Raw genomic sequence first — 144,179 nt, forward strand, 5'->3', positions numbered from 1 at the left:
AATCACATCTCACTGCTCAAAGGCCCATTAATCTGTGTGCATGCTGATGTTTCCCATCCCTTTGCTTATTATAGGAAATAAAAAACACTGTTCTGGCTTCATTTGTGTGCATCTGCTGCATCTATCTGCTAAGCTGTAAAGCCATGTTGAAAAACCTTCAACTGGTGACAAGCAGTGACATTCCCTTGGCCCACAGGAAGCCACCACAGAGAAGTGGAATGGTACCCACCTTCAGGGAAGGAGCAAACACCATTCCCACAGCCACATAACAGAGATTTCTCACTGCCCCAGGCTTTTGGTCTAAAATGTTATTCCAGCCCCTACAAATAACAAGAAGTGAAGAGCCACCAATGCCCCAGGCGCATTCCCCCTGAAGCAGCTTGTAGTTTCTTCAGCTACTTTCCTGTCTTTACTGCTAGTGGTGAGTATTAATGGTGAGTATTAATCTCACCTGGTTACAGTGGGATATTTCTGGGATGGATGAGTAATGAGAAGCACCCAGCAACTGAGGTAGTTAGGTGCAAATTTGACCTAGATTTATTTCAGGTGTTGTTGTCAATACATGTTTGCAGACTTCCAGAGATCCCCTGGAATCCACAAGATTCCTCCAGTATCTAGTTTATTTTAGTCTGCCTGGAATGGAGTTAGCTTTATTCCTACACCCGTACACTGCTGTGCTTTGGGTTGGTGGCTGTGGGGAGTGACTGAGGGGCTGTGTGGTGCTTGGCTGCTGGCCAGGGTCAAATCACATTTGTGCCCAAAAGCATCACCAGCCTAATTCACTCCTGGCCCAACTACTTTGATGAACCAAACAAATGGGTAAAACTATTTACAATCTACTTTTCATCACCATGTTCTCCAAAAGATCCATTTGCTTTATTTTTATATATCCTGTCTTCACATTTAAACCTGTTTATTTCTATTTCCTTACCTACCTATTAAAATCAAACCCTCAGATGACAGGGCCTGTCAGCTTGCAGAATTTCTCCCTGCAGCCAGCTCTTTGGTGTCCCCAGTGAAGAACCATCAGTCATCAGTTTCTCCCACACCTTTTTTCTGTGATTTTACCTCTTCAGCAGGAGCTCTGTGCCCATCAGCATCTTGGGGAACTTGCTCACACTCACCCACCCTCTGATACCTGAGTCCTTCCACATTTAAAGGAGAAAGAGGAGCTGAAATAGTGCTGGGACAAGGGGGAACAGTTTTAAATTAACAGACAAGAGATTTACATTAGATGTCATTAAGAAATTATTTACAGTGAGGGTGGTGATGCACAGATTGCCCAGAGAAGCTGTGGCTGCCCCATCCCTGGAAGTGTTCAAGCCCAGGTTGGATGGATCTCAGAGCAGCCTGGTCTAGTGGAAGGTGTCCCTGCCCATGGCAGCAGGGTTGGAACTGGATGATCTAGAAGGTCCCTTCCAACCCAACCATTCTATCCAACAATCTCCATGTTTTTTATACAGCAGCAAAAAATTTTCACTTTTCTTTATCCCCCACTTCTCTCTTGGATCTGGTTTTAAAGGCACAAAACTTATTTCTGGGGATGAATGGGGATACAATTCAGCATCATAAAGCTACCCCAGGACACAATGATTCTGTGATTGGCTCTGTGACTGATGGTATGAAATCACTCTGCTATTTTGGACCATGTGAAACCCTCTGGTCTTTGCACAGGCTGACCATGGGATGTGGCTGCAAACCCAAAAAACCACTGAAAAAAACACTTTATAGAACAGCTCAAGTATGGCCAGTCCATTCACAGCCCAGCCCCAGAGTGTGGGTTTGGGGGAGCAATGTGCAGCTTCCCTGGGGGTGGCAGCTCAAGCAAGGAGAGGAGCACAAAAATGCACATGGGGAGAAAAGGCCATGAGGGGCTCCTTGATGTAACACTCAATTTGGGGCATCCCTGGTGGTGCTGCAGGATGCAGTGTTGGTGGCACAGCCTAGGAGGCTTTCCTCAGTGATCTGGGTGGACAGGGAGGCCAGCTGGCAGTGCCTGTGTAACTCTGGAGTCTCTGATTATGGGGAAACTATTGTGGAAAAAGGCCTGCCTTAATAGGAGTGTTAATATCATGGGGACAGACAAACTCCCACAAGGATATGTTTATATTCTGCCAGCAAAAGGTTACCTTAGAAACTTCAAGCTAAGGAGTAGATCAACATAGTAAATTTCCTATAGGAGAAAATTTAACTGAAAACACAGAGATTTGCCTCTGCATACAAGTACCTGACCATGAAGACCTTTTCACTGTGTGAACCCTATTTTATTTCATATTGCCTGGAGACAATAAATGTAATGAGATCAACTTCCTCAAATTCTATAGAAAAGACAAGGGAAATCAGATTTTTAAGGGTGGCAAGGGACTCCTTTGCCTTTTCATTCATTGGGTTTAATTGCTATTCTGACTGTGAGCCATCAAAGGAACCCACGCCATGGACTGAAGCCATACAGATCCCCTGTGGGTCCTTTTGTTCTTCATTTGATGGTATAAGCAAAGTCCTCTGTCCAAGTCCTGTGGCTGGTCCATCTGTCTGCTGTTGTTGCTGCATGTCTTACTTGTCTCAAGCGGTTTCCAGACTGTAATTTTATGCAAATTACTTTCCTGACAAAATAATTTCAGATCTGGAAGCTGCATTGCATTGCACCTTTTGTGAGTGGACGTGAAGCAAAATACAAAATGAGTTCCAAGAGAGCTGTTCCTTGGTGTTGTTTTGCTTTGCTGAGGATACAGAGGAGCAAATGCTTTGCATCTCCTCTGCACCTGAAGTGATGGAACAGCTCCTCAGGCCTGTGTGTCTCTACTTCCCACCTATTTTCAACAAGTGTGATTCTGGCTGGGCTGTATCCATTAATATCCCACTGATGCAGCATGTCTAGAGTCTGGGCTGAAAAGCAAAGTGTCAAGAGAACCTGATCCTCTGAAGGTCACACTAGACAGCAGCTCCTACAGTGACCAGCTCACCCTGCCTGTGGTGAGCCACAGCTCTGGTGGCTCCCTGAGCTCCTTCCACCAGGATGGTTCCATTTCAAAGGGCACCCTACATCCTTGCCAGACCATCCACCCTGCTCAGTCCCCTAAACAAGGAAAAGGAAAGGACGGATAAGGAAAGGGAGCAGCTGATGAGAAACAGCCAAGGTGGTGTTTGCAGGTGGTCATGCAGATGTGGGTGTCACCTGCTGAGGGGACACCTGACCATGGGGATCCATCTCCTGGAGGGGTTCTTCATGGACAGCTCAGCCAGCCATGACTGCAGTGCCTGTGTGACCCTGAAAACAGGGACCTGGGGTGGGTCCTCAGATCTCAGCCAGCTCACACAAACTGAATTTCTTCTCAAGTCACTGATTTCTGAGCCTGCATTATCTTCCCTTATTTATCCCTTAAACAGAGCATAGATCCATCAGGAGACCACATGCACATTAAGCTCAATTTCTTTTCTCCAGGGAGGCCATGGGAGCAGTGTGATGACCACAAGCAGCCTGAAACATGCCAATGTCCCCCCTGGGATCACAGAATCATAAAGGCTGGAAAAGACCTCTAAGATCATTGAGTATGACTAGATGGGTGTGAGGAAGTGGAATAAGCTTCATTACGCTGTTATGTGACAGAGGAGGTTCTAGGAGTTAATGAAAATACTGTGGAAAAAGAAGTGTGCACAGAAACACTTTGATTCGATTACAATAAAAAATTTATTTTGATTCATATAATACTGAAAAATTAAATAAATAAAATGTCAACAAATGATTGTGTGAGACTCCCACCATTAGAGAAAAAAATCATAATTGATTGTGTAGTCAGAGAAAAGTACAAAGAAAACCTGGACATGGGAGGAAAAAAGTGCTCAAGAGATTTGGCTTTGGTAAAAAACACAACACACACTCAAGGAGTGCTTCAGAGATTTTGCAGTGGTGGCAAATACAGTCCAAGAATTTGAAGCCTTGACATGTTGTTAAATGTTTTCCTTAGTTCTTTTAAACTAAATAAACCCAAGAAGTTTGTAGCAAGAAAACAGTCTTCAACAAGGCCAGAAGGAATTAATTCTTCCCTCAGCATCACCTGTTGGTATCTCCTGATTCTGAAGGCAATTGAAAGAGCAGCAAAATTGTGGAGAAACTGAGACAAGACTCTAACACAACAGTCAGCTGCCTAAAGGACTCTGGAAAAAGTTCCCCTGGAATAGAAACGTGATGGCACAGACTATTCCTCATCCTACACCTGGAGAGATCCACTCTGCTCTCCCTACACTGTGAAAAATGGACATCAGTGGTACACACTTACTGCTTGCTGTTGGCAACAAAATTAAATGGGAATTGCAGCTTGTTCCATGATGAAGACACTAAATCTAGCTGCATGTATGAGCCATGAGGTTTTATATGTGCTGTCAGAGGCAGAATGTTCAGGGGGAAATGGAAATTTTATTAGAACAGAAAAAAGAAACTTTCAAACAACACAGGCTAGAATGTAGCTGGCTTCTTTTTCCACTGTTTTTGATACCAAATTGACCCCTGTGATAAAAAAAGAAAAAAACCCAAAAAACCAACAAAAAATCAAGGGGATTTAATCACCATGAGTTTTCTTCCAAGTCTTTCTACAAATGACTGAAAGAGCAGTCAATGTTTCTGAATTACTCATATTTGTCCACGAGGAAAAAAGAAAAGTACTTGAAGCTCCAAAATACAGTCACACTGTGAAGCTCTGACTGGCATTTTACACGTAGTCTTTTACCTCTTAAACTTGCTTTGTTTGTATTACTGCAGCATCTCACAAGAGCCATATTGATTAACAGCAATCTAAACAAGCTGGAATCCTTACAGCAAACAAACATGGTTCAGGCAGTAATGCTTCATTCTCTCACAAAGGACTTGTAGAAAACAGTGAGCCCATCAAATCTGCTGTGCCTGTGACACCCAGGTCAGCTCATGCTGGGAAATGGCTTCTTGACATGAGGACTGTGAACAGGTCTCATCATGAGGATTTGAGGATTTGAAAATCCTGCCCTTTCCATATTGCTGCAATGAAGGGTCACACGAGCTGAGGGAGCTCAGTTCCCACACAGACATTTGGCATTCTTGGCTCTTTATGAGCCACAAGTCCAGTAATACTCACGTGGGAAAAGCAATTCGTGTTGGCGAGGGGTGCTGTGGCCCAAAATTCCAGTGCCCATGCCACTGTGCCCATGCCACTGTGCCATGTGCTGCTGCCTTGGAGGGCACCTCACTGGTACCAGCTGGTGCAGAAAGACAAGGGGATAAATCTTGGATGAAGCTCTTCACTGTTGAAGGGTTTTCACTGGCTCAGAAACTCATCTGCTTGGACACTCTGCCACAACTGGTGCATAGAAGAGAGGACGTTTAGATGATGGTTTCTTTTGCCAGAAATTCCAACCAATGTGATACATTAAAAATTAAATATGCCATTTTCCCCAAGCCTGATCAAAAGTCCTTTGAAGTCTGTGGCAAGAACTCCTCTGGTTTCACCAAGGCTGAAAGTGGATCCATAATCCATAAGTCCTGTTTTCATCATATGGAGAAGAAAAGACCACAGTTTTCTATTCTTCACTGACTGAAGCTGGATTTACACTTTATCTGTCCTTGAAGCTCTAATGCATTGATTCCAGCAAAAATCTGTGAGTATAAAACCCCCCTGTAACTTCCCTCATTTCACTGCCTGGAGGTACTGACATCAATATACTCATTTCTCCAGAGATGTACATGATTTTGAAATCTGTCTCATGCTCTAAGATCAGCTTGGACAGATTGTGTCTTTGTAGGTGCTGCTACAGAGCAAAAGATTCTTAGTGTAGAACTAGTTAATATTCCAAACCATGATTTTTTTTTTCCATTTTGGATAGAGACCTTGTAAAGAGATACTGCATTTTTAAACTTGCAAAAAAAAATTAAGAAGAAATTTTTCCTTGTGACTTTTGAATATTTTCCCATAAAAAAGGTAAAAGCTACCTTCAAAAATTGTCTTGTTTGTGTTTGTTCAAATACAATATAGGAGTTGTTATTATTGGTTTTGACTACAAAAGCATACCAGACAGAAGCTAAACTTTGGTTAATTTTTCCCCCTTTTATAAAAATGTTGAATTTAGGGTTTGTCATATTAAAAAAAAATCACATTTGTTGCACAATTATAAAAGGCACATATAAATGACTTGAAGAAAGTCCACTTTCCAATTTTAAACTGATTAAATAAAAAAATAATAATAATAAAAGAAAAATCTAGAGTATTTTCCACCAAAATACCCCCAAAACCCCCAAAAATTACATATAACCAAATGAGACAAACAAGTGGCTAAAAAGGCCATTTTTTCTCCTGGAGTTTTCAGTATTATTTTCTCCATCATTATGGCTGTGTAGGAAGCAATATTAAATAATACATGAGATGATTTGATTCATATTTTCTAGACACTATCAATGCAAAATGAGGCAATGGTCGAAATATTTACTCCTCCAGGCAACTTCATCATGTTTTTCCTTAATACAGCATGAAAACAGAAGCAATAAGAGAACAGAGAAGAGGTGGTTCAAAAAGATCAACAGCAGAAGTGAATTAATTTCTTTGAGGTAATCCTTACTATGATGTTCACAGCTGCCTTAGCAGATTTCAGGTCCCAGAAGTCATTTTCACTCTTCTTCAAGGATCTGCTGCCTTGCTTGAGGAGAGAACAGACACACAGACAGCAGTTCCTGTGCTCAGGCTTCCTCTAATTGCAACAGGCAGATCTTTCGTCAGTAATTCAAGAATTGAGCCATAGTGCCTAAGCAGAGATTAATTTATTCCAGCTGACTGGCAGCTCCCAGCTATCCCAGGATGGGGAATCATGTGCAGCTTGGAAGCCTTGGCCTCGTCCCTGCGGCGTGAGATGCTCCAAACTCACCAATGCAGATCCACGCATTCAAACCTGGCTGGTGCCCAGATCATCTGCACTGAGCTTTCTTCTGCTGCATGCTGGAAATTGCAGCCCCCACTTGTCCCCATGGCCAGGGTCATCTGCCCTTGAAGAATTTTATTTTTTCAATGGAGGCAAGAGTCAAAGTTATATTGAACTCAAAGTCCCCGTCGTGGACGCCAGTCTTCCGGAAAGCCCCACCTGAAGTGTTGTTCTCCCAGTAATGGTGCCAGTGTCCTTTGCTGTCTGCTCCAAAGCCATACACATTGACCTAGGAGGGAAGGGAGAACTAGAGTTATGGACTGGAAAACAACTGCTTTACATCTGAAGTGCTGAAGAAACTCTTTATTCTCAGTATATTTACAGGCAGCAGCACCTGAGGTACTCAGTGGCATCCTGAGCTCTCCTGCTGCATGACAGGACCACAGAGAAACAGCCCAAGGCCTACCCATGGCATGTGACATCCTAAGCTATGCTGAGACACCACCAGACCTCAGCTCAGAGGGAAAAGGAGATTTCTATACATTAATTCTTCTTTAGCAATATGCAAGTGCATTCCTATCCCTTAAGCATGATTGTCCTCAGGAGATCCATGGCTTGGGATGGGAATCTCCTCTTCAGCTGATTTAAACCACAAAAAGTGAAAAAAAATTTGGTTTGCTCCTGGTCTTCCAAATAATGACCCAAGATGACTACACTTATATGCTTGATTATATGATATTTGCAGTTACTCCAGAGAAAGATGGATTTTATGTTCTTTGCATGTGCACCCAGCTACAGCCTCTCCCCTCCCAAAGGCTTGTTTGCTGATGGCTATGCCTGTTTCATCTGATAGTAACAGTCCAAACATCACCACTGATTTATTTAAACTGAGAGTGGTGAAATGTCTGACTGGATTAGAATGGGTCATAGCCCCAAAGCGGCTCCCTAAATCAACCACACCCAGGTCCATTCAAATATGAGCTATTTTTGAGCTGTTTTGGGTAATGTCAGAGCCCTGTTCATTGCCTGCTCACCAGAAAACAAACTCCAGCCAATCTGCTGTGACTATGACAGAGTTTCTTCCAGTATCTTTAGGAGTATTTCCATCATCTCTCCAAGCAGAACAGGCCTGGGGGACCAAAAGTCAGCAGCAGATGTGTGTCCAGGACAGGGATTTTGCCAGCAAAGTGATTTTGATGCCCCATGCTGACAAGCCCATACTTGCTGGATTTTGTAGAGCTGACCTGGCCTTACTCTAACTAGCTGAGTCTCCAGTCACCTTGGAGCACCTCACATCACTCAAACCAGGGAATTTCCCCAAGTGACTGCTGGAGCAAAGGCACTTACTGCAACCTACATTATAAACCCACAAGCCTGAGTTTGAAAACAGGAGATAAAACATAATTCAAACTTTCACTAGCAAGACGGGCACAGACACCATTCATGTTTAGATGTCTTTTGATACCAGCTGGAATCTCTGTTTCTGTTTAATTATATTCTCCTGGAGTACATAGCAAACCCTACAATTTGCTGACATTAAAAAAATCCATCACTGGCACTGGAGTGTGTCTGCATGCTTCTGAGGAGTTTGCACATGTCTGAAGAGAAGGTGGAGAGGGGGAAACAAAGGCTGAGTGAGTGGCCAGGGGTTGTTCCTGGCTCTCCAGTGTGAAATGTCCTGATTTTTATCAATATATCCACACACAGACAGACTTTACCTCATCGCATACATGGAGAGCAAACATCAAAGACAGAAGGCCTGTGGAGGGGTATCTCCCATGATGCTCCAGCCAGTTTTCATAGATGTATTTCATGAAAGCTGGATTATAAACTAGGATCTAGGCAAAATTGGAGAGAGACTCATTAGTAACATACCCTGGGGAAAAAACAATGGTAGCACATCATTCCTAAAGGACACCGGGGTAGAGGATGGGGTAAGAAAGGAATAATAGTTATTCTTGAAGGCAAATAAAAGGCTAAAATAAGTCCCATATTAAGTGCATTTCCCATGTGCAATTACATATCAACAGCCCTTCCTTGGTCTTGATATCCCTCCTGCTTACAGTAATGTAAATCCTGGAGATTCCTACTGAAACTAATGGGAATGAAACAGCACAACTGAGATGGAAATTAGGCATTGGCCATTCAGCTCTCCTTGAAGCACCCTGCAGGTGAGCTCTGAGGAGCTGGAGTCCTGAACAAGGCAAACATGAGATGCCATGACATGGTTTCACAAAGCCATGGATTAATTTAGGTTGGAAAAGACCCCTAAGATCATCAGCTCCCATCAGTTTGAGCAGGAACATAAGAACAACTGCCTCTTCTGCACAATGTGCCAGCCATGTCTTGGTATCTCTACAGGTACAGAACTAAGGAAACCAAGGACCTCAGGAAGCCTATCAGGTCATGCATGCTTCTTTTATCCTGTTTTTCAAACATGCCATTTTCTATGCTGTATGTTTTTTTCTTACAAGACATAAAATGCATTTGTTTATCTCACAAAGGTCATCTCCCAGAGACAGAGCACTTAAGATAAGACCTGAGAGTACAGTAAATCCAAGGACTGGTAGGAGCCCTTGGTTTGAACCCCCTCCCCTGAATGAGGCAGAGACTTTTCCCTCCACGCTGTGTTTGTAATTGGAGTGACAGCATTTCAGTGCTATGTGGTTAGCTGCAGGGCTTTTCCTTTTAGAGAGTCAGAGGTTAATTGCTGATATTGCATCCGTGTGTAATCTCTTCTCACAGGCTGTTTTGCATTGCACAGTGTGGGAAGAAACACAGGCATCTCCTCTCATGCTCAGGAAGCTGCTGCATATCACTGCACCCTGGGCTCTGCCCCTCAGCTGAGTTGTGAATTTAACAACCTGCCCTGGTGCTTCTCACAGGGGTCTTGCAGAGGTTATCCTGTACCTCAGAATAGGTCAGGATGAGCTAAGGGATTATTTACTGCACCCTAGAGGTCCATGGTTTGAAGCGAACGAAAATAAACTAATATTAGCTCAGGGTCTCACCTGAAGGCTTTGGCAAAACCTGGCCTCTTGAATGAAAGGTATGTGCTTTAATTTGTAATTTTAATGATCTGGAACTAATGTCAGGCTTTAACAGCCCTTGATGGATTAGACACTGTACTTCTTTGGAAAATCAGTCTGTCCAAAGGCTAAGAGAATGAGATCTCTATTTTTCTGGAAGCTCCATGGAAGAGGTTCTTCCTCTCCCACACAGCCTGCCTTGATTGTACTCTCAAACCATGCAGCTACAACAGCGGAAGTCTTTGCACAGGGGCTGAAGTTCCTCCATGGGAATTAACCCCATGGCAAATCCTGCCCCCAGCCTGTCCCTGTCTGTGCTCTCATGCAAACTGTGCTTGAGCATTGCCTGTGAGAGCTGTAACACACCTGGAGCAAAACCTTGCTGGGCTTGGCCTGAGCTCAGCCTCCAAGCTTGGTTAATTGGGTACAGGTAATTACTGCAGCTGTGGGCTAAGAGCCTAGCACCAGGAATTCTCCACTGACCTGGAAACACACAGCTTCATTTGTTCAGAGCTCACTTAGCTCCTTATTACTGACCTGGGAGTCAGGAACACCCTTGGTGTTCAAATGTTAAAATTATTTTGGAAAACCTCTGAAGTCTCTCCTCAGTATCATTACATACAAATGGCTGCAATGGGTAGGAACAGAGCAGTTATTGTGCAGGACAATGCTGCACTTTGAATGTTCCTGAGCAGCACCAGAGGAAGTGATGCAGCCTTTAGAACAGAGCTCGTGCAATGGCATAGCCACAAAAGCAATTTCTTTCCAACCACAGTTATTTAGTGGTCGATCTATGGCCTAAATGGCACTCAGGAGCCAAATCTTTATCTTAGCTGAGCCTTTGAAAGTGTCTGTATTTTGGCTGCAACTTTTTATCAATGTCAAGGGCTTGCTTGGATTCTTGCAGTCTCCCAAACAGGCAAAAGACCTACAAATAAATTAGCAGAACAAATCCACAAACCAGCACTGCTCACCTTTTCTTTTTTGACTTTGATTTTCCTTGGAACTGGAACATATGTGCTGTTAAAGAAAAAAGAAAGACAGCACCATGATAAATAAAAGCCCAACTTATTGGTATTTTCATGTCATTCCAAAGAAAGAATATTCTTCATGTACAGTGATAAATTCAAATTATTCTAAAGTAGTAAATTCAAGAAGTTGTTGTAAAATGAGGCTGCATTTAAGTAACACAGCAGGAAAAAACCTGAGCTGTCACTGAAGCAATTTTATAGGAAACTATTGTGTTCTAAAATATTCAAGTTAATTATTGACAGTAAGACACCAAAGATTTAGTTGAGAATATACTGTAGAGTCAATACTATGTGGAGCTCGAGACTTCTGATTCTTGGATCATTACTGTTGCAGTCTTTGCCTGCTTTGATGATGGGAAAGACTTTCCATTTAATTTCATGGCAGAAAATCCTTCTCCCACCAGGGGGAGACTTTTCCTCTCCTAACACTCGGAGCTACCACATGATTTTCAGAGTTCACCAGTTCTGCGGTTATATGGAACTCAGGCATTCCAGCACACAGCCCCTCTCAGAGAGCTCCTTCCCTCCTCCCCAGGGCGATGCTGAATGTTTCCTGCAGTTTCCAGCATCAAACTTCCAAGTTACACCTTATGACTCGGCTGAAATCATGAGTCATGTCTTGAAAATGAAAAAAACTTTTATTCCCCACATCTCATGCACAGTGTGTGCTGGCATTGCACAGCTCATGACGAGTGCTGGAAGAAAAAAAACATCCTGAGTTTGTTTCAAGTGAAAAAATTCGGGTGAGCTGGCTTTGTAATTGGAGTATATCCCAAAATATATCCTGCACACTTTTTAGATGGGTTGTGGTCAAGCACCAAATCACCTTCCATTAGTTCAGTCTCAATGTTTTCACTTGGGTTTTGGTGACAAGGTTCCTGTCATCAAGGTTTTATTTTCTTTGAACCATGGAACATCATCACTTTTAAAACTTAGTCTAAATCTACCCAAACAGTGGTGACCTGCAATGCTCTCCTGTGCTCAGGGCTGAGGCAGTGAGAGAGGAGATGGTGGTTCCAGTGCTCCTAGGAGGTGATGCTGGCGGGGAAAGGGACACTCATGCAGGGTGAAAGGGACACAGACTTCTCAATCTGGTCTCAGCAAATACTCCCTTGCAGCTGCAGCCCATGCCTGACCTTGATCAGCAAATCAGTAAACACAGTCTTGGTGATCCCATGCCCTTTTTGTGCTCAGGAAGACAAAAATGGCTTCTTTGCTAGAATGGCTTCTTTGGTAGAATCTCCTTAATATCATATAAATAAATAGTTAATATTTTCTTAAAAGGTGATGTGGAAGGAACAAGAGGGCTGTATGTCATGGATAGATACAGTAGAAGACCAAAGAGATGAGTATGCAATGTCATGACAGTACTTGTGGACATCTCTGATTTAACCAGGAGACTGCTGGAGCTTTTGTCAGACGACATATTAGTGATTTTAACCAAGATCTACCTCATTGTTTTTAGAGTACCCAAGTCCTGCTGTCATGTGACTGCACAATTTCATAAAATGACACTGAAAATATTGCACACTGGTTAAGATGTCTGCTCTGATGCTCATGTAAACCCTGGGCTGCAGGGCAGCCAGGGAATGAGTGACCCAGGAGGCACCAAACAGGAGTGGGACAGTGACACCTGTGATGGAGGTTCCAGGCACTGTAACATCACCTGGGAGAGATCTTCCATGAAACACCTTGCAGGGCTCCAGTGAAATCTGTCATTGTCCCTGTATAAAACATTCATTTCATTGCCCAAAACATTTATTGAGCCCTTGACCCAAGATGTGTAACATTTTGAGGAATACTGTCACTGTCTTTGCCAAACAAAGTGGAGTTTTTTCACCATACAGATTCCTGAAAGATTTGCAAGTGAAGGCAACCAGGGTAAATATATGGCTCCTGAGGGCCTGAAAGTTTCCCATCCCAGAAAAGGCATTTCTTAGTCTTTTCTGGAACAATGCTTAGTCTTAGAGATATGTTTTTAGATGGAAATACATCAGTCAAATAGGACTAAGAGTGTCTGAGAGAATCACTCAACTGTCAATTGAAGCTCATATTAAGGCAATCTGAAGTTTGGCTTTTGTTTTGAATCATAAAAAATTGCAAGAATTATGGTAATACTAAGAAAAGAATATATTTAACTCACAGGTTTTGAGTTTTAGGAAATTCTTTCATACAGAAAATGAAAGACTGTGTAAAAGTCTAACCAATAGAGGATGCTTATCTTTTTTAGCTATGAGTGCACTTGGGTTCTTGTTAGCCTAGACTCAGCTGACACTGTGCAGGCTGTGCATGTGGAACAATGCCCAAGCAGACCAGGGTAAGCAGATAAGTACTTCTTCCTTTCTAAAATACTGACTTTCAAATGTGTTTTATTTTTATTTCATGCTTTCTCCCCTTTAAAAATGTGCACTCAACAATTTCCTTATACCCATTATCTGACACTGTGTGTTTAATGCATGCTTGTAGGTTAATTCCACAAGGCAAAAATTATGCTATGTACATTGCTATGATTTGTATGCTTATGATTTTCTGCTTTTATTATTCCAGCTTATTAATTATGCAATTTCTCTGTTCTGAGTATGGCAAACATCTTAAAATAGTGGTATTTCTTTCATGTGGTGAAATAATTGCACACTAATTTATACCAGATGCTTACCAAGCCCATATGTACAATCTAATTATAAATATATGATATATCCTGTAATTTATTAAGCAAAGGTGTTTTCCCTTTCCTGTGCTGTGAGTGCATTGTGGTCAGTTATATCTCCCTAATAGGCTAAGGGTTCACTTGAAATCAGTGCTGGGCTCAGAGCTCAGAAGCACCAAGAGCTTTCTCCTGGGGCAGGGATAGGCAGTGGACCTGCCTGAAAAACGTGTGCCCATGTAAATTATAGAACAATAGAATCATTTAGGTGGAAAGACCTCTAAGATCATTGAGTCCAAAAGTTAACCCACCACTGCCAAGTCATCACTAAACCATGTCCCTAAGAGCCACACCTGTACATGTTTTAAATTCTTTCAGGGATGGTGACACCACCACTCCCATGCTCCAGTGCTGGGCAACTCTTCTGGTGAGGAAATTGGTTTTGAAATTCAATCCAAACCTTCCCTGGTGAAACTTGAGGCATTTCCTCTTTTCCTGTCTCTTGTTATTTGAGAGAAGAGACCAACCCCTACCTGGCTGCAGCTCCTGTCAGGCAGTTGGAGAGAATGGTAAGGACCCCCCTGAGCATCCTTTTGTCCAAGTTGAGCACCCCCAGCTCCCTCAGCTGCTCCTTGTCCTGCAGACCCTTCCCCAGTCCCATGACCCTTCTCTGGACAGGCTTCAGCACCCCAATGACTTGTAGTGAGTGGTACACTTTTCTAAGTGTACTGATTTTTCCAAGTTATGAGTGTGTCTTGAAAGTGGATTTTTTTCAAGCCAGTTTGTGATTGCATGTATTAAATGCTGGTGATAAAAAAGGTAAAAGGAAGCCAACACAGATTTTTTACAAGTTAAGGGAATCTTAATAATAAATGAAAAGAATCTAAAATGTATCTACAAAGAGAGAAAAGGAAATGAAGAGGAGAAATAAATCTTCATTTGTTTTTCCATCAAAGAGTCTTAAAATTGTGAAGTGGTTCTGATGCCCCGTCAGCAAGCCCCAGACATACTTTTCCAAGTTTAAATATTCTGAGACTTTGAAACTGGGAAAAAAGTTTAAATGTCTTGAACTATTTCCCTCTGGAGTAAAGCAATCTGATCTGTTCTTGCTGCCTGTGTGTAGCAGAGTGTCACCAAGCAACCCCACAGGGCTGTGGTTTCACATCCAGCAGATAACCTCACACACAGCACAAATGTCACGTATTTCATTCTCTGGATTAGGAAAAGCCAGCTTAGAGGGAGGAAAAGAATCTGCTAGCAGGCTTCCAGAAGAAACATGCATTTTGATCACATTTCTAATTCTGGTGCTGCCATAAATCTAGCAGGAGACAACCTTTACTTCTGACAGCACTCAGGAAAGAACTGGGGAATAAATTCCAGTGTGCCACATTATTGCCAAGTAGAACTCTTGAATTTAAGGCTAAGACATGGAGTTGTCACATAAAACATTGTTTCCTCTGCACAATTCTAAGTCACATTCCACCAGGAAAGCCAGACCAAATTCCTGACCAGCCTGGTCAGGGAAGCTCATCCTCTGGATGGGACAACAAATACTGCAGTCTGCATCTGCTCCCTGCCTCAGGTGAGCAGCCTGCACAGCCCTCTCTGCCTCCTCATCCTCTTCTGCAAGTGTACTGACTCCAAGGTGTTATTCTTGTGCTGAGAATAACACAGGAACAGGCAGGAGGAAGTATTGTAGAAAGAGCAAAGAAGGCTTTATTCAAGAGAACCATGCAGTTTTTATAGTGATATGATAGGTTTTATTTGATTGGCTAACTAACAGAAACATCTTCTTCACACAGTTGTTACATCTTTACAACTCCCTAAAAATTCTCACAAGCCGCTGTGAGAAACGCTTGCTGTTTTTCTTTCTCCATCCCATGGCACCCACACCAAGGACCCAGGGAGGAGGAAGCATGAGCAGAAAAGCCCAAAATGAGGCACTGAACCCCAAAGCTCACAAGCCTTCTGACCAAACTTTTCACTTCCACCAGCAAAAACTCCTCTTTTCATTTCTCAGAGACCTCTGGGGATGTAAGGGATTGGATCTCAATCCTTGCTTCAACAACAATCATAACATTAATCTTTTCCTAGAAATCAAGTGTTTAGGGCTGAACTCTGAATTGAGAGGGTCTGTAAAGGATCCTAGGCCTTACCAGAAGCAGGGATTTGCCCCACACAGGCTACCATCTCCTACAGCAGCATGAAACATGGAGCTCCCACCCCCTGTGCCTGCCCTTACTCACAAGTTGATGGTGCCAGTGGTGAGAGCAGTGACGACCCAGCGCAGATCCAGGGTTTTGAAGGGGATCAGGATCATGCTCACATTTGCTGCCAGCTCTCTGTAGCTCTCAGGATAAACAAAGTGGTGAGTGGTCTTGCTCCCAACATCTGATTCGTAGCCAGCAGTGGGGGCACGGTTCATTCTGCAGCCCAAAAATAACAATTGAGACAGAAAAGGAATTAGGTAAGCACAAGAACATGTGAGTTTTTACCAAGTCATTTGCTTGAGGTCAGGAATATGCTCCCATGGCTAAAAGGAATGCTGTATGCAGGGTTTTCAGACAGCCCTGAGAGGTGTAGGGGTCCTCAGACAAGCTGGAATGATCATAACCCATGTGACTGAACAGTAAATGAAAGCTCAGCTTTAGTGTGGAATTCCTTGGCCTGAACAGGAGTGTACCAAGTGTATCACTGAGCACATTCCTGTGTTCCCTTTACAGTCATCAAAAGAGTGGTGAGTCCATGAGGACACATCTCACTTCATCCTAAAGCTGGTGAGAAAAACATTGCCCTGAAGTAGATCAGCTTGACTTCCTGCAGTTCCATTTCCCCCTTATCCATCCAGGTGTATTTGAATGTCTTAGGGTCAAGGTAATAAACTATGCTATGAGTGATGAGAAGCAGCAAATATTCCTTATGGTTCTCCCACAAAAAGGCACAAAAGTCAGTGCCAAATAGACACAAAGACAGTGACAAATACAGGAGCTGCTGCTGACCCTTCATTTACTCAAACTTTACTTTTACTTTGTGGTACTCCAACAGATACTCAGGGTCACTCTGCACACACGGGGTGCTTTAGGGAACCCTGGGGTCAGTGCATGGAAATCTGCCCAGGGCCTCCAGGGCTCAGTTAAGATGTGTTGGCCAAACAGGGCTGCCCTACCATATGCTGGATGTATCACAGATTCCCAGAATCAGGATTTTCTGAGTTGGAAGGGACCCACAAGGATCACTGACTCTTAAATGAGTGGCCCATACAGGGAACAGAGAGGGGATTTCTGGACTCAGGACTGCAGGAATGCCTCTATGCCTGTGTTCACTTCTGAAAGCCAATCTGGGAACACATCAGCAATTCTCTCCCCGATGCTTTAGCTGCTCAGTGGCAGAGATTTGCATATTTCTGTGGTGCAGCACAGTGCACATTAGAGATCCCTGATGGAGAAACCCCTCAGTTGTCTCTGAGCAAAATGCTTTTTTTCCCTGCAAAAACATTATCTCAGCTCCTGGCAGAAGCACAGGGAGGACAAGGAAGGATGTAGCTGACAAGGTAATGAGGAGCATCATACATTGCCAGACAACATGCTGCCCTGGTTAATGATAACAGGAGAGGCAAAATCTGTTTATCAAGTCTATGCCAGGCTGTGTTATTGCAGCTCTCCCCCAGGTGAATTACTTAAATTTCTTCTAACTCCCTTCAAGGGAGTTATTAGTGTAGTTAGAATATCCTGCCAGCTCATGGATTTGTTAGTGAGTTTCCTTTTACTGCCTTCCCTGCCAGAGACCCACACCATACTGTGCAGAAAACACTGGAAAAGCACAGGACTTTCTGTGTTTTGCCCTGAGATCAGTCAAAGGTATCAAATATGGGTCTTTCTTTCCATCAAGACAAAACCAAGGGTGACATGTTGATTATCTTACAGCCTGCCCTTGGGTCCATGCACCTTTCCTGCCACCATGGTGGGGCTGTTGGTGCCATACAGCAAAAGGCAGAGCTCACACCCAGGCTCAGCAGGAAGGAACAAGCAGGAACTTCCTTCTGTTGGAAAGTAGATAGTTATACCAATAAAAGGAGGCTGTCTGGAAGGAAAGGTGCCTCCTCGGACTCCTGGGCTCTCCCCTGCCCTTGACTGTATTGCTAGAGCACGTGGAAGTGAATTTCAGGTCAGAGATTTTGTGTTTGATGCATAGAGGGGTCACCTTCTCTTCTCACCCATGGTGAATCCTAAAACCTTGTGCAATCCTTTCAGATCTGGCTTAAGATTGCTCAAATATAAATCTGAGACTGCAAGGTTCACTAAGACCCAGAATTTTGCCTTTGCCAGGGATGGCTGGCTATGGCATGGGCAAGGCCTCAGAACAGAAACATGCACCTGGGTATGTTACTCTTTAGTTATTACTACCAACTTTTGAGTCCAGCAAGGTCTTTTCTGCAGGGGTCTGGAAATGTAAGACAGACAATATAAAAATGTCCACACAGGAACAGGGCTGTCTCCATATGGAAGGACACAGAATTAAGTATAATGCACCACAGCTTCCCATATTTGCAGCTGTCCCACATTTACAATCTGTAGGAATAATATAGAGGGCTCTCCCTTTGCCTTCATGGATCTGAAGACCAGGTTGGTGCCTCTGCCATTGGGGAGGTAGTTCTGGCAGGGAGCAAGACAGGCAACTGCAGGAAGCAACTCCTGATGTGATTTGTGAAGATGTGTCACCTGAAGACTCTATGCCATGCTGAAGCCACATCAGAAGCCAAGGTGGCTTAACAGTTCAAACAGTGTTGACCTTTTGTTGATTTGTTCTTGACTTCAGCGCACAGCTTCCTACTAAGACTTTTGTTGCCTTTGAGAGAATATTCCCACATGTGGCATTTCAAGAGCAATCCCTCCCTTCCTGCCCTTTATTGCTCTCCAAATTTGTTCTGTGCTGGCAGCTGTGGTGTGAAAGGAAAAAATCATCCTGAGTTTGTTTCAAGTGAAAGAATTTGGGTGATTTGGCCTTGTAATTGGAGTATATCCCAATTGCAGATGACACGTTGGAGGTGAACTTAGTCCAGATATTTTGGCTGCCCTCTGGCTGATAAGCTCTGCTTACCTAGCTCCTGCTTGCCTTTCAGTAGAACAAAGTAGCCAACCATGTTGCCTCAAAAGGGAGAAAAAAATGCCATTCTTTACAAATCTGCAGCCAAATAGGTGACTCCTGTCCACTGAAAAGTATCTTTGGCTTCTCTTTGGCTTAAGAATGAACTAGTGCAAGAAAGTAAAATCTAATACAGTCAGCTAAATGTCTGAAAGATCACTCATGAGCTCTGGCTGCAGAAATAACTCTTACTTGTGAATGCAAATCTTTTTTTCTCCTATATTTTTTAACACAGGCAATTATGGACTGTGCAGAACAAGCTACACCATCAATACCTATTAATGTTTTTTCATCCAAGCTAAAACACGAGGTCGTATCTCCAACACAGAGTTTATACCCCTGAAACACAGACTTGACTTAAGTACCAGGTTTCACTAGACAGATCCTGAAATCACTTGTCCCCCCTATTAGCAGTGACTTTTAGCCAGCAAAGGCAGCTGTGGCTGAGTGTTCCCTCTCACCTGAGCACGAAGTCGTGGGAGTCGATGTCGTGGCCGTACTGGGACTGCCGCAGGTTGCCCGAGTTGCCCACGACGGCGCAGCGCCGGCAGGAGTCGGAGCCGCGTTCCTGCAGAGGGTCCCCGTCCCCAGGGATCACCCCAAACAGCTCTGCCAGGGTGGCATTCAGGCTCTTTGGAGCTTTCTCTCCCTGCAGCTTCTGTTAGGGAGAAAAAGCACTCCAGGTTACCAACGCAGGCAGCTTTTCTGTGAGATAGAGATGGCTTGGAATGTCTCCTCAAAGATGAATCCTGCAGGTACCCACAGATACTGCCTTCTGCAAGGCTTTGTGTTGGGTGCCAAAGTGGGAAAAAAATCAAGTGGAAAACTCCTTAACTTTTCAGACTTGGCTTCCTTTTTCTCCTCCTCCTCCTCATCAGATTCCCACACTTCCTCTCTCTAGCCATGACAGAACAGATCAAGTATTTTCCCTGAGGCTGGCCTTAGCAGAATAAATGTTCCTCTGGTGTTCTATAAGCCTAAAACCACTCTGGGTCAGGTATTTTCTGTTAGGATATGTGTAAGATTTCTTTTATTTATTTATGTGTAAAATTTCTTTTAACTCTCCTATAAATGACAGAAAAGCCTCAGGGGAGCTGATGGAAGACAGAAGCGGCTGATGTCCCTGCCACAAATTTTGGCATATGCCAGGAGTGGGAGAGGGATATGGGAAGTGAACTGTGGAGGAACCAGCTGCTCATGCAATAGGAAACTCTACTAGAGCTAGCCCTGAGGGCTGGAGATGTATAATCAGCTAAAAAAACCTCCAGGATGAAGAAAACCACCCGGATTTGGTCATTGTGTCTGTTGCCAGGGAGGGGAACTGTTCTGTAGCAGCTCTGTGGTGCATGGTGGAAACAATGGCTGGATTGGGAAAGCACAGGCAGGTGCAGGGCAGGTGATGGTCAGACACTCCCCTTGTGGGCTCAGCTCTCTGAGATTTACTGAAGAGGCTGGCAGTGCTGGCATGCTCACACACAGCATTGCTCACCCTCTGGTGCCACTTCCTTCCCAGCTCACAAAAGGAGAACGGCTCCAGCACAAGGCCAAAAAGGCTCTGTCCTGCTCTACCAACCCAGGGCATGGAAATACAGGGAGGGAGACAAGAGAAACACCTTTTCCCACGACTCCAGGAATGGCCTGGGCTAACCTGGCTTTAGTTTCCAGTGTGTTTCCCTTGACTGCACCAGGAGCTGTTAATTTGTTCTGCTCTCTCCCTCTCTCATACAGATACAAACAGGTGCAGCACTGTAATTTTTGTTTAAATTCTGTGCTTTTTGCAGGACCTTATTTGCACTGAAACAAACAACAGGTCTCTGGAGCTCAGAGCTAGAAGATGACATTGAGAACTTGGAACAAAGAAGACAAAGAAATGCACACACAGACTTAACCTTCCCATTAATCCTCCCTAATCTATATACATGTATATGAACTGCACAAGGTGATTAGGATGTAAAGTAATTTAGGATGACCAGATGAGCACTGTAATTATGACTCTGTATGTCACTATTCAGTGCAAGGCTCAATTATATAAATAAAAAAGGTAATCTAAATTTGTGTGTGATCCAACAAACTCATGGCCACATATCTAAAGTCTTGTGTTTTCTTTATGAATTGAATCTAACCTTGTCTTACTCTGAATATGAGAAAAACAATGGTAGAAAACCTGCAGCCTTCAAAATAATTTGAGACTTCATAGATGTCACATAGATATACACATATACAGTTGTATAATGCAGTAAAATACAATCTTTTTTGAAAAATGAACTTATATTGAATAATTTGAACAGATATTTGCATATACCATATATACTCTCTGATTCTTAAGTGTCTTTAGGAAATGAAAAGGAAACCCACCAAAATCTTATTCTTGAACTGATTTTGCGTGAGAAAATTCAAGAACAGGAAGGCAATTTCCAGAAAATTCCAAGTACCTGAGTGCCCTTTTTAAGTTACACTTTCTTTTCATCCAGATTGACAGCATCAGAAAAGGGAAAGACCTGGAGCAGTGATGCATTTTTGCTGCATTAGGATAGTAAGAAACATCCTGGATAGGCACCTCCATTTACACAGCTCAGGCATCCACCACTCTTTTATGCTTCTGTCCAGAGTAACTCTACTGCACCCAAGCTGAAACATGGGAACCAACACCAACCTGAAAGCAGGACACCACTGTCCTACAATCCCCTTGTTGTACATAAATTTCATGGGAAAGACCGTTACTAATGCTAGAAATTCCCTCAGTGACCTCAAATATGGTGATGACCTTATTGCAGTGTGTGCTGAGCATCCATACAATAACACATCTGTCCTTAACTCATTTCAAGTGCTCTGTTTTGATTTCTCAATGATTATCTGTTTGAAATATATGTTTCAGGCCTAATCTTCTATCAACACTGGTTACTCTTTGACGTTTCAGCAGAACAGAGAAGAGGAAGCAACAAGGCTGATTTAACTCCAAGGCATATTCAGCTTATAAATGTTCTTAACAAGCAGCCAGTTCCTTATTGCACAATGTTTGCTAGGCTTACTGACAAATAGCATTACAATTACAAACCTATTATAGTTTATTTTTCCACACCAAATTTTTGTCCTATTTTTTAAAGTATTGTTGTCTTTTCTTTTTTTTTTTTTTTTTAGTCCTCCTTATCAGGCTCCCACTAGTCTGGCCTTTCCCAAAAGGAAATTAACAAAATCACAGAGTGAAAGTCTGTCCACGCTGTGCAGGGCAGAGCCACAGCAGTGTCATGTAGCTCTGCTAGGACAGCATTCTCCCTCCAGGTGCTGTGGATGTGTGACAGGGACATGAGTATGGATATAGCTGCTATAGGTGGCCTTAACTACACTGAAATACTTGACCCCTGTGTCCTGAGTGAAGTGGCTGCTTTCCTCAGAAGTCTGTGCAAGTAATATGTTTGTCTAAAGAAGCAATTTAACTTTTTGTCCAAGATCATAAAGCATCTTTAACCCATCTTGTTCCACGTATAAAATGTCACTCAGCAGTCCCTCCATGAGATATTTGTGTGTCACTTGAGAGTCAACTCTCCACTTTAGATTGTTAAAAACTTTATTTGGGAGTTCAGACTGAGAATTTTCCTTAATCATTTCTCAGCCTTAGAAACTCCCCATTTCACACACAGAAGTTAACTAGCTGTTTTTGCATCTTCTCATTTTAAAAAAGCAAGCAAAAAAAAAAAAAAAAAAAAAAAAGAAAAGAAAAAAGGGAAGAAAAACGAACCCTCAAAGTTCATGCACTCCCTTTACTCACCCATGAATGGCCCTCCAAGGAAGAGCCTGCTGTTCCCTCCTCATCACTGTGCACTGTCCCACTGAGGATAACAAGGGATTTGCTGCTTTTTAAACTTCTCAGGAGGTTTCACTGGGCTCTCAATACCAGCACACTGACAGCACTACCAAGCAGCAATACCCAAAACTTGGCTAAGGGGGTGCAAAGGGAGAGTGTGAATTCAGCCAAGGCTGCTCAGAGCTAATGGCTTGGAGTGGTGAGGACACAGCTACAGCCATGGATCTCAGAATGGTTTGGGATAGAAGAAGCCTTAAAGATCATCTCATTCCAATACCTGTACCTTGGGCAGGGACAGGTCCCACCAGACCAGGTTGCTCCAAGCCCTATCCAACTTGGCCTTGAAAACCACCAGGGATGGGGCATCCACTTCTTTGGGCAACCTGTGCCAGTGCCTCACCATCCTCAAAGGAAAGAATTTCTTCCTAATAATGAATCTTAAACCTGTCCTCTTGCAGCTTAAAGCCATTCCCCCTTGTGCTATCAGTATATGCCCTTGTGCAAAGTCCCTGTCCAGCTCTCCTGTAGCCCCTTTGGATATTGAAAGTCAGCAATGAAGTTTCCCCAGAGCCTTTTCTTCTTCAGGTACAACAACTCCAATTCTCTCAGTCTGTCTTTACAAGAAAGGTGTTCCAGGTATCTTCCTGGCCTCCTCTGGACTTGCTCCATCCATGTCCTTCTTATCTTTGGGCTTCAAAGGAGTCAGGAGAACCTCCAAGGAAAGCTCTCCTGGTGTGCATCCTGCACCCACAGCCAAGTATGGCAGTGTATTAAGCACAGCTTCAGAACACCAAATTATTCTCAGGTGGAATAGATGAGCCTGCAATCATGGGTGTGATGTAGATGCAGACAGAGCATGGTCCAAGGCAGAACCCTTGTGGTGGACAGAGAGGCACAGCTGTGGCTGTGGCAGCAGCCAGCACTGGTGAGGCAGCCCTACCATAGCACAGCCAGGCAGCCTGGGGCAAGCTGGGGTAGCAATGCTGGGCTTTGTGGCTTTTCTAATTTTTTTAAACTGTTTTTCAAAGATAAAAAGCAAATGAGAATGAGAATCTCTTTTGCCCAGCTACTAATGGTCTCACTGCTGCAGTTTGGAGGCATTAACACTCATGCAACACTTTCCAGCTGCAAGATTAATCCTAGCAAGAGTCAAGTGGGACAAATCCAGGTAATCTCTGTTCTACAGACTCAAGGAGAGCCTAAAAGGAAATCATTAATTTTAAAGATGTCTCTTTGGTCTGAAAAATATGGCTTTATTCTTGTTATATTTAATGTCCTTCATTTACTATGCATCCAAGAGTTGAAGGGGAAGAACAGAGGAACTGTCAAGAGTTTGGACTTTGTTTATTGATCTGTGTAGTCAAAAAATTTACATTCTCAAATGTAAATATATACATGCATATATTCTGCAAATATCACACAATAATATGCTGAGTCGTACAATTTCTGACTTCCATGGTTGGGTCACCCCTACACTACTCTGACCCCTGTGCTGAGAGAGACCTGTGAGCTTGGACCACCTCCACATCCATCTGTCCTCACCACAGGAGGAGCAGCTCCAGCCCAGCTGGGCTTATGTGGGGGCTGCCACTGAGGGTGAGAGGTGGCCCAGGGTCAGGTTCTTCCCATATGTCCAAAGCTGCTCTAAATGTCACAACCAAGCAGCTCAACTGCAGGTGGGGCTGGGTGGGACCGGGACCAGAGCCTGGAGCCTGGCCTGGATTTGGGATTTGGTACCCTCTTCTGCAGTGATCTGGTAGCTGCATGCTACCTTCAAAGTGCTGAGCCCTCTGTATTGCTTTCCAAGTGTCACAGACAGCATCCCAGATTCAAAGGAAACTTCTGGTGATCAAAGCATTTGGACACGTTTTCCTCAGAGAGCATTCAAAATGCATGACTCAGGTGCCAAGCAGCTCTGCTGCTGCCTTAAAAATCAATGCAGCTGCCCCAACTTCCCCAGCACGTGTTGGGCGGGGATGCCCCTTTGTTCAACAGCTGAAAGCAAATTTTTAAGCCATGTGTTACATTTTTTCCACAAATATAATGAGTTTACACTAATATTTTCTTTTTGATACACTAATAACAAGGCTACAAGATCTGAGCTTTCTTCCAAAGAAAATGCAAAACCTTGAAACATTGTAGAACTTGAGATAAAATTCTTATAACATGATAGTTTATGAACAATGTGCTACAGAGAAGATTGCCAGGAAACTCTGAGCCTAAATTTACTTATCACAACTTCAATCCATCAACCTCAACATTTGGGCTTAGAACAGCAGGTTCTGATCTCCTGTTTTTTATACTTTCTGACCACCAAGAACAATGTATCCAGCCCTTAGAACAAAACAAGAAAACTATAAATAAATGCTGTGCTTTGTCACAGCATGTAATTCTTGCCATGTTTCCTTATGTATGGGTGAGGAGATTTAGTGAGAACATTTAGTGAAATTTAATGAGAAATTTAGTGGGAACATCCTCAACATTTGTGTCATGGTAAAACAATGGAAAGCTTGCAGGTGAACCAGCTCAGGGAGGTGAGAAAGAAAACATAAACAGAAAGGAATGTATCACGTAACACCAGGTGCCACCTTGCAAAAACACTCTCACAGTCCCTGAGCATCAGAGGAGAGAAGGCAGAGGAGAGAGAGAGAGGGAGGAGGTGGGAGATAGGAAGGGTGAGAGGGAGAAAAGGGAGGGAAGGATTTCTAACAAAATGTTCACAGCCTGAAGTGTTATTAATGCTCAGTTCCTCCCTGAGAGAAGGGGATTCCAATCCAACTTTGAGTCACAAAAAGCACAGAGCAGCTACAGGGGTGTACGTGGGAGAATCTGGGCCATTGTTTGCGACCTGATAATGAAGGGCCAGTTTATCAGCTGTGTATATTTAAGCAAACGAGAAGCAGGGAGCAATCCTGACAACATCCCCCGTGTTTCCATGAACAAAGGAAAGCCAGGAACATTTTCAGGGGCCTTCTCTGGAACAGCCCTGGAGCAGCAGGATGAGCCATTGCAGGGATGGTGGCACTGACCTTCTCCCCCTGCTCCTTCCCACCTGCAAAGGGGCGGCACCAAATCCAGTATACACAAACACTTTTATTCAGAGCAGGCAGGAATATTTCCTTCTAAAAGTCACATCCTACCAGGCTGAAAGCATTCAAACTACATATTCTCCAAATAAAACATGAAGCCACCTGGCAGCCATGGGAAGGGCTGTAAGCAAGGGAAACCAACCCATTCTTTGGTCCCAAATGTCTCTTTGTCTCCAATATTGGTCATTAACTCTGAAATCCTCCTCACTGTCCTAGGACTGGAGGGATCTAATGCTGCAGGACTATTGGGATGAGCAGCACTTATTCACATCTGCAGCACAGGGTTAAGGGGGAGGGAGGGCAGAGTTTGGGGACAGGCAAGGGCTGTGCCTGCTTTTAGGGCAGCACATCACACAGGTGTCCCCATGGCAGGGAAGTCACAGCCATGCAATAAAGAGCTCCAGTGCATCTCAGAACCTCAATTACAGCTCAACAAAACCACCCCACTGTCTGAAATCAGCTCCTCAGAGTGAACACACAGACATCCCCCCCACCCCCAAAAAGAAGTTGGAGCAATCTCAGGTTTTCTCAAACCTCCTTTTTATGTACAAATATAGCAAAAAGTTACTAATTACTGAGCTGGCAGAGCACACAAGAGTGAAACATGGCCATGAGCAATGTTTTCTTAAAGACTGGCCAAAATCTCAGAGTTGCTTTGAAGATGAGCCTAAAAATGAACAGCAAAAAGGGAGTTGCCCTCAGGATGCACCTGGGAATTATTTACTGAAGAAATGACACACTCTTGGAAAAGCTTACCCAAAGCAACATGTACATAAGGAATCAGCTGCAATGAGGAGGTGAGGCCACATCATGCCTGGGGTTTACCCAAAACCATCTTTCAGAGGAGTCAGGGCACTTTCTTCATCTACTACACATTAGGGCAAAAACTTTCAGGGAGTAAAAACTTCCAATACACAATGCAGTTATGGGGGACAGGAGAATATTTCACACATCCAGGTTGAAGTTTGAAAAAGTCTAGGAATCTTAGAAGATTTATTTTTACCATCTGAAAAAAAAATTGCTTTGATTTTGTATTCTGAAGTGGTGTATTCCCTTTGAACATGATCTGAATAATAAAAGAATGAAAACACTAAAAGATGGTTAGACAGCCCTGAAAATTAATGAGCAGCTTTTGTTAAGGATGGGAAGGGGAGACTTTTGGCTGTTCTGAAAATCTGTTTTTTTTCATTTTGCTGAAAAAGAAACAAAACTCCTCTGAAAGAATCTGTTTCAGGTTGAGCTGAACTTTTAACACACTGGTGAGGGCACACCTGGAGTGCTGTGTCCAGTTCTGGGCCAATCCAAGAAGGACATTGAGGTGCTGGAGCAAGCCCAGGAAAGGCAACAAAGCTTTGAAGGGTCTGGAGCAGAAGTCCTATGAGGTGACTGAGGCTGAGGGAGCTGTGGGTTCTCAGCCTGGAGAAAAGGAGGCTCAGGAGTGACCTTGTCACTCTCTACAACCACCTGAAAGGAAGCTGTGGCCAGGTGGGTCAGTCTCTTCTCCCAGGGAACTGGCAATAGGACGAGAGGACACAGTCTAAAACTATGGTTGGAAGGTTTAAGTTGGACATGCAAAGGAATTTCTTCACAGAGGGAGTGATTAGACATTGGGTGGGCTGCCCAGAGAGGTGGTGGAGTGTGATGGTGTTCACAGGGGTCTTCGGATGAGGGAAGAGACGAGGATCTGACTCCATGTTTCAGAATGCTTGATTTATTATTTTATGATATATATTATATTAAAACTATACTAAAAGAATAGAAGAAAGGATTTCATCAGAAGGCTAGCTGAGAATAGAATAGCAAAGAATGATAAAGGCTTGTGGCTCAGACAGAGCCCAAGCCAGCTCACTGTGATTGGCAATTAATTAGGAACAACTACATGAGACCAATCACAGATGCACCTGTTGCATTCCACAGCAGCAGATAATCATTATTTACATTTTGTTCCTGAGGCCTCTCAGATTCTCGGGAGGAAAAATCCTAAGGAAAGGATTTTTCATAAAAGATGTCTGTGACAGTGAAGTCACCATCCCTGGAGGTGTTTAAGGAAAGACTGGATGTGGCTCTTGGTACCCTGGTCTGGTTGACAAGGGGGTGTTCAGGCACCCCCTGAATGATCTCAGAGGTCATTTCCAACCTGACTGATTCTGTGAATTGAGGAAGCACTGATTTTTTTTCCCTGTTTCACTACAAGAAGGAGCATTACTTAGTCAGACTTCTGTACCGAGTTCCAAACTTTTTCTTCTTTTTATTTTTTTTTCCTAAAAGAGAATGCATCCAAACCTCATGCTTCAATCAGTGAGTTCTGAGTGCAGAATGCAGAGTGGCTTTGCTCATGGTGTCCATGAGTAACCTCATCCTCCCATTACTGAGCTCAATCTGGGCTATGCCCACTCCTTTGAAAACTGCCAGAGGTGAGACCAGCCCAGCTCCCTGGTGAAAGCTCAAGCCAGGGCAAGGACAAGGACCTGAGCTTGCCACCTTCCCTGCCCAATGCCCCAGCAAAGCCCAGACAGTAAACATGGGGACCAGAAGGAAAACCACAATCAATGGGAAATCAAAGTCACGGCCAAGGGCAGTGAAAAGATAGAGCACCTGGAGTACTTGAGACTCACTGCAAAAAGGAGGGCCTCATCATAAAGCAATGATATCATTTACACAACAATTAAAGGTGGCAGAGTTCAGTGGCATTTGTTTATCAGCACTAAATGCAACAGCCAGTGGAGTGAGAAGTGATAAATCTGACACAGCCTCATTCCCACAGCACCTGACATCCCCTCCAAACCCAAATGTCCCCACTGCAATAGTGGGTGCCTGTTGGAGAGGCCCCCTCAGGATGCCAGGGAAGGCCTGGAAGCCCAGAGTTCCACAACAAGGGCTGTGCTTGCTGCAGGACACCAAGCTGCAGGCTGCTGTGGGTTCAAAGAAAGGCACAGGGGACTATTTTCCCAGAAGAGGGGAAAAACAAGTGCAAAGAAACTGTGATTTCACCGGGACTGTTGCAGCAGCACCTGCACTTTAGCACCTCAGCAGCACAGCCAGGAGTAAATCAAACAACTGATGTCTTGTTTCAAGAGAACATAAAAGGGGCTTTTGTTAAGCAAAACAACAGGATGCATCTTTTTCCTTTCTGTGCTTTATGAACAAGACATCCGCTGGCTTTCATGGTGCCTGGATCAGGCTTCAAGGGGTAGCTGAACCACCTTGCTCAAGGATCCACCTGGGGCTGTTCCTTCCCAGTGACCCACAGCCACTCATGAGCTTTCTAGATCTGTTTTACACCATCAGCCACAACAGACAGTGTTCTCATAGGCATGGAATAAATAATTTCCCATTTAATCCTGCTAGTTATTTACACATCTTATGGTAGGGAGAGCCCCTGGGGGAATCACACACTTCACAATTAGCTTGATTATCCACCTTGATGAATGGCAAAAAGCCCATGTGAAGCAGAAACAAGGATTACAAAGCCTGGTCTTTGGAAGAGAAGGGAGAAAATGAGAGAGTTGAGATTTGCAAATTCTGGATCCACCACCTAACTCTGTCAGGGACTTCTCTAGCTTGGAGCAAGTGAACATGCACTCCAAGCCCCTCTGAGCTGAACAGCAGCACAAACTCCTTCCACCTCTGCCTTGTCAGCTGAGACAGCAAATGCCTTGGGCAGAAAACATCTCTTTCTGTGCGCTTGGCACCCCTGGAAGCCTGACACCACCAGTGCCCCCCAAAGCCTGGGCTGTACCCACACCCCCACTTACCAGCCACCACCTGTAGCTGTCTTCTGGGATCAAGGCATTGTGTGAGGTCAGGAAAGGTTGCATAGTTGAGTTGAATCTCTGGTCGAACCAGAGGGAATGTCCCAGCTCGGAAATGCACGTGTGGCAGCTGCAGGGTCTCCTGGGGTACTTGAAGAGCTTCTGGACGTGCTCTGAGAACTGCACCACGAGATGTCGGGGGTCCCAGGTGGTGGAGGTCACCTGGTGAGTGTAGTTGAGCAGGAAGGATGTCACTGTGATCAGCAGGAAGGCGAAGGTGAACACTTTCACATTCCTCCTCCTCACCAAAACCATCTTTGCCCCTGGGGTTCTGGCTGAGAGCAGCACAGGGTTCAACTTAAGGCAAAAAGGACTGCAGCAGGTCCCTGCCAGTCACCACCCCAGCCCCAGGCTGAACTGATGGACTCCACTACTTCCAGCCATAAGGGAGAAGCTTCATCTTCCCCAGATGAGCTTAAAAAAGGACAAGCTGGGTATTTCCTTTCACCTTCTCACAGTGCTTCCAAGCTCCTTCCACCTCTCTGTGTCCTGTGGCTAAACCTCTCCTGGTGAGGGTTTACTGAAGGCAGACCCTTGTCTTTCTGCATACAGAAATTAAAACGCAGGTTTTGTGTGTGAGAGCAAGCCATACATTAAAACAAGCAAATTGTAGAAAGGATTGTATTCTTTCCCTTGGAATTTAATTCTTGAAGAATTGGATCATCTGGGGTTGTACATTCCATCAGAGAGACATGCTCCAATGTCCATTTAAGCCATGGAGAGAAGTTTGCAACCTAGGGACACACAGATAAAAAAAGAAAGAAAAATGGTCAGATTTTTTTTTCATTCCTCCCAACGTGATTTCTCTGCTTTTCCCTCCCCATCCCAGAACTTCTGATCAGGTCAGAACCCTCGAAACAGCAGCCCTGGTTTTAAGCTCTGCTCTGATATTTGCACACCGAGGAGTGTGAGGGTGAAATTTTGGAAAGGGCAGAGCATCGACCTGTGGACAGAGTCTCTTTGTATTGAATCAGCCTCCTGGCTCTGCTCTGGCCTTATTTGTGTTACAGTTTGTAGCTATTTGAATGACAATGAGTCCCCTCCCTCCTTCAGGCTGACCTTGATAGCCACAAGATATGCAGCAAAGTATTCAAAACTCAGACCAGCTGAGCAGCAAGCACCCAGCAAAGGAGGAGGAGCAGGATGGGGAGGAAGATGAATCAGTTCTTTTCTCTTTTTTTCCCCAGCCAGCTTAATTTCTTAAGGATTGGGGTTGGATTTGAGATTAGAGAAAGCCAAGAAAAAACAGCTCATATGTCCTGGGACAAACAGGGGAAATCAAAGTATAAATGGCCTTTGTTTCACATGGAAAATTGCTCTTTTTTCTGTCAAGGAAAGGTAGGTGATAGCAGCTTGACCCCAGCCTAGGCAGAGAGGCATGGATCTGCTTTGGAGGTACAGAGGGACCCAGAGCTGCTCTCCCTTCCCCTCCTGGCAGCAGTGATTTAAACAAGTTTTTAAAAGTCATAAAATGAATCCCTTCATCCCACAGTGTTCTGTGGGAATGCCATTGTGGGACAGGCATCGTTTTGTGGGAAGAAAAACACGTTGTTTATAAAACTTCAGCTGTTTACAAAAAGTCCCAAAAGTGCCATTGCTTAAATAACACTCTTTGTTTTGTTGTTTTGTTTTTTTTTAAAGGGTAGGAAAAAAATCACAGATGCAACCATGTCAGAATATGTGCAACTTATGAACAAATGAAAGCCCAGGGGGAGAAGTCTCATTCACTGCTCAGCTGCAGGCGTCAGCCCAGCAAAGAGCCAGCAAAACTACAACTGTTACCATGAAACCTCAGTATTTTAACCCATTCTGTGCATGCATTGAGGCAGGACCCCCCTCACTGCCTCCTGTTTACCCAGACAGGAGGGAAGTGCAGCTGCAGCATCCCCAGCTTTCCTGCTGCCTCCTCTCCTGGGCATCTGCCAGGAGCTGCCCCAGGCCAAACCACTTCACCACCACCTTGGAAACAGCTTGGATTTTAGAGGTGCTGTGTAAATATTTACAGAGTCCCACACAGCCAGTTCTGAGAACAGGAACCTCAGAGCTCGTTTTTAAGCCTTTGCCCCAGGCTTCTCCTCCCCAGCACATGATGGGCAGCATGTGCCCTTCAATTGGCTGCTGTTTGCCAAATGCCTCGGATTTATTTTAAGTCTGGCCCCTCCACGTGCATTTATAGGAGCTCAAGGGCTGACAAGTGGGTCAGGCAGGATAACAAAGGGCTGTACTAACCCCATCTGCTTGGGCTCTTGCACCAGTACATCAGGGAGCCGTCCTGCATTCACTTTAATGTTAGAGAGGGAAGTTTTTACACTAACCAGAAATCTTCTGAAGTATTCCCAGCTAAAATTCAGGAATCCCTGAAACTTTAGAGATGTGATGGGGACACTGTGCCTTGGAGAGAGCGAAAGGGAGCTCAGAGAGCAGCCCCAGTGCCCAGCCCCATCCACACCAGCTCCTTTCTGTGCTGCAGAACAGCCCCACACACATTTGCTTTCCACCCTGCATGCGGTTGTGAGTCTAAACAAAAACACAGCCTCTAACAACCCCCGAAAACATGCCCAATCCCAGAAGCAAAGTGATTTTCCATTTATGGAGTGGATAATTCAAGAGCTGTAACGCTGGCAGGTCAGCCCCCCACTGCTGCCAGTGCTGGGCTAAATCAGCATCTGCAAACACAGCTCCAGCTCTGCTCTGGGGCTTGGAGAGGAGAAGGGACAGGGATTATCCAGCCTGTCTTGGAAAAGCCTGTAAAGTGGAGTAGAGTTGATAAAACAGTCCTGGCCTCCAAAACAAGCACCCATTTGGCCAGATGTATTTATTTATTTATTGCAGCTGAGCTAAGGTTAAATTTATAACTCCAAGAGGAAGAAACCCAAACCAGTGTTTACCCAATGGGCTACAATGTCTTCAAATTCCTAATCATCCTGTGTTTTTTTAGCATATGATGGGAAGGTAAGAAACCAGAGTTCCCAAGGCCCTTTTTCCTTGTGGATATGAACACTGGATACTCTATTTTAATTTACTACTAACAGTTTCCTCTGGATGTTCATGCTTCCTATAGATACTTATGATAGAAATATATATAAAATATAAACACACACACACACACACACATATATATATATGTGCATATGTTGACAGAAAGGCTCCAGGGACTATACATTTGATTTAGGGTGTGAGGAAAAGGATAACTGAAATGAGGAAAAGGATAACTGAAATGAATGTAAAACATTTTTTTTGAGTTCAGTATCACTTGGAGCTTTTTTTTTCTTGAAACACCTGGAAGATCCAACCCAGATATCATTACTTTTCCTCTCCACAACATCTTCTCAGCCTATCCTTGTGTCTGTCTCCCTCCCTCTGCTCACACAAGATGCATAAATCTTTGCAAAAGTGTTTCCACAGGATTCACCAAGACAGTGGAAAGTGCAAGGTCAGAGACTGGTGTGGGAAAGCATGCAGGGATGCCAACCCCAGCTGCTGGGAATGTTTCACTTTTGGATACTACTTGTGATAGTTAAATTAAGCCATCACAACTAGCATGATACCAGCCACAGTCCTTATCACCATCCCTGGCATGACCTCAGCATTAGCACATCTGTGAACAGGCTGTTTTGGCCTCAGACCCAGAAACAATTTCTGGGGACTTAAGGCAGGGAGATTGAGTGCCCAGCCCTGAGAGATGAACAGAGCTCAGCCCTGCCGGCCTGCAGCTGTGCCTGTGCTCAGAGATCCAGCTCAGCCCAGGCACGCAGCAGGTTAAGCCACCTTAAGTGATTGGGTGCTTAAGGTCTTATTTCTGGGCTGGATTTTGCCTGCTACCTTCCCACTCCCTCCTCTTTAACCATGTCACTGTCCCCATGTGAGGCACCTCTGTGCACCCCAGGGCAGTTTATTTATGCTGATAATACCCAGTGATGGGCAGGGCAGGGAAAATGCAAAGGATCATGTCCCTGGGAGAGCAGAGAGGCAGGGTCAGAAGAAGAGACAAGTTCCTCCAAACTCAGTCCTGAGTGTAGAAGTGGGTCCAGGATGATTAAATGGTTGTGAGAGTTGAGCTTAATCTTCTGTCTACATTTCACATTCTGAAAGATACCAGGATCAATCAATTGTGATTGTCATCGTCTTCTCAAGTTTTAGAAAGAAGACCAGAAGACCTTTTTTTATTCTTTTTCTTTTTTGTTTTTTTTGTTTTTTTTTTTTTTTTTTTTTGGTTTTTTTACCCTCCTCCAAGACAGACTTTATTTGCATTGTAAACTCACAATTTGCATTGTAAACTCACAATTTGAAGAATGTCCCTGGTCCCCTGCAACTCGGTAATCAACAAAGATAAAACCCCATCGGTTCAATGGACTAATACAAAACAATTCTTAACACCTTAAGGAAATCCTATTTTATACAAATCCACCTACAAATGCAATGTATTCTCAGTGCACTTGTCAGGTTGTTTGACAAAAGGTCATCTGCACACCCACAAAGGAGCACAGAAAAAAAAGGGGAATCTAAATAATGCTCCAGGCCCAGCCCAGGAGCATCAACTGCACCAGCCCAAAGGAGCCTGGGGGCACAGGGACAGGTGGGAACCTGACACAAGGACTCCAAGAAGGGACACCCTGCCTGCACCCCTCCCAGGGCTGACCCTGCACAGCCTCAGCCTCAGGCATGAAATGCACCCAGGTGAGTTAGCTCTGCCTTTGGGACTGAGATATGCTGCTGCCTTGGGCATGGAACAGCTCATGGGGTGCAGGGGAAGGGCATTAGGGCATTACACAACACCTGTGTGGTCAGCCACACAATATTAATGTTAATGGTTAATAATAACCACTCTGTAATGGTTAATTTTTTAAAATTTCTTTTAATGGGTGGGCCTTAGACAAAATGCACGAAGAAAATAATAATGAAAAAAATTGAGAAAAAAAATCACCATACTACTACCACTCATCCCCCCACACTGTAAATGCACCAGTAAATTGGTGTTTGGCCCTTTTTGATGCCCACTTTCCCAGCAAAGAAAAGCTTTGTACCAGCACCACGTTGAAGAGATCTTTGTCAGCCTGTGTTAGATGCTGGTGATTCAGGATCCAGTTTTTCTGTCTGTAACTCACAGTAAGGCCCTGGTGGGAAATGCACTCTCTAGTTTAGTTGCCAGCACTTTCCAGACACTGTGTCAGGCAGAGCAGCACAAAGGAAGCAGCAGGGAACAGCAGCATCCCAGCACAGAGACACTGCCAGTGCTCCATGCAGGGCCTGAACTGCTCAGAGGTCCCAAAATCCTTTAGAGTCAAACCTCACATATCCTCCTGCCCTGCTGGAATCTGGAAATGGACAGTGTGACCTGCTGCAGCTCTCTCATGACTGATGGTGGCCATCACACAACCTCTGGACATCCCACAGTATTTTATAGCTGGAAACTCTACACTTGAAGGAGTAAGTTCAAGACTTGCTGCAATTTTGGCTAGAAAGGCCTCAGCAGCAGAACTGCAAGTGCCCATTTTCAGAAACACAGCTCAGATTCCTGCCCTGTAAAGCCTAAAGAGATTAAGTAATTTCTCAGCTAAGCCACTGACAGCAATAAATTTGACAACACTACAGTATGTCCCTAAGCATCCTTCCTGCCATTTGAGGACTTTTTCCTGTCCACACTTCTTGTGCGCAACTACTTGAGCAACCTTTGGTCTCCAAGCCCTGGCCTGGGAGGTTCAATCTTGCCTTCCTGAACCCACGAGGGCCCAGAGCAGCCATGAAAGATCTCGTTCTAGGAGAACAAAAAGCACATCCCTGGAAAAACACACATAAATTCACACCCCAAGTCTGTGCTAGGCCTGGAGGGAAAAAATGGAGGGAACTGTTTCACTCCAAACCACAGGCATGTCTGCCCTGCCCAGGCTCATCACTGCCTGGCTCCCCTGACCAGAGCTGGCCCACATTTAGAAAGGAACGTTTCCTTGGTCTGACACCTCACAAGAGACCTCTGAGCTCTTGCTCTGTGAGACAGAATGGGAATTACAGGACAGCCTGGCAGGCAATCAGAGCTGAGCACAGGGATTGAGCCTGGATCTTAACCAGATGATGTTGGGACCCTGTCAGACCTCTGCTCCATGTCCTCAGCCCCAGCAGATCAGTTCCACCAAGCTCTGCAGGCCCCAAGGAGACATGAGGGGGTGCTGCCTGTGCCCCAGCACAGCCTCTGCCACTCCAGCCTGTCCCATGCTCTGGCAGGCAAAGCTGAGGCCTGCCCTTATGGGGCACCAAAAGCCACCATGTGACACAATTTTGGAAAAGCACAAGGTGCAACATCCCTTTCCTTCCCTCCCTCCCTCCCTCCCTCCCTCCCTCCCTCCCTCCCTCCCTCCCTCCCTCCCTCCCTCCCTCCCTCCCTCCCTCCCTCCCTCCCTTCCGCCACTTTCTTCCGCCACTTCCTTCCCTCCATCCCTCCATCCCTCCATCCCTCCATGACATTATGGATTCCATGTAATTCCTCATCCCTGGCAGTGTTCAAGGCCAGTCTGACTGGGGTCCTGAGCAGACTGCTCTAATGGAAGGTGTCCCTGCCCACAGCAGACGGGGGTTGAAAACAGAAAATCTCTAAATCTCCCCCCAACACAAACCATTCTATGATTAATTAAAATCAGACTGTGTTTTGTCTCCCAGAGCTCACTGGCTCTCTTCTCCTGGCCATCATTACATCCTCACAGAGATGGCCTGTGTGCTGCTCTCCTGGGTGCTCACAGACAGAAAGGCAGACCCAGGTCTCACCTGCCATTTAATCAGGAGAAAATGATCTGTTACTCCTCTGCCCCATCACTGACCATGCTGAGAGGCATAAATCTGTTTGCTTGCCACTGTCAAATGGCATGGCAGCATTGAAATCAGGCAAGGTAGTTGGTATATTGCTCTCAGATTTATTAAAATGTCCACTCCAAGCAACTTCTGCCTGGAAAACAAAAGCATTCAGGAGCATTTAAGCCATGAGAAAAAGTAGTTTCAGAAAAATTTGAATGCAGCAGCTCCTCTGTACTTCTTGAATGTGAAGGCAGTGTTTCATCCATCACAGTGAATAGAAGAAATAGAAAAACTGGAGATGGTTTATGGAGCGTAACCTGAACAGCATTTTAGGCACCAGTGATCTGAAAAAAAATCATTACCCACTTGTGCCTTATCAGTGGGCAGTTTGGCAGCAGGCTGGGGCTGGCCAGGTCCAAAGGAAATCTCCCTATCTCTCTGACACAGCCCATCCTGCACAACAGCTCTGTGGGGTCAGGGTAAGCAGGCACCTCTTTGTGCTAGATATGTATGGGATCAAAAGAAACTTGGGTGGGGAATTTTCATTCTGCTGCCTCAAAATAAGTATTTATCTTGGCAGACTTCATCAGACTTATTGTTGAGTGGTCTGGAAATGAAAACTCCCTTGCAGTGTTTGAAGAGAGAGCTGGAGGATCTGGCTTGGAAAGGTCACGAGTCTGCTCTTATCCTTGGGTGTGGAGAACTGGCATCCCTGCCATCTCCCACCACGTTAAGACATTTCTTCCTCCACCACATTCTCCTTCCTTGCATTCCAAGAGTACACTCCTGCAAAGGCTGGAGAAATCGCCCTGGTAATACCCAGGATTAATTGTGCTGTCCTCCCTGGGCTACACCGGGTACTCATGACCTCAGGCCAAGAAGGAAATTTTGTTTTGAATGGGACTGCAAATGCCAGGAAAGATTATTTGGCTCCAAAATCTCCTTCATGAGGTTCAACAAGGGCAACCCCAGGTATCAATACATGATGAAAAGATTGAGAGCAGATCTGAGGAGAAGGACATCTACTATCAAGAACAGGCTGAGACATGTGGGTTAGTCCAACCTGGAAAAGAGAAGCCTCTGGGGAAATCTCAGAGCAGTTTCCCAGTGCTTAAAGGGGGCTTAAGAAAGGTAGGGAGAGACTCTAGTAGAGCCTGTAGTGATAAGATAAGGCAAAATTATTTTAAACTAAAAGATGGAAGATTTATACTAGATACAAGGTAGACTATTTTACAGTGAGAGTGGTAAAACACTGGAACAGGTTTCCCAGAAAGGTGCCAGATGCCCATCCCCAAAAGTGTAGGAGACCAGGTTGGATGGGACTCTGAAAAAAATGATCAAGTTGAAGCTGTCCCTGCCCTTGGCAGAGGAGCCCTGTTGGACTAGATGATCTTTAAGGGTCCTTTCCAACCCAAACTCCAATTCTATGATTCTGTGAATCTGTGACTCTAAGAATAAAAAATGCTGATGATCCATTTCTTCCTATTTGATAAACATCATGTCCCCTACCACCATCTCTTCTCACAGCACCTGACTTCCAGCCTCGAGGGAGGAGGTGCAAGGAGGGTTTGTGGTGAAGGGAAAGGGTGAAGAGCCCAGCTCCCTCCACTGGAGGCACCAGCTCTGCAAGGATGGCATTCTCCTGGCTACCACTTATCACCCAGAAACACACGAATGTCTGGGGCCATGGAGATAAACTCCTGATCAATTTATTTCCACTGGGAACCATAATGTGAGTAAGTCACTGTTGATATAATGGCCTTTTGTTACTACAGCCAGGCTTGGTATCATGCCAGGCTCAGCGAAGAAAAGCACACTGGTAATGCACCACAGCTTGCCAGTGGGAGCTCAGTCTTAAGTTTTCCAGGTCATTCCCGTGCCAAGGGAGCACTCAGCCTCATCCTCACACCAGGAAACAACCATGAGATAAACTGGGAGAGGCCAGGGAAAGGCCTGAATTTGTTGATGAATTCAAACCTAACAGGCAGCTCCACTGCTGGCCTGTTTATGGTCCATTCCTCTGGCTCAATCCTCTGTTCAAGTATTTTCAGCACAAAATAGGAGCACTGGAATGACAGAACTGTCCAGACAAGTTGTGAGCAGTGGCATTTATGGCCAAGAGGTTGGAGTCTGCCAGGACAACCAGGGATGTGTTGAAAAACAACAGTGGAAAAATAAACTGCTGGTCATAATGTCTTCCACAGCCCCTGTTCTTGCTAGAAAGTGATTTTGGAAAAGCTCTACCTCTTTGCACACACTCCATTAATCAGAAAATGGCACCTCTGCTTCCCTGGGGCTACTTCATTTTCTTTTATATATTCCAAATCCCCTTTCCCACAGACACATTGATGTTTAAAATAGTAAATATATTGTTATAAGTTCTTAAAAATACTCTTTTCCTTCCTTATCCTGTAGTTTGCAATGCTGGACAGACACTCAGATTTAACCTGCTGGATGAGAACTTTTCTGTGGCCAATATTCACCATGGGTTGGGATGGGATTTTTTTGGGCTGCATGCCAAGAGTCCAAAGGTGGGACAATGGAAAGAATAACTCTGTGGTGAAAATCCTAAACTAAAATTCACTCACTCACTCAAATTTATTCACTCTATGTCTGTGAATTGCTCTACTTCAAAGAGTTCTTTAAAAACATCCAAGCAGACAACTGGACACATAAAAATTGCTCTTTGATTCCTATTGACAAACTTTGATAGCAAAGTCCATGGTGGACAGACTGCCCAGGTGCCTCCCCATCCCTCCCATGCCACTCAGTGATTTGTAGGCTGTGATCAAAGCCCTGCTACTCTCTGCTTGGAAAAGACGAGTTATCAAAGGGATTTCCAGGGCACCTATGTGTGTTTGCACCTAGAAGAACTTTTAAGTGGTTCATATGACGAGTCTAGAACTGGAGCTAGTAAGGAGTTTCTCAAGCACAATTTATTTTTACTTCTGTCTTGTTTCAAATCAATTTGTCAAAATTAAATCTATTTTTAATGTTGATTTGCTGTATTAAGAAATTTTCAAAAAGAAGGATCTTTGACATTTTAAATGAAGAAATCTGCTTTTCATTTTACAAAAGTTTTTTTTTTTCTGGAAAATGTGTAACTTTTGGTTATTAAAGGAAAGCAAAACATTTTGAAATTCAAAATGAAACAAAAACACCACCACCACCATCACTGTCCAGATACACAGCACTCCTTTTACTCGTTTGAGAAAGGAAAATAAAATCACCTCCTCTTTTTACTTTTAACTTTATGTTGGGACTACTATGGATTGTTTTTAAAGTCTTACAATTTCACCAAAGACGGTAAGAAAACTACTTTCATTAATTCAAGTACACAGTGACTAATTAACAATAGCAACAGTAGTAGAAACAGATGCAAACTAAAACTACTGAAAAGTGAATCCTGGACCTGCATTGTTTTAATTTTATAGGATTACAGGTGAGGATATAGGATCATTTCAGACTGTAGAATAATCTGAACTAAAGGTGTGCAGTGGGTTGACCCTGTCTGGGTGCCCATGCTGGACATGGGGGCAGCTTCTGGCAGCTTCTCACAGAAGCCAACCCTGTAGCCCCAACCCCAATCCCACTACCAAAACCTGGCCATGCAATCCCAGCACAAAATTGAACCCAATCACAGGTGTTTTGCTACATCATCTGTGAGGATCCAGCTCAAAAATATTCACCAACCTGCTCCTTGGCTAAAGCTGCAGGGAAATGGATGTGGCTATAAATACAGCTGTTTGTGACTTTAGAGAATGTGTTGTGAGAAACATTAATTCTTGATATTAAGAAAGTGATTCACGCACGGCAGGGGATGTCATAGCATTACGATTCTGAATGCCAAGAAAGATTAGATGGTAATGATGATAACATTGATGATATTGTCAATAATCCCACAACTCCAGGAAAATCTAGGAGAAATGTTTCTGTGCCCATGTGAGCGCCTCTGACTCTCCGTGCTGGGATTCCTGCCCGGCAGCAATCCCCAGCAGCTGCTGGCACTGTGGGGCTGTGAGTGGAGCTCAGCTGATGGGATCCTGTTAAACCCAGAGCGTTTCTCTCCCAATCGATGGCTCCATCTGACACAGCACTGCATTAAACATTTATTCATTGGGCACACTGAGCTGCTCTGGGGAAGATTTAATGACACCACAGGGATTTTCTCATTCATTAACCTGGAATTTACATTTAGTCTTTATGGTGCTACAAAGGTGTCAAACTACCCACAATTAAATTCAGAGGTGTTTTAGCATCTGTGCATAGTCTGGACCTGGCATCCACTGCAAACCTTGCAAGAATAAAATAATACTTCCAAGTTTTTTGTCTTGCTGTACACACTATGATAAGTCTGGCAGCCACAGAAAGTTTACAATAAGTCCATAAATAATACAATAAAATATGTTAGAGATATAAGTAACACATTTGATAACTCACATCCTGTGTTACAGGGCAGAATTACAAAGCCATTAGGCAACCACTTTAATTGATTGATCATTTATGTCCCTAATAGGTGTACTTGACCTATGTGGATCCAGCTGCACTGTGTGCTCTTGCCACCAGCCTCTGTGTGTGAGGTTCCCATTCCAGCTTTTTCTCTGCACCTACAACAGAGGTGACAGTCAAAGAAGAAATGAGTGATTCAGGCTGCCTTTCATCACAGGGCTGCCAGATCTCAGGTTGTCTCTGATCCCTGATGGACACAAGGAGCTGCCCAGAGCAGGGCACAGGGATATGGCCCTTCAGCATACCACTGGTGGAAGCTTTGCTCTGAACCATGTGGGAGCCTGGGTACAGAAAAAACACAGGGTTTCAGTGAAGAAGAAATATTGTCTATTTGTCTGGACTTTTTTAAAGTGTTTTTAGAGAAACAAAGATTAGCATACATCCAAGTGGCACACAAAAAGCTTCCCATAATCCTGAATATGAACATATGTCAAGAGCTGCATGCAAAATGGATTTGCATATATCAGAGCTGCACATACAGCACTCAGCTGGGCATCCTGAACTGCATTAAAAATGGTAATACTGAGGTTTTGGATGCTGATAATTGAATGTTGGAGAAACACACACAGACATGCACACAACTATGGCATCTTTTCCACTTGTGTTACTTGGATGGCTAAAACATAAACAGGGAGTCTGCTAAGGTAACCAGCAGCACTGAATATTTAAGGGCTTCCTCATTCAAAGAGAAATTCAAAGTATCACTTAGCCATACAGAAATAATTAGCAGAGGGAGCTTCAATTAATTTAGAACTTAATTTTTCAATTCTGAAATGGTATCACTGATTTTGTAAAAGGAGAAATTTTAGCACAAGAGAGAGGTGACCAATTCAGTATTGCTTTGGTCTTGCTCTCTGCAGTGCTACCAGCATTCTAGCTAGAAATGAAGCTGTAGGAGGCCAGATGCTGTGGAAACATCAGCCTGAATTTATCCTTTTACCTATAACAAAGAGTGGCAGAGACATCTCTGTCCTTAGGGCTCCTGTTTATTGAGGAGTTTCCTTACTTTCCTTCAGGGTGGGGAAGCCTCAGCTGCTGACTTTTTCCCAGTAATACTTTCCAGTCAGTGACACATTAGAAAACCAAGAACTTCCTCTTGTGCATCAACAAAAGACAAACGCCAGTCCTACATGGGCTGGTCAGAAACCTCAGCTTTAGCCTCAGGGTCACTATCCTGAAGTGACCATAAATGTCAGAGCCCTTTGTCAGCACAAAACCCACACCAGGGCAACATCAAAACCTAAATTCTGCCCTTGGGTTTGAGATCACACCTCCCATTCAAACACTGAGAACAGGATCCCACACTCACTGCAATATCCTTCCCCCCCTAAACCATCCCTCCATTTGCAGTGGGACAGGGAAGTTTTCCTTTGGGACTGCAAGGTTTTGTACACATGACTATTGCAATGAATGTGGGATCCTGCTCTCACTCCAATGAAAAATTTCATGGTAACTTTAAAAATGGAGTTTATGAAAATGTCACCACTTGCTGTAGAAATGAAGCTCCTGGAAAGTTTTAATGGGCATATTGTTAAAAACTAACAGTCCCCTGTGACCACAGGCAGCAGAGCCCTGGGATTTTGGGTTTTCTCTTAAATGAGCCACCAATTTGTGTCCAAAAGCTTGCTTTAAAAGTGGCAGCTACAAGATTTTTATTTGTGTTTTGCCTTTATGAAGGAAAGGGAAAAGAAACCTTTAATTAAAATCTCACTAAGATTTGCAAGGAAATGTATACCAAGAAACTCTGGGAAATGCACTGTTCTGCTTGGCTTGGTTTTAAACAGGATAACATGAGTTTTACTCTTTTTATACCACGCCTTTCTTGCTCAAAAATGAAAAGTGAATGCTGAAAAATAATGACAGCATTCAAAGGAAAGTCATTCCAAACAGAACTTAGACATTCCCAGAGGAGAACTGACCTATGACTTACGGAGGAGATGCATCAGCTGAAGGGCACCATTGTTTTCAATTTCCTCTAAAATGAGATGTGACTTCCCAGCCCCAGAAGTGTTGTCACACTCAGCTACAGGGGGATGATCCAGTACTTGGTAATTGCTGTTGCTGGGGAGTTTCCATCCTCAGGAGAAGAGAATGGATAGCAGGGGTTGCTGTCCCATGGTGGATTGCTGGATCTTTGTGTGAAAGATGAAGTTTCCAAGTTTCCAGTTCCCAGCATCACTGATGCCAGGGTGTTTCCAAACTTGCAACTGATGGAAATTGTTCTCATTTTGCAGCCTCCTGTATTTATGGCTCCTGAATTTCATTGCCCCTGCCCTGGTTGATGTGCGCGGCAGATCTGGTGCATCTCTCATCTCCTCAGTGAGGCTCACAGAGCACAGAGGAAGGGCAGTGAGGCTCACAGTGCACCCAGCACATGGAGGCAAAGTGATCTTTCTTTCCTGAGTTTTACAAATATCTGCAGTCATTTCTGCTCATGGAGCTACCAGCCAGAACTGCAGCCAAGGACAAGCCTGCTCACCCGCCAGAGCCCCTCAGAGAGGTGCAGCTCCTGGCTGACACCCGAAACTGAGACAGTTTGGCTTCAGTCCTGGACATTTGTTCATAGACTCGTGGGAGGCTCAGCTGGGTGAGGTGCTGAGGTTTCCTCCCATGCAAAGCAGTACCAACCAGTCACACATAACTAACAGAGGACTTTTTAACTCCTTCTCCACAAACAACCAGTACAGGAAGTTCTCTTGCCTCTCTTGATTTATCACTACCAGATCGTAAGACAGCAGCAAAAAATGTGCTTCCCCAAACTCTTATTTATCAGTCTTAAAGGACTGAAAGAAGAAACTGAAAGAAGCCCAGCCTGCAGATGAAAAATTGTGCTGCCATCCTGTCAGTCCTGAATAAAAACCAACTCTTTGGGAACACCTCAGCATCATCCCCCTGCAGTCTATGAGCTGAAGCTGCGCCCTGGCTTGCACAGCAGTGCAGAGGGCAAGAATCACAGAATCACTCAGGCTGGAAAAGACCACTGAGATCACAGAGTCCAACAGCTAACCCAGCACTATCAAATCACTAAACCATGTCCCCAGGTGCCACATCCATGTTGTTTGAGTATTTTCAAGGATGGTGATTTCCTTACTTCTCTGGGCAGCCTGTTCCAATGCTTGACAGCTTTTGTGGTAAAAAATTATTTCTTAATATCCAATCTAAACACACCTGTAAACATGCCCTGGCACAGTGTGAGGCTGTTCTTTCTCATTCCATCTCTTGTTACTTGGGTGAGGAGACTGATCCCCACCAGGTTATCAGAGAGAAAGTCTCCCCTCAGCCTCCTTTTCTCCTGACTAAATGAACCCAGAAGGAAAAGTCCCTGATTTTAGACACAGGCAGCCTGGGAAATAAGCTCAGCCTTATTTACAGGACATGACTCTGTGCTGGGGGAGTCCTGAGATGCCATGGTCCAGGCAGTCCTGGGGCAGGAGCAGGTGGAGGGGGCAGAGTGCACACAGACACCTGCACAGAGCCCACAGAGACAGCAGGGGCCAGGCTGCACTCCAGGGAGGCTCATTTTGCTCTCATGCACCTACCAAAATGGCTAAAGTGTGTTTCCATAACCTTCCTTCTTTTCCTTCATCCTCACCTTTTTATTTCAAGGTGATGGAAGAAACAGGAGAAGGTGGAGGGAAAGAGGATTTGCCTGGATTAGCAGGAGCAGGAAGGGGTGGGAGCAGGTTTACTGACCTGCTGACAGGGCTTACTGTGGAATTAACCCCTATGTGGGTCATGCTGCTGCCTGCAAGGGGGACAGCAGGCACAGAGGGATGTCCAAACTTCTGCTGGTGTGAACCAAACCAACCTCCCACTGAGTAAAACCCTTCTTCTATGGCAAAGGATAAAAAATGAGAGACACATGGCCCCTCTCCCTCCCCACAGCTTTTACTGGAATCATGAAATGGTTTGGGTTCCAAAGGACCTTTAAAGATCATCCAGCTGCACTGCAATGAGCAGGGACATCTTCAACATCTTCATCTTCAACAAGTTCAGCTGCCTCAGAGCCCCATCCAACCCAGCCTTGAATGCTTCCACGGATGGAACATCCACAACCTCTCTCAACAACCTGTGCCAGTGTTTCACCACCCTCCTCACAAACATTTCCTCCTTATAGCCTCCTTAGTCTGAATCTAAACACTTTTAGTTTAAAACCATTACCTCTTCTCCCATTCCTACAGGCCCTTGGATGTGTTTGGTGCCTTCTCCAACTCAAAAAAGTAGGGCTGGTTCTGCAATAGCATCCATGGGGTGAAACATGATTCACAGCTCAACTTGTTCAACACAAGAAAAATACAAACAGGGTTTGCTTTCAGAAACAACTTTACAAAACCCATGGAGGTGAGCTGCACATTTGGTAGCCAGGCTCCCCAGCAATAGGGGGAGCAAGAATAAAGCTCCTCCATGCCCAGATGCCTGTCAGCAACATCCCCCTGTGTGAGGTGTGCAGGTGAGGCTCCTGTGGGTGATACCTGCCCCAAGCCCACACAATCCAGCCCTGTGAGAGCTCATTTCTCCTGTCCCCAGGCTGTCTAGCCCTGGTGTGCAAAGCCTTTGGCTTGACAAGTGCTGCATGTTAATTTAATTTGGCCAGACATCTTTGAATGAGTGAAGAAATACCAAGCTAATTAGGAAATGAAAATAGAGCTATCTTCCTGATGAGCAAGCAAAGAAAGAAAAAACCTAATAGTGCTAAAAAAAAAAAAAAAGCCAGAATTGAAGTCACAGAATTCAGGTGGCATTTGTGGCTGTGCAATGACAAACAAGTAACAGCCAAAGCCCTCCCTGCTTCCATTTGTGGTACTCCACATGAGATGTTTGGGGTATGAGTTTCCAGAGACACTGAGAGCCCACACCTCACTGTTTTCCACAGCTTTTGCCACTCAGTGCCCCCAGGCAGCCAGAGCAGAATCCTTCAGATTGGTTTGCTGCTCCTCAGACTGAATCTCACAGTTCAGCAACATCAGCTTTGCTCTGGCAGCATTTCTGGCCACAGTCATGCAGAGATCACAGCCCTCCCAGCTGACACAGGCTCCCTTACTGTTTATGGAGCTCCTTGGGAAGGTGTCACAGAATGGACTGATCTCTGGTTTTATTTCCTGACCCACTCAGGTTCACTTGCTGTGGGAGCAGAACCCCTCGGAGGGCAAGGTGGCTCAAAACAAGCAGGTTATTCAATCCCCACAACAACCCCTTTTATTTTGGTAATCCCTCCAAATACCACCACACACAAGACCTGCTGGTGCCAGCTCTGTTTTGCAGACGTGGAAAAGCTGAGTGAGCCTGCAGGCATCCCTCTTATTCTCATCATTCCAGAGCTTGAGGCAGAAATGTAACATCCATCCCTGGCTCCCAACTCTGCTCCTAACTCCACTTCTTCCCTGTCCCAGAGCTGTTCAGCATTTTGACAGTAAATCATCATGAATGGGAAGCTGGTGCAGCAGCAGACTCCTTACTTTGCCCTCTGCAGCCCCTTCACCTCTCAACCTGCAGCTTTTTCAGGGCTGTGTTTCAGCCTCTGGACACTTGTTAGGCAGCCATCCCTGCCAGGGGTAAAAATTAGTTTAAGATGGAGCTGGCTGCTGCTCCCATCACTCTTTGCCAAGCCTGATGCCTCCCTCAGCAGATTTCCTGGCACAGCTGGAGAGGCACCAGCTGTGCAAAGGCTACTGATAAGGGCCATTTAGTTTACAAATGCATGGGTAGATCTCTTAGCACCAAGCAGGTAATGGGGGATTCAAGCCATAAAAATGTATTTCAAGGCTTCTTTGGTCTAACTCACATCCCTGTGCATGTGACTGTGGCAAGTGGAGCTGAGTTCCATGGACAACCATTTTATGGAAAGGGCTGATCCCCACGGGCACTGCTGGCAGTGCAAACCTGCAGGCACAGAGCCACTCCTCCATCACAGCAATGGGGGTCCCCCTGAGACCCTGGGGGTGCCCCCAGAGCCCCCTTGCCACTTGCAAAGGCTCTCATTTTGCACTGGTTACAATGGCTCCTGCTGGAGATCTTTCCTATTCCCACACTGACACCAGCAGAGCAGCTAATGTGAATTACTGTCCCCTGCCCCCCACACAATAATTTCCATATATACAAACTCCAGAGTTAAGGGGCTGCATGATGCTTTTTATAACTTTACCACCAACTCAATTTTTAAGAGCCTTTTCTTCCACTGTTGTGAACAAGATTAGCCTCTGCAATTTGATTGTGCTGCTATGGCAGTAATAAGAACAAAAGTAATTTCTTTTTCTTAAAAAAAGAAAAAAAAAATCAATAATTGGCATTCCTGTGTAAGGTCTCTGACATTAATTATAAATAAATGTTAGACCTACTAAAATAAGAAAGTGAATTTATGGCAGCAGGTTGCATGCTGCCTGTGTGGCTGCTGCAATACAGATGCAAAATATAAAGTCTTGAGGACTGCAGTTTGTATTTTATTGCCTCAGAAAATAAATGTGTAAATAGCAATAAAATGCACAATTATTTAGCACAAAGCCAAAAGACTCCACAGCATTTACAGGCTGATGGATGGCTTGCCTGCCTGCTCTAATTTTCCATAAAACACAGAAGACAAGGATGGAGGGAAATAAACAATGGCGGCTGTCACTGTGATTAGCTGCGAGGCGCCAGGTGAGAGCAGCTGGTCCCTGGAGAGGGGAACACGGAGCTGCTTCAGCTGCTTTTTGCTTCAGGAACTGAGCCCAGACTGCAGCACTGCTTGGCAAGGGCAGCTGGGCAGGGAGGCAGCTCCCAGGGTCATGATGTGCCCCATCCCTGGTGCCTCTGGAAGAATGGAGCACCTCCAGGGCTGGGTGAGGAACTGGTGCCTGCAGAGGGAGGAGGGGGCTGTAGGCAGTCCTGCCACAGATTGGCTTCAGGACAAGAAAAAAGACATCTGGCCCTGATAATCTTGGAGGTCTTTTCCAATCTTAAGCCTCTGTGATTCCATGAAAATCTTGCTGGTGCAGAAGTCAGTGGTCAGGTGTCAGGGGCGTCACCCATGACATGATGAAGCAGGGAGAACCTTAAAAAAAACTGTGGGGAAAAAGGTGAAAGCCCTTCAATGTCATCTGTTAAAAAGCAAGGAGCAGGGAGCAGCATTTGGAACTCTTTATGGGATAAAGAAAGCTGCAGGCAGAGAGCTACCAGCTGGTTCCCTGGCTGTGATTCCATGTCCATGGTGATGCCTACAAAGGAGCCACAGGGCTCCTTGCTGGGCCCTGGCAGCAGGAGCTGCTTTGCCTGGCACAGCCACCACACTCACCTGCTGCCTCCACTGCATCTATGCTATTGTCAGCCACCTCCTCAAGAGCATTTCTGAGTGTCACACAGGCATATAGTAACAACTCCTTTCTTATTTGTTTTCTTCTAGCTACGGATGTCCATGTAGGCATACCAGCCCAAATTTCACATACTGCCTTTCTCTGGGTCAGAGAAGCCTCATGCAGCTATTCACATTTGCACAACCCCTTTCAGGCCACTGAGGTTACAAAAACATAAATCTGGGTGATATCTCAGTGTGACATGAACAGCAGGTCGCTTATGCAGGAGCAGTGCTCCTGCAGAGGGTAATGTAAGTATCCCTGTGATGAGGGGGCAGGTGAATGGAGGTGTTCAAGCTCTTGAGTCACTCTCCACGAGCACCCAGGTTAAGAGCCAGGATGTGCAGTTCCAGCCTATCTCTGAGCTCATCTCAGCTTAGCTTTCAATGCACACTTGTAATTTTGGACTTAAATTCTTCCCCTGAGTGATCACAGCACAGAGACTCACTCCTGACACTGGAAATGTGGGGAGCCTCACTGTGCTGGGTCGACCCTGGCTGGATGCCAGGTGCCCATCAAAGCCCCTCTGTCACTGCCTAAGCTGGGCAGGGGAGAAAAATATAGTGAAAAACTGAGATAAGGACAGGGAGAGATCACTCACCAGTTACCATCACAGGCAGAACAGACTCAACTTGGCAGTCAGAACAGGACAATGAGAGATAAAACCAAATCTTAAAACATCTTCCTCTCATTCCTCCCTTATTCTGAGACTCAACTTCACTCCTGATTTCTCTTCCTATTATCCCACCAGCAGTGCAGGGAGACAGGGAATGTGGGCTGTGGTCAGCTCACATTGTGTCTGCTGCTCCTTCCTCCTCAGTGAGCCAAACCCCCACAGACCCCTCCAGTGTGAGACAGGGAATGTGGGCTGTGGTCAGCTCACATTGTCTGTGCTGCTCCTTCCTTTCAGGGAGCCAAACCCCCATAGACTCCTCCAGTGTGAGTCCCTCCATGGGCTGCAGGAGCTGCCCCAGAGTGGGATCCCTCCACAGGTGCATCCTCCAGGACCCAGAGATCTCAGGGTGTGCAGAGCTGCTGCTCTCTCACACTCCCTCCCTCCTCCCTCCTCTGGCTGCTGCTCAGAAGAACTTTTCCCTCTTCTCATGCACATTATCCCAGAGGCACTACCAGCGTTGCAGATGGACATCGTCCCTTTTGGAGCCAGTTGGCATTGGCTCAGCTGGACATGGGGGAAGCTTCCAGAAGCTTCTCACAGAAGCCACCCCTGTAATCCCCCTGCTGCCAAAACTCTGCCATGCAAACCCAACAGACTTGTATTCTCATTTACTGGGCTTCCAATCTAGAGATGAAATTCAGTGCCTAAGGAGAGCCAGTGAGAACAGACCAGAGTGCAGAAGAAGGAGAAACATCAGCTGACAACAGAGATTTTTTTTTCAGTGCTGGACTTGTCAGTGTATTTAGAGCCTGCTCCAACTTCAAGCAAAGCCAGCTGAGTCTTTCAAATTACTTCCACCAGCTGTTTTATCCAAAATCCCTTTTAAAAAACAATTAAGGATGAATTTTAGTATTGCTCCTATTTATAACAGCGGACATTACAAGCAGGACAGCTCCTATATTCAACAGAATCAGGACAAAACCCCCCAAAACAACAGAATAGAGACAAATGCTGTCCATCCACATCAAGTCCATTCACTTCAATGAGAACTCCAGAAGCAGGTCCTGCAAGAAGGGACTGCTCTTGCTAGAGGGAGTGTCCTGTGAAGGACTCTTGATGTAACTTGTCAGACCTAGTTCAGATCACAAAGCCAACAGAAAAGTTTCAAGTAACACATGGAACATCTTTCATCAATTACCAAGCTCCAATGTGGAATCAGAAGAATGTTAAAGACTGAGTTCTGCCTTTCCTCAAACATTTCTCTGTGTAAGAATAAAAAAATAATCAGTAATCATCAGGATGACTGTCTACTTGGATTTGGAAGCAGATAATGAATAGTACATCCGTTTTTCACTTATTAATATAACTAAGCTTGTTGCATAAGATCTGCTTATTTTTGGAAAGCAGCCCTTTCTACCTGTCCCAACAGCACATTACTGTGTTGGCAAGGAGCATGAGCTTTTGAGTGAATGAGAGAATTTCTTCTGTTTGAGCTCACTTGCCAAATATTTTGTCTTGAAAGTCTGGGTCACTCATTACAAAAGTTTTTGAAGGAGAAAGTCCCCTTGGCCAGCTTTGCCATAGCTTCCATTTCATTTGGCTGTGTGTGATGCCTGCAGTTTATTTATCTCACAAATGATTACAAAGAAAATTTTGGTAAAGACTCTTTTGCCAGATTGCTCTCGAGAGTGCTGAGAAGACACATCTCCTTCCACCTATCTTTGCCCAGGACAAAACCTGCTGCTCCAAACCCAGGGTTAGACACAGAAAATGGTCCATGACGGCTTTCATCCCATGCCTGTGATGTCTGTGCTCCATGGGGCTGAAGGATTGGTCCTGAACCCTGCAGAGGATGAACACTCCACAACACCCTGGCTAGGACTGAGCCCTAGGAGATCTCATCCCTGCCCCACCAACAGATCTGCAACAGCTGAGGACTTCTGCAGTGTCCTGATGGCTCCTCTACACTGCTCTGTGCTGGCTCTGAATAACTGGACAGACTGGAGGTACAGCCTGAACAGTCAGCCCTACTGTGGCTGTCACCCAGTGTTTATATTCCTCAGTCCAAGTCTCATAAAAAACCCAGGTGTTGGTCTTGGAAAGATAAATCAGCATTTCAGTATTTACTCTTGCTTCCATGAGGTGCTATCAGTCACATCCAATATATGTTTTATAGAGCTTCTCTTTTCCTTTGCCTTTTCACTGTACAAAGCTCAGAGCTGGGAGAGAGAGCACCAGAATTACAAGGTGTGAGTCCAGGGTGGTGTGGTGGATCTGTATCTCTGAACTGAGTTCTCAGGGGTTTCTGAAGACAACAAAGACCTGGAATGCCTTAGCCCTGCTGTGGTCACAAAGCTGATAAAAAGGAGAAGACCAAAGGCATTTACCTTTCCAACTCGGCTTAGTCTAATTTGGTCCTAGCAAGGGATAGTCAACACTGCACAAATACAGTAGAAAAACCAATAAGGAATTAGTTGGCACTTTAAATGGCTACTAAAGTCCCTCCACAGCCCTGCAATGTGCTGTCATCACTACAAGCTAGGCACCAGATGCCTTTATTTCCTTTATTTTTAATTGCACTGAAGAGATACTGGTCTCAGGGAAGGCTTTGCCCAAAGGCAAGACTGATCACAGCCCCTTCCCAGGCAAGGGCTGCTCTGAGATATCATTTTCCCTTGCACTGAAAAATGCTTCTAGCTCAAAAATTCATGGCATGGGTTCAAATGTCTCCTAGAAGCTCTTTCAAGCACAGCCACAAATATGGTTTCACTCTTCAAATGCTGCATTGGCAGCAGAATCAAAGCTTTGCCACTGCTTGGCCATTCCAGTTTGGAAACAAATTGTTTAGCCAAGATTTCTCCAGTCAACCAAATTCCCACCAGTCATCAATCACAGCAGCCTGCTCAGATGAAGGTGAAACTCTGAATTTGTCTACAGCAAAGCAACCCCTTGGTTTTGGTGCTCTTGTGGCTTTTCCTCAAAGGTAAACTTCTTCACATGAATCATTCCACAGAACCCCTGTGTCTTCCAGGTTGCTATTATTGAACAATCCAGGAGGCAGCATTTAAATGCAAGAAGGTAAAACAACAGTATTGACTGTCCTTTGTCTGGGTTTATTTAATTCTCTAAAGCAAACAGTTTGTGTGAATTGCAGTCCTGGTGATGAAATCGTCCTGCACATTTGCTTATAGAGGGTCACCAGGGAGAGCAAATGCACCTGTACTCAGCAATAAATGTTTGATTCTGTGTTGCACAGCAATTATTCAAAAATGAGAGAGACTATTGGATCCAAGGCTGCTGCCCTTTAGGACTCAGCCTGTCAAGCTGCATAGCTCTGTCCTTTTTATCCAAGTGGATTTCATCTCCACAAACTTATTACTGTGTGATATTCCAGTTTTCAGTCCAAGCTGCACCAAGCTTGCAAAACATTTGAGTACCAGACTGCCTTTTCTTTGCTATAAGGGGCATTGCTTTTTTTAATTATTATCATTTTTTATCAATATCCCATGGCATATGAAAGGAGCAAAATTTAAAATGCATGGGTGGTTTATTCCGAGAGGACAGAGAAAAGCAGAGATTTCAACTGAACCATGCCTAAAATTGCTTCATCCCTGGCTTTAAAAATGCCACAGCTTTAGTCATCAAGAGGAAGTTATGATGCTGGCATATATTTATTTTCTCATGGATTTTTGTACTTCAAAAATTTATCAGGAATGTGGTATTTTTCTGTCTTAAATTAAACAAGGAGCCATTAATATATTTTACAAATATATCCTTCTGAACATACTTTCTTGACATTTATTACTTATCTAGACTTGCACTTGATGTACTTTCACATATTGCTCAGCAAAGAGAAATGCAGCAAAATTCCACAGAGCTTTAAGTGCTTGCAGAGATGAGAACCAACTTCTCCTCAAAGTAAGATTTAATCAGAGCAGTGCCACCCCAACCCTGACCAGATGATCAGTCACTATGGCTTTGAGCAGTATCTTGGGATGTCTGAGCTTACACACTATTACAGACCACTTAATCACCAAATTTAATCAAGATAATAATTAGGCACTGCATCCTGTTTAATGCACAAGGATGTGAGCCTTCCAGCTCCTGCTGCCTGATCAGACCTAACACAGGAATGGGAGTAAAGAATCAGAAAAATCAACAAACTATATCCATAATTACAGGAGAAAAGCTCAACTCAGCTTGCCAAATCCTTAAGAAATCCAGTTTTTTGTGCCAGTTGAAAACCCAAGCCTACATGATTCTTTCAAGAACCTATTTCTTCAGAAGACCAACTTATTATTTTGCATTTGACCAGGCTTGAGAGATAAAGCTGAGGGTCCTGGCACAGTAGGTGTTCAATTGGTGCTTAGTAAGCACTTTCTGCTCAGATAAACCCTGCTCTGCAGAAGGGATGAGGGGGAAAAGGAAAAGCTCCATTAAGGGACTTTTTGAAGGTCAAAAAGCAGAATATAAATCTGTCAGTCATCTCAGCCACTGTACTACACTGCCTCTTGCATGAGCTTTGTAGCTCCAAGAAAACAGTTACAAGACTCTAGAGTTAATATATTTTTGAAGCACCTCATATTAACTGTAAGCTAAGCAAAGTCACTTTCTGGGATAGATTCTATTAAGAAGATTTTTCCCTATTTTCCACCAACTTCAAAGTGCCATGTGAGTCTCCCTGTTAGAGCCCAGTGACATCCACACATCCCTGAGCTGGAGAACAGCTGCAGCAGCAATGCATCTATAAAAATTAAAAAGCCCAGAAACATGAAGGCTTGCAAGAAATAATGGAGGGCTGTAGAAAATTGACTAGATGACCCAGTAGGCCACATCTATTTCTAAATTCTACAAACCCTCTGTGTTAAAAATAGGATGAAAAGTTTTGGGTTTTTTTCTTTTAAACCAGTGGGGATATTGGCTAACATTTTATATTCAAAAAGTGAGTAAGTTTTAATAAGGGCCAGCAGAAAACCAACTCCAGAGAGTGATGGGGAAGTAAAATCCTTTCTTTACATACTTAAAAAATGAGACTTAAAAAAAAAATAAGACTTAAAAAAATAATAAAAGTAGAATTGAATGATGGTTACATTTTAATCTTCAGAGATGCTGTTAGCTGCAATAAATCCCTTTTGTAAAATTGGTGTCTTGAGCAGCAAATTCTTATCAAGAGTGTTATTATCAGCCACTGTGGGACTGTGAACAAGAATTGTCACTGTATTTTAATGGCTGCTGGCCATATCCATCAAAAAGGGGCCTCTAACACACATACAGTTATCATTGTTCAAATTTTAATGGATATATGGTCTTCCCATTCATTATTCAAGTGACATTCAGATGCAGTTTCAGTCAAAGCTGCCTCTTCATAAATGTTATTAGCTACAAATGTGCCTTTAATAAAATAAAGTGCAAAAATAAAGCATTGTACTGATAATCAAAGGAAAATGAATGGCAGGAACTAAAATCCACAGCAATACAGTCTGAACTCCTTAGTCAGTCAAAAACCTCTTTGATTTTAATGACCGGAATCAGCACAGGAATGCAGGATCAGGCCCACTGGGCACACATAGGACACAAAAAACCACCTTCTCCAAACTCTTGTGGCTTCCATGCATTGTGCTACCTGATTATTTGAGTCAGAAGGGGTCTATCTGTGGTCAGCCTGACCACAGCTCAACAATACCACCTGCCAATATACATGGACACCTTTACATTCATTATCCAACTGCTTGGACAGCACACCTTGGAAACGAAACCCTCTGGAAATGAGTGCTGTACATGGTTCAGTGCCATTAAGGCTCTGCTCTTCTGGTGGATGCTCTCTTTTTTATTTTATTAACTTGTGTGCTGAGGTATCTTAAGTGAGGCACTCAGAACTGAAACATCCTAAATTTAATCAGGTTGCACACACTGGCCCCAGACTCAAGCCAGGAAACACCTGTTTGTTTTCTCCACATTAACACCAGCTCAACAAGACACTTAAGCTCACACCTAACTTTGTAACCACAGGATCATTCACCACTCCCTTAAATAGTTCAGATACCAATGCTCTGCTGAGTGAGTTTTATAAAAATCCAACAGCAGTCAGTAATAATAAATCCTGTGCCTGAGCTGTGCAGCCAGGAGGCTGGAGCACCCTGCAGGGATCCCAAACAGTGTCCCCACTAATGCCACAGGGCTGTCCCCAGTAATGCCACAGGGCTGTCCCCACTGCCCTGCATCCCACCCAGCTCCAGGCCCACAGCCACACACTCCTGATCCTCTCTGTCTGGGAATGAGATGTATTTCTACATAGGAGGTATCCATTTTGCAAGATATATCTTGTGTTTCCCTGCCCTGCTTTTCTAAGTGTGCATTTGAGATGGAAACACTGTCAGCAGCAAGGCTGGGTGTCTGAAGCAGGAGGGACTGGAGCAGAGGGGTTTATTAGCCAGAGCAGGAGGCTCTTCTTCTGCAGCAACTTTGCATGAAATTGGATTTATTTCTACCAGGATGAAAGAACAAAAAAACACTTCAGTGGAGTTGGGAACCTGCCCCCCCTGAGTATAGACAGAACATGGAGAACATGAAGGTAAAACCAGATCCTGCTAAACCTGGTCAGCTCAGATGGAACTCTGGACTCTGCTCAGAGAAAGAGTCAAGAGAGACAACAAGAAGAGGATGCCTGACTGCAAACTTGTGCCTCTAAGCCCTCCTGGTCAGTAGCCCTCTTCCCACACTGGTACCTAAACTCTACAGAGACTTTGTCATAAAAGAAACAAAACCAAAGCAGTAGTAGTGGTAATGATCTCAGAGAACCTGGTGTGATGTCCCTGCACCTTTACAGAGTGAGCATTTGCCCTGTACCTCATGGCTGCATACAACAGGCACCCAAAAATCCCTCATTTTCCTCTCTCTGCCTGTGCTTCCTCAGAGCTCCCACACTGAACATGTTGTGCCCAACACACATGGATGAGATGGGCTTTTGCAGAAAGCCAGTTTTGTTGAGAAGAAGACTGAAGAACATCCACCCTTCCCACCTCTGAGAGCTCTGCTCAGCCTTACACCTGAAGGATTAATAATCTATGACCTGAAAGAATAGCACTGGCTGTTATTTTTTTGGAGAGGAGGAAGAACTTGGGAGGTACTTTTGGGTGAAGGTTCAGCTGAAGGAGCAGGAGTACAAAACAGGCACTCTCCTCGTAGCCTGAGGAAGGCCTTCAAACAGGTGCGACTCCATGCACATGTGGAGGATCTGGCCTTGACTGATGTACAATACATAAATGATCTTAATGGCTCAAGAAAAAAGACCAGAACAATCTCCTAACATCAGCCAATTCAACAGCTTTAAAAGAAGGATCATCAGCATCAAGAAAGAAAATCAAGAAAGACATGCCCAGGGAGATATGCTCAAGGATAGAGTACAGTTTTATTGGAGTAAAACTGGATTAATACAACTGATTTTGATGCACACTCATCCCAAAGAAGCACATCAGTTTTTCTATACATCAACAATGATTTTTTTCCCCCTACAATTTGGGTAAACCTTTCAGATATCCACCATTTGATTCTGAAGATTCAATTTCATAAAGAAATTTCAATGGGAAGTTGTTATCCCTCCAGCCTGGGTGGAATCTGTCACTGTTATTTTAAAAGGTGAGCATAAAAAGACACCTCATCCAGACTACAAAAACCAGCATTTTAATCTTGGAACTCTTTCTGTAATGCAGGGTTATGGAGGCAGGAGGGAAGAAGTACCCTCTTCACTGCTGCTCCTCACTTAAGAGTTAAAACACTTTCCAAATCCTACATTTTTAAGCAAGGTGATTTCCCAGTGCCTTTGCTAGATTTAAAAATGAAAATTAAAGCATTATTAGGGGCTAAGGGTCAGGCATATATGCAGGCAACTATTTGGCAATGACTCCACCTGGAACAAAGAGATTCTAAAATAAATTTTTTAATGAGAAGGATGGAGAAAAGCCAAGCAGAAGTTGCAGAGGACATCTCATTAAAGAAATTGATAAGCCCAAGTCAGGTCAATCTGTTTAAGTAACTCAATGGCTTCAGTCAGACTGGAATAGATCTGTTTAATTTGCCTTCAGAAAAGCAGCAGCACAGTGGGAGCGGAGGAGGAGACCTCACAGGGAGCCATCAGTGCTCCCTTAAAGTTGGTAATTTTGCAGAAAGTTGCATCTGTGCTTTACTCCCTTGGAAGAGAGACATCTCACATGGAATGAGCTGCAGGAGCTGTAGGCAGTGGGAGCAGCACTCCCAGCACAGCGGGACAGGACTGTGGGACCTCCCCTGCTCAGCCCCAGCCCGCACGGGGCACCGCCAAAGAGCCAATCTGGCAAACACAAAACATTCAATTTAAGGCATGAGCCAGAGCCTGGCTGATTTTTACACCTTTGCAGCACTGAGAGAGTTTCAGCAGGAAAGAGGAGCTGATTTTCTGCCGGAACAAAGAGCTCAAAATATGGTTCTCATTTTGAAACTCAAGCTCAGGGGCCCTGAAAAGGAAAATGAGTTCTTGCAGTTCAGTGTAAGGACTGTGCTGTGAACCAAGCAGCACTGTCTGGTCTCTGTCAGGATGTCTGCCCTGATTCTGCTCGTGTGCTGACCAGAGTTATCACTCACTTGAGGATTTCCATGATGCTGAGAGCAGCACCAGCATGCCATGCAGCCTGGCTGGAAACTGCCACAGCCAAAAGCATCTTGGTAATGGATGCTGCTTCCAGGGCACTGCATCAGCTGCACCCACTAAAACTGCTAATAAACCTAAAATTCCTGCTAAGCTCAGGCACCTCATCTGCAGGTACCTGGGTGACCTCACTGGTGAGACTTCGGGGCTTATTTCATCACTGAGCAGAAGAATAATGTCTTTAAGTAACTGCGTGGTTTGATAATAGGTAAATAAGAACCTTGCCTGAAAAAAAAAAAAAAATAAAATAAACCCAGTGCTGCTTTTATTGGGCAGATCTCAGCAGCAATACCATGGGAGGTTTTGTCGTGCTTGGACTTAATCTGCCTTTTAGAGATGATGTAGAAGCAATTATGGTAATGATTAAGAGGCAAACACAGAGCAAATGGAGTCCCTGTCACCCAGTCTGCAAGCAAGCATTAAACTTTATAATGTATGACTGTACACAGTAATGAATAAGTACATCTCTCAGAGGCTTTTGTTCCTTGCAGCTGTATTCTGAGGGGCTTGATGCAGTCCCAAATATTAAATATCCCTCAGTAGGCCCTCAGGAACCATGAGGTTTTGAATTCTTTGAATAGACCTTCTGGTGTCAGCGCTGGGAATCACACTTCAATGCTTATTCTGCTAATAGGAAGGTTAGAAAAAAAATATTAAAACATGAAGGGAGAAGTTCCCACATTGCTACCCAACCTGAAAAGGAGGCATTTTAGTGAAACACCATTAAGATGACCATGACAACATCATTAATCTTATCAACACAGCAATAACGCACAAGACTAAAACCTGCAGCATCAAAGTGAAACCCATTTATCTGGAACTGAGCAGATTATATTTTAGCCTGGGAAAAGGTATTACATCCCCATTGAAGGTTCTCCTGATTTTCCAAAAGGGGACATGTTAGGCACATACTTCACCAGGAATGTGGGGATCCCAGGGGTCCCAGCCATTTTATGCACTACTCATGACAAACAATCAGAGGGGTTTGGGGTGGAAGGACACTTAAAGATCACCCAGTTCCAGCCCCCTGCTGTGAGCAGGGACACTTTCCACTGGACCAGGTTGTTCTAAGCCTCATCCAACCTAGCCTTGAACACACACCAAGGCACAACAAGGAGCCCCTGGCAACCCACCACACACACTAATGGCTCCCCTTTGGGAGGAAAGGAGCTACACAGGTTGGAGAGATGAAGGTTTTAGCCAGGATTTTGGATGGATGATTACTACAGACCATTAAGCTGCTCTCCTCTGGCTGGATTTATTGTTGACTCAACAAAGAAACACGACAGGGGTTGGGTACCTGCCAGGGCTGTGCAAAGTTGAGCCAAATTTATTTTAAAAAAAGGAGAAGCCAGTGTAAAATCGGAAGGAAGCAACACACACTTGTTTCCTCTTGCACCTGCAAAACCAAATCTAACTTCCCTTCAATGGGAAAACTGCAAGTACAGAAGCCAGAAGCTTGTGAGAAACACACCCCCCACCTCCTTGCCACCAGGAATATTCCCAGTGGATGTTTAAAAATCCCCATCTCCATCACACACTTCGCTTCCCAAAGTTGAGCACATTTTGCTTCACCTCCTCCTAGCAACCTGCAGTTCCTTTTCTAGGGGGTGTGACTGACAAAGCAACGAGAAGGGAAAAAAGCAAACCTGACAAATGCCCCCGTCCCCAGGGCAGCAGCTCGGAGCAAGTGGACACAGCAGAACCACGGGAGCCTCAGGAGCGCTGAGAGATGGATGATCTGGATCTGCAGAGAGCTTAGGTCTGTCAAATGACTTCTGCAGGCTTCGTGCCAGAACGAAGCAGAATGAAACAGAGATAATCCTCTGAAAGAATGCCCCATACAGCAGGGGAACAGCCAGATGCTTCCTGTGTATGATATTTCAGGGTGGCATAAGACACAGATCAGGACAGAGGTTCAGCAAGGTCAGCAGCAGCAGGTCAGAGGGGGAAAAAAAGGTTTAAAAAATTGGAATACAACAAAGCAAAAGCAGAACTACAGGGCAAGTGCTTTGTGCTGGGAACTTGTGACTCCCTGAGCTCTGGCACTGAGAAAGGGCACTCAGAGCACCAGAGAGGCACCTCAGAGCAAAGCTGCACGTGGGTGGATGGTAATCTGGGGGTTTCTGCAAAGCCAAATACTCATAAAAGGTTCAGAAAAAACCTTGCAAACAAGGAAAGCATCATTCCAAAACAGACTTAGTACTCCCCAACCTGAACTGCAACTTTTGATGCAAAAGCTTCCAGAGTTAGAATAAAATAAAATAAAATAAAATAAAATAAAATAAAATAAAATCATTAACATGCTAAAATTGCATACAGTAGATTTTTCTTTGCTTTTTTTTTCCTGGAAGCATCTGAAAATCTAAGGAAAATCCATAACAGTCATGTTAGACCTCAAAAGTTTTGTTTTGCTTTGTTTCTTTTTAACACACTTCCTTAAGAATCTAAACTTAGGTAATTAAGAAAATAGTGCCTCTAGCAGACATCTGGGCTTTCTGTGGTCAGATTTTCCACCTATATCATGTGCTATTTAGCAACATCCTTCCTTGTCTTCAAGTATTTTGGTGCCTCGGGGGATTTTAGATCACATCATAACTAAGGCTATAGCTGCCCAGCTAGTGACAAATAATATTATGAGTTGAACACACAGAGAGACAGACAGCAGAGTGTTGAGAGGCAGAGGTGTGATGCAGAATTACAAAACAAAATCTTCTCAAAGTGAATCGTGTTTTCACATCCCTCAGCTGCATTTGCAAAGCATTGCTCCTTTTACTCCTCTATGATTGACCAGTATTTTTGGCTTTATTCTCTTACATACTTAGCTGTTAATAGAGAAGAGAAATAATGTTTCTCTACTAAACAAATTTTACTTCTGCAGCCCCTCATCCCTTCCTGAGAAAAGCCAACAAAAAGCACACTTTTGCAATGACAGTGAAGGTGTGTAAGAGCAATGGGCTATCAAATTATAACAAATGTGTTATAATATCAACACTGACTTGCATGCACAGCAGAGCTGCCCTGCTGGAAAAGGAGCTAATGAATCCTCTGCTACAAACCATCAGAAAAGTGCATTTGAGCAGTGTGAACAAAGGGAAATTGCCACTGAAATTACAACTGTTCAGATGGTTGTACAGGACAAATTCCATCCTTGGGTTATCACCAGCAGCTGGAGTTCCAAAAGGCCACCAGAACATCCTGAAAGGCTCTTTCAGACAGGAAGAGCCATTTCCTCCTTACCCCTGTGGAGGCAAAAATACAACCCAAACATGAGACACAGCACCTGGTGTATCAGAAACCCTGCCCTCCTGGTTAACTCGAAACTACAGCACAGTGCAAGTGTCAGGGTCAACGAGACTCTGATGGAGCATCACCACTCCACTGGAACTTGAATGTTGCTATTCTTTCATTTGAGAAAAAAAAAGAACACCCTAACATTTGCCCTGTGCAGAGGGCTCAGAGCATCCTTTAAATCAGGGGACATGGCAAAGTAATAAATACTTGAGGAAGCTGTTTCCTCATGGGGATAAAAACCACTTTGAAAAGGGTTCCCTGACTGCACGTGTGGGCATGGGGATGGGGTCAGTCTGGACCACCCATGCATGGCTGTGCACAGGGGGTATAGGCAGCAGGAAGGCACCAACCAGCTTTCAGCTGGGCCCTGGATCTAAGCACAATTGAGTATTTGGTTTTTGACTTTGTTTTATGTATTAAGGTTTTATGGAAAAGAGTCTGGGTCCTCAGTTCTGCAGGACACAGTCAACCAGTGATTTTCTTTCTTTTTCCCTACAGAAAGAGGAACAGATCCTGTTCATTTTGGACCATAAGGAAGCTTCTTCATCTCTTCCACTTTCGTCTAAAAGGAACACCTACATGTTGGATATGTTTCAGAAGATAACATACACACACACATACACACACATATATAAATACTTTTTGTTGGTTTGGCTTCTTCTAATGACATTAAAGCAAGGCAGCATGGCCCTCAGTGACTTTCAATAAAGTGCAGACAACTCAGTGCTGTTTGGGCTCTGAAAGTCTCCCCTCAGGTTACTGGATGGGCACTACCTTGGTGCTCCAGTTCTTCACAGAAGGAGGCAACCACAGACCCAGCATCAGCTCCCCCCTTTAGACACCCCAGCCTCTGCCCTCTAGCCCCTGCATTCCCAGCTAAGAGGTTAACAGGATCTCACTCCAGCTGTGCTGGGGCAGGACCCAGCTGATCCCAGTCACACCTCAATGCCCCAGCAAGTCATCAAGGCTTCTTTATCCGTCAGCACAGAGGAAGTCCCACCTCCAGAACCTCTTTTTCCAATGCCTCCTCTAAACGAGACAAATGACATGTTAAAGTACCTACTTCTCACTGTGACCCACAAAAGGAGGAGAGATTACCAGGTCTGACACTAGCACACGCTTTGCAGATGCTTGTACTCTGCCAGATGTACCAACATCTGCACCCTGGAGTATCTGCACTCCAAGGAAGCTCTAGCACAGGAAAACGCTCATTGTCCCATAAGGAACATGAGCTGTTTTCACCTTCATCCTAGGGTGACATTATGATGCTTGTATCCCCATTCCTGTGTTCTGTTTATGTTGGATATTATGTTCTGTGCCTTCAAGACTGGCTCTGAAAAGTGAAGTTTTGTTTTCTTATCAGCCTGCTCACTCTCCCATGGTCGGTGGGACACAGACTGGGCAGTACACAGTGCTGCTTTTGCTTTTTGCTCTTGCTTTCACTTTTGCTCTTGCTTTTTGCTTCTGGTTGTTGGTTAGTTTAGCTAGGCAGTCTGAACTTCCCTGGACTGTTTTTCTTCCCCTTTCTTGGACCTACTCGAGCCTGCTCCAGACTGGGACCTGGGAACACCGAGAGTTTGCACCTTGTGGCTGCAGCAGCTGCCCCAGTGCTGAAGGGACTGATAACAGAGTGACCACCCCCAAGAGAGACTTTCTGAATTTGTTATCTTTTTCAGAGCAGTGAAAGAGTGGTGTCATCCAGTATTGTTAATTTTGTGTGCTGGGGGGTGCTGTGCCTGTTAAATAAACAGGTTCTTTCCACTTCTCTCTGAGGAATCGTTCCCAAACCAGTGGAAGGGAGGGGTAGTGTGGGTTTGCTTTGTGGAGGGGCCCCCTTTGGAGGTTTTCTCCCAAACTGCCCTAAACTGGGACAACCTTGTACCATGCCTGTCCTCCATGCACTCACTGCTTTTCATTTCATAAGGAGGGCAGTCTTCTGCTGATTGAGAGAAACTGGAGTATTCTTAAAAGAAAATGAAGATCCAGTTCTCTCTGAGACTTGTTCCTGCAAGATTGTTTTTACATTATGGGGTCACAGCAGGGTATTATTCCCAGTACTGATCCTGCCAGTGGCTCTGTCAGCCAGCAGTGAGGAGAAGAGGCAGGAGGAGTGGGAGTCTTGTCCACAAGAGCCACATGTGCCCACATAGCCCTGGAGCAAGATGGAGAAACCAAGCCCTACCCTCAGTGCTGAAAGGCAGGGCTTGTCACCAAACATGAGCATGGGTTTTTTTGCCTATCTTAGTCATCCCACATGTTTTTTCTCTCCACTTTGCTTCTTAAGGAAATAAGTCCCAGAAGGCAGTTGTTTTTCCTAGCTGTTTGTTTTCCTGGCTTCTCTGATCACTGGCTCCAATTGACAGCTCTCTCTTGTCCCTTTCTGTCCTCACCATGAACCCAGGACACCCAGGAGGACAGTGCTCTCAGCAGCCTTGCCTGAAAAGCCACAGAAATGAAGAATAAAGACACGTCTGGGAACAAAATGTACTGGAGCTGGAATGTTCAGGAAGCCCTGAAAACCTAAAACCACCTTCCCTGGCATGGGTACAATTGCCACATTTCAACCCCCCTTCCCAACACTGGGACCAAGAGGAGAGAGAGATAGAACAGTGACAGGCTCCATCCTGCCAGAGAAGAGGAGTTCCATGGTGGCAGCTCCCTCCACTCTCCATCACTGCATGACAAGCACAGTAGGAGAAGAACATCTCTGAGTGGTCACTGCATACTGGACAGCACCTCAGCTTATGGACCTGCCTGGGCAGCAGAAATTCCTCGTGGATTTTCCATGATTTCCACCAAGGAATTTTCTGCTTAAAAGGGTGACACCTTTGCAGTTGCTTAGGGCCTGGCAGCTCTCCAAACTCCCATCCCATGGGATGCACCTGGGTTGATTCATTCCTGCACCTGATTCCCTCCTGCACCCTTCTCTGCTCAAGGGTCATCGTGGCTGGGTCTCCCCTCTGCTTTCCTGGTAGGCAGGCAGCAGCATCCCACTTGGATAACACCTCCAACAGTGTCCCAGTCTTTGCCATGCTGACAGCAAATCCTGCTGAGGGACATCTACTCTCAGCACACTGTCAATCACTGCTGTAACCACGTCTGCTATGTACCAAGATTAATCACACAATGGCTTGGGGTGGGAGGGATCTTGGAGATCTTCTTGTTCCAAACCCCTGCCATGGGCAGGGACACCTTCCATTAGAGTGAGTTAGTCACAGCCCCATCCAGCCTGGCCTAGAACTCCTCCAGGAATGTGACATCCACAGCTTCTCTGGGCAGCCTGTTCCAGTGTCTCACTGCCATCACAGCAAATGAGCCACTCATTCTTCTCATCCTGAACATTAAAGGCTACAGGGTTGCAATTTGCAAAACCTAAACCATTTAGATAAAATTCCATCTAAACCTGCCTCTGTTTTTCTTTCCTGTACCTCAGAAGGCAAGACAAGTGCTCTATTTCTCTTGTTGCAGATTGGGACCTCTCAGTGTAGACCTGGCGGGTTTTTATTATTCCCACAAGCAGCAAAGCTCCCCTTCCCATTGTTACCCTCTGACACACTGTCACTGAGGGGAAAAAGGATGGAGAAGAAGGTAATGACACAAAACACAAGGTTTTAACCTGAAGTTTATTCCTCTTTGGTTGTCTGAGGCTCCTTGAAGCATGAATCCAGTTCTGCTGTTTAAAACAGGAATTACCCAAGTGACTCAGCTCTTGCTGAGAGAGAGAGCACTGGCTTTTTCATCATGTGCCAGTGCTCAGGGCATGCCACTTGTCCCTGCTTACAGCAAGAACCCAAATCCTGCAATTTATTCCTGGGTCTCCTGTGGATTGTGTGGCTTTGGGGAAATTGCAAAGAAAACTGGAAAACTCAACAATTTTAAACTGATGCTTACATTCTCAGCCTCTTCCTGTACAGATTGTTTAAGCTCCAATGCTGAAGCTGAGATTTCAAACTTGTGCTTATATTGTGAGTTTCATTCACATAGTCATTAGCAGCATTAAATTGGGGGAGAATCTGCTATGAAACTTAATCAGCTGGTGCCATGAAAAAGTGCTGGCATGGCTGTTTGATGCTGTGATAGAGGCTGGTACTCCAAACCAGGAGAGAGAAGAGCTTTTCAAGTTCTGCTCATTATTGCTTTGCAATGACACAGGAAACAGCAAGGGTTTGAATCTCTAAATAATTTTTCATTCAGGGAACAATCTAAAGGATATAGAAGTTGCTTTGTTTTGTTTTCTCCATTAAATGCTTCATTAAAGTACTCATTTAATAACAAGCTTGCGAAGGGAAAAAAAAGGAAATAAATTATGTGTTTTTATGCAAAACCAAGACTGTGACACCTCTTTGCTCTTGTTGTGCTACAAACAAGCTTGCTGGAGTTGCAGGAGACTTGGCTTTGCATAAGAATGTTTCACAGAACAAGTGGGAAAAACAATTTTAAAACACAAGGGAAACATTAAGAGGGAAAACACAAGATAAGATGGCCAGATGAGCAGCTAAAGACTCCAACACCTTGATCTCAGCACATCAAATAGAATGCATCTACTTACATGCAGCCTGTGCCCTCTTCCTAAAAATACACTGCCTCCTTGGTGCAGATATTTGATTTCATCAAAGCATTCTCAAAGGTTGTTTGTTTTTTTTTTTTCCTTCCAGCCACTTCCTCCAGTAACCCTCACTGCTCCAAACACCCCTTGATGCACTGAATACAGGGCAGCTCTTGGGACTCAAGTTTCAGGGCTGTACATCACCATGACTGACCAGGTTTCAGCAAAAAGACTGTGCAATGAAAATTTCAGGAAGAGGGAGGATTTACTTTGGTATGACACCACAAATCTGCTTCATTTTGGAGTAATTAAGCCCAGCAGCTACAAGCCTGGCTACAAACCCAGGGCTGCTACAGGTACCCTGCAGCAGTGTGAGCTGCAATATTTGTGACTAACACAGATTTATGGAGGGTCTCTGCCCAGCAATCCCCAGCAGTGAGAGCATTACTGCAACCCAGAGCAGTGGTGGGTGCTCCACACCTGGAAACCTTCAAGGACAGCACAGACAGGGCTCTGATCTAGTGGAAGGTGTCCCTGCACCTTGCAGGGGGTGGGACTAGAAGATTTCTAAAGGTCCTTTCCAACACAACTCATTCTGTGGTTCTAAGATTCTTCTCTGCCAGCCTATCCCCAGGGTCACAGGCAGAGTGTGATGCTTGTGATGCAGAGGAGAAGCAAATACAAGAAGTCACACTGGCCATCCAGGCAAAACGTAGTGAAATCCTGTCCATGGTAAATCTGGTAAAAGCTGCAGGCAGAGGAAGGAAGTCAAGAGCCTGATTTGCTGTGGCTGGGTTATTTTAAGCATAGTAGAAAATGCATCGATGATCCTTGGTTTAATAATTGAGAGCATCAAACTAAAACTTCAGGCCAAATTATGTTCTCATTTTAGTTCATTTAGATCTGTGAAAATGAATTGAATTACTCAAGATCCTCATCGATGTAATAAACCTGGTCATTTTGGCTCTGCAGTCCGTGGGTACTCATTGCAGCAGCTAAACCACAGCCCTGCTCCAGATGGCTTCTCTCTACAACACAGCATTCATCCAAGGCACTCCAAAAACTAATCACCCACTGATCATATCCCTTCAATTAAAAATTACTCAATATTTCCAATTGCTGGCATCCATTTTAGAAATAACAGAAACTTACAAAGTGCTTGGCCAGTAATATGCAGCTTTTCCTACACTGCAGAAATGTCAGCTAAGCAACATTAACCAGTTCAGCAAGGCAGCAGATTTTATATCTGCTTTGTGGTGTATTTTAAAATTTCTCCACCTTTACATCTGCTGTAGCAATAGACTTTGTGGGACCAGCTGAGATCAGAGACAAACAGGGAAAAATGTCTCTTACCCTATAGCAGATATATAGATGGAGAGAATTTTTAGAGAATTTGATTCAATCAAACAGCAAAAGCTTCAAAGGAAGGTCCAGTATCACTCTTTCACTGAAGAGGACCCAGGTTGATGCACACATTGCTGCAGAGACAGGACTGAAGGAAGGGAGAGCTTTGCTGAAGAGTGTGGGATTAACCAGCTCTCATTCCCCCAGTAAATCCCACATTTGCTCCCATGGCACTTCCTCTGGCTTATATCAGGCAAAAATACAGAAAAGTGGAGAGATGCGGACCTGAGATGATGATGATGACTATTTTATGGAAAACTGAAAAATGCAGAGATCTCACTACAGAGTTTTCTCGCTTGCTCATATAGACACAAAGCCAACTGGGTTTTTCTATTCTAATGCCAACTCCTCACAGCATTGCTCACCAGCTGTTTCAGCTTGAATCAATGAAGTCTCACCTCCAGGAACTGTCATTAGCTCCTCCAGACTCTGCTGATAGACAGGCAGGGCTTACATCAGCCATGGCTAACAACTTGGAGTGACTAGCAACAAAACTAAATACACCTTTGAGGAAGAAGCAGACTTTCTTACTTATTGCAAGGAAAATTAAGGGTACTTTCCAGACAAATGACTGTGCATGTCAAATTTGGTTCAATATATTTAATGTCATAACCACGCTTTCAGGTTGGAAAGGAAAAAGCAGCTCAGCTCCAGAGCAGGAGCAGATGTTTGCATGGGATCACTGAACCAGGGTGAGCAAAATCTTCCTATACTGAGCCTTTTTGCTAAGTGTGCCAGAGGTTGTGTTTTTTCCATTGTGCTGGGTGAATGATGGGATGTAGGCATCCTACAGTCCATAAAGATAAAACCCTCCACACTCATCTAACTACTGTGGTCTAAAGCTTGGAGCATCTCCAATGGACATGGCAAAGAGACAGCTACTAAGAAATCTGAGCTGACAACAGAATTCAAGAACAAAATCTAAAAGGAAATAGGTGGGCCATTGCATGAGGCTGCCCATCTGGTTCCCACTGTATGGCAGCATTTATTATGTTCAAACACTGTGCAAATGTGTCACCACACCAAAATTGTGCTTTGCAGAATGACAAACATGACCTGTTCACTGGAGAATATGCATAGGTGTATAATAATATACCAGTTTCCTTTAGAGCAGCCCTATGAAAAGGTGTGTTCAACTTTCCCTTAATCTCAATGCAAACACAGTCTTAAAAATGAGCATGTAGACAACCAAAACATGAACAAAAAAATATTCATTTGGGGCCATAAAGAAGTTGGCATGATGACTAAAAGGCAACCTGTGCTTTCCCACCCTAAAACTGTACATTTGCTTTTGGTACCTGTCTCAGTGAACACTAACTGAACCTGTGCTAATAAAAATCAATTTTTCTTCTCAGCAGCTAAGTATGACATAGCCTTTTTTCCAGAAACCCCAGTATTTTCAGCTAACAGCTTCACACTGTTCTAGGTTGCAGACCTCTTCTTACAGATGCCACTCATGACCAGAGACTCAATGTACTAACTTATTTTTGCTTCACTGCTAGCAACCAGAGTCGTGGCAGGTCATTAGAGAGATTTGTCTGGCTGAACAGCTTCCAGAAGTGCACTGAAGTAGTTATTTAATATCCTCAGATGAAAGATGCTATGCAAATGCAGAGCACTGTGTTGCACCAAAGAGGATCCTCAGATTTCCTCCCATTAGTCAAGCAGAGGTAAATGGGTTCTAGCCTGAGGTTTTGCAGAGCCATCTCCCTGTTAAACAAGCTGCAGTCGACTTAGCTTGACAAATTTAAACAGTTAACCCACAGGAACTCAGGTCTCCTTTTCATATTTGCAGGTCAGCTGCCTTGAGACAATGTCTGAAGTACCAACAGGCTTTCAGGGCCAGATTCTGATTTCATTCAGGATGGTGTAAATCAGGAATAATCCCTTCAGAGATTAGTAGGAGTGAGATCAGATTCAGGCTCTTGGAATTAAAAAGTACAAACCATGTGCTTGTGGGCTTATTCTAATTCTGCTAAGTACAACACAATTCTCTTTCATGTCCTTCTCCCATTCTGTCTAAAGCACTCTGAGCTGAAGAGCAAAGAAAGTCCTGCTCTGAACACACTGCAGAAGATTTTTGGCATTGCAAAATATTTTGTCTACAATGTTCTTAAATAAGCCTTGTGCTTTAAAAAGAAAAAAACAAACCTCAACCCAAAAACTTCCACTAATTGACACTAAAAAAAGGAGAGAAAAGGCCACCTTCAAATCACACAAGCTGAGTGAAGATATGTTTAAAGATCCTCCTTACCCCCACACTATAAAATGAACTACAGTAACCATTTTTACAAAAAATCAACACATTTAATTACTCCATTTTACAGCATCTGTCTCTGGTTCTGGGCAAATATCAAAGGAAAGAACAAGCAGAGCCTTTGCCAGATGCGTGCAACATCCTTGGGAAGCATCTCAACAGAAATTCCAGCATTGCTACAAATTAATGCAATGTCATCTGAAAGTTACTTGTGTCCTTCCCATGCCACTGTCTCCTTTGATAGGTCAAGCAGTGAAAATATAACCAAGCCAGTCAGCATCTTGTTTATTTTTAGGTAAGCTCAGGAACCACCTTTTCCCCACCTTAAAGAAAAGTTCACCTCTGTTCAGCTAAACCAAAAGGAACTTTTGCCATTCACCCTGGTGAGGTGCACCCTGCTAGCAGAGTGGTTTTCAGTGTGCACCTAGAGAATCCTGGTGAGAGGAGCCAAGTGACAAATCTGCATGCTGTTTAGATGAAGACACAAATCCCACAAGTGATGGGGAACTATGAAGTTACCCATGGGCCTGCACAAGCACTGCTCCATTTGCTGTGGAGTGCTGGCTGATTTGGGCCAGTGTGGGGCTGTGTTTTGGGGAGTCCATGGGAAGCTGGGAGGAGACACAGCCAGGACAGGTGACCCCAAGTTAAAAGAGGGATATTCCAGACCATGTGACATCATGCTCAGTGTATAAGGTGGGGGGGACAAGGAGGAACGGGGGACATTTGGGGTGATGTCCATTGTCTCCATAAGTCACCATTACCCATGACAGGGCCCTGCCCTCCTGGGGATGCTGAACACTTGCCTGGCTGTGGAAAGCAGGAAATCATTTCCTTGTTTTGTTTGTGTGCATGGCTTTTGCTTTTCCTGTTAACCTGTCCTTATCACAGCCCATGAGTTTTCCAGCTTTTACCTTCCAGTCTCTACCCTCCAGTCTCTGGTGGGGGAGTGGGAGAATGGTGTTTAGTTGCTGGCTGGGGTTAAACCACAACAAGTGTTTCAGTCTCTCTGCCATGATGTTTACATCACTTAATGCCTCCTAAAATAGCCGACTGGGCAGGCTGAAGGACATCTTTCATGATAATGCCAGTGCTGTGGCTTTGTTCTGCACCTCCTGAAAAAAATCCAAACCATTTTAACTCTCTCAATACCCAAGACACTCTCTGGGTGCCTGCTGCATGCCCTAAAGATCACTCATCAGGTTTGAAATATTTCACCATGTACTGCTGACAAGGATCCCTTGTCCTGGGTCCTTTTAGGAATATTTCTTGTTAATCATCCCATGTCCCAGCAATTTTGGACAGGAAGTTGAAATTCAGTAGGAGCTATAAGTAGGCTGGGAAGGGCTGTCACACCAGGGAAAGAATTTCCTTGGGAAGAGAAGAGCAAGAATGAACTTTTTTTTTTTACTCACTTTCACCTAGACTTTCAGACAGTGGTGACTGATGGCTCTAAGGAAAGGGCTCTGCTACACAGATGGGAGAATCCTGTTGGCTTTGAGTAAGGGAACTCTCATTGACAAGCCTGTCCTTACAAATGCCATGTGTTTTATGAGAAGCCACAAGCTTTGTAAACCTCAGTAAGCAGATGTCAGCTTCAGCAATCAATTCAAATGCATGTACTGAACAACATTCCCATGCTCACTCAGAGGGAAGCATGCTGCCCTTGCTGACTTCTCAAATATTTTGGTGCTGCCTTCAGCAGTCCCCAGGTAATGAGCAGATCAAGCTCTAATGAGCTCACCAGAGCTCACAAATCCACACTCAAGGTTACTGAGAACGACCCTGCTCTCTCTTGGACACAGGGAAAGTGTTATGCAGCAATTTCTCCTGGCAGAAGAGAGTATCATAAACAAAACACAGGACTGGATCTGAGATGCAGAAACACCCTCCTTTCCTTGGAAGTCAATACTGTTGGTGCCAGGCACAACAATGCTGACACTTACCTGCCCAGGAGTAGCAATCAGCTCACAAGAGAGCACAGCAGCTGGAGGGGGAGAGCTGAAAGATTGGTTCTGACAGCTATAAAAGCAAGGCATTTTTAATATTCAGAAAAATCTCAGGGCCCTAATAACAGAATTTCCAGCTCCAAGAACTAGAGTTGTCAACTTAAGTCTGAACAGATACAAAAGTAGCAAAAGCAAATTTGGATGGGTTCCCTTTGTAGAGATGAGGGACTGTGAAAGAGATACTTTTCAAAGCAAGCAAATCTCTCCCAGTTTTGCCCTTAACCTTTGGGCACAGGGGGCAGTGTGCCACATCTCAGTGTTTAATGAGGAGGGGGTCAGCAGCACAGCAGGTGGCACCAGCCCCAATGGCACCAAGCTCCACCCTTGTAAAGCCACCTGGTTTCTTCCAGCAGTGGGAATTGTTAAATGCCACCCTGGTGATCCCACCCTCAGGCTGTGTCCCTGTGCCAAGCAAGCCTGAAACTCCCACAGCAAGTGCATCCAGTTCCCTTGGGGTCTTGCTTTAGCTCCAGTCTCTTCCATAAGAGGATCCTCACTGTTATCTTCTGGATATCAGAGCCACTAAATTTCCAAGCAAGACAGTAAAGGTGAAAAAACTGTACTGGCAGACAACAGCCAGACTCACAATAGTATTTTCCAAATTCAGAGACATGCCAAATGTGAGGTTAGCGGCTCTGAGAGCAAGGCAGGGGAGAGTTACACCTTAATGAAAAGCTATTTTCCAAAATGGAGCTGTGCCTGGTGGGTTTATTTCATACACTACAGAGAACTTCTAAGTTTGTGTGGGGTAAGATTAGTCAGGAAAAAAGACATTTTGAGCAATGCTTCTTTAAAAATTCACAAGCACACACAAAAAAAGAAAAGCTGGGTGTGTCTGACAGCTTGCCTGAGGAGGATCTAAGGACTGCCTCTGCTGCACTAAGATGTAACTCTCGGTCCAGCTTGTTCCCACAAGACAACTGTCCTTTTTCCAAGATAGTAACTTGAAAACGGGGCAAATTTCTTAGGATTGTTTCTCAGTTAGTGTGATGACAGTCACCAGACAGGACTTGGGTATTTTAAACCAAAAGGATAAAGGGCTACTGTCACTGGAGTGTGGGAAGCTTTTCGCCAAGAACAGTAGAGACAGTAGCCACACTGAGCACTCCTGTCTTAATCTGGTAGAGTATTAGCTGTATATAGCTGGTGAAGGAGCTGGAATACAAGTCCTATGAGGACCAGTTGAGGGAGATGGAGGTGTTTAACCTGGAGAAAAGGAGGATGGGGGCAGACCTTCCCTCTCTCTACAACTACCTGAAAGGAGGTTGTAGCCAAGTGGAGGTCGGTCTCTTCTCCCAAGTAAAGAGTGACAAGATGAGAGGAAATGGCCTCAGGTTAAATTTAACATCGGGACTTTTTTTTTTTTTTTCCATGAAATGGGTTGTAAAGCATTGGAACTGGTTGCCCAGGGGAGTGGTGGAGTCACCATCCTTACAACTGTTCAAAAACTTGTGGATGTGGCACTTGAGGACAAGGTTTAATGGTGAACATGATGTTGGCGCTAGTTTGATGGTTGGACTTGATGATCTTAGACATCTTTTCCAACTTAATTGACTCTATGATAGAATTCTTCATCCAGACCACTTACAGGCAAAGGAAAAGTGTGCATCCTCCTAAGACAGCAGGAACGAAGCTCAGCAAATGAGCCACTCTCCTACAGCAGCAGGTCAGGTGGCAACAGAGGAAGATACAAGCAGCCTCTTCTGGTGCTCTGTGAAACGGAGACATTCCCCTCCAAAGGAGTCTGACTGGAAATTCCAACCTATTGATTCTTTTCAATACAGGCCTCTGTCATTTTCCTTTATTACAAACACTCCAAAATGAAGTACAATTCCATAGCAACACCCTCTGCCAATGCTGAACTCAGCATCAACAGGAGACTTTGGCCTTGGGAGAAGCAGCTTATCCTAAACTCCTTTGTTTCACTGCTACTTCTAAGCCTTTTAGCCACTTCTGCGCTTACTGTTTGTTTTTCAATAACCTTGTCTTTTTCAACAGCCAGTTTCCATCTCCTGCTCCTCTGCTCTTTGGCCTCACAACCAGTTATGCAATTGCTTGAGTTAATTTCTGTTTGAAGGACTGGGTGTTCTCTACAACAGAGATACAGAGCTTATGGAGAAACACAAATCAGTGTCTTACACAAATCAGCATTAACACACAACTTTTGTTGGTGCAATTAACTGTCTGAATTGTAAGCATTATGTCAAATTGCTCCTGACAAATCTGGTGGCCTTCTGCAATGGGCATACAAGGGTCTCACAATGCTATGGGATGAGAGAAGAGCCATTGGCACCATCTACATGAACTTGTACACAGCATTTTACACACTGTCCCACACAACATCCTTGTCTTTGAACTGGAGAGATATGGATTTAACAGCAGGATGCAGGACAGCTGTGCTCCAGCATCCTCACAGTTCTATCACAAAGTTGTGAAGCTGCTGCTCTTTCCCATATCCTGCTACCACAATACAGGCTTTTTCTCTCTAACTCCAGGTCTGAAGCAGTTTTTATTTTTGCATATCTATTTTTGCTTACTTTTTAACAGAAAATCTCCTGTGACAGCAACAGTTAGCCAAAGACACTATGTTTCTCTGTAAGGTCTTAGGATCCAGGCAAGCAAAAAAAGTTCATGAACAAGATAAGACACCAAACTGCACAATCCTTGCAGCACTATGGTCATAACCCCATTGTAGTAAACAAAACAGAAATGTAGATGATTTATATTGCATCAGCTGTGCTTTTGCACATCTTTGATGACTGCACCACTCAATGGAGTGGCAGAGAGTGAATCCCTCCTCTAAAGCTCTTTTCTCCATGGGGGTTGGATTTCCCTTTACTTTCGTAGTTCAAAAATCAAGCTGTTGGTCAAAAGGGCAGTGTTTACATCTTTACTGGAACCTCCAACCACTTTACAGGCTGAACTGAACCTCCAGGAAACTGAAATACTGTCCTTGGCAGCCAGAAAGGACAGGGAGCTGAGAGGGGGCAGCCCTTGACTCCAAGTTCTCAGCCATAAGTGTGTCCTACAACACCACACACTTGTCCGCAGGGGCAAAGTTGAAGTGTCCCTGGCTCTCCTGCTGCCTTGGTTCACTCTGATCCTGGCACACAGAGAACAAAGCCTGGGAGGGAAGGGGGTTGCTGTAGGAACAGTCTGTTTTCTTCAAGCAAGGACAATTTGAGGAAACGGGGTGGATGAGAGGAAGTATGTGCACAAGTGTCACAGACATTTTTTCACGGAAATCCTTTCTTTCAGATTTCTGCATTTTCTGGGAAGCAAGGGCCTCAGAAAGAGAATGTAAACAATTGTTATCAGCTGCTGTGGAATGCAATAGGATGCACCTATTTTGACCTGTGATTGGTTCATGTTCCCATGTTTATAATTAAGGGCCAATCACAGGAACAAGCTGGGGACAGAGTCCCTGGACACAACTTTGTTATAGATTCTTTCTTTCTATTCTTAGCCTAGCAAGCATCTGCAAACTTCTCTCTTTAATTCTATTTAGGATAGTTATAATGTATTATATATCATATATCAATAAATCCAGCCTTCTGATCAAGAAACAAGATTCTCGTCCATCTCTCACCTTCAGCGACCCCATGCAGGGCGCTGTAATACACAAAGACTCTGCTGGTTTTGGCTGAGATAGTTAATTTTCTCCACAGGAGCTGGTATTGGGCCGTGTTTTAGATTTGTGCTGGGTGCACTGTTGATAACACAGGCATATTTTCATTATTGTTGGGCAGAGCCTACACAAAGCCAAAGCCTTTTCTGCTCCTCAGCCCACCCCACCAGCGAGGAGGCTGGGGGTGCACAAAGAACTGAAAGAGGACAGGACAGCTGACCCCAGGTTATCATAGCATACAGCATCATGGGCAGCACAGCAAGATGGGAGCAGAAGAAAGGGAGGCACATTGAGTGTGATGGAATTTACCTTCCCATTTACCATTATGTGGGATAATAAAACAAAAAAATCACCCTGCTTTCCTGGGGATGGCTGAACAGCTGCCTGCCTGTGGAAGTGATGATTGAGTTCCTTAGCTTGCTTTGCTGGCCATGTGCAGCTTATGCTTTACATATTAAATTTGTCTCAACCCATGAGTTTTTCACTTTTACCCATTGCAGGGAATGTGAGAGAGCGGCTGTGTGGGGTTTAGCTGCTGTCTGAGGGGTTAAAGCATGGCAGGGAAATATCCTGAAGAGCAGGATTAAAGAGCATTTCAGTACCTACTCAGGAAGGAGAGAAAGAGTGATGAAACTAGAAAAAACCTCTCCTGAAGCTCTGAAGAAGCTCTCAGGATCTCACACACACTTGGTACTTCCATGGGCACTTCACATCACCACATGGCAGACATCAGAATAACCTTGGTGGAGCTGACATCTTGTTGCCTATAGCTGCTATCTTGAAGCAAAGCCATATCCTGACCCCACAGCTGTGTGCCCTGCCCAGATCTTCTCCATGAATCCACTGCAGAGTCCCCACTTACACCAGCAAGCCAACCATAGGCATTTCTGGCAGCCCAAGAGAAGGGAGCTCTCTTTTAGCAAACTTATAAAGCATCCTCACATTGCCCTCCCAAATTGTTTTCTTCCTCTTAGCACCAGAAAAGACAAATTTGGTTTCCATATGATATTTTGCAAGAGCCAGTTTACACTTCAATATTGCCTTTCTAAGCAAGACAAGTTTTTGCAAGGGTCTGTTTAACTCCTGACATTTTACAAAGGGTAATGCAGTTTTCCCTTTTATTTCTGTGCTGCCATTACAGCACAGCCTCCAGAGCACAAGAGAGAACTTCATCACAACAGCAATATAACACAAAAAAGATAGAAAAATATTAGGAAGTGTCCAAAGGAGAGCTGTGAAACAGTGAAGGGCCTTGAGGGGTGGCCATGAGGAGCAGCTGAGGTCACTTGGTTTGCTCACTGCAATTACAGCTTCCTCTCAAGGGGAAGAGGAGGGGCAGGCAGTGATCTCTTCTCTCAGGTGATCAGTGACAGGAGCCAAGGGAATGGCCTGAAGCTGCAGCAGAGGAGGTTCAGCTTGGATATCAGGACAAGGTTCTCCCCCAGAGGGTGGCTGGGCACTGGAACAACTCCCCAGGGCAGTGATTGCAACACAACCTCACAGAGCTCAAGGAGCATTTGGACCACACTCTCAGGCACAGGGAGGGTTCTTGGGATGTCCTGCACGGGCCAGCTCCATGATCCCTGTGGGTCCCTTCCAAGCAAGGATGTCCCATGATTCCATGAGAACCTGCACAGTTCCAGTGGCTGTGGCATTCTCAGCTGCTGTCTACGCATCAACATCCTACCTGCAAATTTAGTTTGTCCCTGCTTTGTGCTCTCACCAGTGCTGCTGCTTGATCCCCTGGAGATATCCAACAGCCCTGAGTCTGAAGGATGAAGCTGAACATTTGATAGTGGGCAAGCAGAAGTTCATTTTCACTCCTCAGGTTAAAGTTTTAGGCTTGAATCAAGCCAGCTGCTTGAGAGGAACAGCAGATCTGTTTTAGCAGGCAGAGCGAAGCCACAGGAGACCTGATCATAAAGTCAATGCTTCTCCATAAAGGCAGATTTTAACTGAAGGGGGAAAGCAGAGGATATAGCAGCTGAAAAGAGAACAGAGATCAAGAAGGAAGAGCTCTAATTCTTCTAATAAGCACTAGACCGAACAACAGGAGAGATCCTCTTCTTACTTGAAATATATAGAATTGTCCCTGAAGAGAAAAACAGGGTAAACCTTCCAAAGAATAATAACTTCACTACAAAAATAGTTTCAAAGAGAAAAGAAACAAAACCCCAGATTCAGCTATAGCATCAGTATTGCCATTGGCTGACAAACTGTGACAATGCAGGTCACATCAAATTCAGAGGAATCATTCTGACATCTCTGAAGGCAAACTTGGTACTTTCAAAATGAGTGATTTTGACTACCTGAGAGGTTTGAAATGGACCTGGAATTAAGACAAAGTATCTAAAAGTAGCAATGCATAACTTTCTCAAAATCATAATTATTTTGACCTGCCTTTGCTTAAATAAAAATTGCTTCAATTCAATGTAAATGAGTATTTTTCTCAGTGTTGTCACCAAAAAAAAAAAAATCTAAGTCAGATAATCTGCACAAACTGATTTAAGTGAAGCTCTAGTAAAAGAAGAATTAGGTGCACAGAGCAACAGCATTTATAGCCAAAGTCTTGCAGTAATGCAGGCTGCAGGTTCCATAGAAGGCATCACCACCTCCCACCAGGTCAAAGGAATTTAAGATACAGGTATGGATGGCCTCATCACATCCTAGAAGCTTTGGATGAACTCCAGAGTGTCAAAAAAACCCCCAAAACTGTCAGGTCAGCTCTGATTCAAGTTGCAGGTAGCCCTACACCATGCCCTTTACACAGGAATTTGCAGAAGTCTCAAAGTGGATAACACAGGTCTCTGCTTCAGGATTATTCCCAAATGACTCTAGGACTCAAACTGCTGTTTCAACCCAAATATTCAGATGACATCTTCCAATTTGATCTGTGGTTTTGCATGCCAGGATGCAAGAAGTACCTTAGAATTATTTTTTTTTAAATCCAAACCTGGCCACATGCACTGTGCTTTGAATTTGAGCTGGCAGTGGGAATCTGATGCCTTCCTAAAAGAACTGGAGGTGATGCCTTATATGCTTCCCTGGCAGGGTCATATTAACTGAGCTGGCAGATTTGATAGAATTATATTTCTTTTTCGATCTGGTACAACACTGTGATGTGTCAGCACACAAAGTATTTCAGATAAGTAAGATTAAGTCCTTGATTGAAGATCCAGCCTCTAGAAATAATGCAGTGTCCTTTAAAAGGCAAAATCTTTGTTTTGTTTTGGAGTACCAAAGCTCTAAAAACAAAAGTAAAAAATACAGAACTCCACGGCTCCTGGAAAAATGTCAGCAGCAATTATAAAGGCCAGAGACATTTTAAAATTGCATCAGACTTAATATCTCAGTGTCACTGTTCTAGTTTTCACTCTGCAGAACAATCCTCCAAAAGGGTGGCTAAGGAGCTCACTGCAGGAGAGTTCTGGGGACACCAGGAGGATGTGTGGTCACCTCCATGCCAGCAGCAGTCCTCTGTCAGGCACCAGCAAGGTGGGAAATGCTGTGCTTGGACCCTGCGGGCTCTAACCTGTCACCCATTTCTCCTTGTCCTCCCCTCAAATCTTTCAGGATGGAAAGCTACAGAGTGCTGAGCCTGCACTGAAAACCTGAAAAGTTACTATAAAAAAAAAAAAAACAACAAACAAACCAAAAAAGTTCTATTGAGATGATGTCCTCAGAGAAAGACAGCTACACTTCAAACATTTGTCACCAGGTGCAGGTTTCAATCACTTGTGTCTCTGTTGCATTCTAGGACACCTTGCAATTGCTTGGCAGAAATAGCTGTGGGACTGGCCCAGAGAAACAGATGTGGCTTGATGAGGTTAAGACGTTTCCTGAAATAGCACAACTCCTGTCTGCTCAAAGGTTTGGTCATCTCCTACACAGGGCACAAATCTTCCTCTCCCCAAGGAGGGACATGCACGTCAGTCCAGATGAAGCAACTTAATCACAGCACTTCAAAGTGAAACAAAGCCAGGAAAGAATTGCTTTCCACCCTCCTTTCCCCCAGAATTGCATTTTAACAATTACTACAGTCTCTACAACTGATGACATTCCTAATCTTATCTCATGCTTCAGAGCAAGCTTCTACCAATACTATGGGTGAGTTTCTTTTAAAGAGCACCCTGTCTGTCCAGGCTCCCCATTTTCCACATTCCACAGCTATTTCACAGCTTCAGGGGGTTGTGACTTAAAAGAGCTTTTCAAAGTTTTATGGGACATTTTACACAAAGTGACTGCTACTTACAAACCCGAGCATGGGACACTTGGCACCAGTGGAAGAGGAGGTTGGGTAAGAGTGGGAAAGGTGACCAGAAGGGTGACAGCAGCTCCTCTGTACCTGCTGTTAATTAGTGCCTGGTCAGCCCACAGCAGTTATCAGGACAAGAGGAGTCACAAGAAGTGACAACTTTGAACAACTAACAGACAGACATCCTGAACAGAGACCACTTATGTTGATAAGGTTATCTATTTCCTAAGATAGAAGTTTGTGCCCAGAAAACTCACACAGCTCCCACAGGGTGAATTCAGTTGCCAAACACATTTCAGGGGCCACTGAAGATATCTTGGACACCAAACCCACCCTCCTGAAGTCACAAATACAACACCAGGTGACAGAAGACAAGGACAGCTAGCCCAGGGCAGTTCACACAGCATTGAGAGCCCACAGCTGAGAAGCCAAGGTCCCTGAGGCCTGGTAGAAGATCCCAGCTCCCTGGAGCACACCCATGCTGGGTGATACAGGTGCCTGCTGGGCAGTGAATCCCAGGCTGGCCCAGAGAGGGATGCAGACATGCTCTGGATAGGCTGCAAAGGCAGCTGTCCATCCCACCAGGCCCCCCATTCCTGCAGGAGCAGAGAGGCAGATGGGAGCTGCCACATCCCTAGGCCAGCCATGGCCTCCCCTGCTCTGCTGGCTGCTACCACAGGCACTGGGGCAAAAAGAGCAACACAAACATTCACAACAGCATTCTGCCTGCAAGGCTGCATGTCCTGCACAGGAAATGTCTGCATGGGTCAAGGAGCTCCCTCCCTGTTGTAAGCAACTCCTCTGAATTGTGAGCTGGCAGATAACCCCAGAGTTTACTTTCAGCTTGCATACCTGTGAGTTAGATTTTCATTTATCAGTTAGTAGGCACACCATAAACATCACAGACAGGCAAGACTGCAGCAGAGGGGGTGAAGTATCTCTGCCATACTTCACCTTAATTCCTGGAACTCATTCCCATGTTTTAATAACCTATATCAGGAATCTCAGATCAGTTCAAAATGTATCTGCCTCTCTGCTCCTTGCAAGCTTGATTGAACACAGGCTGTTTAGCAAATATTTTATAGTAAATAAAAATTTTATAGTAATATTTATATCAAAATGTAAAAATTATTAGTACAAAGCTAACTGGGCTTGCACTGAAAGGTTCCACCAGAGTATCTTGGCAGAGGGGCTGGTTATTAAAAATAATTCTTTCACTTAAGAAGTACTGTAGGTGAAAACTTTACCCCCTGCTTCACCAGTTCATCTATCTGCTGCTTCAGATGAGACACCAACAGCCCTATTCAGCCTTCTGCAAAGTATAAATGATACAGAATAATAGAAAATTGATTAAGTCTGCTATGAAAAAGAAAAAAGTTGAAGAAACTACATGTGACAGTGTTGAAACAAGACAAAAAATGCATCCTTTTCAGAGTTCTCTCAGCCAGAGCCATGAAAAGCTCCACCAGGTGGTAGGATTATCAGCACTTGAAATATGCCGTGGAGCTGAGTTTGCTCTCTCTGCTTTGCTTTTTAAAAGCAGGTTTGTGCTTCACTACGCTTTTGAAAATAGGTGCAAAAGATGTTCCAAGTAAAAATTTATTTCTACTATCATTTAATGGCAGCATTTGCAACTCACTTGAAATAAAAGATGCTTTTATAACCTAGAAGATGGAACTGCCGTCTGCATGACCTTAATTTCCTCTCAAGCTGCTCCCAGTTTTACATAAACAAAAAAGAAAATTGATAAGCACATACCAAGTCTTACATAAAATTATGTTTAGTTTGAAAAGCAACCTTCCTCAATTGAGAGGCCATTACCATTAGCAGGATAATCAAGTTTGGAAGAAAAACTGTAAAGAAGTTCTCAAGTTTGTTTCTGGCAGAGATGTGTGACAAATTCATCCACATAGGGCAGCTCGCTGTCTCCCCTGCAGAATCAGACAGTGCACTAAGTGAGTGAGCCAAAAGAATAAGTAATACAATTTCTCCCTTCTTTTGCACTTTCAGAGACAATGCTTCTACACAATACTAAGCAGAAAGGTAAAATAAATGTGTATTAGCAGAACTGTAGTTTAAAAACTTAGTGGTAACTTAAAAGCTGACTTGGCAGAACCATAGACTGGGACTTTGGTGAGGCACAGGACCGAAACCTCCTGACACAGAAATGTTACTCTACAGCAGCACCAAAACAGAGTAAATGAAGTGAGAAATCAGCAGAGGAACAGAACAACAAGCTCACCACAGACCTGTGCTGGGGCTTTATTTCCAAGATAATCAAGAAAACACATGCTATTCTGTAATAAACAAATTCATTCTTTTTATTCACATCCAACCATTCCCTCCTTCACCCCACTGGACATGTGCTCAAGCTGATTAGAAACTCTCAGGTTCCCAGACAGGTCCAGAAAGGACCTTGGGCACAGCCGTGTCCTGCAGATAACACCCTGCCTCTGCTGAAAGCAGCAAAGGGAGCCCAGGGCCACCCGAGCAGCTCTGTCGAGGCACTGAGCAGAGTGGGCAGAGCATCTCTGGCTCCGGACTGGGACAGAAAAACTGAGGAGGGCTGAACACGCTGTCCTGGGGAAGGTGCTGGCTGGCATGGGGGGCACAGGATGCTGTGGCTGTAACAAGCCAAGTGTTTCCAAGCAGATGCTTCACGCAGAGCCACCCCTCCAGCTGAAGCTGTGTAAATAACATACCGGAGAAGTGTGCTGCTAATTGAGTACCTCCCGAAATGCCAAGAGGCAGGAAGACTCCAGTTAAAGGCAACTCTTCATTTTAACTCGTGTCACTGAAGAGCACTAAAGTAAATGAACTCCTGAGGACAAGATCAAAGCAGAATAAGAGACTCTTTTTTTATATCCTTGAATCTCCTGTCCCTTTTGTACACTGAAATTTAATTTCCTTTTCAAAGAGAGGTTTTGGAGCTTATGAAAATTGACCCAAAAGATTACAAGGGCTTTGTCACCCTTCCAATCTCCCTGAAAGATCCATAATTAGGGAGGTTTTTTCCTTCAACATATGTGCCCAGCAGACAAATATATAATTCAGACTTACAATTGCATGAAAGAGTTATTTTGGTATGTTGGATACATACAAGCCCAACCGCTACAAAGAGTTGGAAAATACTGTGTGCCTCAACTGAGTAAATATACATCAAGGCATTTTCTTTTTTTTTACTGGCTTGTTTTCATTTGTGCCAAGACTACACACAATCACACTAAGGACCTGGGATAGATGTTCGCTGCTGAGATAAATATACCAAGTACAATAAAAGCAAACGAAGAGTAGTTATTTATGCTCCTCTAGAAATTCATTCTGCAAGGAGGAATGTGCGAGCGGATACCTACGACAGCGAGTCTGCTTTTTTGCCCTCTAACGGAGTAACACCGGCTTTGCTCCTCCGGCACAGAGCCTAAAAGCCAGGGGAGAGGGAAATAACCCAGCACAGCCGGGGCGCGGGGCCGGTCCCTCCTGCTGCTCCCTCCCGGCGGCGGCGCCGGGCAGGACCGGCCCCGTAGGGCAGCTGCAGGGGGTTCCCGGCGCAGGACCGGCCCCGTGGGGCAGCACCGCTCCGTGGGGCAGCTGCAGGGGGTTCCCGGCGCTGTCGCCCCCCGAGCATCGCCCGAAGGCGGCCCCTTCCCCCGGAACCCACCCCGGCCCCGCCGCCTCCCCTCTGCCTCCCTCCAGTGGGGAAATCCCGGCTGGGTGGATGGGGAGAAGCCTCCCCGCTCCGGAGCGCCGGGGGATGCTGCGAGCAGCGCCGGGGCCGCCCCTCCTTCCAGAGCACAAAAATAATTTTTTCCAAAACCCAAAAGAACTCAAGAGCCGAGTGAGGAGGCGGGGAGGCTCCCACCGCGCCTTCTGCAGCAGCGGGGATTTGCAGGTGAGCGGCAAGGAAGGACGGGAGAGAGGGACGGGGTCCCGCGGTACTCACGGCGGGCTGAGGGGGGCCGGCGGGCGGCCGAGCCCCATGGCCGGGGGCACGGACGGACGGGCGCTGCTGTGGTGGCTGCTGCTGCTGCTGCCGCCGCGCTGTGTGTCTGTCCGTCTGTCGGCCGGGCAGCCGCTCCGAGCACCCCGTCCCTCCCCTCGCTCCCTCCCCGGCGCTTCCTGCCCGCTCATATAGCGCGCCCTCGGCCACGTGGACGGCGCGGGGCCCCGCCGGCTCCTCCTCGGGGCCGGGCCGGGAGGGGCGGACCCCCCCCCCCCCCACCACCCCCACCCCCTCTCATCATCCCCCGTCATCACCCCAGCACCCCTATCTCACCTTCCTCATCAACCCCATCTCTTCCCAGGCACCCCCCCATCAGTGCCCCCATCGGCCCCATCTCATCCCCCCATCAATCTCACTCTCCAAGCACCCCCCCACCCCAATCACAGCCCCCATCGCCCCCATCTCACCTCCCTCATCAACCCCATCTCACTCTCCAAGCATTCCCCCATCATTGCCCCCATCTCACTCCCCTCATCAACCCCCATCAATCTCACTCTCCAAGCACCCCCCCCCCCCCAATCACTGCCCCCAGCGCCCCCATCTCGCCCCCGTTCCCCTCCCATCGCCTCCCCCGGAGCGGGGCTGTGCCCCGGAGAGCTGCGAACCCGAGCCCGGACTCACCCCCGGCGCCCTCGGGATGAGATCCGGCTCTCGTCGGGTCCTCCCTAGAGAGTCACCCTCCGGGAATGTCTGTGTATGTGTGTTCGCCAAACTGCTGTGTCTGGAATTGGGCTGCGTGACCCCAAAGGTGATCGCAGCAGGGAAAGTGGGAAGAAATTTGGCGCTTCTCAGGGCAGAAAATCTGTCTGGCATTGCTAATAAAAATAGTGCATAGTTGATATTCACAGAGTCATGGAATGGTTTAGGTTGGAAGGGACCTTAAAGATAATCTGGTTTGGACCCCCCTACTATGGACAGGACACCTTGTATTAGACCAGGTTGCTCCGAGCTGCATTCAGTCTGGGCTTGAACATTGACGGATGGGTCATCTGCACCTGGTGGTCCTGTATCTCACCAGCCTCACATGAAAGAATGTCTTCCAAATATCTAATTTAACCTACTCTCTTTCATTTTAAAGCCATTCCCCCTTGTCCTATCACTACATTCCCTAGGGAAAACAAACAAACAAACAAAAACACTTGCAATTTTCTTGCAGCCCCTGTAGATACTGAAAGGTGCTATAAGGTCTCCCCTATGACTTCTCTTCTCTGGGCTGAATAATCTTCCACCCTTAGCCTGTTTTCATAGGAGAGGTACTTCAGCCCTCTTCTTTCTGTCCAGCACCAGACATTTTTAAGGTGCCTATAAAAAACTGTAGAATTAAAAAGAAAGCAGCATCATTAAAGAATTCCCCAGGCAGATACATTGAAGTGATAAAGTGTCTGCTAAAACTATTTAACAACATAATGCTGGCTTTTTTAGTGTCGATGTGTAAAGGCTGGAGCCATGAGATGTGTAAAGACTGGGGCCATGACTAGAAGTGGGGGGATTATAGCACCTCCAAAGAAGCAAATGATCTCTGATCTTCTCTCCTCCACCTTCCGTAGGCAGGCAAATATGCACAGTGAACATGCACAGCACATATTAGAGGGGAGAATGCATTCCTGAGCTCTGAAAAACATGTTCTGTAACACTGGACAACCAGTGCATAACTCCCTTTGTGAAGCAGATGAGTTTACAGGTGATTAATCTACTTACCGAAACTGCCCACGTTGTTGGGTTATTAAATCCAGCACCGGGTACTTCCAGGGGAAACTGTAACTTGCTATGTAGGAGCTGTAATTCATCAATCACCACTGAGCTTGTTTCCATAGAGTTGTGTTAGTAAAAGCCTGAGTGTGGATTTGGACCAGAGTCACATCATGTACTGTGCCGTGCAGGCATCTGCATGCAGTGAGAGCACCTGTGACAGCCTGAGCTTTCTGCTCAGGGAGCATAAGCCCAAACAAGCCCTTCCAGGGACTCACCCCATCACTAAATCCTGCCTCTGCATCCTGAAGAGCAGCATAGTGTTATATCCTTCATAAACAGGGTTTGGAAGGGATTTAATCTACAGTAATGAGCATTAAAAAAAAAAAAAAAAGTACATTAGTCTTCTTTTATGAGGAATGTATCAATACAAGGAATTACTGTGTGGTGGAAACAGTCTATTAAATAGCTGTTCAGGGCTTTTTCCCAGGAGCTGCTTGACACTTTGCTGGAAGTGGGATGAGGAGTTCCAATTTGATCATCTGTTAGTGTCTCTGTTACCTTTTTGCCTTGATGCTCTCCTACTTTCAGGCAAATTGGTTGAATTTGGTGCTTCATTTGCTTCACGATAATAGTGAGTGACTGGGACTGTTTACAAAAAAGAATCTCTGGGGAACAGCTCACTAGTAATAGGGTTGTGCATCAGGTTTGGGGATTTCTGCCAAGCATTTCTGGGAGGAGGGAGGGAGTGAGAAAGTGATGAGAAAGAAGAGTCTGAGCACTCTGCATTTCACTGCCTGTTGTACCACACCTGGTCTGTCCATGAGTTCAACAGAAAGAAAAGAATGAATCTAGTAAAACAGCTGATTTATCATCATACAACATATAAAGCTTCACTAGTTTGGATCAAGGAAAGCTTAACCCAGCAGTCAAGAATGTCCTAATTATTAATAGTTAATCAAGTTGACACTGGCACAGGCTACCCAGAGAAGCTGTGGATTCCCCATCCCTGGCACTGTTCCAGGCTGGGCTGGATGGGGCTTTGAACAACCTGGGATAGTGGAAGGTATCCCTGACCACGGCAGAGGGGTTGAGATGGGATGATCTTTAATTTCCCTTCCAACCAAACTATTCTACGATTCTGTGACTGAAGAAAGGGACTGAGAGATGCTTTGTTTTGGTTTTTTTCTGTGTTTTCAGCCCCATCTCTGCACCATTTCTCTGGAGCACACAGGAGAGGACATGGTCCATCCCTCCAGCCACACCTACCTTGGTCACAAGTTGCCAGGAGGAGATATGAAGAAGAGCTCTGCAGTGGCTGGGTTTGCTCAGAAAGGCTCCTTTCTGTAAAGCAAGGCAGAAGAGGAGTGTGCTTGCCCCAGAGATGCCTCAGGGAGGCATGACACAGTGACAGAGGTGTAGCATGGAGAAGTGCAGAGCATAGAGATAATCTACAGGTCTCTGCCAGCACCTGGCTGAACCAAGAGCAGAGAACAAGACCAAATCCACCTGAAACAGCAACTGTGGAGCCTATTTCTCCTTTTTATATCAGTGTTATACTCACTTAATTCCTTTAGATGCTCTCAACTTCCCTGATGCACCCCAAGGAGCGTGGGGGTAACAAGTGCTCTCTGATAATGCCATGGGAATTACAGCAGGGTCCAGCCCAGCGTGCTGGATCTGATCCCCTCATGCTGTAGCATTTCACTAGAAAGTGTCATTTAGATGGTTTTGGGAAAGAATCCAGGATTTGTTTCACAGACAGTATTTCCTCAACAGCTCAGTGAATAAAAAAATATAAAATAGTTTGAACTAAGCATGCAAATCTTGCTTGTCATCTTATGCAGAGGAACTATATCTATTCTAAAGTCTGGGCCAGGGCTTTCAACTGCTGATGGGGGATAGTTGTGCAGACTTCAAAGGAGCTGTATCAGCTTTTACCAAGTGGGGATCCAGACCTTTATTCATGTTTTAAAATTCAGAAACTGTGCCTAGGTAAAGCATTTTTTCTCTATATTTCTAGGTAGCCAGTTTTTTATTTTATAGCTGTTGCCTCAGTGGCAGGATTGTTTCTCAGTAGTCAATGTTTAAAGGCCCTTCAAGGCTGAAGGAATTAAAAATGAATAATTTAAAGCTGGTCTATGATGCATAATTTTTAACATATACTTTACAGGCCATGTGGAACACTTTTTGACTTGTCAGTAGATATTTTACAAACATGCTGTGCTGTAACCTTTTTTATTTAAGAGTTAGATTTGAGCCCTCCTATGCTTTAACACAGCAGCATGCTGGAGTCTACAAGCCATAACAAGGAAACCATTATCACCAGCACTGATCAGAAAAGAGGAGAAATGAAGCAATTGCAGAAGTTTTTTCCTCTTACACACTCTGCTAAAACAAATGTGGGCAGAACTATGGCCCTTCCATCTTAAGAAGTCTCATCCCAAGGTAGAGGTAGAGGAGCTGCAATTTGTTTGCTCTAAGACTCCAAAAGAGATGGACTAGATGGTGCTGGAGAAGAAGCCATGAAACATGTCTTTGGGGCTTTTTTTTGAAGGATGGCTGGAGGATTTTTTTTGCCAACCTCCTATTAAATATTGTGCTAGGAATGCTATCTGAGTAATTCTTGACAGTTTTAATAGGCAAAGCTAATTGCTGATAAATAACAACCTTTTATGGATTTCATTTCTTGTCCCATCCTGACTGCTTGCAACAAGAAAGGGAGGAGGCATCTACCCTGCAGATGCTCAAAGGCAGACTGGGTTTCAACCTTATTGATTGGTTCCCACATTCTGCCTTGTTTTCCTGGATTGTCCAGCTTTTCATTTCTATTTTAAAGTTAAAAATTATTAAAGTTAAATATTATTAAAAATATTTGTAGCTAAAAATAAATTGGTTTGGTTATTTCAAAAGCTTCTTGGGCCCAAACCCAATTTCAAGTGTTTCACCAAGCTGTAAATTGAGGCAGTGCACTGGGGAAGTGCAAGTTTGGGCTAATGTTTGCTCCCCCCTCATTAGCTCTCCCTTCAGTTCATAATCCATCATCTTTCAAACAAGCCAATTGCCATTGTGTCTAGAAGTTAAAATAGAAAATCAGCATTTGGCATGAACACAGTTGCCAAGAAGCTATTTCTCCTTGCCTATGTAAATAAGTTGTCGTTCAAAAACGGTTGGCTTGCTCTAAAAGATGTGCTAAGCACTGCACTGTGCTTCCAGTGGGAGGAAAGAGGAGAGGATGCAGGAGTGTGGCCAAGTAGTGCCCATCCCCAGCTTCTCCCACTCATTCTGTTGAGTGGGACTGTTTTTTGCTCTGGCCAAAATGCCCTTGGATAGTTCCTGTCTCAGTGAACAGGGCAGGAGTGATTACTGACCTTGCTGGTTATGCCCCCAGGTCAGGACCAAGCTCCACACAGGTGGTTCCCTTTAAAAGTGTTAATCTATATAGTTATATTGGATAATGATTTGTATTTATTTTACACCATACAGAACATACCTGTTGATCAGTATGACTAGATGTGAAGGAGATTAAATACTTGCAAACTTTACAGATATGAATCTAAGAAGATTGACCATGGATGGACTATGCACAATTTATCAGAAGAGACAGATGGTCTGTGTACCTATTACAGATGAAATATGTATACCTACCTTACCTCCACTGAAGAGGTGCATCCTGTTCTGTATTCAATTGTGTAAGAGTCACTGCCCTCATTTTGTGTAACTTGCAACTGTAGCACTTCATAATAAACTTGATAAGCACTGTGCTAATTAACTTGATAAGGCTATTTGGTGGCTGTAGACTTTGCCATGAGTTACACACAGCTTTTATCATTTTTGGCTTGGTCTTCTTGCTGTTTTTTTATATAATTATATTAGCTAATGATTTGTATTTATTTTACACCATACAGAACACACCTGTTGATCAGTATGACTAGATGTGAAAGAGAATAAATACTTCCAAACTTTACAGATATGAATCTAAGAAGATTAACCATGGATGGACTGTGCACAATTTATTTGTTCTGACTAGCAGAAGAGACAGATGATCTATGAACATTTGACAGGTGAAATATGTATACCTACCTTACCTCCACTGAAGAGGTACATCCTGTTCTGTATTCAATTGTGTAAGAGTCACTGCCCTCATTTTGTCTAACTTGCAATAGTAGCACCTAATAAACTTGATAAGGCTATTTGGTGGCTGTAGACTTTGGCATGAGTGACACACAGCTTTTATCATGTTTGGCTTGGTCTTCTTGCTGTTTTTGTGGGGTTTTTTTTGCAAACTATGCCCGACACTTCTGACAGATGTCACAGGACTGTAACAGCCTTCCCTGTTCCAGAATCTTCTCAAAGCAAGTGGTAAGAATGCAGGCTTAAAGCAGGCTTTTAGATCACATCCTCAGCCTCCACACTTCACACAGCCAGGCTCTGGCACTGAGGTGCATTAAGAGCAAAGAGAAGAGAAACAATAAACAGCATCCCTCCCTGCTTGCTCTTGGAATTCAAATGGTGAGGAGTTGCAAGAGCTCAGTGGTACTGACGCGCAGTCAGTGGTGTCAGCCTCTGCTTTGCAGGACCAGGGTGCAGGCCCACATCAGAGGCAGCTGTGACATCAGAGAAGATTTCTTGTGAGGCCAAACCATTGCACAGAGATGTGTTTTTACCTGCCAGTACTCATTAGTGCTGTATATGGGAGCATTGGCTATGGGTAAAGGTTGTGATTTGGTACAATCTGCTCTCAATAAATGTCTGTGAAAGTCAGAGAAACCTTTCAGTATTGCAACACATAAAAACACACAGTAAACACCAAAAGCTGTTTTTTTAGAAATATTCAGCAAATCTGGAGCTCCCAAAAACTTACATAAAAACCTCTCTGTGCTTTGAAATGCTTCTTCGCTTTTGTACTCTTGGATAAATGCAAGTTTTGCTATAAGGACAGTATAAAGCCTGAGAGGAATAAGAAACACTTATAAAAATTTTTTAAAGGCACTGATGGGATATGAAAATAGAATAAAAAAACATAACTCAGGTAGGGGTGGAATCACCATCTTTGAAAGTGTTCAAGAAACAAGTTAATATGGCACCTCCTGCTATGGCTTAGTGGGCAGGGTCAAAGGTTGGGCTTGATGATCCCAGAGGTTTTTTCCAACCTTCATGATTCTGTGATTCTACCTCTGTCAGGATAAAGGAAGATTAAAACAATATAAAAACAGTTTGCCATAAATATTTTACTGCAGAAAGAAGAAATGGCATAAGCACCTAAAATGAGGACAAAGGTAAGTAACTCCATGGCAAAGAGAGGCAGCCATGTGTACTTTGTGTGCTTCACAGATTGAACATGTAGTACATTCAATCTCTCCAATATAAATGATCCTTCTTTGCAGTTCAGATGTCACCTACAGAACATCACAGAAGTAAAATAAACCTAATTTACCTTTGGCCATCTGGATCTCACAATGCCTTGAGTACCATCTATTCCCAAGCACAGACTTGAAAATATGTGCATTAAGTGATTGGGAAGTTATTAGCATAATGTAATTTTATTTCATTTCACTTGTCCCCAGGACAGTCAGGAATAAACCAGAAGGTGAAATTAGACCCAGAAAATAAATGTTGTTGATTAGGTTGAAATGTTTATTAGGCTTCTGTTTGAGTTTCCAGCCCACAAGAAGAATGGCAAGCAAAGCCTGTTAAAGACACATTTTGACAAGAACGCAGTTTTCTGTGGCTCCAACAAAATAAATATAGTAACACAGATGAACCTTTTAAAAGTCAGGCTTATGTGCTTGTCTGATCAGCACCAGCTAACAGTTTCATCTCTCCTGAATGTCACAGAAGCACATGAGCTGTGCCACCATGCAGTTCTCAAATTCTTTTCCTCAAAGGACATAACACACATACCAGGGGCTGTACATTCTGCATTCACTTAAACACAAATAACACAAAATGGCAATTGCAGGTGGACTTCATCCCCAGGGAAAATTGTGAATAAAACACTGAGGCACACCTGGCAGATGTTACACAGCTTAATTTAGTATGGATAGGCATTTATTTTGAATGGTAGAAAAGCAATATAGTAACACAGGTAGGATAGAAAAGTTTGTGTGATTTTGCTTTCTTGCCAGATATACAGGTTAAAATAGCTTTTCAGTCCATTCCAGCTACTGAGATAGGCTGGGGAGGGATAAATGGTATAAGCAGAATCCCTCCAAGGAGGGATGGTGAGTGCTTGTGCAAGGATAATTCTGAAATTCTGCTGTTAACCCACAGCTTGGAGCTCAGTGCAGGACAGACCAGCTGAAATGCTGCTAAAGAAAAAAAAAATTAAAAATGTTTATAAATCAATTCCCCAGATGTTGCCTAGAAAATACCTATGTCACATTATTTCTGTGTGCAAAAGCTCGTAGAATGCTTCACTAAAGCAGCACCAAGTCAGCTGCAATGCTGTTTTAAATCTGATATTAACAAATCAATGTTTAGAGAAAATCTTGTCATCACAGGTCACTTTGGAGAACACTTTCCTGATGGCAGAAGAGTGAAGTTGTGTAAACTAAGGAATTTAATGTTTAGATACGAGATCTGGACAAAAGATTTCAAAGACTTGAAAATGGTCTTGGTGTAAACCAGAGAGGTGCTGCATCCAGAGTATAGCCTACATCTAAGAAATAGGAAATAAAAAAAGATCTAGAAAACCAGAGAGAAATTAATCTAAGCTGAATACACTGTGATTTCTTAGAGTACATCTAGAGGGAAAAAAAAAATCTGGAAATAAATATGAAGTCTGGTAAAATGCCAATCTGTATTTATCAGAGAGACAATAAACCAGATTATCAGGAGAAGATTAATATAATATATTGTGTTTACCTGGACTTAAGCAGAAAAAAAGATACCCAGATAATTTGCTGTTTCCTTGTCAGCTGGTTTATTGGCTGACAATAAACCAGGTTCTCAGGAAAGGATTATTATAATATATTGTGTTTACCTGGATTTAAGCAGAAAAAAGGTACCCGGATAATTGGCTGTTTTCTTGGGGGCAAAGGGTAGAGCCAGACTGGTGGTGTAAAGTCCGTGTGTGCTAAGCATGGTCTGTCCCAAGCACAAACACAGACTGCAGGATGAACAGACTGAAAGCAGCCCTGAGGAGGACTTGGGCTGCTCATGGATGGGAAGCTGGACATGACCCAGCAATGTGCCCTGGATGCAGCCCAGGAACCAAACCTGTCCTGGGCTGCACCCAAAGCCCCGTGGGCAGCAGGTGAGGGAGGGGATCCTGCCCCTCTGCTCTGCTCTGCTCTGCTCTGCTCTGCTCTGGTGAGATCCCACCTGGGGCACTGCATCCAGCTCTGGGGTCCCCAACATGAAAAGGATGTGGACCTACTGGAATTCCAAATGAGCTCTTGAAGATGATCAGAGAATTGGAGCACCACTCCTATGAAGACAGGGTGAGAGAGTTGGGGTTGTTCAGCCCAGATAACAAAAGTCAGTGAGAACTACCAGCACCTCTGAGGACCTCAAGGAGCTACAAGAGAGCTGGAAAGGGACATTTTCTAAAGACAGGACAAGGGAAAATGGCTTTGAAATAAGACAAAGTAGATCTAGATTGTGTATTATAAATAATTTTTTCCTGTGAGGGTGGTGAGGCACTGGAATGTGTTGTCCAGAGAAGTTGTGGATGCCCCATCCCTGGAAATGTTCAAGTCCAGGCTGGAAAGGGATCTGAGCAACCTAAACTAGTGAGAGGTCTCCCTGCTCATGGCAGGTGGGTTGGAATTAGATGATCTTTATGGTCCCTTCCAGCCCAAACCAAACCATGGTTCTATGAAGGTGCTGACAGAGCCTTTGGTGCTTAGAGAAAGTGGATTCAAAAGAGCTTTCTAAGGATACATAGGAACATTTCCCAGTCTCCTACAATCCCACTGGATGTACTGGCATTTTCCTGATGTTGAGGTGCTCACTTCACTGCTGCAGCAGCCCAGGTGATGTACAAGGCTGTGCCTGCAGCCAGGGTGCAGAAACAGCCCCCAAGCAAGGTTCATGGCCAGTGTAGCTCAAATGCTGCACAGCACACCTCCATGAGGCAGGCTGCAGTGCCACCCAAGAGAATGGGCAAGCCCACCACTCAGGAAGAGAAGGTATCCAAATAAAGCACAGAACAGAACCATGGAAACATTCATGTTGGAAACTCTCTCCAAGATTTGTGTAGAAGGAGTTACCTGGCTGAGAGATTAACTGCTGGAAAACATCCAGCACACTTGAGGGAGCTGTCAAGGTGTCCTTTAGGGCAAGGTAACTGAGTGAACCTCACCCTTAGAAATTTAGAAAACAATCTGCCTTGGGGTAAGAGCTCTTTACTTGCTTCCAGTGTAGGAGGGGAAAGATTGTGATGAACATGATGACTTTAAGCTGCTGGCAGGATGCAGCCCTGAAATGGGTGAATGAGATTTGCTCAACCCTGTAAAAGGAAAGCTGAGGTAGGATCCTGTTGCTGTTGATTGATAGGGAAGTAAATGTCAGGGAAGGGAGGATGTATAGCAGATGAAGGAGAAAAGAGTATCATGTGCAGTGAAGGCTGTAAATTAAAATTATGTTGGTAACTATCATATCAAAAGTCAAAAGGATGCAAGGATGAACAAATTCTCTGAAGTTTGCATATGGGACTTGATGCATTCCTGACAAATATATTGTATGGTTTCCTGTTTGAGAAAATAACCTGCCTTAATACATTAGACCCACACTTCCTTAGATAAAAAACAGTAGCTTCATGTTTCCACAAAACTATTTCTTGTTCTACAGCAAGGAAAGCGTGCAAAGAAAGAAACAACACATGTAAAGATATGAGGACATAGCACAGTGCACGCACCACCTCCCAGCTGCCCCTGTGATGCTCTCACGCTGCTGCACAGAGGAGTCAGAGGAGCTGGCAGCAGTGCACGTGAGGCAACAGAACACGTTCTACTGAATTCTCTGAGACCTAAACTGAGCCAGCAATGCAGAGCTCAGGGCAAATATTTCTTGTTATCTCTGAAACCAGGTGGTTATGGACACCAGTACCACCTGGAGGGGGCTGAGCAAACCCAACCCCTCTAACCTACATTTGTCACTTGGAGTAAGTACAAGACTGAAGAACCATTGATTCTGGGGGCAGCAGCTCAGGTGACTTACTCTGTTTGGCTTGCAAAATTGTTCCTGCCTTTGCAGATGAAATCCTTGTGCTCACTGCCCTGACTGCGTAGAATGCAGTTATTTTTGAAAAGGATTATCTCTCTTCTAAAGATGAAAGAACTGACTGTATTTCTATGTGTTTATTTATTTCCCCTGCAGAACAGAGGGAAAGACTGTCAGATGTAGAAAAGTATGCAGGTTTTAAAACAAATTTAAGACAGGGACCAGCCAGACATTCTGAAGTAATCTGATCTGGTCTGTTTTATGGAGCACCACAGTTTTATTCAGGTTAATAGGTTTATTCATTTAACCCACATTAAGTGGAACTGGAGCTCTGATGTTTCATAAAGACATTGGAGGCTCCCAGAGATCAAGAAGTCGCCTTTTCTGCTGCAGAGCAGTGGATTCTTTCATTCATTGTACAAATTCACTTTGTATTTTCCTTGCATGTATCTTGCCTCAGCCTACACCTGTTAAATCCCTTTTCTGTCTGCTGTTAACAATGTCCATTGGAAACAAACCTGTCTTTACATGAAGGTTTCCTTGATATGTTAGCACTGTGATCTGCTTCTGATGAATTAAGGAGATGGAACTTTTCTGTTCTCTCACATGGATGTAACTGGCCAGATGTGCCCTTCTACCCAACAGATGGCTGTACAGCACTAGTCACCATCCCCTTGGAGCCAGCTTGGAGCAATGAGCCCTTTCACAGTGAAGTTCATCTCAGCCCAGAGTGAATCTTTAAAGCAGACTGGATAAATGTCCCTCACAGCATTCCTATTTGTCTCTAGCAGTAGTCAAGGAACCCTGTGCTGGCTACCTCTCCTATCCCAGCCTGCATTATAGACTTCTGCGTTTAGGCAAGATGAGTCTGACTTTTGGACTGAGGCATTTTCCCAGGTTTGAATCATTTCCTTGGCATCCTCCTCTGCACATCACACTGATGAGGCTTTGCAGATCTCCAGCAGATGCTTGGTGTTATTGCCTATGGATGAGAGGACTCACTCTGCAGTGCTGGGGGTGCACACAGGGGCAGCTCACTGAAAAGCTGGTTAGGGAGATAGAGCTGGATTTCAATACTTATGCTGTCCACAGTCTGTGCTTGCTATTGATTGTACCTTTTTAATGAGTTGCATGTGGCTCAAATGAGAAAATGCCTTAATAATTATGGTCCCCTGGAAAAAGAGCAGATTATGTAACTATTGATCTTGATATTTTTGTTCCACAACTATTTCCCCTTTTTCTGATACTAAAAAGCATTGCTGCATCACAGGTTCCAGCTCCTCCCATCCAGCTTGGTTTCCAACATTAGCCATTGAGCTGTATCCACTTGTACCAGGCACAGCCTCTAGCCCTGCCAGACAGTTGCCAGGTGTTTTATTGTTAAATAAATTCTTACATCTGTCAAGTTCTAAAGCAGAAAGCAATTAATCCATTCTTGATAGCTTTTTTTTTTGTCTGTCATTTTAATAAGACATGCTAAGAATGACATACTCTTTCCAACAAATGCCAAAACATTTGTGTATCTCAGCACATTCCCCTTAATTTGTACAAAATGTGTTTAATGTTGGGGTGTTGACCATCAATCCATTGTGGCTTATTAGGTCTGAAGGAAAGAAGTGTAATGAAAGGCCTTTCTCCTGCCCAGCATCTTATTTCTGTGTTAGAAAGGCTGGTTGGAATGTTCTCACATGATAAATATGATTGATATGTTTATATATTGCCCACTTGCATGGGTGGCATGCAGGCCTGAGGGGGACCTTCCAGTCTTTCTGGCTGGGAGAAGGAAGGAGTTTTCCCAAGAGAATCCTGCTGTTCCTTATAGAGCCTTTCCACCACAATCTGCAAGAGCAGTTCAGGTGAGCCCTTTCCCCATCTGTCTCTCTCTCCCCTCTGTTTTGCCCATTCTCTCTCCATCCCTGTGTTCTTCCCCCCAATCACTTACTAGCTCTGATTGCAGATACTTCCAGGAAAATGAACAAATTAACCTTGTCTAAAATGAACTTCTGGACAAGTGTTGCCATTTTTACTTAGCTCTGTGTCCCCACAGATGTTCAGGCCATCCTAGAGCCAAGTTTCAGCTGACACTTGCTCTGTCATCTGAACATCAACCTCCTCTTTACCCATAAATTGGTCTGATACAGACAATGAAAGCAAATTCATGATGTCATTTATTACTTGGTCTTATCACTTGCTCTTACTACATTCTTTTGGGACAGGAAGACTGAATTGCAGCAGAGGAGAAATTCCCCCCAAAAAGGATTTTTCTTGTTGAATTTTGCTGTACACTATTGCAGTCAGTGAGCTGAGAGGTGCAGGTGAGATCACACCACTCCCCTGCACCTCCACATTGCTCTAAAAGTGATTTGTATCCATTTAGTTTTAGCTGGTAGGAATCAAGTTCACTTAAATCAATATAATGTGGGCTTGCATTGGTTTGAGAAGGTTGACACAATGCGTTGTGCTGGTTTAAATAATCATTTTCAAGATCTTTGGAAGCTGAAGTTAAAAGACAGCACAGAAGCCAGTTTGAGAGCTCCAGATAAACGGAGTATTTTTAGTGGTGGATCATTGCAGGGGTAGTAAAGTCTAGGCAAAAGTGAAAATCTTGTGGGATAAATGTGAAAGTGTTAAAAACATGAAACAATTCTCTAAGAATTCAAACCATGTCTGGCATTTTGAAACTAATCTTTACTTAGCTAATGTAATCCTGCTTTTTTAAAAAAATAAATGTAGCTTGTTCATTTTTTCACTTATTTTTCTGCTTTTTATATCAGAAAATGTTGATGATTGTCTGTTCACAGACAATTATACAAACAACCCTGTGACAATTGGAATGATGTCTCCTTGAGGATTAGGGGAATTTGTAGAAAGAATCATTGCTTCTCATGGGAACAATCAAGCACTCTTCGGAGGCATCTTTGCTGTTTAATTTCTTTGTGCCAGTACCTTGATTTGTTTCTCAAATTTAACAAAGAAGAGTATGAAGCAACAAAAAAATTTCTAAAATTACAATGCAACCATATGGAAATATTAAGTTAAAGAAGTCTAAGCACTTAAACCAACTGTTCAGGGTATTTTCCTTTTAATGTGCTCACATAAATCACATTAGTTTTTATGAGAGTTATTTTTCAAATTTATAGACTTTTTCAGATGGATCTTCATCTCCCAAGGTAGCATATGCAGAGGCTGAGTGTGTTTCTGCAAGTTAAAGTCTGTGGAATTCAAAGTTTAACTCTGACACTGGATTTGGGGATGTTATTGCATAAGCAAGTTATTCATGGACTTTTGGAAATAGCTTTTACTTTTTAGTGCTCAGTTTTAGAAAGCTGAATTGTCATTTCTGAATACCAGCATTCAAATTATGGATGTAACAAGCAATATTTGTGTGGCAATTCTAAAACTGATCTATGCTAAGGCTTCATCCCAAACAAAATCTGAAGGGGAGAAAAATCACTGTCACTATTTGAGCAAACACAGTGCACAGGAGTGTTGCTGTTTCACTGAAATCCCCCATTTCTGGAAATAGCTTTTTTGAGGGTGTTGTGGTTTAACCCTGATACTCAGCTCATCCCCTTATGTGGGATAGGGGAGAGAAGGGGAAGGGTAAAAGTGAGAACATTCGTGGGTTGAGTTAAAAACAGTTTAACAGGTAAAGCAAAAATTGCATGCCCAAGCAAAGGAATTCATTCCCCACTTGAGGCAGGCAGGTGTTCAGCCATCCCTGGGAAATCTGGGATCCATCTGCCTACCTGGGAAGACAAACACCTGCCTGAATGTACCTTTTTCCTTCTTCTTCGCCAGATTTATACACTGAATGTGACCCCAAATGGTTTGGAACATCCCTTGGGCCAGTTGGGGTCAGCTGTCCCTGCTGTGTCCCCTCCCAGCTCCTTGTTCCCCCCCAGCCTCCTCAGTGGTGGGGTGAGGTGAGGAGCAGAAAAGCCCCAGACTCTGTGTCAGCTCTGCTCAGTAGCAATGAAAACATTGGCTTTCAGAACAAATCCAAAACACAGCAGCGCCATATGAGCTGCTATAAAGAAAATTAACACTATCACAGGAAAAAAATATGCAAGGGAATGTCTTATCATTTAGAAAAATAATATTTCTAAATAATATTATTAGGTTTGATGAATTATATTAACATTTATATGCTTAAATGTTTATATCGTAATACTTAAATATAATGTAAATGTATTTAAATTGTATTTTAATTTATATATACACTATTTCTAGTTTTGCTAGGAACATCTACTGAATGCGCCGTGAAGGTTCAGAAACCAGAATGCAACTCAAAACATTCCAAAATTTATTACAATATTGAATGCTATTTTCACATTGATTTGGAGATTTGGGAATGATTCTCCTGGTTTGAATTTTGCATTAATGTCAGAAAGAGGATCTCTTGAGTGCGTTTGGGAGCCATGTGGGCTGACTGGTAGCCCTGCAGGGAGTTCCCATGGAGCAGGCAGGGTTCTGTGCCTGCAGATCACAGCATATTGAAGATCTAAGAAGAGGCTTCAGATGCTCAGTTAGAAGTCAAGAAGCAGAAACCAGACAAAGCACAGGGTTTCAAGTGCCTCACACATCTGCGGCCCAAACAGATTTTGCCTTGGAGCTCTTGAATTCACCTATAACCAACCTTTTTGCATGATTCCTTATGCAGGTGTGGGTTATTTTGGAGTTACAACTTGCCTTATACTTCCATGTACAGCTCCAGGTTCACTGTGTCCAATGAGTGTCTGAAAACTGAATCTAAATACATTTGTAGGGAGAAAGTTCATCGCAACAAGGCCAATGAATGAGCAGCACAAAGAGGGAAGGTGTGCTGCCAGCTAAACCTGCCTTTGGCACAGAGGGTGGGTCCTGATTCATATTTCACTCAGTGCTTAAGCATCTTTGAATGCTGCTTTTAACACTGTCTCACCCCCGTGAGACTTGGAGGCTTTTCAGAAAAAGGAGAACAAAGCTTCACCAGAAGGTCAAAGTGAGCACCGAGGAGGTTTTGTCCCACCTTTGATGCTGACAGTGACCCACACAAACACTCAGCTCCTTGCAGCTGTGAGAGGGGGCCATGAGCTGCTGCCCCTCTGCAGTGCTGAGGGATGGAGACCACCTCTGGAACCATGCTGAGGGATGGAGACCACCTTTGGAACAGTGCTGAGAGATGGAGGCCACCTCTGAAACAGGCTCCTCCAGGAGGATTGGCTCCTTGGGGCTGGGGTTTGTGATGTGTGTGGAGCCTAAGAGACATCAACTAACAGCTCAACTTCTGAACAAGCTCAAGGCCCAATTTCTGCCCTCTGAGGCAGCAACCAGGCCAACTTTTGGGCCTAGAGGGTGTTAGTCCTAGGTGGAACATGAGAGCAGTGAGATGAAAGCTCTTCCTCTAACATCTCCTCCTTGAGGGCAGTGGGTTGTTATCCATCCCTTGATACCTTTACCCCAGAATAAGTTCAGGCTGGCTCTGTGCCCTTCTAAAGGATTCATGCTCAGGCAGGAGCCCTGGGCTTGATGTGGGAAATGCTGCTGTGCCTCATGCAGGAGTTCAGCAGAGATGACCACAAAGGCTCCTGCTGGCCTTACAGCCACTATTTACCCTCCTGACCTTGATCTTAAACATCTTGTTCTGTGATTCTCTGATAGAAGAGAAATTTTTTAAATTCTGTACAAATGAAGTTATATTACCCTAAGAATAACTTAAGGATCCTATATTCACACTCATAAGCACTGCCTCCAGCTCTGGGGCCCCCAGCAGAGGAAGAACATTGATCTGTTGGAGAAAGTCCAGAGGAGGCACCAAAATGGTTGGAGGGATGAAGCACCTCTCCTATGGCCTACATAATGCCTGCCGGCATCTAAGCCTTCACTGAATCTGGCCTTAGCTTCTCCCGCATCACACCCTTGGAAAGCCTACAACTGGTTTTTAATCACTTTTCTTGCTAGCTGTAGTCTAGTTCCTACACCTTAAAAAAAGAGCATTTCCATTTAATTGCTGGCTGTCATGGCTATGAAGTGGGGTGAGTTGAACTGGCCAGTGAGCACAGAAACCACACCTACCCCACTCAGTGTGTTGGTGATTGTGCACATCACACAAAGACAATGTGGACATACAGAGATAAGGGGAGAGGCATTGAGTGGTTACACAGGAAGTTTTTTATCTTTGAGATCAAGTCTTCTGCTTCTTTTTTATTTTGGGGAACAGTTTACTGTCTTTTTTTAGCTAAGGAGTCAAACAGAGCTGTAACTCCCAAACTGCAGGGTTGGAAGTACACCCTGAATGGGGCAGTTACCTGGAGTACATTTCAATGAGGCAAAACCCATTGCTGTGTGCTAGAGAAAAGAGCAAATTCCTTTTCCATTTTAATGGCAGCTGACATCTGTACTGCCAAATGGTCTGTTCAATGAGCTTTTTAAAATAATCACCTCAGTGTAGCCCAGATCTCATTCCCTTCTCCTTTTCCTTTGGCTGCTAAGGCAAGGGAAAGGCTGTGCTGTGCCAGAAAGGCAGCAGAATTACAGTGCACAGCAACAGCAACCAGATTCCTTCAGCTTAAATGGCATTAAAATAATTCTTTCCTTGCAAGAAAAACAAAACAAGGAAGGCTAAGAGGAAAGCCTGTGTGAGGGAGCATGGCATGTTAACCAGCTGGGTCAGTTCTGTCCTCTGCAAAGGGAAGTTTCATGGGAGACAGTTCTCTTCAAAATGCAGAGGTGTGACAGAGCTGAAAGCTCAGATGCATCAGTGCCTGTCCCAGTGGGCTTGTGGTTGCATGATAGCTGTGCTGCTGTAGACTGGTTAGAACAATCTGCAAATTTATTCTAAAGTTGTTGCCTTGATGTTGCTAGAGAACTTGATATGTTGAAACCTCGCTTTTTGCAGTCTTTCCACTTTCTCATGGTTCTCCCATTTCCAGGAAGGACCTTTGAAACTGATGCCTTAAGTTTCAGCTTTCATATTTTCCAGATTCTGTACTGCATTACTATAGAACTCTGAACTTTATATAAAGTGTTAGCAAGTTCTCTTCACAGTTTTGTCAGACAAAACAATCCTTTTCCAGCCTGAGAACCAAGGACACCATTGCAGCTTCAGGCCCAAAAAGTACAACAGAGAATTGAAGAGAGCAAACGGGGAGGATGGGACTGCATAACCTGAAGTTGTAATTGGACAATTAACCCCATATGTAAATGGACCAAAACTTATAAAAGTGTGAAAACTCATGACCAGTCATCCATCTTGGGTGTAGCCTTGGCTGGGCTGTTGTACTGCCCAAGGTGTATCCTTTGAAGGCCTTTTTAATAAATACCTACTTTGTTCCTTTACTCTGTCTAGCCTCTGTTCTAGGCAGCCTCTCAAGGCATCAAAACAGCTTGAGACACTCATTCTCCTTCTTCACAGTACCCATGGATGAGCATTTTGTCAGCCTCACAGGTTAGAAGAACTATCTCTGCAGCTCACAGCCCCTTCTCTCTCTGCATCAGGTGTTGGAGACCACCTGAAGAGCTTCAGACTCAATGGCAACAGAAAGAACATCCAAAGATATAACCCTCCATAGATAAAGAGCTCAAATACATCCCTGTATCTCAGTTGTGGTTTTTTAAAGTTACTTAAGAAAATGGGAGCTTTAAGATTCCCAACTTCTTAGTCAAATAAATTCTCTTTATCCCTGAGTCTTCCTTCCCTGACCCTTTTCTTTTTTATTCTTAATTTTACCAAAATTTCTACATCTACAGACAGTGCAAAATCTACCCATAAATATGTTTCCAGCCTGGTAGTCCCTGTTGTTCTGACACTGATTAGTGCTGCAAGCAGCAGGTAAGTCATCTGCCAGGAAGTCTGTGCAATGAGCCCACTTCTCTTTCCTTCCCTGGGCACCTCACAGCTGCAGGCAGGGGGCTTGGGTAATGACAGGGTGCTTCTGCAAACAGCCAGCTGTGAAGTGACACATTCCTGCCAGCAGAAAACTCTGCAGATGTTCTTTAATCTCTCAACAGAGCAAACATTTCTGTGCCACCCTACCAGGGAAACCACCTTTGTTATAGCACATCTGAGCAACTTTGCTCTTTTCCAGAATATGCTACAGCACAACTCTGTGTGCCGTGGGGAGCTGCACCAGGCAGACAAACCTGCTGACTGAGACACCACTGGACACAGATTTATTCCTGAAGAAAAGGTTGAACAAGATAAAATCCTCATGGCAGCACAGAGGTATCTGAGGCTCCAGGGAACATGAACAAGCTGCAGGGTAAACCCAGTCACCATCCACAGCTGAGTGGGTAATTCACAGCAAACCACAGCTTTGATTAAGTGCACCCTTTTCCCAGCCACAGAGAAATTGTTAAAGCTCTTGGAAGTTCCCTGCTTGCTTCTAGTAATTACAAATGAAGCCCTTTATGCAGAAGACCAGTGAAAGATCTCTGCATCTGTGAAATGCCCTGAAGCCCTGGAAACAGAGGATGTCACAGCATTCAAGGTGTTTCAGAGACTTTGAGGACCTTGTCAATGGATGATTTCCACCTACATTTGAAGTCTTGCCTTTTGCAGTCAAGAGAACAAGGCAGAACTATCCCTATCTTCTGTCTCTAAAGGCAGGAGCCTGGTAAAAGGAAAACATCATGCAGAGTATGTGAGCAACAAGGCTGGGAAATACAAATTGTGTCTTTGCTTTCTTCATAAAGATTAAAGGTCAGCTGCATGCCCAAGCAAAGGAATTCATTGTCCCCTCCATGCATGGAGCATGCAGGGACATGGAGACACCCAAACAAAGTCCACAGCTACTGCAGAGCCAATGTCCCTGTGTCATCCACATTCCCTGATCACCCAAGCCTTTCCTACATGTTGGCTTCCAGTCTGGTTGTGCTCCAGAGCCAGCAAACTTCAGGCACTGCAAGAACCAACTCACACATGGGTATGGATTTAGCCTGAGATAGTCAGGGAGCCCACATCACCATAGTAACTGCATGCTGTTGCATTAATTTCAGCAAATAAATGAAGCTTTAAAGTCAAGGGGTATTTATGCAGAGCAGTGCAGGAGCACACAAAGAAACTGCAACAGTCCTGAATGAGGCAGCCAGGCTTCCCTGGCTTCTTTGTCCTGATTTTCAGGAGGGCTTATGGCCTGGTTGGAAGATTCCATCAATATGATCAACCTGCTTTCTGTATTTGATGTGGTGTTTTCAGACATGGCTTGGGTATATCTACACAGAACAACACTGAACCATGTAGGACCAACCAGAAGTATGAAAAAGCTTCTGCAGTAATGTACACATTTTCAAAAACTGAGGTTGCTATAGAAAAAAATAACAGGTTTGAGTATTCCCCTTCTGACTGGTAATGTTTGTTTAGGAGCTTTTACATACTGATAAAGATGGAATTAATTGTTCTTTATGAGGAAAGCAAGAACTTATGGCTAGGATCCTCATTTTGTTGCCAAAAAACCCCCACCCATTATTCTTTAAAAAATGAAACAAAAAATACTCACCAGGGGCAAGCACAGGTACAAAGTTCTGGTTCATCCAAGCTGACTTAAAGACAGCCTGGCTGGGAGGGGAGCAGCCAAGCACTCTGCTTGTTGGCCACTCTGACTGCCTAATCTCATCTGTATCTGCAGGGTGTTGACTTCCCCTTTAGTCACATATTTGCAGAAGTGTTATAAAAAAGGAGAATCTGACTAATCCAGGAACTCTGGAGTCAGAAGGAAGAAAAGCATTTTTTATTGGGTCTGTCTGAGATTGAGTTCATTTCCCCCTGGCAGCCCTCACGGTGCTCTGCTGGGCATTGTTAGCTGGAAAGGTGTTGGTAGCACAGCAGAGTTTGATTCCTGCAGAGCAGAGCTGGCACAGCATCAGCACTGTCTCCCCAGAATCCCCCCACCAATGGGCTAGCAGTGTCCCAGGAAGGGACACAAGCAGGCCAGTTGACCCAAATTGACTACAGGAATATTCAATACCATACAAAATCAGCTCTGATGTAAAAGCTAAGAAAAGGAGGACAAATAGGGTGCTTTTGTTATTTACAATATTTGCTGTCTGGAAAAACTGCCACCCATGCAGAAGTCTGGCTTCCTGGGAAGTGCCTGAACATCACTTGCTGGTGGGAAGTAGAGAATACAATAATTTTTTTTCTCTTTGCTTCAGTGCATGTAAACTTTTGCTTTTGCTTTAGTAAATTGCCTTATCTCAACCTCTAAGTTATTTTCCATCTTATTTTCCCTCTGCTGAGAAGGGGGAGTGATAGAGTGGGCACCTGGTGTTCAGCCAAAGTCAACCCACCACAACATTGAAAAGAATGAAGATGAGCAGAAGTATTGCCATAAATAATAAATATTCTGAAGATGGCAGAGGTTCCAGAGATGGGGCATCCACAACTTCTCTGGACAACTTGTTCCAGTGCCTTACCATCCTCACAGGGAAGAATTTCTTCATAATATCTAATTTAACCTACTTTAATTTAAAGACATTGCTACTTGTCTTATCTCCATCTATCCATGGAAAAAGTCCCTCTCCAGCTCTCTTGTAGACCTCCTTTAATTACTGGAAGGTGTTTTAATGTCCCTTGAGAGCCTTCTCATTTCCAGGCTGAACAGCCCCAACTAGTCAGCCTTTATCCATAGCAGAAGTGCTTCAGCCCCTGCTCTTCGCCCTCAGGACTCATTCTAGGAAGTCCACACCCTTCTTCTGCTGGGGACCCAGAGCTGGATGCAGCACTGCAGGTGGGGTCTCACCAGAGCAGAGTAGAAGGAGAAAATCATCTCATGCAGAGCAGGGCACAGCTGGTTTTCTGGGCTGCCAGAGCACACTGCCAGGTCACCAAGCTTTCCAACAACCAACACATCCAAACCCTTCTCCTCAGGGCTGCTCTCAATCCATGCTTCTCCCAGCCTGTGTTTGTGCTTGGGATTGCCTTGACTCATGTGCAGGACCTTGCACTTTGCCTTGCTGGCCATCCTGTGTTGTCTTGTTTTTGTGTTTGAGTTTGTCCAGGAGCTTACACAAGTCTGTCCTTCAGACCACCAAAAAGATTGTATATCTGAGCCTGTTCATTGTCCTCCTGGCAGTGCATTCATCCAGAGGTGGGGCAGGATACACCTGTCATGCCCACAGCTGCCCAAGAGGTTCCTCCACCCCTGATTTTGGCAGTGACTTGGGAACATATATGAGTGAGGGCTCCAGACTGCCAGAAGCCTTAAACCTCTGCTAGCTGCAGAACTCTGCTGGAATGATGTTCATACAAAATGGGAGAGGGTGTGAGGACAGCCCTCAGCCATGACATTCCTTTGAATGTTGTTTTTTTCCAGGTTACTGGAAACTCGAGCAGCATCTAAATAACTACAGGTTGGAGACTGCATTTTGGGGGACTTTGGCTGCAGAGGGCATGAAGGTAGTTTGGAACATCCCTGACCTGTGATTCACATGGACCAGATGAACTCTGCAGCCTGATTCATCATCAGGAGTATTCTGATCATGTCCTCTTTGCTTATATGCAATGTAAAGAAGTGGGATTTTTTCCTTTTATTTAGAAAAATTTCATGTGCACCGGCCTGATTTCTTTTCCCTGCAAAGCTATCCATTTTCCAATAAACCCTCCAGCAGCACAGGCAGTGATAATTCAGGTCACAGGTTTTGACAGAGAAACCACATCGTCAGCAAGTCACCGCTAATGAAAATGGTTTTTTCTTCCTCCTTGTGCATTTCTTCTTATGTCCAGACCTCTACTGCTTGGAGTGGGAGTAAAAGATTTGTTGCAGCTGTATCTTAGGAACCCTCTAAATCTTTTCATGGGGCTGCCCTTTTGCTGAACTTTTAAATCCACAAAGTGGGGGTGAGTTCAGGACATGAACAGGGTGAGCAGCAAAGTCACACCCCACGCTGGGAAGTCTGGAGGAGGCATCATGCAAGAGAGGGAATTTCTGAGGGCATCTCCAGGATCTCTGCAGGGGCTGGATGAGGATGTGAGATGGTGGGAGCAGAACAGCACAGGGCAAGTCCACATTTCTAGGTTTCCACATAGAAATCTGGGGATGTTTTGGCTGCCCCTCAGCTGATGTGGCAGGAGGAGGAAACTTTCTTCCTGCTGCTCCTGCTTGCACAGGGATTGGCAAACATATGAAAATGAATTTACAGCAAAAATTTTTCAATCACATCTTGATGTTCCACCCCAGAATCAGTGCACCCAATGTCTGTTTTTTCAGAAAATTAAACCAAAAGAGCTCAAAGGAGAGTCAGAAGATAACTAGACAGCAGGTCCTCTAGTGCATTGACTTCAGCACCTGTGTGAGCATCCTGAGAGCTCAGGGCTGAGCTGAGGCCAAAGACAGGTTCTTGGAGGCAGTCAATTGCTACTGCCAATGCCATCTCTATAAATCAGCTATATCTCAATTGATTTCAGTGACATTCTGCTGGATTTATACCTGAGAGCAGACACTGACCTTAAGCACATGGTCTGAACAGGGCCATTCCCACTCAGCTGAAAACATTTGGAGGTTTTCCAATGCCATTTGATTGGCATTAAGGCTCGATCCATAATGGGAGAGTATATAATAGCCTGAGAATAGAATCAAATAAATCTAACCTGGGTCAGATCCTCAGACAGGGATGTTGATGGATCATAAGCCAGTTTAGTGCAGGTTTTCACTAAAAATAAGGACATGGCTCTTTAAATGTCACTGTGAAAGGCCCATATTTGATTGCATAATAATAATATTTTAATTTGAGCTTGTTCCTCAACAGCACACATCTTCCTTGCTCATTAAAATTAATAAGCTACTTTCTCTGGGAAAGACAATGCCCACACCTGTGTTTCAGGAAGAAGGTGACAAGAAAACAAGGACGACATGACAGTTCAGGAATGCTCAAAGACCTTCCTCGCCTTAATGCAATGCAGAGTACAATTTTGCATAGCTCCTTAGCTGGAGCAGTTCTCTCCCCTGGGCTCTCCAGTCTCTAATTTCTATGACCCTGTGAATTTAGTGTACACACAATGCGTGACTGATGCTTCTACACGGAAAAAAACCACATTAATTTTTTATTCTCACCAACCACAAAAACTAGAAAACTGCTCCCAGGATTGTGTGAAAGTTCATCCCTGGAAAGACATTTGACTTTGGTGGGTGGATTTGATCACAGGTTAGGTTTGAGAAGGCAGGAAGGAGGGAGGCAGCAAAACATTGGCTAGATTTGAGGAGTAATTACACATTCTCCCTTCAGAAGAGAGGAGATTGTTGGGATGCAAATGGGGGAGAGAGAAAGGGAAGAGGGACTATGGAATCCACAGATCAGACAGACTCAGGATGGATACAGCTGCTACAGCATCCTGGTGTTTATAGCTGTGCTCTCCTTTTCCTGCTTTCTGTGGCCTTTTCTGCCAAGGCAGCAATGTTGGGCTGACAGAGTTGGAAATCATTTCCCATCTGTGCCTGGAGGTGTCAAGGCAGTGGTAGTGGCAGCTGCTGGGGGAGGCTGGCTCCAGCAGTCAGGGGGAGGAGAGTTAGGTGATTTATTAAAAAATTATGGATATTGATCTAGCACCCATATGCAGCTGTGACGGACAAAGACTCTCTAACATTTTAAAGTTAGAAAGTGTGTGTTTATTGTGGGATAGCTCCCAAATACACACCACAATTTACAGGTGATTACAGAACCCTTTTATCTATACAAGTATTGAAAACCCAAAATACAAATATGTATTCATAACTTTGGTACATCCCATTCCCAGCTTCATAAGGTAATTAGTTCAAAAGCTATTAAGCGTGAACAGTTTGTTCCTTGAAATGGGTTGGTGGTCCTTTTCATGGAGAGGGGTCCAAAAATGAGGAAGTAAATGAAGTCTTCCTTGTTCTGACCTTTTCAATGCAAATATGACAAATGAACCCTTGGTAGAACTCCCATTCCCTGTCTTCAATTGTTTCAGAACAGAGGAGGCCTACAATTGTCTTATGTTCCTAAAATCTGTTTATCAGTTTCTATATTCTTCATTATAAACCCAGCTAACCAAACACTATGTTTACAAGCAATCAATTATTACTTAACTACTAACTCTTAACTTCATCAAGGCCTACCCATTTATTTTAATTAACTCAAATAAAGCTTATCTCTAACTAAAATCTTAGCTCCTTTAAAATCTCTAAATTCTTTAAAAGTTTATGTCTCACTGGCACAGCTCCGTGCCCCAGGTCCCAGCAGCATCCCTGGGCATGCACTCCCTGCAGGCACACACACACACAGGGCTCACCTACACACCACATATTTACACATGTACATAAATCTTGGACAGCCAGCTTACAGACACAGCACACATGACACAGTGTGATCATGTTCACAGGGGTCTTAGGATGAGTGAAAAAACAAGGATCTAACTCCATGTTTCAGAAGGCTTGATTTATTATTTAATTATATATATTATATTAAAACTATACTAAAAGAATAGAAGAAAGGACTTTATCAGAAGGCTAGCTAAGAATAGAAAAAGAAGGAATGATGACAAAGGCTTGTGGCTCAGACTCTCTGTCCGAGCCAGCTGACTGTGATTGGCCATTAATTAGAAACAACCAACATGGACCAATCACAGATCCACCTGTTGCATTCCACAGCAGCAGATAACCATTGTTTACATTTTGTTCCTGAGGCCTCTCAGGCTTCTAAGGAGGAAAAATCCTAAAAAAAATGATTTTTCATAAAAGATGTCTGTGACATCACAGTAAGCACCAGTGCTGGCACTTGGAGACGACAGTCCCTGGGATCACAGCCCCAGTTCCATTGCTATCACAAGTGGCTCATACAGAAAGCTCTCTGGTACTCCTCTGGTCTCTCTAGCCTCCTTTGGTCTTTACCTCAGAGGCTTTCTGACCCCCTTGCTCCCAGGCCATGTCACTGCTCCCTGGCTGGTCCAGCTCCAGTTTCCCTGGTGACCACAGACTCCGACCCCTGCACCACCAACATGGGGATCCCATGGCTCCTGGACCTGTTCCACTTGGAGCTGTCCCCACGTACAAGCAGAGAGTCTCTCACACAGAAAAAGGGGGTTTCAATGAGGTTGGAAATGGAGAAGACAGGACAGATAGCATTCATGAGGCACAGAGCACAGCCAGGCAAGCATAGTGTCCAGCAGCCTGTTTACACTTGACCAACCACTTTATCCCATATCAATCTATTTTCCAATGCTTGTTCCTCCCTAATCCTTGCTAATGCTTTCTTTTCCCTGCCTTGGTTACTCCCCTCAGCACCCCTTAACAAGCCTTGCACAATCCAAAGATGTTGTTCCCATGCATGGGATCCTCCTCAATCAATGAGGAGACCCAGAGAGGTGCTGCCCACAGCAGGGGTGCCAATCTATGGAGCCAAAGCCCTGGCTGGTGTTTGTGCCTCTGGCTGGGGCACTGGGACTCCCCCACATCCCTTGTGCCTCCTGTGGGTGTGGAGATGAGCTTTTTGTGATGAACAGTTGCAAGGAGGGGATGGAAGAAGGCAAGAATAGGATGTCCTAGCATGGGGGTTCTGCACTGCTCATGAGTCACCAAAATGGCAAATCCAAGATGAAGAACAAAGAACCAAAACCTCTAAAAAACAACCAAACAAAACCAGCATCAACAACAACAATACCAAAAACATGCTTGCACACTTCTAAATTTTTTCATTCATCATAAGGACTTTAGGGAAGGATCTGACTGTCCCAACCCACTGAGCCTCCACACTCCTGCTTGGTCTCAAATGACAAGGGCTGTCATCCTTCAGTGCTGTGCAGCCTTTGCGCAAATGTGCTTCCTCCCAACACCTGACAATGCTGCTGCTGTGAGGTAGGTGGAGAAAATTATTCATGAAAGTGGGCAGAATGGGAATGCCAGGAGTAAAGAGGACACTGTGAGCAAAGCCAAAGTTTGGGGACTCCTGTATCATTTTGTTTAAAACTGGAGCCTATAACTATTCCCTTGTATGCTGCAGCAAGCCAAAGTTAACACTTGGGTTGACTAAGGCTCATTTTTTTACACTAGCTTAGAACTAATTTTCAGGATGTTTAAATATTAAACTTTCACTGGAAAAAATGACTTTAAAGAGCTGTCTCTGAGTCTTCCTCACTGCATAAGAGATTTGGCCACCAGTAAAATTCTGCCTCATTCCATCCATGTGGGATTTCTTTACTGGGCTGTGAGACATGGGCAAGATAACAAGGAGTGGAAAAAGGGATCAGCAACCTGCTGGGTCACATCTGTTGGTTTTCAATCCATAACCAAACATCTTCTGTCCTGCCAGCATCTTCCTTAAAGTGGCACTAGAAAAATTGTGAAGATATGCTTACTGAATTCTAATTAAAATTAACTGTTTTGAATAACTCCTATCTGTGCATAGGATGGATTTAGCAATGCAGGGTCCAGCAATGTTATGCCTCATAAAAAATGTAAATATTAGGGTAATACTCAAGTTAATCAACTTCAGCCTGATTGGATTTTGCTGCTGATCTTTCCCATTGGAATATTGTCTCTTTGTTTCCAGATTCCTCCATCCACCTCAGATAACACAGAAGGTCTGAAAATCAGCCTGGGGTGCTCATGATTTCCAAACTTTTATAATAGAACTGGGAGTGGTACCAAAATCCAGGATGAAGTTTTTAAGGATTTGGGACTACTTGGGAACTGATACTTGGTTACAGACCCTAATACCTAATAGTGGAGGGGAGAGCCTTGGGACCCCCTATGGCTTCCAAATTCAAAGGTACCATGCAAGTTTAGAGTTTAATGGAAGATTGCTGCAATGAATACATTCCCATGGATATTTCAAATCAGCATTTTCTAACAAAACTCAGTTATACAAACAGCATAATCTTTATTTTCTTCTGGTTGTACTCAATTTAAAACACTAAACCATATTCTTCTTCTGTTATGGTATGGAAAGACCAAAGTGACCAACAACTACGGAAATTAGAAAATCTTCCAGGGTATTGTGAATCCCCTAGGAACAGAAGTGTCTTCAGTAATATGAGATGTACCAGACCTCTTTTCAATCTAAACCTATCAGGAAATCTGAGATTTCTCTTCTGGGGCAACTTTTATTTCCATTGCCCTATAAAGACTACATTAGACTCAAAGCCTGTTTTCACAGTGATGTTTGTTCATCATCTCATGACTGCTAACAAGGCACAGAAATACCAAGATTTTCCCTCCCTCATAGTGGTACCCGTTCTTGGGACTTCTTATCTTCGTCTTCCATTCCTTTTATTTTCCTTGTTTATGCATGTTTATGGCATGGAAAACAGGAAATATAAAGGAGAACCAGACTGATTATCAAAAGTTAAAGAGGAACTACTGAGAGGAAATAACCCAAATAATTTATTAAAATAGAGATCTGGGGCTTTGGGTTATTTTTTCTGTCTTTTTTTTTTTTTTTTTTTTTTTTTTTTTTTTTTTTTTTTTTTTTTTTTGCTTTTTCTTTTCCCAAAGAGGTTTCTGCTCTAGTGTCTGGCTTCATGTAGGGCAGAGGATCCTACTGAGCCAGGAGAAAGATGCAGCTGCTGTGCCCTTTGGCAAGGACCTGATGGGCTGCCTTTTCTTGACAGCTGAACAACAGAGTAAATGGACACAGGGAAGTTTATAGATTTGCTGTCATATAAATGTAGTTTGCACGAAGTGATGAATTCAGCAAATGTAGTAGTGCTTTACCTTGGCCTCAAGAGAGAAGAAGAAACAAGCATCAATACCTGCATTTAATGCCCCAAATGAGGGAGATGGACGGACTACAGCCCTCTATGCTGGCATTGGAAGTTGTGCAGTATGGGATGAAGGATGTGTGATAGCCCAAGGTAGCACAGGTCCAGAGTTCTGGTTTTCTCCTGTCCCATGTCCCTAAGGAGGCTTATTCCCTGATGCAGAGAGTGCAGATCACTTCCATACAGCCAAGATTTTCCAGTGCTCTTTAAATTAATACAGATGTCCCAAGTGCCCACAAAGTATCCTTCTCTCAGAACAGTCGTGTTTCTCTTCTCCCTTTTTGTTTCTAACATAGTCCAGATGAAGCACAGCCCTCTGTGTTCCCTTCTTTAAACCCTTTCTCAACCAAGTCTTTGGCAGGTTCTCACAACCATTAACAAAGTGCTCAACATCATCACCCTCCTCCACTTCACCCAGTGTGTTATGTCCTGTGGTACAGACCAAGTGTTTTATTCAAAGCCATGCAGAATACCTGCACCTACAGATGCAGAGCCAGAGGGTTGTCCTCAGGATCTTCTTTGATCTGAGGTGATGTATTTTGGAAGAACTCTGTTGTGTTGTGTGATTGAAGGCTCATCTCCACACACACAGGCAGAAGGACAAGCCATGGAACCACAACATCCCAATCAGAGACACAAGGCTCTAAACTGGGCAGGGGCTGTTCCAGGAGAGCCTCAGCTTCATGGGCAGGAGGTAACACCCTTCCCAAGGGAAACAGCTGCCCAGCTCACCTCACAGCTGGGAGAGGCATCCTGCCTGGGAGTGGGACACGTGGGAGGATGGGGAGGAGGAGCAGCTGGGGATTCCACAAGATCTGGTATGGGATAGGCTGGGGGAGAAACCAAAGACAGGGAAAGGGAAGGATATGACTGGTGTAGAGAGGAACAAAGGTGGGAAAACAGGGGGAAAAGGGGATTGAATGGTCAGTGCCAAGTAAATAGGTTGCCAGCTGGTGTGCTTGTATGCAGGAAATACTCCTGAGCAATGAGACCAAGGGAAGAGATTTTTGGGGAGCTGTTAGCAAGGGGATGGAATGACCCTATTTTACAAGAAGATCTTTCTTTTGGTCATTACTTCATGCCTTGCTCTGGCACAGCACAAGTGAGGTGCTATTCTCACCCCAAAGCAGCACTAATGAGTGATGAAGACAGGAATGCATCTTAATTTTCCATTCTACATTCCTTTTGTGTGTTTGTGGGGACACTGTTAACAGAACAGAATGAGGAGTTCACCCTCTGAATTCCTTAGACTCTGTTGTGATTCTGGCACTAAAAGTCTCACTGATAGCAAAATCCAAAGGGAGTCATTTGTATTAAAGTCAGACAGATACAGACCCTAAAACAATTTGACCATAAGGAACCTTCAGTCTTGAATTAACTTAAATTCAGTTCTGAATTTGCTAGTTAGAAGTCTAAGAGCCTATAAAATGCTTATCATGAAATGCAAGTCCCCATAATCAGCAAAACACATAAATCCTGTCTGTGCTAATTATTTGGAAGATGACAGCTAGAGTTGTTACATACACACAAGGGTTTGGGTTATGACCCTGAGGAACTGATAGATATAGCCAAAGGATGATTGGAATTTCCTGTTGGCTATAATTTCTTTGGGCCTGCTTTTACTGTGTTTGGCTCATGGCAGGATGAAAACCATGATTTCTGAATCTGGAAGCCTTCCAATCTCTTGCTTGCCACCAGACTGATGTCCTTGTGAGGCTCACAGCAAAGATCAGATGCAGTGAAAGGGAGCTTTGTGTGTTCAGACTCACAGGGACATAGAGAAGACCCACTGGGCTCATCCCCTGCCTTGGATTACTGCAGGTTTCTTCTCAGTTGCCAATGCTTTCATGTAAATCTACATTTCACTGAATGCCTGGGCTCTCTACAGAAAGACCTGCAATAAAATGGTTATGCAGCAAACCCACTCACCAGTGTAATTTTTTTCCTTTATATAGTTTCTAAGTATTTGCAATTGCTTTAAGGAGCCATCTTTTCTGTTGCCCAGATCTCAAGCATAGTTTCACATCAGACTTGCTCCTGAAGCAGCCTGATTTATACCACTCTGTTTTCACGCATGGTGAAGTGACTCCTTGAATTGAATAGTTCTAGACAAATTATAATGCCATGAAAAAGAAGTATATTTGAGGCCTGTAGGCAGTTTTATGCCACTCAAAATATCACCCTTCTTCCCACAGTGATGTGTGCAAGTCCCACTGAAAGGCAGCACTTGCCAGTTTATCTCACTGGCATTTGCTTTCTGGGTTTCAAATCATGATCAGGGTAAATCCTACTTGAATAGCAAAAGTCCCTCTGCTTCTGAGAAACAAAATTCAGTTTTGAGCACATGTCCATCCTCACACTGGCAACCTTCCCCTGCATGCACACTAAGGAAATTGAGGCCCTCAGCTCTCACTGGAGGGCACAGGGAATGGAAATGGTTTGGTGTTTACTTGGAGTATTATAGGATGAAGCCTCATTTCATGCTTGTATATTAAAAGGCCTTAAGAGTATTTATTTTTGCATTAAGCTATTCTTTCCTCAAACAACTGGTAACAATATGCCTCCCTTAGGGTGGAAGTCTGTTCTGATGATATAATATATCTAAGGTTTCTCTGTAGCAGCTGGTCTTCTCAAAATATCACATTGGATTGATAACCTTCAAGGAAGGCTTGTACTGTGTGTGAAGACTGCTTTGTATTTTACCATGACAGTAAGAATTGCTTTAAGCTCTCCTCCTTTTTCATTACCTACAGGACCTACAAGGAGGTAGGTAGCTCAGGCAACTCTCCCACCAAATCTTGTGTCATTGGTGCCTTTGGTAATCATCTTGGGGCTCAGAAGGAGGCAAGCAAGATTAGTAGGCATGAGAAATAGAGATATCCACACTATCACTCAATGCATGCATGGCTTAAAAGGTGCAGAAACTTGGTAATATTTCTGTTTGGAAAAAGAGCTGGTTTAATTTTGTGAGCTCTGAGCTTTTTCATGGTGGTGATTGATAGAGACACGGACTCCATGGTTTGGATGCATGAAGCCGGTTTTATTGATTCTAAAAGCTCAATATATACCTTTTCAGCTATAGCTAAAATTAGCAACAATCACATTTCTTCAAAGCATACCAAGCACACATTTTGCTTCCTCATTCAGGGTTCTGCCTTGACTTGCCAGGGCTTGTGGCTCACTAGACTTAGCACATCCACCTCAGTCACGAGCTGAGCAGTGCTCTGAGTCTGCTCTCCAGCTGTATTCCCACCCTTTCATGGTCATTATCCATTACAGAGAAATCAGTGTTCCTGAGCCAGGTTTTCAGAAGGGCTTGCCTTTCCTGGTAACACTAATTGAAACTGATATGGGGTCATACATTATCCTTTGGGGGTGGAAGACTGAGTTTCTTCATTATCCCAAATTTTATCTATCATGGAATTTAATTAGGGAAAAAAAATCATACACAAGCTGAAAAGGGTTTTTCCTAAGCCCTTTGAAGTCAGTGGATGAGGTCCTACAACCCTTCCCAGTCTCAGTGATTGGATCACATGCACTCACTGCTCAAAGGTTACAAACATTGCTGCTGATCTGGTGCTGAGAGGTCTCAAATCAGGGGCAGTGAAATAATTTTCTTAGTTTACAGGTGAACATGGGACAGCAATGTGGTTTCCATCTTGCAGACTTACAGTGCTCATGCCCATGTTTTTAGTCACTATGCAAATTCCCTGTTCCCCTCATTAGGCACATCTGTCCCACATGGCTCATACATAAGCATTTCAAAACACACAAAATGCCTCTAGTCATAAGTCCAATTTTATTACATTCTTAAAAGTTTATTTTTAGAGTTAGCAGGATGGACAAATTCCACTGCTGCCTAAGTAGTGCATGACCTTTAGCTTTCCTTTAAATCAGGCTTCTCCATCTGTGTGATCTTTACAAATCAAAATGTCGTTCAATTAAATCTAATCTTCTGCTTGAAACTCTTGCCAGGGTTTCCTCCACTGCTGCTTTGGGACCAGCTGACTCTGTGTGGACCAGGTTCCTCTATGAAAAGGAAAAGGCACATGGAGTGAGGAGGAAGTTTCTCACTTTTTATTTAAGTTGGTGTGCCACACTGCTCATACACACCAACACTGGGTCAGGACAGGGTTAAGTTACTCCAACTCCAGTGTAATTTTACTAATATAAAATGCAAACTATATAGGTTCATTACTAAGATGATGCTCCTCATGCTCCTTCCTGTGAGAAGTAGGTGACTGTTACCAGCTCTCTCCATGTCCTCCAGCAATGGAGTTTCTCAAATCTCCTCTTCCCTGCTTCCTTCAAAGCTCTTGCAGGTCTTTGAATTGCTGCTAAGCAAATGCATGCTTTGATACTGAAGTAATGAGCATTATGGAAGACAAATACCAGTATGTGTACATATGTGCAGCTCATATCTCTGTATATCTGTTCATGATTCAGTCTATATCTCCAGCCATCCTGTCTAGAACTTATGGGTTGTTTCAATAATAAAAAATTTCATAGTAGGTAGCATCAGAGCCCAGACCAAGCTTATGAGTAATTCCCTTCCTTCAAAGGACATAGATTAACTGTTTTAAAATAACACAGTTACTTTCTGATCAACAGATGAGTCTTGGTGCAAGAATCTGAACAACTGTGTGACAGACTTTCATGCCAAAGCTCCCCAAACCAAGTTCAATGTTTTATGCTCCCATTTAATCAAAGTTTAGTGAACTTTCTTGCACTCATGTTGTTATACACAACACAAAGGAAAAGTATGGTATGGATTTCAGAACCATGGTATACATCCAGATAACTAGAGGGAATGCCTGATCTAGCCTAGATGTAGTTCTCGCAGGACACCTTTAAGCACACTCCACAAATGTGTCCATGTTTTTTTCCAAAAAGAAAACTGTGGTGCAGCACCTTGTCTTAATTGCTGTAGCAATTGCAGCAAAGCCTCTTGGAGACAGTTCTTTGAAGTTGCAAAACCATTGTCACTCTGTGAAGGGGAAAGTCCTAGATCACTCCCCACACCCCAGTGATTTATCCTGTTCTGCAAAAGGAGGGCAGGAGTGCCTCTGTTTTATTCTAAGCAGTCTCTGATGCACAGTACAAATTCTATACCACAGCAGTAGATAAACTCTAGGACACACAGCAATCTGGTCTTCTTTTTGTCTGCACCTTGAGAACGGCAGGTGGATAAAATGATCTTGTTAGTTGTGAGCACTGACTCACTCCATCCTTAACCTCAGACATCCGGGGGGGGTTCTGAGCTTCTTAGCCAATATGTAAACAAAATTCTGCCAGTTGTCTTGAGCAAAACTAGATAAAACAACATCCTGACCTCTGTTGAGTGAGGAGCCAGAATCTACTTTAGGGGGTTGTGATCAAGTTTCTTTCTTGACAATAAGATTAAAAGGGAGTCTGGTAAATACGTGACAGTGACATCACAGTGGAGCAGGAATACAGATATGCATTAAAGGACAGGAGCAGTGACAGAGAGTCATTCTCTGTTAGCAGCCAACAGCTAGAGCCACATGTGGACATGGGCTTTTTTAGGGACCAACAGGTTGTTTCATTCAGTAGAGTGATGATCTGCTTCATTCTTTCACCCTTGATGGATGAAATGATTGTCTGAAGGTAAAGTGGATTATTCTGTGTGTGGAAATTGGATTATGGCTGAAGGAAGTGGAGCACTCTGCTGTTTCACAGCACTCAGCTCATTAGACAGAGGATTAAGCTCCACCTTCCTGCAGATCAGCTTGGTCCAGGTGCTGCAGGCACACTGAGTGATGCCCACTGATGTGGTTCAGGGCACAGGTCAGAGCAGCTGGCAATTCCTTTGCTGCTGTGGATGTGAAAGAGGATCAGGATTTGACAACTGTCCAGAAAAAGCCCCTCTTCTTTCTGTTTGACTAAACTTTCAGGGTTTGTTTTCTTTACATTCTACTTAAGCGAGATGCATGTTATCTTCTTCCTGTGCCCTCTTTTGACCAAGTATTGGAGGTGGCTTAGATTTTGTTTGAAGAAGTCAAACAGCTGCTGCACAACGTGATCACTGGAGCTGGCTTAGGCCCTTGTGAGCCTTTGCCACTGCTAATGTTCATACCTATGACAACAAGGCTCTCTTGTTACCAGCTCAGAAATAGGTCTCTGAGACTGTCTCTGGGCTGAAGATAAATCCTGTCAGGACCTTTCTGTCTCATCTCCAACTCACCTCCAAATGTATTGCAAAGTTGCACTACAAGGAATAGTATGAGAGTCTTTTAATGGGAGCCTTCTGCACTTCCTCCTTTCCTCTTCATTGGCACTGGTGTGATTGAAGGCTGTCTTTCAGCCCTATTCACACTGAAGTGACAGATGACATTTCAATCATTTCAGTTATATATGGGAAACAAATTCAAAATATGTATTTCTAGGACCAAAGGAAAAGCAGCATTTGATACTGAAGGAGAGTCTGTGACTGCTGCCATATGTCACCTCTAAACATGAATGGGCAAAGGAGACTAAGGGACCCCACACAGCTGGCAATGAGAGAGGACATGTCCTTCATAATACCCCAAGAAGGTCTCACAGGTTTTATCTGGAGAGACTACTTCCCTAATATACCTTCTGCAAAGATGAAATTTCTGCTGATTCCCTTCCCTTCCCTTTTTCCCAGATGTCCCCAGCAGCACAGGAAGCTGATGATTATTTTTCCCTTTCCAACACAAGTGAAACAAAAGACTCACTAGTTAAAGAGCACTACTGGCAGCCATAAATTAGATTCTGAAAAGTCAAATTCCTGCTGTTTTATCAGTGAGTATGGTTCCTGTTGCACAAAGGGCTGTTTGGAGAAAGAGAGCTGCAGGGAACAATGTCAAGGCAGTGAGATCCTTTTCCTAGGCTGGGTGGCAGTGATAGATGTGCAGTGGTAGGGTTTTATCATCCATTTATTTTCCAATGTTTAAAGGCTGTAACTCACCATAACAATCCAGTTTTTGCCTGCCCTGTCATATATTCTTATAAAATATAAGTGATCTTCCAGTCTAAATTTGGCAAGGGCATGCTATAGACATAAAAGGTTACAAATAAGAAGTGATTTGGTAACTGACAATAATCAAAACCTCTGTGGAATCAGCTTTCAGGAAAACATTCTTGAAGGTAACCTTAGAATTCATTGCACCTTCTTTTTTAAACCAACCCTAAAGTAAATCCTTTTTTGAGTAAAGGATTTCCTTGTCATCTAATTGTGTTCTGCTCACGTCTGATCCCCAAGGGGATTCCCTGCTGATGTAATGATGGTGATGAAGCACAGCATTCTTCACCTGGAAATTACCTGTGATTGCTACGGTTTTGTTCTGTGATTGTGGCTCTCTAACCCTTACAGAGAGAGCAGCCAGAGAATGACCTGTGTGCTCTTCGTCCCACCTGCTCATGTGAACATCACTGTTTGTTCTCCTGGGGTTCAGAATGTCTTTGGGAGGGGACAGGTGTGTTTGGACACTCTATTAGTGTCTGGGAGACACCAAGGTGATAAGAGACTTGTGGGATGGACTCACCTTGCCACAGTTCATGGAGAGCTGTTGTTCGTGAGATGGACTTGCTTGGAGAAGTTCATGCAGACCAAATGGTAGAACAGATATAGGGGCGCAAAAATGGGACTTGTTTTACAGACCTACTTTGCTAGGCAGTAGAAATACTAGCAAATCAGAAAAACAAGCCATTTCTCCTACAGGTGGATGTTTCCAGCACTGCCTACTCATGTGCCTTCCCAAAATAAGAAACACCCGATCCTTTGCATCACCATGTGTACAGACCACGGCACAGCAGAAATGTGCAGAGATGCAGGACTTCTCCTGACTCCCCCAGCAACTATTTTCTGGCCTCAGCATGAGATATTACCCTTTTCATACCTAGGTTTGCAGGGTTACTGATTCCCCAACTATCCAACACACAAACCTTGGACTTCCATCACCACAACACACAGGGGAGGCACTAAAGGCACTGCAAAGTATATCAGCAGAACTTATTAACAAATAACCAAGCAGAAGGATTTATTGCACATAAATTCTGAAACCAATTATATCTCCTTTGGGGCCTTGGTAATTAAAAGTCTCCTGTGTGTGCTTTCAAAGCACTATAAATCTATGTATTCTTCAGTGCCCACACACAGAAAATGGGTCTAGTCCTGTAGGCTGTGGAAAGCTGGATACACTGGTTATTGCCACCCAGCTACTCTGAACTGGCAGACAAACAAAGAATTCTGTTTAGGATCTGCAAAATTTTTAGTAGTTTGTTTGATTTTTTTGTTGTTATTGTATTTTGATTTTTGATGTAGTTTTTGTTGACTTGCCTTTGGTGGGGCAGTGATGTTTGTCTGTTTAAAATTAAATAATGGCCACTTCCTGAATGACATATTTTGAGATGTATGTAATTTAATTTCTATTGTTGCACATTCCAGGATGCATGTGGATGACTTTCCATCAGTAAACAGTCCTCATAATTGTAGTTGTAGAGAGATGGAAAGACGGAATTTTCAATGTGCTTAAGATTTTTCATCTTAAAGCATCTGAATCTAAACTGATTGTAAATTTAAATTTCAAAAAGTTCCATATGTCAATACATTTGCAGAAAAAAAAAATAGGAATAGTGAAGAGAATATGTTTAAGTATTTAATAATTGCCAGACTAGGTACATCTACACCACATGCACCTAGTAGCCTGAATAATTATACAAATGGAGAGGGCAAACATGGCTGAGAAATTGTCAGTGTCTGAAACTACATCCAGCAAATAAGAGAGGCGGTTGAAAAGCTAAACCTAATTTCTAGGGTGTTTGTGCAGGTAGGCATTTCTGCTTGGTTTTAACTGACTTGGGGGAATGAGCAAGAAAGCAGTAGCTCACTGTAGTTCCATTCTTCATCCTGAAATTCCCTCCTTCTTTGTAGCCTCACTATTCTGCCATCTTTCTTGATAGTAGCATTTGGGACTAAAAGCTTTATTGCTCTGCAATATGTTCATACATCCTAAATTTGCTGAGATGAACCACACAACTCCTAGGGCATGCTCTAGCTCAGCCTTGTTTGCAGGTGCAGTTTTGAGCAGTGCTCTTTGCTACTTGCAGCTGTCATCCACATTTTAATTGATTCCTCAACTAGACTGAAATGCCAGATTGACATTTTTTCTATAGGATCTACTCTGTTGGGTGATATCTCTGGAGAGACAGACAGCAAGGTGGATTTCTGGACTACAATGATGCAGTATGAAAGAGGATAATAGAGCTGAGGAATTGCTTTTTCTGGGAAATGATGTGGTGCTGAGCTCATGTGTGTCTCAAACTGTTACTGCAGTGTTGGGGTGAAGGGAATGAACTCAGAAAATGGAAAACATCACATAATTAGATAGCCTGAAAAAAGAATTAGTATGGGACACTCTGAACTAAGAAGTGAGTAGCCATCACTGTTCTACTTCTTGAAACTGGGTAGTTCTAACCAGATAATCAACAGTGGAGGATGTTTCTTGACTTGTGCTGCAGTGATGTGCTCTGCCTCAAGCCACAGAGCTGGGTACCACAGGGAAGACAGATCTGCCAAGCTTTGGGCTCCAAGGTGCTCCAGTCATGACTTTGTTCCTGTACCTGGCAGCAAAGTTCAAAGGGAAGAGGAGCAAAAGGGCACAAAACCAACAGGAAATGGAGATGGGAGGTTGGCACACCTGACTGATGTGTGAGATTTGTTAGATAGAGAGAAACAAGCTTTGGGATGCTGTGTCTTTTGACAGGAGCAAGGAAGGATTGGAGAAATGCAACCAGAGCCAGAGAGGGAGGTTTTTACTTCAACTTTCTGACCAGGACTACAAAGAATGGGGAGAGGTAAGAAGATGGCAAGGGTTTGCTCACAAGAACAAGAACAGAAATAGCATCTGTCATAAGGAAAAGAAGTTCTTACTAAAACTCAAACTGCTGAAGCTATCAAGGAATCCCACTCTGGAGTAATTCACCTCCTAACTGTGCTGAGTAAAATGATTGCAAGACCTTAAACCATCTCTGACATAGAATGGCAATGGGTTCAATCAACTGTAATCATCCTGCTGCCACTATGATGCCATCTGAGTGTAGGAGCTAGAAGGAAACTAAGTCCCTACAGGAAAAATTGTCTGTTAGCTCCTGCTGAGGGCAGAAGGGGCTTTAATTTCATTCTGTCCTTCCTTCTTGAATGCTTAGAAATATGAGGCTGAAACGTGTTCTCAAGTCTCAAAGAGGCTGCTTTGACTGTTTTGTTCCCAGGAGAGGCAGTGCCTCTCCTGCAGCACAAGAGAACAAGAGAAGCATTTATGATGGTTTGGTCTGAGATATCTTTTTGCTGCTGATGGACTGTTGCTGGGGAGGGCATATCCTTCTATTAATTCAACTTGGGGAGAAGTAAGGGTCCATACCCCTCTCCAATTACATCTTATTTCCATGGAAACATTTGCTGTTCTGAAGTATTGTTTGTTTTCTTCTCTGGTTCATTGTGTTCTGCTTCTTTCTCCATCTCCTTTTTCAGGCAGCACTTTTTCATACTATTTTCAATTAATTTCCCTACCCCTCTCTCTTGCCCCAGTTTCTATCTTCTTTCAGTCTCCTCCCATTTTCTCCCAATCTGCCTCTTTGTCTCTTGCCCTGGTTTGCTGTCCTCCTCCCTCTGTCCTCTCACTTTGATTTTCCATCTCTCTTTATCAACTTTGTCTTCTGCACAATCCCCTTCTCTGCTTCTTTCCTTGTTCACTGTTCCCAGCCTCCCCTGGTGCAGATCTCTGTCTGCTGCTGCAGCTTCTCTAGTGGCTTGAAACACAGCTGACCTCTCCACAGAGGAACCAGAGATCCAAGTTTGATGCAAGAGACATCTTCAGACTGAGATGTTTCACTTGTGACAGCAGGCACTTCAATTGCCTCTGGAGACCTGTCTCTCTGGGTCACTTAAGATGTCACCAGAGGTATCCAGTTAACTACTGCAGTTCTCCTTGTCTGATCTATAGCTTCAGATTTTTCAGCCTGTTCTCTCTTGCCCAGTGAGTTGTGGGTGGGAGCAGCCTACTTCCTTCAACACCTGGATCATCATGAGGAAAAGGAGACATCTGAAGGGAGTTTTAGTTGGCCTGGCTCTCCATGAAGACACATGTGAGAGGGGCATGTGCAGAAGAATACCTGGGCATGGCAAAGAGCTTTCCTACCTAAGCAGCAGGTGTCCTGGAAAAATCAACATTTTCACAGTGTGGCCTTACATGAAGGGCATGCGCAGGCAGAGAGCTCTGGGGAAAAGTCTCTGCAGGAGACCAAGGGGTACAACATTTACAGAAAGACACTGAGGCAGTGCATTTATTGGATTGGAGCAAAACTGATGAAATTATGACTGCTTTGTGTCTCTCAGGCATCCCTCTGCCTCTCCAGGTGAGCCTCATCTGCCTGCTCAGCTACAATCATAGAATGGTTTGGGTTGGAAGGAAACTTAAAGATCAGCTACTTCCAACCTCTTTGCCAAGGGCAAGGACATCACACCAGGCTGCTCAGAGCCCCATCCAACCTGGTCTTAAATGCTTCCAGGGATGCCCACTGCTCTGGGCAACATGATCCAGTGTCTCATCAGCCTCACAGTAAACAATTTTTTCCTAACATCTAATCTAATCTCTCCTTTTTAAGTCTAATATTATTTCCCCTTGTCATGTCTCTATCTGCTCATGTAAAGAGTTTCCCTCCATCGTTTTTAGTACCTTCCTTTAGGTACTGGAAAGCTACCATAAGGTCTCCCTTGATCCTTCTCTTTTCCAGGCTGAATAACCCCAACTTTCTCAGCCTGTCTTCACAGGGGAGGTGCTGCAGCTCTCCTCTGGATGTGCTCTAACAGGTCTATGTCTGTGCTGAGGAGCTGTAAGAGCAGGTCCAAAGGAAGGTCTCACAAGAGCAGAGGAGAGGGACAGAATCCATACCCTTGGTGCTTTGGATGCAGCCCAGGATGTGGTTGGCTTTCTGGACTGCCAGCACATGTCCAGCTTTTCACCCAAAAGGAACCCCAAAAACTCTCTGCAGGACTGCTTTCAATAGGCTCTCCTCTGTTGTATTTATATTGCTATTATCATATTTCTGGAGTCCCAAACCTTCTGGGTGGTTTTCTCACAGGCAGCTCTTGACAGGAGTGTTGTTCCTGCTTCTTCATCAGGGCTCCTCCAAGGCTCTCCCTGACTGCCCCACCCCCTTTTATCCCAGCTACCTCCACGGGCTACAGCTGCCACCCAATTAAGGGCATCACAGCTGCAGCCCTTTTACAATAACTAGAATCAGGGCAGGGTCACTTTACAATACAGAGATCTTTTACTGCAATACATATGTTTACTCAGGCCCCTATATTCCCTCCTTTTCTTTTAACACATTTTTCAATTACACAGTTACAATACGCATATCTGTCCCAGCTCTCAGACTGCCACAGCTCTCGGCTGTCCTATCTTCTATCACGTCGGGGTTACCAATTGTTGTAATCATATTGTTGTTATCATATTTCTGGAGTCCCATACCTTGTGGGTGGATTTCTCACAGGCAACTCTTCACAGCAGTGTTGTTCCTGCTTCTTTATGAGGGCTCCTCCAAGGCTCTCCCTGACTGCCCCACCCCCTTTTATCCCAGCTACCTCCACGGGCTACAGCTGCCACCCAATTAAAGACATCACAGCTGCAGCCCTTTTACAATAACTAGAATTGGGGCAGGGTCACTTATACAATACAGAGATCTTTTACTGCAATACATATATTTACTCAGGCCCCTATACTCCTCCCAGTCTGAACTTGAGTCTGGGATTCCTCCAACAAAGTTCCAGCACTTTGCACTTGGACTTGCTGAACGTCATGAGGTTCTTGTGGGCCCACGTCCCAGGTTTGTCCAGGTGCCTCTGGATGTTCACCCCATCCTTCTGTTGTGCCAACTTCCCTGCTCAGCTTGGTGTCACCTGCAAATCTGCTGAAGGTACACATTATTTCCCTTTCCATGTCACTGATGAAGATGTGGAAGAGTCCCAAGGCACACCCTGAGGGACACCACTCCTCACCAGACTCTACCAGGACACAGGAGCCATTGACCACAACTCTCTGGCTGCCTCCATCCAGACACTTCCTTGTCCACATCAAATCCATGTCTCTCCATTTGGAGATAACCATGTCATGCTGTGTCAAAGGCCCTACAGAGCTCTTGGCAGTTGGCATCAATCAGTCTTCCCTTGTTGCCTGCTGAAGTTACTCCACCATATAATGTCACTAGAGAGGTCAGGCAAAATTTTCCCCCGTAATGATGAAATTTAGATATTTTTAGCCCTTCAGATCTATGAACCAAGGCACAGTGTTGTCTCCCTAAGCCTTGTTAGTCTTCAGCTTTCAACTTCTTTATAGCATAGCTTGACTCTGAAAGCTCTTATCCTCAATTTTGAGTGCACCTCTGCAGATGAAGGAAAAAGTGGTAGTAGGGTCTCTGGGGATGCTCTGCTATTGGAAAGCAAGAGGAACCCTCATTCTTCTCAAAGGTTATGTCAAGGCAGCAGGTAATTAAGCATAGTTATAAGTGAATTTCTATTAATCTTAATAAAAGCAGAGGAACTCCCTGCAGAAGACTCCTGAGTTCCTCTTACTGACAATATATGTGCCCAATATAAACCACACCAGACTAAGAAGACATCATTTATTGCGTAAAAGTTCGCAGTTAAAGAAAAAAGAATGTCCTATATTTATGACTGGGTCTGTGCTCTTTTCCCTCTCTCTCCCTTGACTCCATTTAACATTCCCAGAGGATGGACTAAGACTAATGGGAAATGTTCTGGACTGGTCTAAAATGACAGTTCTACTTCCAAAGATGTAGGACACTAAATAAGATAAAGCAAAGGGTTTATAGCCCAGATTACTGCAATATTGCTCTAACACATACACAGCACAATAAAATACGATATAAACTCATCTAATCTGCCAACACAGGATGACTAAGTACTGGAAAGTTGAAAGTTGTTTCTATTTTTCTCACATTAAAAATGTCTTCAAAATTGGTAATGTGGTAAACTGATGACCACTTGTGAAATATTTTATTGGAAAAGCAAGACCTTTTCTTCCAGGGAAGTTGTACTGTCCCAACTCCTCCAGAGTCAGCTCCAAGGGGGACTGTTCTAGGCAGAAATAGCCCTGACAGTATTCATGGATCTCCCTGGATTTTTCCATCTGGCTGCATGCCTGGTGGCAGCTCTCCCCCTGCAAATCCCAGCAAGGAGTGGAAGGATGCTCAACAACTTTCACTACATTCAAGTTTTCTGTCCTGGAGCAAACCTCATGTCATTTCTTGTGAGGGTGTGGCCTGGCTGCAGCCTTAACAGAGCAACGAAAGGAGCCAGGCAGGGCAGGGAAAGGGACACAGCCCCTCTTCCTCTGTGCTCCTCACTCTCTGTTCCCCAGCAGGGATGCCCTTGGTGATGCTCCATTTATTCCCATAATTTGGCATGTATTTCTGCCTCTTGTTGAGTTTCTTCTCTGTTTTAAGGTTACTTAAAGGACTAATTTCTGAAAGATGAGATCAGTTATTCTACAAAAGGAAGGAAAAATTCCTGTACCTGGGAAGGAACAACCTCATGCACCAAAGCATGGTGGAAAACAGTATGGAAACCACAGATGGAAATCCCCTGTGCACTACAGGGGGGTCCTGGTGGGCACCAAGTTGAACATGAGCCAGCAAAGTGTGCTTGCAACAGAGAGGACAGTGGTGTCCTGGGCCTGATCAGACAGAGCACTGCCAGCAGAATCAGGAATGTGACCCTTCTTTTACACTGAGCACTGGTTGAGACACATCTGCAATGTTGTATCCAGAGCTGAGCTGCCAAACATGGACATAATGAGAGAGTCCAACAAAAGGCCATGAAGATGACTAAAACAATGCAGCATTTTTGATAGGCAGAAATGTGGCATTCACATTCTCTGAAAAAAATCCCTTTACCCAGGATTTTTGTCCTGGGAAGCTGAGAGGCCTGAGAGGAAAGGAAAACAATTCTTATCTCATTTGCTTCTCCTCTGTTTTGCTCATGTGGAATGTGTTTGGAGATTGTTTACCCACAGGTGATTGTTTCATTGGATTCTGGTGTGAGGAATTTTTACTCATTGGCCAATCAGGGCCAGGCTGTGTTGAGACTCTTGAAAGAGTCACAAGTTTTCATTATTATCCTTTTAGCATTCAGTAAGTATCCTTTCTGTATTCTTCACTATAGTATAATTTAACCCTATTCTTTAATACATAATTATTTAATATATAGTATTCTATAATCTATACTATTCTTTAATATATAATTCTATAATATGTACTATTCTTTAATATATAGTATCATAAAATAATAAATTAGCCTTCTGAGAACATGCAGTCAGATGCATCATTCCTGCCTTTGTCAGGACACTCCCTACAAATACAATACAGAAAGGCTGAGAGAACTGGGACTATTCAGCCTGAAGAAGAGAAGGCTTGAAAGGATCTTATAAATACAGATAAAATACCTGAAGGTAGGGTACAAATTAGATGGAGCCAGATTCTTTTCCATGGTGCCCAGTGCTAGGACCAGAGGCAATGGGCAAAGACTGAAACAGAGGAGGCTCCCTGTGAATACCAGGAAACATTTCCTTACTGCAAGGCTGCCTGAATGCTGACACAGATCACCCTGATCTGGCAGTTTTCGTTACTGGACATATTCAAGAGTCATCTGGAGATGGTCCTCAGGAGCTGGCTGTAGGTGTCCCTGCCTGAGCAAGGGGTTTGTGCTGGATGACCTCCCAAAGTCCCCTGCAGCCTCAGCTTTTTTGTGGTTCTGCGATTTATACTGTAGAAATGCAAATGCTGCCCTGTACTTTTTCCTTTTCAGAAGAAAAATGAAAAAAGATTCCTTATGAATAGGCAGCAGCCAGAGATTCCCAGAAGCAGAGACCTTCTTCCCCACACCACGCCTTTGAGAGAGCTTTCCATACTTCAGGCATGATGAAACAATTCAATTTTCATGGCCAGCCAGGCCTTGGCTCCTCTCTGACTTTGCAGCTCTGCTTCTGTGGGGTGGCAGGCTCTGCTCAGCAGCACTGGGCTGGCACTGGGAGCTGCCTGCTGGAAATAGAAGAATGAGAACTGACTGCACATGTAGTGAAGGGAGCAGCAAGTTTCTTCAGCAGGAATTTTTGAAGCAAAGCACCCTCTCAGCCTGTCCCGGAGGTTGCTGTCAGCTCAAATCGAGCCTCACTCTGTCCTATCTGGTGAGTCCCTTTTGGTGAGCTGCAGACAGCAGTGCTGGATGCTGGTGGCAGCAGCTGCAGCACAGCTGTGGTGGCAACAGGCACAGATTTGGGACCCTCACATCTGCCCAGAGCAGAGATCATGTGCTGCTCTTTCTCAAGGGGTTCTCCCCACAGTAACCCAGGGCAGCTGGTTACAACAAGGGAAGCTTTTAGAGCTCAGTTCTCCAGGAAGGGATAACACAAAGTAAAAATGTCATGAAGACCACATGATGTGTGAACAAAAGCTTGAGGATCAGTAGTGCTGTGAGAGAGCATTATGAACATGTGCTCTGAACAAGTCAGCACCCCCAGCAGCTTTGCATTCAGCTCAGCTTCCCTTGAGAGGGGGTCCTCAGCCCCTGTCCCTGCCTTGGGCAGGAAACTGCCATAAATCACCTGAATTTCTCAGTTAGTGCTCAAGCTGAAGCAACAGAGCAGTGCAGGATTGCCAGGATTTACAGCCCAGAGCCAATCAATCACCTGTGTCAAGTCCTGTTCTCTTGGGAAGTGATTTCCCTGCTCCCACAGCAGCTGGGGTGAAGGAGAAGCCATGAGGGTTTCACCATAGACTCTCAGGTGACAGCTTCTTTGGGAGTGTCCTCTGCCACCACCACACTTCCCTCGGTGCCTGGACTGGTGCTCACTGTCCTCCCACCTGCTCAGCAGGGCCAGGCTGTGCCAGCATCCTTTGTTGCACAGCCCACCCCATTCCACACACAGAGATTTTTGCTTTTTCATCTCAGAAATGACATTTGTTTACCAGCAAAGCAACAAGCATTCATTCATTGTCCTGCTCAGGTAGCATAAACAATGTATTTGTCTAATACCTGATTCTAGGAAGTGACCTTCTGAGATAATTAAATTTTGTCTGTCAATTTGCACTGAATTTTCCACAATTATTAATCTGCTATCACTTGGTAGGCTGATGGAACCTTCAAGAAATAAAAGAGTGCATTCAATTTCTTTTCCCCAAGCAATTAATGAAAAATATAAAAAAAAATCACAGCAGCTGTTTTCAGGTGCCAGGATTTTAAACAAATTCCTTTATTTTAACTACTGTCTGAGATATTTGTGGAAAGTATTAGTAAGCCTGAGTGACCACAGACATTTGTGGTTTGTGAAAATTGACTTTTGTTTCAGTAAAAAAAGAATAACCCTTAAAAGAAATATTTTAAACCCATGGCATGTTTTCAAAACCCACAGATAAAGGAAATGGCTTTTAAAACGCCATATTTCAACAGGAGGAGGGGGATTTCCAGAAGTCACAAACTTGACTATTTCTGGATCAGGAAGCTATGGAGAAATGATCTCCAGCAGGAATAAACACACAGCACAGCCAGCTGAGATCTTTGGAGTTTTAATGGCCCCTGCTTGCCATGGGGCAGGCTCAGCTCTGCCTGGGACTCAGCGTGAGGTGGGAGGGAAGGTCCAGATCCCTGGGGGGAGCAGAGACAGAGTCTCAGACCAGGTGTGCTGGGCTTTGCTCGTGCCCTGCCAGGGCTGAGAAGTTGCTTCACATTCTGTAGGAGGCCCAAAACAGCAGCTCTGCCTTCTTGGAGATGGTTCTTTAATCTCCTTGCAGAAAAAGCCGAGTCTTGCTCTTTTGACTCAATATGGAAGATTTAGGGTGATTTTTTAATGTTGTTATTCAAAACAAATGTTAAAAATTGTTACTTCCAGAGATATGGGAATTGTATTTCTGTTTTCTTTTCTCCCCTTTCCTTACCTCTCCCTTCTGCCTGGATTTACACTGCAGCAGCTAAGTGCACATATTGCTTTTCATGCACAGTGTGATGGCTTCACTATCTGCAGCAAGGCCGCATCTGCTACAGTAAAAGGTGAAATTTTACCCACTAGTTTCCTGCCCCCCACTTCTGAGAAGGGAAGTGTTTGGGGGTTTTCTTCTTCTTTTTTCTTTTTTTCCCTTCCTTTTCCATTATTATTATTATTATTATTATTATTACTATTAATCTTCTTCTCCTCTCCTCCTTCTTCTCCTTCTCTTTCTTCTCTTTCTCCTTCTTCTCTTTCTTTCTTCTTCTCCTTCTTCTCCTTTCTTCTTCTCCGTCTTCCCCTTCTTTTTTCTTTTTTCTTCTTTTTCTATTACCCCCCCCCCCCCCCACAATTCTCTTTATCATTTTCATCTTAGGCATTTCATGGGTTAAATTCTGTGGGCTCACTTACATCATTGAGGTCAGGATGTTCCACCAGCCTGACTGCAACCCAAGTCACATGCCACAAGCCACTGTGTATATGTATCTGTTTTTCTTCTTTCTCACTTCCCTGACTCATAATGGCTCATAAAAATTTTGATTTTCGATTAAATGCCAGATGGGTCATCTTTTACACAGGAGAAGATAAAATCACTTCAAACCCTGGGCTTAGCAATGATGAACATGAAGCCATCCTTAAGATATGGCTTCAATTCGATATTATCAACATTTTAAAGAGAAGAAAAATATGCATGAAAGGAAAAGGAACACCACATAAGCAGACAAATATTCCCAAGAATTCTGGATTTTCTACTGGATTGTTTTTAACTGGAGTGTAAGACTGATGGATACAAATGCATGGGCAGCAAGAACAGGGCAGTGGGTAGCACTACATCTGCAAAGGAAACAATATTTTCAAGCCCCTTCTGGTTGCCCTGCTTTGCCCAGGAATGTATAGGTGCAGCCCTGACAGATGTGCACAACCCTGTTTAACCAGAGACCATTCATACCCAGTGTGATGCCAGTATGTAACTCCCAAATATTGTCATCTGGGCCACATTTTACAAATATTAGTCTTCCCCAGTCTCATTTATGCATCCTTTCCATGTGCAGGGTTTCATGGAAGGAACCCCCTGAAGTTCAGTGAGGGGAGTTCAGTTCATTCCTGTAGATGTTCATTGCTTCTGTGGTTGCCCAAACAAAACCAGGATCCAAATTTTTAAAGGATTCCTTAAAAGACACATCTAACCCCTCAATGACACTGGCAGCTAAGTGCTAAATTTAATTTTTTAAAGAACATGGATGATGAAAGAAACATGACATGATTTTTCAGGGTGAGAAACGGATGTTTTTCTAGAAGGAAGCAGCAATGGTAGACTTAAAAATGGAGCCCTTTTAAGGATTAATATGCACATTTCTATTCCAAATCTTCAAAGCCTCATTAGTAATTCTGGGTACACAACTTCTTTTATCAGACACACTTGAGAGAGCACCGAGCATGGTGAATCCTTAAAACCCAAGTCCCTCCAAGGTGTCTCAATACACCCATCAAAAATACAGTCAATTTGGAGCACAAGTCACTTCACAGATCTTTTATTGTTTCTAAATAGCTGCTGTCATCCTGTACCAAATCAATCCACACCTGCTATCCCAAATCACTGCATTTGGGGTGGAGTTGCTTGGTAGCAAGCAGCACTGTACGCCCTACAAAACCCTTAAAGTGTAATCATGGAAGCACTGAATTATTTGTGAACTGTCATTTCTGATTTATATCAAATGAAATATTCCCCTTCAGTCTTCCTAATTACCAGTATTTTTTATTCCCTGGGTTTGTTTTGTTGTTTTTTTTTTGGTTTTTTTTTTTTTTTTTTTTTGAACAATATATCGGAGTATTTACTGAATGTCAAATGCCTTATTTCATATAATTTTCAGTTTGGGAGATTAGATTATTGGTAGTTCTGGAGATGTTGCTTTGAATTATTTGGAGGGTATAAATCTATAGCATTGAATGAATTTCAGGAGTATTTTTTCATTAAAAATGTATCACAGGGGTTCAAAGTGTGATTTCTTGAGTCACATTAGGCATTTTTAATTAATTTTTGAACCTGGCAAATTGCTTTTTCTCCAGTGTGAATAAGTTGTCTGCCAAAGGGAGTTTTGTGATGTTCTGAAATGTAACTTTGGCTGTCTAGCTTGTGCTTTGACTTATAAGAAGAAAAAAAGGGTGGGGGACACACACATGAGTGCTGCCCTATGAGACTCAAGTGCACATTACTGCCCATTATGAAAATACTCTTTTTTAACACTGACAACTTCATGATTCCTAAAATACTAAATCAAATCTTAAATGAGCTATGTCATGGTCCTCAGTTTCTGCATAACAGCATATCACACATTCTACAAATTAAGCAGAAGTTTAATTTAAAAATGTATAAGAAATGGAATCACCAACTCCAGCTTCTTTTTTTGTTAGACTTGTTTAAATAAACTTCTAATGGACATGGTCAAATGAATTGTTTTTCTATTGAAAAATGTAAGTTTTTTCAAGACAGTTTGATGTTTCACCAGGACAAACTGTTTTACAATCTCCCAGCAGTCAAGCAGGACATCAGACCTGTCATGAGAATTTCAGCCAGGGAAACTTCAGACAGCCCAGGATTACAGAAGGGACAGTGAATCTCCTTCCTTTGCTCCCCTTCCAGTAGCAAGAGAGGAGTGAGGAAGGAGCATTCTCACCCTCTGGCCAGCCTGGAAGATTTAGTGGGGTTAATTTCATCGGTAAGGCCTGAGACTCACAAAGCTGCCATTTCTCCTCTCCTAGAATTTAAATATGGAAAAACACTATCACTTAAAAAATGCTGAGGGTTTGTTCTTGATGGCCTTTTTTACTCCTCCTTTTTTTTCCCCTCCTGCCACTGCCTTGAAACAATCTACAGGAGTTGGACATTACCAGCTAAATATCGCCCTGCACTCACATCCTTGTGCCACCAGGCCAGATGGGGAGGGCATCAAGCTTACAGCTCCCAAGAATCTGTCCTGGATACAGGGAAGGGGATCCAGCCTCCATGTTTAATCCTGCAGAAGCTGATAGCAAACATTTAGATCCATCACAAAACAGTTCACAGAAGTTCTCAGTAAAACAGGGGGTGTATATGTGTCTCTTTGTACTGTTACTTGCAGCCCCTGGAAGATGTCAAATTCTTGTGAAGGAAGTATTTCCTGATCTCTATCAGCAGTTTAATGAGATGGGTGAGTCAGTTTTGCTCTAATTAATGCATGGAAAGACCTTTTCTAAAATACATTTGGTGTGTTTCCTCCTGGAGACAGGAGATACCTGCAACAAGCACATCCTCCCACACCTCTCCTGGGCACTTGAACTTATTAGTGAATCCCCAAGTGATGCTTTTTTACTAGGGCAGGTACTGCTGTAACAACCATCACGGGAAACATAGGAGACATAAAGCTCAGGAACTCTGGAAACAGTTTTTAATTTCATCTTGAGTCATGAATCAACCATGAATCCTAGTGGTCAACTGTGACAGTGGTCACAGGGGTTTTCAGGTGAGGGAAGAGACAAGAATGTTGACTCCATGTTCAGAAGGCTTGATTTATTATTTTATGATATATATTACATTAAAACTATACTAAAAAGAATAGAAAGAAAAGTTTCATCTCAGAAGGCTAGCTAAGCTAAGAATAGAAAGGAATGAATAATAAAGGTTTATGTCTGGGACAGAGAGTCCAAGCTAACTGGGCTGTGATTGGCCATTAATTATAAACATCCAAGATGGGCCAATCACAGATGCACCTGTTGCATTCCACAGCAGCAGATAACCATTATTTACATTTTGTTCCTGAAGCCTCTCAGCTTCTCAGGAAGAAAAATCCCAAGAAAGGATTTTTAATGAAAAGATGTCTGCGACAGTCAACCATGTGCTTAAGTTCTGCCATCTCACCTGAAAATAAAATTTCTGCAGATAAAATGCTCTTGCCTGAAGGACATGGGTAGACCAGCCAAAAATGATAATATAAACCTCTATGTCTCTGACATCACCTGTAGAGAGTATGGGGTATCTTTGGGATATCCTTCCTCCACAAGCTTGCCATCATGAAAATTCCCTAATGTTTTCACAGGGCTACTTGCACAAGCAAGTTCTTAGCTCAGTGGGAAAAAAAAAAATCTTACCCAAACGTGTTGCAAAGAAGGAGATGACTTGAGTGAAATAAAAACCCACCAGTGGCCCAGCAAAGCTTTTTGAAGCATTTACTCATTAAGGTTAGCTTCATGCCAAGATTTTTTCACTGGAAGGATTGACAAGGCTTTCATAAAGTGTTAGAACCTCACAGCTCTGACATCTGTCAATATTTTTGGCCAGCAGGTTCAGAGGTTGTCAGTACAGATCACACAGACACACAGAGCCTAATCAGAAAAATTGAATTGCATTGGTAACAGTGGGCTTTAAAGAAAAGTAGAGACTGGCAAAAAAATGTTTAGCTGGAAACTGGAAGTGCAAGAAAGGACTGGTATTACTCAGGGAGTGTGAGACAATTTCCCTGGTCTTCCCATCACTCCCCAAAGTTTGTATGGTTGTTGCTGGGATACTTTGGGCTGCTAGCATGGGACAGAACAGAGAAATCTGATCTGGGGATGTGTCCCACAAGCCAGCCAGAGAGAAAACAGTGGGACCACCAAGAGAAGGGTTCTCATCCTGGAGAGGAGAAGACAACAATGTGATGTCTCTGTTAACGTGACTGTTTGCAACTCTCCAATCAGCAATGACCCAGGAAACCACAAACTCTCCATTAATGGCTTTACTACTGACGATTTAGAGGTGAGTTCTGCTTTCCCTAGTCTTTCCTTCTTCTTGTGTAATGATTTTTTGATTCTTTGCCAGGTTAATTTACCACTGGCCATTTAACTTTTTACTATCTTTTTTTATGTGTAGATTTGGCACCATTGATTGACAAGGTCTTCTGTGTGGTGGGTTACTCTTGTCAGTCTGTCAGGTGCCCACCTAATTCCTCTCTCACTCCCTCTCTTTAACAGGACAGAATGAGAAAATAAGCTGAGAAATTGTTGGTCAGGACAGTTTTATGAAAGAAAGCAAAGACCGTGCATGGAAGCAAAGGCCTTAAAAACTATAAATTCACTACATCCCATATGGTGTTAAACTGCTTTCTAGGAAGTAGATCTTAATATGTGTAGTGGTTGCTTTGGAACACAAATACCTTAATAACATATGCCCTGCCCTTACCCTTTCTATAAGATCTTTTGTTTAACATGGAATGGTGTGGGACAGCTTTTTGGTCATCTTGGTCAGCTGTCCTGGCTGTATCACTGCCCTGGGTTGTGTCCACAGCCAGCCTATTGGTCCTTGAGGGAGGAATTGAAAGAAAGATTTGATCCTGTGGGAACACTGCTCAGCAGCAGCCAAAACACAGACCACAGCACTAGCAGGGCTGCTGTGGGGAAAGTTAATTCCAGCCCAGACAGACCCAGCAGAGCCCCACAGAGAAGCCAGGCTGAGCAGGGGCTGCAGGTGCCCCTACAGTGAGCTGGTCTGGGAAATCTGCTCTCAGATTTAACCCAGCTGCCATCCCTGCCAAGGCTTTGAGGTGTATTTATTCCCTGCTGTGATACTGAAGACAGGGACTGGTGTGAGCTCTGCCTTGGGTTTCACAGGAATGTGCCCTCAAGGCAGCCTTGGACAATATTTCCTGGCTGTGTGGAACACTTTAGCATCCTAGAGAGAGCCCTCAGGAGGGTACTTTGCCTTCAGTGCAAGATGTATCACAGAATATTTGTATCTGGGCAGAGAGATAAGAGCTGAGAGATAACAGCAGAGAGATAACACTGCAGCTGGAGTGGAGACCTGCCTGTCCTGTCTCTCTGAGGACAGACTTTCCCATGCTTTTCCCCACACTCTGGTAAAACCTGGGCCAGGAGCTCACCCAGACTGGCACCTCTGTAGGGAAAGTCACTGCCAGGTCTCAGGACTTTATGAAAGCACCAAAACTATTGGAGTTTGTTCCTTTCCACTTCCTTTATATCTAATAAGAAGGAACCAGGCAGTGGAGAGATGCTGTTCTTCCCAGTTGTTTTTAGGTATTGCAGGATTGGGTGAGTGGCATCCTGCTCTCCATTATCTCATCTTCACACCATTGAATGAAGGGTGTTGAGGAAGACTGTCAGATGTGACAGTGTCCACAAGGGTTCTTGGATGAGGGAAGAGACAAGAATCTGATTCCATTTTTCAGAAGGCTTGATTTATTATTTTATGATATATATTACATTAAAACTATACTAAAAGAATAGAAGAAAAAGTTTTCATCAGAAGGCTAGCTAAGCTAAGAATAGAATAGCAAAGAGTGATAACAAAAGCTTCTGTCTCGGACAGAGTCCAAGGCAGCTCACTGCGATTGGCCATTAATTAGAAACAACTCTATGAGATCAATCACAGATGCACCTGTTGCATTCCACAGCAGCAGATAATCAATGTTTACATTTTGTTCCTGAGGCCTCTCAGCTTCTCGGGAGGAAAAATCCTAAGGAAAGGATTTTCCATAAAAGATGTCTGTGACAGTCAGATGTAGCTTTCTATTTGGTAGAGATGTGTAGGTTCTCTTAAGACAGGCCTAGCAGCATGTGGAGGCATCTTTGTGGTTTCCTCGGTGTGTTGGAGCAGATGAAGTGCAGAAATTCAGCTGATAAATTCTGCCAGACTGCCTGGATCTGCCTGTGCCATTCAGTATTTTATCCAAGATCCCACAGGTGTTTCTCCCACTCCTTAGCCAGATACTTGTGCTCCTTGAGTTATTTCACACTTAGGAAGAAGAGCTGAGAGAACAACTGAGAAAACCTCTTCTAAGTCATCACACAACAAATCCACGGTTTCTTGCTGATTTAGCAATATCTTTCTGTTGTGTCAATATAGGGCCAGCCAGGCCATTTCTGTGAGATGTTTTTGGTCACTGACAAGCACTTTGATCCAGCAGATTTATAGTTGTCTGGCAAAAGTCCTCAGCTGGTGTTCATCATGCTGATTTACACTGGTTGAATCCTTGCCTTGCTGTGCCTCCCAAATCAAGACAGATTTTTTTTTGTGTGTGTGTGCAATTCTTTTGTTTCTTTAGGAGAAAAAACCCCTCAAAAATGTACCCCACATCTCATCCTATAAAATAAAAATGAGCACAGGATGCACAAAATAAGCCTGCAAAAGGGAGATGTTGTCTCGGAAGAAAATTGAAATTCTTCTAAGTGAGAACATTATGGCCTATGGCACTGTCATGTATCTGCACTTTTCTAATGGACACAATATAATAAGTGCTGTTCATGAGAGCTGGTTATTATAGCCTAGCTGGAGGTCATGCTTTGGCATATATAGAGTCAGTAATTTGTATACAGTGGGAGTTCTGCTGCTCTTCTGGCTTTCTTAGGTTAAGTCTGTATCATATTGTGTATCATATTCAGGCTCATATTGCTTCCTAAACTACCCCATCGTCCTCAGTTCAGAGATGAGCATTTGAAGCTCAGTTTCAGCCCAAGCCCTTAAGCTCTACTGATGTCAAAGCTCTTTCCTTGATCAGTTTGTGGAGTGCTTTGAGTGTCTGAGAAGATTGCTGCTGAGCTTGGATGCAAGGAGTGCCTCCTCTGGCCTGCCTCGCTCTCAGCTGCTTTGGACTCTTGTGCTCCTGCCCTATGTGATGCTGGACATCAGGTTTTCCTTATGCACATTTTTTCCCATGTATTGGAGTTTAGATAAAAGCTGTTATTGAGCTATTCAGTACCTTCAGTGAGTGACAGGGTTTGGCTTATCCTGCCAAGGGTATTGGCACAGAGATTGTGGGATGGCTGCAGGAAGGAAGATTTTTGACTGTCAGAGCCTTCTCTGGTCCCTTCCAGGCAATCATCAGTCTCTCTTTAGGGGTGAGGTACAAACCATTAATCTGTTCCACCTCTCCTAGGGTACTTCTTGGAGGAGTCAGAGAGACTCTCTGGGAGATGCTGCTTTTGAGTTTGTTATTCTACATGGTGGAGTGATCATTGAAACAAAACAACTTCTGCTGACAGCTCTGACTATGCTCATTGCTTTTGTTCATCTTTGGGAGCTCAGTAAAACCTCCAGGGTTTTTGTCTGAAAACTTTACGTTGTTGTCTGTTCAACTATGAGAAAAGGGAAAATGGCAACTATGCCAGAAGTTTTATTGAAGTATAAAAAAATGAAACAAGCAATCTAAAATAGCCAATAAAATGGTGCCCCGTGCCCCCAACTACAAGCAAGAAATGTTACATTAGAACTGATACCTAATCTAGCAGATAAAGGAGCTCATGTCCATACATAAAATTAATTAGGCACAAAATACTCTGTAGAGGCAGGCAGTCCCCATTATCCCCGAGGCTTTTTTCTTTTTAAGTAAAGATAAACAGAACAAACATATTAAAAGTGTGGGTTTTTTCCAGTAAAGCATAACAAACACTGTTTTTCTCTCTATCACATAGCAGGCACCTTAGGTTACACATTAAAATTTCTGATGTGTTATGGATGAGAGGATATCAGGCACCTGTGTTCTCTCCAGTGTCTCCTGATTTGAAGCTTGGACTGGGAATAGAGGAATTTTCTGGCTCTGCCCATGAGTGTGGTGGGTCTGCTCCAGGAAAACCTGCTGAGTGCTATCCTCACCAGTTGTCTCAGAGAACAAGAAGCTGCATATTTCCACACAGCAGCAGAAATATTAGCACCCACATTTGTAACATCCATCTTCCTTCATATTACCACCCTATAGCAGAATAAGAGGAGGGTCTCAAAGGTACCTCCCTGAATGAACCATTGTCTCTTCAATTCTTCAAAACTGTGCCATAATTTCCTGTCCTGTATGTACCAGCTTATTCTTCAAGCACAGTGCCCATCTCTTCTACAGAGAAATAATCTTAATTTTCCTATGTGTCTCCTCCTCGCTTCTTCCCATCACAGCTCCTTTGCTCCCTTTCCAAGCCTCTAGATTGGTCAAACAATATCTGCTGCATTCCCTATGGCTGGGGGGCTCATCATGTCACCTCAGATGCCATGACCTATGGGGACCTCATAATGAGAGCCAAACACATTTGCACTGCCACTCCCTGACTATGGTTTAATATTGTGGGTAAGGAAGGGCACCCATGTGTTCCCCTGAAGCAGAGAGGGCAGACATAAATAATTTACAGCTGAGTTTTTAGATGTAAATGACATTGCAGACTGCATGCAAATGTAACAGCACCTCTGCACAGTTGTGTTTACAGATACTCACCAGCACTAAGACAGGCTTACCTACCAAAACCTCATTCTCAGCAATTTTCCTTGCTAATTAGGAGGCTCACCAGAGCCATTGGAGCAGGATCCTGGCAGTGCTTTCATGCTGCATTTTGCACACAATATTTTGTCATCTGCTTCTGGGGGAAAGGTGTGGGATACAGTTTGAATTGCACTGCTCACATCCAAAATATACATCACTTTAAAATTAGTAATTATTTCTGGTATAATTCTGGCATCTCTGGAGAAAGCTTTCAAAGCACATGGAAAGAAACACAGGAAGAGATGGCCCATCCAAAGGAGCCAAGACATCATGGAACAAAGATGGTTTCAATTTGCCTTCAACCCAAAGGGTTTCAGGGTAAGTTTGTGCTGTTATTTCTTGCTTCCCACAGCATCAAGAGAGCAATGGACAAGGATCTGGAAAAGCAGGAAGATCAGTCTGGGGAGTGGTCATCAGGGCAGCATGGCTAACAAGTCATTTTGCAATTAGCTCTGAGTCTAGCTCTGATCTTCTAGAGCTCCAGCTATTCCCAAGGTGCCCTAAAGGAGCCTGGACTAGAGAGGCAATAAGAGTCAATAAACACAGCTTTATAGTAGCCAGGTAGTGATGTCTACCTGTGTCAAACAGATCTCCAATGCACAGAGAAATAAAATTTCCAAGCTTCTTTTATTTTTTTTTCTCTAAGGAAGTAATTAATTAGAGATAGTGCAAATGAGCAAAAAGTTCCTTCTTGGGATTTTTAAGTTCCAGAAATGCCTCAAATCAACCTGCACACAATAAAGAAAATGATAAAAGAAAACAGTGCCTTGTGCAAAAATCTCCACATCCCACTTTTCTTCAAAGCCAGGCACAGTGGTAAATTAGGCACAAAGGACTCAGTATTTCTGTGTGGTGTGGGTACCCGCTCCTGAAACAGCTTGAAGCCCTTGCAAGGCAGGCTGCTCCCAGCAGAGAGGAGCAGGAGCAGCACGCAGGATGCTCAGTGCTCTGGGGCACAGCAGATGGAAACAGTCCCAGCCTCTTGTTTATTTGCTTGCCTTTATTTCTGACTGTGTGGATAAACACTGGGGGCCTGTGTTCGCAGGGAAGTGTAAACACTCCCAGGCAGCCCAGCAGAGCCCTGCTGCAGGGCAGAGGGAAGGAGGCAGCGATGAGAGCAGCCTGGGCAGCTCTCAGGGTGGGTGCTGTGCCAAGGCACGTTCAGCACCCTGCCCTCAGCCCCAGGAGGGCACAGCACCCTGTCAATGGCACTCCTGGGCTGCTCTTTGGGTCCTTTGGCCACGGCTGCCAACAGCCCAATCAATGGATCAAAGCACAGGGAGGCTGCTCTGCTGGCAGACAGCTCAGTGGCCAGGCACAGGGTTCCAGCTTGATCTAAAGCTGGTGTCTGGAATTTTTTCATCCCTAATATATTGGTATGGCTGAATTGCAAACCCTTTTTTCCCCCAGGCAACACTTATTTCCATTCCAAACCAGCAATGAAGTCAATTGGGATAAAGGAGAATTCAGCTGATTTTGAATGTCTTGTTTCCAAAAAAGTGGATACAATCTGTTTGGATTTTGACATAACATTTCTTTTGCTTTGTTAGAATTTTTTATAAGAAAAGGAAGTACTGCATGCCTATGGAAATATTTTTTTCCACCTGCTTCATCCCATGTAATAAAAGATATTAATTCTCCATACAAGTCATGCTTGTCCATAAAATATTTTTCAAAACAAACAACAACAACAAAACCCATTTCATTACTGATATAATTTGTGCTGCTCAGATCAAACTGCTGAATTTCGTATTTTTTAATTGAGACACTTTTATTTTCTATATTCTTGTATAATAAAATATTATCACATTATTTCCTTTCATTTTCCAGCTCCACAATGAGGCATGTTCCAGAAGAAAAGTATTTTTGACTCAGCTCCTTTTAAAAACCCATCAATTATTATAATTGTCCCACTGCATCATAAGAACATTTAATTAGTGGTAAACTGGAGAGATGCTGAGCAGTATAATTTAGCAGTTATCCAGATTTCTAGAGTTCTTTGCTAAATGTTCTAAAGTATCTGTACCTAGAAAATTGAAAAAAAGATAAACCAACTGACCTTAGAGGAGAAAGCAAGCCTGTATTTGCTCAGGGGACAGGTGTAGTAGTTGCTGCAGTAGAACAGCTCAGATACCAAAGCACCATAGAGGCAGCAGATCCAGGAGCTCCAAATTAGCAGCTGGAACTCCAAGTCTAACCAACTACCTGGAGTAGGAAAGGAAATATTTTAAAAGCTGGTTTCCATATCATTAGTGATTTGGGTCAGGTTTTCAGTTACTGCTTTCTCAGTTTACCCAGATCATCCCATCCCATTCCAGGGACTGGAAGGTGACAAGTTGCACAGGTGTCTTGTATTCCTTGATTCCAGAACAGCCTTGCCATACATTTCATGGTGTTCTCACATTGCATGGCTCCAGAACAGGCTTGCCATACATTTCACGGTGCTCCAACACTGTGCTCCTTTTTCTGTCACTGCCAGTGATGCTAAAACAAAATTATCTCTATTTTTCACTTGTGAGAACAGATTCAGGGCTAAAGCAGTACAAGGAAAAATAAATTCTATGTCTATCAAGAACTCATTATTGCAACAATAGGGTATTAATAATTTGTTTCCGCTGGAAAAAGCAGAAAGGAAATGTCAATAACATTTACCAGTATGAATACTCTCCGAATTGCTGCACATTTAATTACAGCTTTGGTTTTAAAAGTCTCTTTTCTCTCTGTCTCAAAGCAAACACAGTTTATTCAACCAGGAACAGAGTTCCTCTCTCGTCAGAAACAACACAAGATATCTCATATCTTCCCTCCTGGGAAGCAATTTCAAATATTTGTGAGGTAAGAAATCATTCCAGGCTGATGTTTTAACTACACTTTGAGCTGCTAGACTTTGCTTCCTGCCTGACTGTTCCAGCTTTTCCTTCCTTGCTGCCAAGCCCTGCTTCCATGCCATCTAATCTAGCTTGGCCCCTTCTCCTTCCACCCTCTGCAGCCTGGTAAAAGGACACCCCTGCTCCCAGGAGTGATGGCAGGGGAGCTTGGGCTTGGCCATTGCTCCCATCATGGACTCAAAACTTTCTGAGCCCTGGGTTGAAGGGATTTGACAGGCAGGAGCAGCTCAGTAGTGTGCAATTGCAGCAGCAATGAAAGAAGCCAGGTAGCACAACCACAAATGCACAGCTGAGGTAAACGACAGCACTGGCACAGAATTCAGCACAGGAACTCCTTGACTGGCAGCTGCGGAGTTGTCAGAACTCAGTTCATCCCTTCGGGCATCCAGAGTTGCCGAGAACCCCGCCGGGGGGCTTGGAGACCCTGGCATGCAGCCCAGAGCACTTGGGGATTTGATTTTGACCCCTGGAGCAAGTAGCCAGCTTTCTATGAGGATCTGAAAGTCACAGAAATTCGAGTAGTGTAATAATAAAATTATCACAGGGTGAAAATGTAGATTTTAGGATTTTTGGTATGGGGGTTGTGGGGACAAGATGGAGGAACTTGGGTGTGTCCAGCCTTTCTTCCTCTTCTTCTTGGTCTCCATTTTCTGCAGTGATGTTGGCACTTTGGGATTGGTTTAGAATAGAGGTGCACTGTCTAACATAGGTGATAGGTATTGGGAATTAAGTGTAAATATGATATACGTAGTTTGTAGTATAAAAGGACAACACTGCCCAGGGGCGGTCAGAGTGCCTGTGGCTGCCCTGCTGAGCAGATCTCGGCTGGGCAGAAAGAAAGCTTTAGAGATAAGAATTAATAAACAACTTCAAGACTGAAAACTGAAGAACTCTGACTTGTTCTTTGGACACATGGGCCAAAAACAGAGACATTCTGCACATCTCAGGGCAGCAATTAACAACCATCTACCCTAGACAGAGTTACCCCTGCACCACTTTGTGGAGGCCACTGGGCCAACAGAGAGAGTGCCCACAACCATCCCCTGGAGGCCAAACCCCTCCAGCCATAACCACAGGTTAGGATGAGGAAAAAGGCTTCTCCCATCATGCCTTGTTGTGACATGCAGATTTAATGTATCCCATTGGCCCTTTCTCATCTCTCCACCCCTGTGCCCTCCTCCCATTGGCCCTGGTGTTTTGCTCCACCCCTCAAAATCCATATAAAAACTCCTGCTTTGGCTGCTTAAGTGGCTGTTTGTCCCTGAATCTTTTTGCGGATGAAGCTCAATAAAGCTCTCCTTGGAACCCCACACAAAAACCCCATCTCTCCTTCTGTGTCTCCCCCGATCCCAGCAGAGCTGAAATCGCGCAGTGTGAGCCCAAACCTGCCTGTGCCCCTGAGGTGTCATTCTCAAGATGTTTTTTTGGGAAGGTTGTGGCACTCTGGACAGCCACACACCACGACACCACTTTCTGGGGGTTCCTTTCTCATTTAGCTTCTCCACAGTCTCTCTCTGACTTCAGACATGGTTCCCTGGGAACACACTGGATTTCCTCTGGAGCAGGATGCTGCTTGCAGTGCTGGCTGGGGTGGTGTGAGCTGGCAGGACCTGCAGTGCAGCTGGCACTCCAGAAAGCCCCCAAAACACCACATCTCATTGGATATGCCTGTCTCTATACACACCTTGTGCTTAAATCCTGGAGGTGGATCTGGCAGAAAACCCAGGGTACCACTGCAGAGTTACGCTTTTTACCTAAATAGGGACCTGTACAGGGTGAGTAGTAATTTGCTAATTGAATGGTGTTAACACCAACTTCTAAATCACACCAGAAACATCTTATAGTATGTCTGTAGCCATAGGCTGAGAATGATTCAGTTATTAGGGAAGATAATTAGGCCAACACTAGACTGTCATTTCTTCTCTTGAAGCTACAGAGGTTACATTTTCCAGCCCGCAGTATCCAGATTTCTACCTAGTTCTGCATAATTTCCTCAGGATTTCAAGTCATTAAGTGAGCCATTTTTTCTCTTACTTTCATTAAACAATGTGACACAAACTGTATGCAGAAAACTGCTTTATTTGCCAACCATTAATTTTTTCAAGCATTAAAATAGCACCTGATCAGCTTCTCTTGCAACACACAGCCTGCCTTGTTAATGTTTCAACAGAAAATTTGCTTTGCTATAGAGAAAAATACACATATATATAGTTCTTTCTGACATCCATTCTATGACAGACCATAAGAGGGGTGTAGGCAATATCTATAAATCATTAAATACCTATGGAATGTGAACAGGAACCAGTTTGTTTAGCAAAAGCTGGATTACATCAAATAACACACAGAAAGTAACTATTATTGACACAGCACATGGAGGGATTCCAGTCTGTAGACTTTTGCTACTGACATCGTGTTTGCACTGAACACAAACTTCACCTGTTTTTTTCTTCTTCTGCCCAAGTGAAACAAACAAAAATTCCTCCCCTCATGGGATTATTCACTTTGCCTGTTGAGCCAAATGCTCTCTGTTCTTTCTTTTTTTTACTGGACTATGTTCCCTGGGATATAAGTTTTCCAAAATTCCTGGAAAGCAAGTAACATCTTTGGTAAACTTGCCCAGTTATCAGAAAGTAGAAGATGCCATTTCAGGTATTTTCATCTAGTATCTTTACCTTCAAAAGATCATGTCAATTCAAAACAT

At 44.0% G+C, this 144,179-nt stretch overlaps 1 protein-coding gene and 1 long non-coding RNA gene across 3 annotated transcripts; one reads left to right on the top strand and one right to left on the bottom strand.

Annotated features, from left to right (window-relative positions):
* Positions 1-3,664: 3,664 nt before the first annotated feature.
* Positions 3,665-82,824, bottom strand: ST3GAL1 (ST3 beta-galactoside alpha-2,3-sialyltransferase 1). 2 transcript variants are annotated; one of them, XM_059465919.1, is made up of 7 exons: positions 82,672-82,824; positions 29,369-30,159; positions 19,184-19,380; positions 15,827-16,006; positions 10,880-10,925; positions 8,595-8,714; positions 3,665-7,165 (listed from the first exon to the last, which is right to left on the bottom strand). In XM_059465919.1, exons 2-7 carry the CDS (start codon positions 29,678-29,680, stop codon positions 6,992-6,994), a joined length of 1,029 nt encoding a protein of 342 aa, XP_059321902.1. In that variant the 5' UTR covers positions 29,681-30,159; positions 82,672-82,824; the 3' UTR covers positions 3,665-6,991. The 2 variants fall into 2 exon arrangements, with proteins under 2 accessions (XP_059321902.1, XP_059321892.1); XM_059465909.1 differs by lacking the exon at positions 82,672-82,824 and adding an exon at positions 30,369-30,463.
* Positions 82,404-88,613, top strand: LOC132069605 (uncharacterized). The gene is made up of 2 exons (XR_009417807.1): positions 82,404-82,620; positions 85,621-88,613. It is a non-coding gene; the product is annotated as an uncharacterized LOC132069605 (long non-coding RNA).
* The last annotated feature ends 55,566 nt before the right edge of the window (positions 88,614-144,179 follow it).

The sequence above is a fragment of the Ammospiza nelsoni genome, chromosome 1 (assembly GCF_027579445.1).
Source record: "Ammospiza nelsoni isolate bAmmNel1 chromosome 1, bAmmNel1.pri, whole genome shotgun sequence".
Classification (NCBI taxonomy): Eukaryota; Metazoa; Chordata; class Aves; order Passeriformes; family Passerellidae; genus Ammospiza; species Ammospiza nelsoni.

Bases quoted from the DNA above. Each gene is read 5' to 3' on its own strand.
- ST3GAL1 (XM_059465919.1), bottom strand. From the start codon at position 29,680: ATGGTTTTGGTGAGGAGGAGGAATGTGAAAGTGTTCACCTTCGCCTTC. The intron at 19,381-29,368 runs GTAAGTGGGGGT...TCTCCCTAACAG, and splicing joins ACAGCTACAGGTGGTGGCTG to AAGCTGCAGGGAGAGAAAGC. The intron at 16,007-19,183 runs GTGAGAGGGAAC...TTTGGGCTGCAG, and splicing joins TCCCACGACTTCGTGCTCAG to AATGAACCGTGCCCCCACTG.